Here is a 142,813-nt window from a genome sequence, read left to right as displayed (position 1 = left end):
GTCAGAAAGAAGAGCCTGTTCTCCATTCGGTCCTATACTCAGTTGAAAAGGCAGCAGGAAATGATTTCGGATGCTTTCGTTACTTAATGAACATAAAGTCTGCAGGTCTCTAAAAGTCGGCTCCAAGCTGCCTAAGTCAACAGTGTTGGCGACAACACACACTGAAATAAGGAAAGAAGCTTTATCAATAGTTCCTGTCTTCTCTAGGGGGCCAATGTTTCTAAATTTTATCCATTTTAGGTTAAAAAATATTTGTTTTTACTAACCAAAGAATAGATTTCCACCTAAATTATACAGGAATTATATTACAGATTCAGAAAATGACCAATGTTATTAACATCAAAAGTGGAACTATTCTTGAGAAAAAGAAGCAAGCATAAACTATAAATGAAATTAACACGTCAGAGTTCAAGTCCAGAGTTTGAAATCTGGCAGTCTTTAAACTTCCTTAGGATATGAATAAGCAAGGTTTTCTTTTGCAAAACAAGTGTGTTTAGAGGTAACGTGAAGACTTTGGTCAAAGAAGCAGGAGAGCAAGGCATGGTGCTGTAGCTCACCCTGGGTCCCAGCTCTCAGGAAGCTGAGGCAGGCAGCAAGGTACAGGCTAGACCTTTGTCCCCAAACTGCCACCACTCCCACCATGTACACACACATCAGGAGGCAGAGGGCTGGGGTAGCTCCATAGTCTCCTGTAGAGTGCTTTCCCAGCATGCACCAAACTCTGGGTTCAGTCCTCAGAATCATACACACTAGCTACGTGTTTTAAAACAAAAGGAATCCTCTGACAGATGTAATGGAGTCATCACATGTAACAGCAACTCCATGTGGACTGTGGACTGATTTCCAGTGGAGATGCTGTTACTTTTGATGGCCTCCAACTGACTACAAACGTGGGGGAGGAAGAACAGAAATTCCTGGGTACCTGATCTCATTTGATTAAATTAACCTTCACTCTATTTTCTAACTAACAAATAACTAAGACTATAAATGTCTTAAAATCCCAGTGCTGTGTCACCAGAAGGACCCAACCATGGAAGACAATGGAAGTTCTCACCGTGAACTGGTGTACAGGAAAATGACCTATGAATTGACAGACAGTATGGCTAAGTATGTCTGTCATTCTGTAGGCCAATATTCTGTACATCTCTGCTACTCAAGAACCAGCAATCAACTGACACCTTCAAGCACTTCTGCGGCAGACCACAGGAGAGTCTGTATATCGTAGGAAAACATTGCTCACGAAATAAACTGGAGACGATGCCAGTGTGGACCTGCCTCTGTATGTCTGAAAAAGCTCACATCTACTTCATTTAACTGATCTACTATTTTAAAAGTAAAAATGTAGCTAAATTCACAGTCAGTTCCGCCAGTTTGCTGAAGTCTAGAGGTGCAGCTCAGTGGTAGAGTGTAAGTTGATGAAGTCTGGAGTACAGCTCAGTGGTAGACCATATGTTTAACATCTGAGAGAGCCTAGGTTCAATCAGTCTCCTTCACTCAAAACAAAAAAAACAAATCTGTTCTGCTTTTTAATTTTAATAAGATATATTGGGGTTGGGGATTTAGTTCAATGGTAGAGTGCCTGCCTAGCAAGTACAAGGCCCTGGGTTTGGTCCTCAGCTCCAAATAAACAAAACAAAACTAAAATATTCATCCCACCTCAATCACCTTAAGTTAATGCCTTAAAAGTCTTGCATTCTAATCACAGAATTGAAACAACAGTGACTTTGAAGTTCACTTGTGTGAACTTATCTCAACTATGGTCACTTTCAGTCCCCACAGATGCATTAAGATAGTAGTGGACTGTAAGTGACCAAACTCTACAACAACACTCTAGCAAAGTCAAGGTAACGCTAACCTAAAGGAGAATCAAACAGTCTGACAAAAGGACTTCTCCTGCCCACTCAGGAGTTTAAAATCCTTAATCTGTTATTCGAGATTCCTTACAGTCTGTCCCAGCCAGTCCTTAGTGAGCTCAGGCTGCCTTTCTAACCCTCTCACAGCCCCTGGAGCCATGTGGCTCCCACGTACAGTCCTGTGTCCTGCTCACCCTGACTGCTGCAGAGCACTTGTCCCCACGCGCTCGGCTGAAATGCTACCTCCTCTGTGAAAGAAGCGGGTGAGCACAGTCCTACATCTGTCCACGGCAGAAGCTCTTGTTCCCTTTGAACAAGTTCCACAGCAAAGTGAACAAGAACACGCACACAAACGATATCAAAAGCTACACTCAGGGCGTAGAGTGCAGCTCAGCTGTAGGGCACATGCAGGGCCTTGACACATTTCCCAGCACAAATTATTAAAAACAGCAACAAGCCTATCCCTTATATGATCACAGGTGACTTTTTAAAAGCAACTTAAATCAACATTTTTAAAAACTCCTAAAACATGTGTACCAGGCTGTTTTTCATTTGGGTCACCAACCAGCTCTCAAATCATGGAGACATTATTAGTTTTGAATGCTCGGCCTTAGCTTGGCTCTTTTCTGGCCAGCTCTTCTGAATTAACCTGTTTCTCTTGATCTCTTTTATCAGGCTTTTTCCTTTCTTTCTGTGTACCTTACTCTCACTGCTTCTCCTGTCTGCTGCCTGGCTTCTGCCCCCCCCCCACCCCTCCACCCCCACCGCCTCTCCCTCCTCCTTCTCTTGTTCCTCCTTCCTCTGGAGCCTAGCTCTCCTCCTATTTATTCTCTCTCCTTGCCAGCCCCACCCATCCTTTTCCTGCCTAGCTATTGGCTGTTCAGCTCTTTATTAGACCAATCAGGTGCCTTAGGCAGGGAAGATGAACAGATGCAAGACATCTTTACATAATTAAACATGAATCCTTACATCATTAAACAAATGCAACATAAACAAAAATAACACACTTTTACAGTTAAAGTAATATTCTGCAGCATAAACAAATGTAACACATCTTTGCTTACTTAAATATTCCACAACAAATACATGCATTCAGTAAGGTACTATTAGGACATACAATCACAGTAACCACAAAAAGCAGACCATCCACAACAACACAAGGAATCCCAAGAAGGGCTGCCCAGCGTGTGCCTACAGTCTCCCAAACACCCCATCACTGTTGCCTCTGTCCCTCAAACTCCTCAGTAGATCCTCAACTAACAAACACTTAGCCAATGTCATTGATGCTATAGCATAATTTAGTAAAATCTCATTAACGAAACTAAAATTAAGTCAAAGCATTCTAAGAAAATGAAAACCTAGAATAAATTCCTAACAGAAATGATTAGCATTTCCATCTCTACCTCTGTTAAAACAGCAATAAGCAGATGGGCGTGGACACACCCACACCCCAGGGGTGGGAGAGAACAACAAACCAGCAACAGTCTATAATCGCTGAGCGCTAGAACAGCACAGAAATGACACCATCACTGTGGCTGCCTCGGTCTTCCTATTCTCACTCTATAGACTTTCTACTCTCGGCTTTAATTTATAATCCTGTCCCCATCCCCTGTCTTCCTGACTACTGGGTCACTCAGCCCAGCAATGATATGACCTTCCAGGAGAGCTGGAACATGCCTACAACCCCAGCTCTGGGGAGGGTGAGGCAGGACGACTGCACCAGACGGACCAGAGCTCCATGGCGAGACAGAGAGAGGGGGCGAGAGGATGGTGGCACACACCTGTAACCCCAGCTGCTCAGCAGGCTGAGGAAGCACAATTACTTGGGCCTGGGCATCTGAGAGCAGCCTGGACTTCCTAGTCAAAGGCCATCTCAGAACCAGTGATTAAATGACTCAGTAACAAGCAATTCTTAACGGTACACACTATTTGTCCAAAAAAACATAACTCTCTTTAAACAGTCAACAACAGAAAAGAATTACCTGTTGATCAAATATTCGTCTTTTGTCTTATGATGAAAAACGGGGATTGGAACACCCCACGCTCTTTGCCTTGATATACACCAGTACGGCCGCCTGTCCAGCATGTCAACCATGCTATTCAGCACTGCTCCAGGAATAAACTTCACTGTTTTTAACAACTCCTGCAATTCATTCATCGTCAGGTTAAGTGGGAGAAATAGAACCAATTTTAAAAACTGCCCTGACTTCTCCTAGTACTGCTCCTCCCTCTGAGTGTGTGCAGCCATTCAGATCCCCCCACTCCCACCACAGGCTAATAACAAAACAGCAAAGACTTCAAGTGAGGCAACAGAAACAGTTTCACCTCGGAAGAGCAGACACACGGACATGTGGACTAACATATGGCTAGAATCCCAGCACTCAGGAGGCCAAGACAGGAGGCCTGCCACAATTTTGAGGCTAGCCTGGCCTACACAGTGAGTTCCCGACAGCAAGAGGTACATAATGAGGTCTCAAATAAATCATGTAAATAAGCAAACAACAACAACAAAATAGACATCCTTTATGGAAATGAAAAATAAAACCAAAAGTACTACATGTCACTTGCCCACTTTACACAAGTATAAAAACTGCAAACTTCTGCACATATTTCTAACAAGGACCCTAATTATCAAGCCAATAAATGAACTGGCTGCAAGCTGCCAAGAAAAACATCTGTGTATCAGCCTGGTTAATATATATATATATACATTTGAGCCTGTCACTCGGTAGAATCAAGCTGTTTTGGAATATGCATTGGTGCATGTAAAAGCATGTACACGGCCAAGTGTATTAAATGAAAGGGCTTGAAAATCTGCTAAATATTTGCAACACCGACTATAAAATTAGTTCATTTATAACAACATTTTAAAACAGTTATGAGTATGTGTGCATTTGTGCATGTGCATACAATGCCTGCAGAGGCCAGAAGAGGGCATCAGAACCCCGGGAGCTAAGGTTACAGGCAGCTGTAGGAAGCATGAAGTGGGGGCTGGGAACCACATGCAAGCTCTCTGTAAGAGCAGGAGGTGCTCTAAATTGCTGGGCCAGCTCTCCAGCCCCTCGACAAATTTTTAAATGGACCAAAATTTTGTTTTGCTTCCTTCTTTTTAGCAGTCTTAATTTCAAGGCAACAGAAGACACAAAAACTTCACTAAATCTGCATTAGGCGGGCGTGTGGCAGACGGGGCTGTGGAAGCAATGTGCCGCTTTGGCAGGCACCGCTGCCTTGAACTAGATGAAGAGTTACAGAACTCGGGAGCTGGGAGGTCACACAGCTGCTACCTGAGTTCTGCCCTCAGCCTGTGCCACTTCTAAGACACAGGACACCAAAGCGACCAGATGAGTCACTCAACCCTTTAAACCTTATTTTTACACATGTATAATGAAAGAATCAAGTGTGGGATCTTTTCATGCCTAAAAGTATACAATTTTAGGAAAATAAACCATAAATCATAATAAATAAACCATAAATCTTCTCTCATGAAACCCCCATCCCAACCCCTCAACACACACACACACACACACACACACACACACACACACCTTCTTACTGTGGGAATGACCAGCCCAACCCTCAGAGCGGGCCTTTCCTACCTTAGCTGTAGCCTTGATGTCTGTGATGTTTACAAACCACTGCTTGCTGGCCCGAATCACCACAGGTTTCTTAGTTCTCCAGTCACAGGGGTAGCTGTGTACCACTTCCTCTTCTTTCAACAAATTCTTTGCAGTCTGAAGCATCTTTATAACTTAAAACAATTTCCCATTAGACATAACTTAAAAGTACTCTGAAAAAGTTCACAGCCTGAGGAGGAACTGGGCCTGGGCAGAGGTGCCAATCAAAGTGGCCTGTCCCAGGTGTGAAAGGGACAGAGACACCAGCACCAAAAAGCTGAATCAGATTCCAAACTGCTCCACTCCTAAATCTATGAAGACAGAAGGACAATTCGAGACTGAAGGCCCTCCACCCGATCAGCGATTTGAAAGCTTACTGAAAGAGCAGGGGCTGTCTGATTCACAGGCACTATCAACCCCACACTTGATTTCTATCCCTTCCCAAAAGCAACATGCTAATGATCTCTGTAGCACCTCCCCACCAAACGACCATTACTTCCACTGACTGTCTATATTTGCACAAACAATTGGATCAGATCTGAAACAAAAGACACTGGGTCCTAAGCTTCATTTTGAACCATATGGCTAGCCAAATGAGGTTCATTCTGACTGGAAGTGTGGGGTCTGACTGAAGAGGTGAGTGGTCCTGCTACTGGTCCCTTCCAGAAACATATTGGGCTATCAACAGATGACACCTACCCACATCTGTTCCCTCTTCAAGTACAGCCTTGTTCTCAAGCTCAGGGCCTGCAGCATCAGTGAACACTCCATCTTCATTCACTAAACAGTCCTACAATAGACCATTTTGAACAGTTAAAGCACTGAGACACTTTACCTTATGGCAATCTATGGTAAAACAACATATTCAAAGCATCTCATTACAAAGTCTACCTTATCTCTACTTTAAAAATCTGGATATCTCTTCCTCAGTCAATAGAGATTCCTGAATTTTATATATTTAAACTACCAAAGGCAAAATGTGTCACTAAAGTACATTCCTAAAGTTTAATATTGAAAAGCACAAGTATTCTAAAACATTTTAAACTGGTCTCTCTTAGATCATTGGCCAAGTACACCATTCTTCACCTGCGCCCTTCTTGACCAAATGGTAAAAGTTGCTAAGTAAAGTGTGTAAAATAAGCTTAGGAATTTGGAAAGGCAAAGCTTAACCATTTCCTCCAACTGCTTACTGAAATCTACTTGCCATTGTTCGGAGTGAAAGCAATGTGTCTATGTGATTCAACACTCAGCACAGGTCTCCTGGTTTGCTTTGAGACCACCGTGGAAAAAACGTGAACGGCAGCAAAGCAACAGGCAAGCAGAGCCGATTGCATCGACTACTCAGCTTCCTAGTGCAAATAAAAATTAGGTCTAGGCTACACTGTAGGCTACTAAGTGTGCACAAGCAGTGTGTTTTAAAAAACTGTACCTACCTCAATTACAAAATACTTTTTTGCTAAAAACTGGTAAGGATGATCTGAGCTGTTGGAAAAATGGTGCTGGCCCATCTGGTGGCTCACAACTAAAACTCCAGTTCCAGGGAATCCGATGCCCTCTTCCGGCATCCAACGGTACTAGGTACACACATAGCACACAGACACACATGCAGGCAAAAAAAAATCCACACATGTGAAATAAATAAGAATAATTAAAAAAATTTGTACTGGACTTGCTCAACATAGGGTTGCCCCAAACTCTCAATTAGTAAAAAACGCACATCTCAGCTGGGCGGTGGTGGCGCACGCCTTTAATCCCAGCACTCGGGAGGCAGAGGCAGGCGGATCTCTGAGTTCGGGGCCAGCCTGGTCTCCAAAGCGAGTTCCAGGAAAGGTGCAAAGCTACACAGAGAAACCCTGTCTCGAAAAAAACAAAAACAAAAACAAAAAACCAAACAAACAAACAAACAAACAAAAAAAACGCACATCTCCAAAGTGCATTCAAGTGACCCACAATTCCACGTGGTCCATGTGTTATTTTAAAAGTGCCCTTGTGTAATAATGTATATTCTTCAGGTCTAGTTCTGTTCTGATTTTGTGCTAATTCTAGGACTTTCTTAATTAGTATGGATTAGTAATGTTTTAGGATGTTGTATAAATGTAATCATTTCACAATTTAACTATGATGACAAAAATTGTTATTACCAAGAAACAAAGATGTTAGTTAGGAGTAATCATTTTCAATCTGCAAGGTGAATGATTAAAAGGAAAAAAGAGGAGTAGTACCATAGGGAGCTTGTGCTGAGATGCTACGCTGTAATCTTCCATACCGTGAGCTGGGGCTGTGTGAACCAATCCTGTTCCTTTAGCCAGAGTCACGTGAGTGGCAGGTAAAAGAGGAGACGCTCTATCAGGAATGAAAGGGTGACTGCAAGCACCGCCTTCCAGATCCACACCTGCAGGTTGAGAAAACCATTAAGAGGCCAGGCGGTGGTGGTGCACGACTTTAATCCCAGCACTCAGGATCAAGGCCAGTTCAAGGCCAGCCTGGTCTACAGAGCGAGATTCAGGACAGGCACCAAAAACTACACAGAGAAACCCTGTCTCGAAAAACCAAAAAAAAAAAAAAAAAAAAAGAAAGAAAGAAAGAAAGAGAGAGAGAGAGAAAACCATTAAGAAGTGTTTTACATGAAGAGCTGGGCTATGGCTGAGTGGTAAGAGTATTCTTTCTGTGTATGATATCCTGGGATCAACCCCATAAAGCTTTTTTATTTTTCTGTGAGACAGGATCTCATAGAGCTCAGGCTCATCTCAGATTCACCATGCAGTTGGGGATGACCTTAAATACCTGATCCTCTTGCTTTCACCTCTCAATTGCTAGGATAATAGGTGTGCACTGCTACACTCAGCGAGCATCTTTATTTCCTTGTTCTGGGAATGAAACCTGAGGCCTGGCAAGCGCTCTGCCCCTGAGCTACTCAGATCTCTATCAGGATGAACAGAGTACAAGACTGACTGCGCTCGAAACTGGCCTCCCTCTGATTTATGATGTTCAGGAATCTATAGAATGCAGACAATTACAGACCCACTGAGAGCACCACTGTTAGGATAAGCAGTTAGACATAATACGGCCTCACAATAAACAGTTAAAATACTACCAGTTTATCTGTTGTCATCTATTACAGCAAATACATAATCCAACTGAGTCCAAGGAAACTTAATGTCTTAAACTCATGTCTTAATGAACATGAAAAGGAGCTAGGGATAACCCAGTGGTAATATGCTTACTGAGCATGCTCCAGGCCTGGGCTCAAGCCCTCAAAAAAGGGAACACACTGGGTCCTCTAACTTACCTATTGCACCATCTAGGACCAGTGATCTCAGAAACTCCATCCAGTTCCCTTTCTGCCCTTACGCCGCCCCCCCCCCTTATTTTCTGATAAGGTTGTGTGTTTACCCTTCTAATCCTCTTACACCTAAACTGATGAACATAAGGTTTTCTTCTGCAGCTAAGTGATCATTCAATTTTTTAAATTGCACTTACTGTAAGATTGCTGCGTTTCAGCAAGAAACTCAAAAGACGTAATCATCTCTAAGGATCGAAATTATTTTTAAATATTCCCAGACTTCCACAGTTATATAAAACCAGTCACTGCATTGAAGTCCTAATTATTACTCATAAAAGATTACTCTGATAGAAGTATTGCCTTTGACAACAAGCATAATGGCCCATACCTTTAATCCCAGCACTTGAGAGGCAGAGGCGGGCAGATCTCTGTGAGTTAGTTTGAGGCCAACCTGGTTTACATAGTAAGACTCTGAAATAAACAAGCAAACTACATATATTTCTTTATTTTTTTTTCCTCTAGAAACATAGATGCCATATCTGCTATAATTCACAGTGGGCAATATCCAAGAAACTAGTAAATGCCAATCAACCCGATATTTTAATGACTGACAGTTGGACAATGTCTCTAAATCCTCACCTGAAAATGTAGAAATAACTTCAAATGTTGTTTCCAAGGTAGAGGCAACAGGTGATGCTTTATCCTCAGCCAGTATGTAGACTTCCCCAGAAGAGGGACATTTCACAACAGCATACCTGAAGATGAAGCGCACAGTAAAGCATCACCCATGACGAAGACACTTCCAGTTAAATGATACCACTTCGGAAAAATCGACTTCAAGGTCAGAGGGTAGTTCACAAAGCACTCCAGACTTCACATCCGTTTCACTTTCCCAAAACAGCTGACAGGTCTTCAAATAGATCATCATCTATTCTAGAGTGCAGTAACAGCCACATGAACTTAACTAAGGGATAATTCACTACATTTTAAAAGGGTCATGAGAGTGAAATAAATTTAACACAAATCCTACCTGTGGGAAAAATAAAAAGATATAATCAACCACCTACTTTGCTTCTGGCATATAGCAAACAGCCTGATTGGCAGGAATTGTCCAAGGCTGGGTGGTCCAGATTAAGAAGCTAACAGGGGATGAGCCATCTGAGGGAGGAAAGTTGTGACTATGTTAGCAACCATAGCAATTCCAGACCATTAACAAACTCAAGCTTTGGCTAAACCCACCTGTAAGAGACGCCAGCTTCGGAGGAGGTTTCAAGAGAGGGAATTTCACATAGACCGACCGGCTAACATGCTCAGGGTTGTACTCCAGTTCTGCTTCAGCAAGCGCGGTCCTGAGATTTTAAAGTGTCAATACATAAACATGTGGGAGCTTCACAAATGTTCCCCACCTTTTAATTACCAAAGATTACATACCTTGATGAGGGAGACCAATACACTGGTTTGTAAGATCGATAAACCAAGCCCTGTAAGAGACATATAGGACACCTATGCTGGTCATACTTTGTCTATAAGGCATTTTCTTGATTAACGATTGATTTAGAAGGGCCCAGTCCACTGTGGGTGGCACCATTCAAGGGCAGGTAGTCCTGGGTGTGTAAGAAAAAGGCTGAGCAAGCCTCAGGGATCCAGCCAGTAAGCAGCACCCTTCCATGGCCTCTGCTTCAGGTCCTGCCACCAGGTTCCTGCCTTGCTTGAATCCCTGCCTTGGCTTCCCTCGCTGGACCGTGATGGGGACATACAAGTCAAATCCACCCTTTCCTCCCCAAACTGCCTTTGGCCACGGTTGTCTCATCACAGCAATAGAGAACTAACCAGGACAATATCGAGGCTGAACTTCTGTGACACCTACTTTAATACACTGGGAAGAAAACAATCACTTCATTACCTTCTCATACATTTGGTAAAACACTCTCAGCTGTCTGGCTTCATACTTCCCATCAAATGTATAGTAGCAGTTATCCCAATCTGCCATCACTCCCCAACGAGCAAATGCCGATTTCTGCTTTTCAATGGCTGCTTTAGCAAATGATCTAGCTAGAAAAGACAAGGGAGGAAAAAGAAAAAGGCTCTGAGAAACCCAGCCTGGCCTAAACTTACTATACAGCCCAGAGGGACCTCAAACTCACAGGAATCCTTCTGCCGCTGACTACCAAGTGATAGGATCCTAAGCCACTAGGCTGACTTTATATTCTTTCTTTTTCAGAACTGAGGACCGAACCCAGGGCCTTGCTCTTGCTAGGCAAGCGCTCTACCACTGAGCTAAATCCCCAACCCTGACTTTATATTCTTAAACATGACTTGTTTCATGCTTGTCTAAGTGAAGGTGCTATGCACGGTTAGACAGAAGAACTCTTGTTTACCCAGGCTGGCCTCTGACTCACTTGGTAGCTGTTTCTGATCCCCTGAAGCCAGGAGCACAGGAATATACCGTCCCTCCCAGTACCTGCAGTGCTGGGCACTGCACACAGGGCCTCGTCATGCCTGGTAAGCACTCTTTCTACTGAGCTATATGCCAGTCGTATAAAAAGTTCTTGGCAGAGAGACTATTTGAAGGTATCCAAAATATAGAACAATTTTTTTTTTTTAAACTAACTGGAATTTTGCCGAGCGGTGGTGGTGCACGCCTTAAATCCCAGCATTCTGGAGGCAGAGGCGGGTGGATCTCCATGAGTTCGAGGACAGCCAGGTCTACAAATCAAGTTCTAGGACAGCCAGGGCTGTCACACAGAGAAACCCTGTCTCAATAAATAAATAGATAGATAGATAGATAGATAGATAAAACTGGAAAATATTCCACATCATTCCTTATAATATATTAATAGTAGTATTATAGTAGTCTCTGTGTGTGTGTGTACAAAAGTCAATTTAAAAGGGAAAATCTGGGGATCCATGGAGGCTTATACCAATGATGCTGGGATTCAGAAGGCCAAGGCAGGAGGATGCAATTAAGAATATGAGGTCAACCTGAGGTAAACATAGAGGTCCTTGTCTCAAAAAAAGAAAAAAAAAATCAGAATTGTCTATGATATAAAGTAGTAAATATCCAATAGGTCTCACTGTAACCAAAACAAAGCCAAGTCCCTTTGGCAGATGCTGTGGGATAATCTTTTTATACACTGTGAAGATGTGTCTTTGCCAAGAAGCCTTCTGATTGGTTAAAAAAGAGCTGAATGGCCAATAGCTAGGCAGGAAGAGAACAGATGGGACTTCTGGGAAGAGAGAGAGGAACTCAGGGTTAGAAGCTAGGTGCACACAGAGGATGTTGGACATACAGAATGGAGGAGAGGTAAAGAGCCATGCAGAAGAACATAGATTAATAGAAACAGGTTAATTTAAGTTGTAAGAGCTAGTTGGGAACAAGCCTAAGCTAAAGCCAAGCTTTCATAATTAATAAGAAGTCTCCCTGTCATTTGGAGACTGACAGCCCAAAGGAAGTCCGACAAGAAAGACTTCCTACAGGCAGAGCCTTGGTTTTAGGAGGTTGAGCAGTCACAGATCCACTTTAAATGAAAATGGAGCTCACCTTTCTCTCTGATCTCCATGGCTGAAAGAGTCTGAGCATTTACACCAAGCTCTGATAACACTTTGGTCTCAATGGGCAACCCATGACAATCCCAGCCAGGCACAAAATGCACTTTGGAGCCTCTCATCATATGGTATCGATTGGCAATGTCTTTCAAAATCTGCAAGGATGAAAGCACAATCACTATCCAGAAAACACATGCCTCATAATCTCTTTTTAAAGTATCATGTCCAATTTTATAGTATTTCTATAAAATAACCAATTAAATCCACTAATTAATGTGCTATATTTACACAGAAGTAACAAATAGTTGAATTTCCCAATATAAATGTTATCAAGGGGGGAAAAAAATCAGACAAGAAACATGAAAACCATTATGCCCAAATTTCACTATTCGTCAAGTTGGGGGAAGAGTGTCAGCCCATTCTACCTTTTTCTTTTTCTTTTCTTTTCTTTTTTTTTTTTTTTTTGTTGTTGTTGTTGTTTGGAGCTGAGGACCGAACCCAGGGCCTTGTGTTTGCTAGGCAAGTGCTCTACCACTGAGCTAAATCCCCAAACCCCCATTGTACCTTTTAAAGAAATACTTTTGACCTTCTAAACCCCAGAATGAAAATAAGTCAGTTAGAAACTTTGATTATGCTTATGGAAACATTAACACAGACAATGCAATACATGTTGCTCACTCACACTTGCCGAGAAGCACAGGCTCCTGCAGAACTGATGCTGCACCCAGTAGATGGAATCTCATGCTGCACTGTTCTGTATTAACAGGCCCTCACTCAACAGCAGGCCTCATTAGCAGGCGCATCGGCAGCTGAGTTCCCCTTCTCAGATCAGGCCAGGGGCACAGGTCTGTAATCACCACTTCTATGGAGGCCACCGGCTGAGGTAGGAGGATCCCAAGTTCAAGGCCTGTCTGAGCTACAGTGACAACAAGGCTGGCCTACACTACTGCGTGAGACCTTGTTTCAAAACAGAAAAATAAAGAAGACTAGGCATGTAGCTTATCAGTAGAGCACTTTTCCAGCATGCACACAGCCGCAGGGTTCAACCCCAGTGTGGGTGAGAATATATATATCTATATATATTCTTCGTGTGTATGCATATTACCTACACTCCCCATGACTCATGGTCATGGACTCACTCTCTGAAACTGTAAGCCTCAAATAAACTCTTTCTTTTGTAATTGCTCTGGTCATGGTGTTTGTCACAGCAACAGAACAGTAACTGAGACAGTGCCTTTCATTTCCTATTTCAGTATTCTTACTGTGAGCCATAAAGTGTTCCAGGTCCCGAGGAGACGGCAGTCAATGGGAAAACAAGCCTCATTTTCCAGTGGAAAACTAAATTATAACATTATGTACACTTACTAGGAAGCAAAAATCATGTTAAAGGGCTAGAAAGTAATTTTGGGGGCTGAGGCGGTATTACTTTAGAGGGAAGTCAGGAAACCTGGTTGGGATTTCACAGTGGACAACGTGAGTCATTTTTGTCACCTGGGAAATGCACACCAGGCAGGAGAAAGGAGGCGAGACCACACTGGCTGAGGAGGAACAAGACCAAATCCCCACTGACTCCCTAGGCCTTTGACAGGGTTCCAGGCAGGCATGGAGGGGGGAGTTTTCCATTTTTAGAGTCAGTCCTGTACTCTTGATCCACTTGGCACTGACTCCTGTCTTTCTAGCCTCATGGTGGAAGGGGAAAACTAACTCCCTCAAGCTGTTTGTTCTCTGACTTCTATGTACACACTGTGGTACATGTGCCCTCCCACATGCAAATAAGTCAATGTATTGTAAAATGCAAGTAGGTATAATTTTAAATACAATGAGCTTATCAAATCTGTGGATATACTGGGCACAGTGGTACACATGTATAATGGCAGTATTCTGAGGTGGAGAAGGATCATGAGTCTGAAGCCAGATCAAGCTACCCAAGAGAGTCTGTCTCAAAAAAAAAAAAAAAAGTGGAACATAGTTAAAACAGTGCCATGTAGAAAAAATATAGCATTAATATAGTACATCTGTCAGAAAGGAGAAACCTCTAATGCTTCATAGAAGCACCACCCGGCCAGACCTCCAGTACCAAAAACAAACATAAAATAAAGTTACATGGAAATCTCTTTGGTTTTTAATCGTGTGTTAGAAATTAAGACACACACATACAAATAAACGTAATTTTCTAAAAACTAAAGAAAGATGAATTGATAATCAGGCTGTAGCGAGACAGTGTTCCCTGGGAAGCAGTCACATCATGTACTCATGGTAAGAGCTACAGTTTCTCCCTCGCAGCGGGAAGCAGGGGTGGCTCAGAGCCTACTCAACAGCCATCTACCTGCCTCAGAAACAGACCAGACACCAACTCCAGACCCTGTGCTGGTGGCTTTGCTCTGATTCACCAGCATCTTCCTCCCCTGCCCAAGTCCAAACACCAACCCTCCCACCATCTCCCCAACAAATTAGAGAAACACTGGCCTAAGTGCTCCAGGCCAAAGCTCTCTGAAGCATCCTTGAGTCTTAACACAGTACGTCCCATCAGCTCCACATCAGACTGCACTCCAAAGCTGGTCTCTTTTTGCTTTTGTGGCTTCAACTGTCAAGGACACTGCCGCTGTCCTCTGACTCCTGACTGGTCTCTCTGCTTGCAGATGCCTTAACCTCAACTCTCTATCACCAACAAAACAGACTAAAATGATCCTATTAGTCAGACCAAATAAATGTTTGAAATCATAGTAAATTATCTAATAAATCAGATCTTGAATGCATCTACTCAAGAACCTGACCCTGAAGGCCAAAGGCTTGCTAGTATTCACAGAATGAAGCCCAAAGTCCTTTAAATGGACTGTTCGATCTGGACTCTGCGACTCTGAATCCATATCTAACATTCTCCCCTCATGTACAGCCTATGTTGCCTTCCTTCCTATTCCTCAGATGAGCCCAAAACACCCATCTCAAGCCTTGCACTGGCTAGTCCTACCGATTCAGGGATTTTTGTTTTGTTTTGTTTGTCTGTTTTTGAGACAGGTTTTAACTCTAGTCCATACTGGTCAAACCCACTAGGGGCCCTAGACAGGCCTCACACACTCAATGATCCTACTTCCTCAATTACCAAATGCAGGAATGCACACTGGGCTCTCACCTGCTCTCTTAAGTTTTTCCCATAATTTCACCTTTCTGGTTGAAGAGCCATTCCAAATCCATTGATTAAAATTACAGCTCCAGGGCTGGAGAGATGGCTCAGCAGTTACAAGCACTGGCTGCTCTTCCAGAGAAGCCAGGCACCCACATGGTAGCTCATAACCATCTTTAACTCCAGTCCAGGGCATCTGTGAGCTTTCTTCTGTCCTCTGCAGGCATTAGGCATGCAGGTGGTACACAGACATACACACCGGCCAAGCACCCATACACATAAAATAAAGTAGAATTAAAAAGAATTAGCTTCAGCAATGACTCTATTATCTCTCCTTCCCACTTTTGTTTCCTCCACAGCTATTATCACAGTCCAGCATGTTACATATCTTAATAATTTATCTTCCCAAATAGAGTATAAGGAAGGGATATGACTTAATTTTTTCACTACCTGGAGTACAGAATAATGCCCAACACATAAACAAGAAGTAATGAATGAGGTTAAATTTAAGTGTAAAGTAACAAAAAGCTGAAAGGAAACACTTGCAATGTTAATGTTTTAAAATGTATTAAAATTGTGTATTGCTACTCATGTATCCAGTGTGGGCTGCAGATGTAGAGATGAGAGGCCATAACATGTTACATGCTGGGTTCCATCCACAGATCCCACAACATACACAAGATACTTTGGGATACAGCTCCCTGGTAGACTACTTACCTAGCATGAACAAGGCCCTGAGTTTCATGTCCAGCACCACAATAAATAAACTCATTAACAATTCATTGATTTGCATATGCCAATGTAACTTTACATAATTATCACAGCGTAGAATATGCTCTTTTGCAGAGTATTTACTTCCAAGTTTTATAACCTAAACTATAATTACCTTGTTTAAGGCATGCCCAACATGAGGGTCACCATTTGCATAAGGAGGTCCATCATGAAGACAAAATTCCGTCTTTACTTTTCTTTCTCTTTGCCAGGAATAAAGCTCTGAAAACCCACATTTCTGTTTAAAAAAAAAAAAAAGCCAATGTTTACATATCACATAAATACATGCTGTGGAATCTTATCAATCCTCAGTTATTACTTATCCCATTCCAACTCTTTCAACTCAGAAATATAACTGGAAACATCCCTGAAAGGAACCAGTATTAAACAGTCAGCAGTCTTCCCTGCCCCTGACAATACTTCAGATTAAAGTCTAAACTTTCACGTGGCAGAGGGGCTCTAAATTCTTGGCAAGTCTATCAATATCCACTGCCTCAATCTTGCCCTGTTGAAAAGACCTGTCAGTCCCCAGCCCCACCCAAAACACACTGGTAACTTATTCTTGCTATTCTTTGGCCTCAATACTTCCCTAAATCCAAAGAATATTCCGGCTAACTTTATTCACTTAAGCAGTATTCCTAGTGATCAGGAATATTTTAAAGACTAACATGTGAGTCTCGGCCAAACTGAGTATGCTATAGAAGACAGATACACAGTCTACAAGGGGAACTCAAGAAGGACTGCTGCTTTGTCCTGCAAAGGAGTCATAATTCCAGCGAAAGGCCTAGACATGTAACTAAGGTGGGCTTCAACTTCCCTTCTTTGAGAACACTTGAATTATTTTTTAAAGACTTAGTTTTCATTTTTAATTATTTGTGCGCGATGCATCTGAGTGCAGGTGCCAGCGGAGGTCAGGGGCATTGGCTCTCTTGGAGCTGGAGTTACAGGTGGTGTGAACCTGCCAGACTAGTGTGCTTGGAAACGAACTCAGATCCTCAGCAAGATCCAAGCGCCGCCATCTCTCCGGCCCACGCTTGAACTTTTATTTACATGCTGGTTACTTTCTGACAAGTAAGACAGGAAGAGTGTGCAAAGCCGACTCGCTTGGTGCTGAAATCGGAAGGTGCATTGCTTGGCATTGGGCTTCGCTTTGGAACCCGCCACCCTAGGGGCCCGTCTGGGAACCCCAGCGGCCCGGAGCGTTGGCAGAGCTGGCCCACCCCGCCCTGCCCGGGTGGCCGCGCCCGGTACCTGCTGGATCTCCAGCTCCATGTCGGGCTGCTGGCGGCCCAGCAGCTTCATCGGGAAGCTGGTCTGCGGCAGCAGCACCGTGTCCCGGTATCTGCCGCTGTTCGGGCTGCTCTGGGGGCTATCCGCCCCTGCCACTGACCGCACCACCAGCCTCCTCGGCATTCCCAGACACCCGAGGCGGCCGGGAAAGCGGGCTGGCCTCCATAAGCTCCCGGCAGCGGCCAGCGCCGCCGCCCCGGGCCCGTGAGAGCGCAGCCCCCAAAGCATGGTGGGCGCCACAGGCGGACGCCTCGGCACGCAGCCCGCGTCAGCGGCCCGGGATCTAAAGGCTGGGACCCCGAGAAAAAACTCAATTGCGTGGAAGTGCGCACGCGCTCGGGGGAGCGGAAGGGGCGGGGCGAGGGCGGGTCTTCCGGGTTGGAGGTCTGCACCACACCAGATCTTACCCGAGGTCACGCAAGGGTAAAGAGACAGGGGACCGGGATCATTCGGTTCTCCCTCATCAGACACTTTAGTTAAGCAACTTGTCCAGGGTCGTAAACATACGAAGCAGTGGGACTAAAGCCGTGCGGTGGTGGCGCAGGCATTTAATCCCAGCATTTGAGAAGCAGAGGTCAGCAGATCTACCAGTTCCAGGACAGCATGGTCTATAGCGTGAGTTCCAGACAGCCAGGGCTACACATGTTCACAGCTGTTATTTTGCCATTCCTGTTCTACACTTTAAAAAAAAAATGTATAAAAAGTTGCTGCAAATCAAGATAAAGTAGAAAAAAGGTAAACAAATAAAAAGCCAATGACTATAAAAAGATGCTCAAGTTTGGGAGCCAAGAGGACAGAGTCGTCTCAAAGTAGAAACATGAAGAAGTCTGGTAACAAGTATTGGGAGAATTTGAAAGTAGACTGCTGGATGTACTGTTCCGGTGTGTAATGCCTTTTCCTCTATTTCCATGTGTATGTGTGGTATGCATGTGTGCATGTGGAGGTCCTAGACTGATGTTGGGACTCATCTTCCATAGTTCTTGCACCTTACTCATGGAGTCAGGGTCTTTCAGTCAAACCCAGAGCTCACCAATGTGGTGAGTTTCACTAACCAGCTGCCTCTGGAGATGCCAGACTTCTCCAACTGGAATTACACCAGCATTTAAGTGTTTTGTGAGTCCTCATGTTTGCACCATCATCGAATGAATGAATGCACGTCATCTCGGAAGTGCATTTTCCCATCTGGGAACCTGACTAACAGCAGTGTGAAGATTCATACACTCAGCCTCCACCCCGACACACACACACACACACACACCCCTCTACAGAACAACTTGCCGCATTAATTCAACTCGGCTGTTCCCTGGGAAACCCTCTGGGAAGATACAAGGCAGAGCGCCTGTGGACTCTGCATTCCACTATATGCATGAGATAGGTTTTATTTGTGCTTATTCATGGCAGTTGTTATACAATTACAATGTATTTACAAAAGCCAATGCATGAGTTTGTAATTTTTTTAGATTTACTTATTTTTATGTGTATGACTATTTGCGTGTATTTATGTGCACCATGTGTGCCTGGTGCTCACAGATACCCTGGAACTAGAGTTTTAGATGGTTGTGAGCCTCGCTGTGGGTGCTAGGAACCAAACCCTGGTCCTCAGGGAGAACAAGTTCTCTTAACTGCCAATATATGAAAACTTGGGGTAGAAGGATTGCCATAAGTTGGAGGCCAGCCTAAGTAAGACCTTGATTACACACACACACACACACACACACACACACACACACACACACACACACACTATGGTTTGCTTATAAGTAAAGTTTGAGAGTTGCAGAAAACACATAGAAACAAAACGTGTTCGTTATATCCTCACAAAAGAACAACATGAGATTTTTAAGGGGGGGGGGGGGGGGGAGGTCGGAGTGTTGCTCATATGAAAACAACCCCATAAAGGCAACTCATCAAAAAATAAAGCCAAGCCGGGCATAGTGGCACCTGAGCAGTCGCAGCTAAGTTAGGAAGATGTGTGGCTCTAGGCCAGCCTGGGCTATCTAAACCCTGCGTCAAGAATCAAAACGAGTAGAAACTGTTGTTGAGGTGAGGCCAAGACGCCAGGAACCAGCACCCGGGAACGTCCCGGGGACTCGGACTTTGACAACAGGTGGCATGAACCTGCGCCGAACGCGCAGAACAGGCTTTTCCCCAACAGCCCGGGAGCCTGTTGTGCGCCTGCGCCGAGTTCCCGCTGGCGCAGCTGCGGAAGCCGCTTCTCTGAACATTGGACCGGTTCTTGCAGGAAGTGGGGACCGGGGCGGAGAGCGACCCAGCAGGTCTGCAGTTTGAGGACGCGGGGGCGGCTGAGTGTAAGTGTCTCCCGCGGCGGGGCAGGACCTAGGAAAGCCCTAGTTTATTGGTCCGGTAACTGCCCACCTCTGGCACCCAGTAGAGGAGAGCCAGGGGTGGTGGTGCCCAGCCCCCCGGGGGTACATACACTGCCTATATAGTTCAGCCGCATCTAGAAGCTCCAGTGGCTACATGGGGTTGTTTATCTGGGCTTGGCTTTCTGGAGGACACTGGTTAATAATGAGTAAACAGCAAGGTTAAACTTGACTTTCGCTTCTTATTGCATCCAAATTTGCAAACTTCATAATAGCCAACATTCTTTCGGTTGTCGTTTCTGCACGCTGGTAGGTCGTTGTGATTTGTTTGCCCAGGAATATAATAGCTGCGTCCAACAATGTATACAATTTGTTTTTGTTAAAGGGCTCCAGTAGGAATATGTTCTCTCAGTCCTTGAAGACTGGGCAAACGCTTGCCATGTGTGAATCTTAATCACCTCTCATTCTCTAACTTTGCATTTCCTTTATATTCGGTAGTATTACATTCGTATATTTAGTGACCAGCGCTTTTTTCTTTCTGGGAACTTTTTGCCAACTGTTCTTGCCTCGTCTTGCACTGGAGTATTGTCTTTTACATACCAAGGCATAAGAGCCCCAAATAAAACTTCAGTTATTACTAGATGGTACAAGACTTAACCTCTCCTTTTATCAGTTATGACTTTGCTTATGGCATTTTGGCCATGTAGAAGTTTTAATTTCTGTGTAAATTTGCTAACACACTGTTTATGAACTCCTAATTTTGTGTTTCAAAGGCCTTTACAAATTATAAAACCATTCCTAGACTTTTTATGGTTTCACTCTTTTGATTAAAACCTATTAGAGAAACAAACTGAAAAAAACCGAACTGACCTCAAACCCAAGGTTCTCTTACCTCAGCCTCCTGAGTTTTGGGATTATAGGAGTATGTTTCCACCCAGGACTACCTGGAACCTTTTTTTAAAATGCAGTGTGAGTGTGAGTGTGAGTGTGAGTGTGTGTGTGTGTGTGTAATATATGCACTTATATGTATATATACACATACACATACTTTCTCCAAACATTCATTTTGTTTTGTTTAGAGTTTGTATGTGCATGTTTAGAGAAAGTACTCCACTAGTTAGCCAGTGCTAGCCTGGAAACTACTATGTAACTAATGTTGGTTTTGTTCCCAGTCCTCCTGACTCAGCTTCCTAAGTGCAAAGACCAGGAGCAGGGTCACCACACCCAGCTGATTATTATAGTTTGAAAACTGGTAACAAGGGAATCTCTATTAATTGTTCAGAATTTGCTCCATCACGCTCATTTTTATCTTTCCAGATACCTTGAACTTCAGCACTATTTAATCAGGTTCCAAAGATAAATGATTTTAATGCTTTTACTGGGAACATATCAGACATTTTAAAATCCTCATCTGCATGTTCACCATCCTTATAAGAATTAAAGATAAAAGGGCTGGAGAGATGGCTCAGTGGTTAAGAGCACTGACTGCTCTTCTGGAGGACCCAGGTTCAATTCCCAGCACCCACATGACAGCTAACAACTGTCTGTAACTCCAAGATCTGACACCCTCACACAGACATACATGCAGGCAAAACAAATAAAAATAAGTAAATTATTTTTTAAAAAGAATTAAAGATAAAGGACAAAAAGGATACAGGTTTTTGTTGTTGTTGTTGTTGTTGTTATTGTTTTGCCCTTAAACCTTAAGGCTATGAGAAGAAACTGGTCACTTGAGCCTTGCTATTTTTCTTTCTGTTGCTGTTTTAAGTTTCGTTTGTTTTGTTTTTGAGATGATCTTACTGTGTAGACCTGGCTGGTCTGGCACTTGGTCTCTAGTCCAGGCTGTTCTGAACTTTGAGCAGTTCTCTTAGTGACAGGAACCCCAGCCTTCTGAGTGGTGAAATTATAGCACCCACCATGCCTGGCTTATGTGTTCCATCCTTCTAGAGTAGCTGGCAGGCGTTGTAAAGATTTCTTACGTGCATGGGAATTAGATTGATTGCCTTTTGACTCACTGTTTTTCATATTTACTCTAAGGCCCAAGCCTAAAGCATGGTGCAGAAGCACCTCTGTCCCATCAGGTACCACGCCACTCCCTAGGTCAGTTGTCTCATCAGTGAGTCAGAAGCAGCTAAGGGAGAAGCCGTTTATTTTGCCTGATGGTTTCAGGGGCACACAGTCCATCACGGTGGGAAAGACAGGTGGCTGGCCCCCATTCTCAGCAGTGGAAGTTCACATGGGGCTTCTTACATGTTGGTGGATCTGGGAGCAGAGAGCTTGAACAGAGAGCAAACAAGTGGAGCAGGTGTCAGTACTGGCCCACCATCCAGGGAGCCACTTCCTCTCACTAGGCCAGGCCTCCTAAAAGTTCTCCCCACAGTGTCTGAGAACACTGGCACTTGGTGAGAAAGTATCCATTTGGATGTGTGAGCCCATGGAGATGTTTCCATTTTACTTTAGATTATAAGTTTGTGCCTGTGTCCTAATGTGAGTATGTACTCATGAGTGCAGGTGCCAATGGAGGCCAGAGGAGGACATCTGGTCCCCTGGGGCTGGAGTTACAAGTGTCTGTAAGCTGCTCCACCTGGGATCTGGGGTCCGACCTCTGTGTGCCCTTAACCATTAGCCATCTCTCCAGCCCCTCGCCTTTTGTTTTTAGCACTCCCCTGTATCCCTGTTGTAGCCAGAACAAAGGAAATCAGGTAAACGTATCTAGCCAGTGTTGTTTGATGCTTGTCTAGAGGCTCAGTGCCTTCCATGTAGTACTTATTTAATAATCACAGCAACCCTATACTACTCGGTGCGGTTTTCCCATTTAGAAGTTCAAGGATGAAGAGTCGGGTGGCTTTCCAAAAGCTAACATATCCAGGATGTGGACATAGGCAGCTGACTCCAAAGTCTGTGTCTTTAGCCATCACACTGTTTTTTTAGCTAAGCTTTTGAAAGGTCATGTTCCCAGAAGTGCTCAGGGAAGACTCAGAGAAAGGTGGAGTCAGAGAAAGGAGTTTTCTGAGCCACTCTAAGGAAGTTAACTGAGTGGTTAGCCTTAGCCTTGTTCTTCAGTCCCGTCACTCCAAAAGGTACTTCCCACTGGGTTGCTGGGGAGACGTGAGAAGGCTAGTAAAAATCTCCTTTACACATTTTGTGTTTTGATAATTTTTTTCTTTTTCTTTATACCAAGAATCAAAACTATATATTTCTTTAAAAAAAAAAAAAAAAAAACTATGGTAAGAAAAGTATTAGGGCCTGGAGGGGTAGTCATATTGCTATTCTTAGGTCTTACAAACCTGATGCTCTCTTCAAATTGTAGTTCATAAAACATAGGGTGCATTTATTGAGTGAGGTAGCAAGCAGACAGCTGGGAAATTTTCTGTTGGAAGAAGAAACGTCTGCATATATGTGGCAAGCTGGAGAGGACGTGGGTTAAGCTTGCTCGAAGCCTAACAAGGCTCACATGATTACTGAACTGGATTAAGGGTAAATGATATCTATGAAAAGTTCCAGTGGGAGAAAATTACTTCTCTGTCGCCACTCCCACAGGTTAAACTCCTGTCAGCACTTAGGCCTGTGGCGAGTTGAGGGTAGCTGGGTGAGAAAGACCTTGCCTGGTGAGGCCTCAGGTGTGATTTCCCAGCATCCCCTTCCCCAGAAAAGGTGCTGGGTAAGGCTAGTAACCTGGATCTACCCTTCCAGTTCAAAGTACATTAGATAGATGGCTGTTCAGTGAAATGCTCTCCTAAACTATTGCTCCTGGGTCTTATTTGTGGTGTTCCTGAATTGGTAATGATCGTAATTTACTTTATTCCACCTGCAAAACCTAGAGTGTCAAGAAATCAACATAGCTTGATTACAATATGAGATGTACCACATAGATAGCCATTTTCTTTTCTTTTGTTTTTTTTTTTTTTTTGCCATTTTATTTTCATTTTAACTCCAAACATCTATTGGCCACAAAAATGGTTTTCGGTGCTGCATATCAGTTTCCATTATATCTTGTCTCTCCCCACACCCCACACCTTTTTTTTCCATCTTTCGAGACAGGGTTTCTGTGTGTAGCCTTGGCTGCTCTGGAACTCACTCTGTAGACCAGGTTGGCCTCAAACTTTTAGAGATCCACCTGCCTCTGCCTCAAATTAAAAGGGTGCACTACAACCATCTGGCTTCTCTCTCTTTTCTTTTCAAGATTTATTTTATTATCTTATGTGTGTGGATGTTTTACCTGCATGTAAGCCTGTGAATCACATGCATGCCTGGTGCCTTCAGATGCCAAAAGGGGAACTGGCCTGGAACTGGAGTTACATACGGTTGTGAGCTGCCTTGTGGGAGCTGGGAGCTGAACCCGGGTGCTCTGCTAGAGAAGCCGGTGCTCTGCATCACTTAGCCATCTCTCCAGCCTTAACTGCATCATTTAAGAGCTTCCCCATATTTGTCTATTGTCCATTTAAGTTCTTAACTCTTGTGGTTAGATCAGAGGCAACGGAAGAGGATGCAGGTGGATTTAAAGGTATGTGGAGTCAACTATTCCATCAGAAATTGGCGATGGAAATGGGTTTGCTCCTGTGGATAAGGAATAATCATGCACTGCTTGACCTAAGTAAAGGAATGTCAAACTGATTCCTTATTTGATTTTGAGTTGGAAAAGCTTTTGTTTTAAGTTGTAAAGGTTTTTGTTGTTGTATTTATTGTTGTTGTTGTTGTTGAAACAATGTATCTTTATTTAGCCAGGTGGACCTAGAACTTACTATGTAGCCTAGGCTAGTCTGCATCTGAGGGTCCTCCTGCCTCAGCTTTCTGAGTGCTAGGATTTCTAGGCCACCAAGTCTGCCTTGTTTTTGTGTTTTGTTGTAGTGGGGATTGAACCCAAGGCTTTGCATTTTGCCTGTGTTCAAACACTGGGTAGCCTGAGAGTTTTTGCCTTAAGCCCTTGGAGACAGAAATATAGTACAACTGGCTTTCTAGAGAGTGTTGTTGAAATCACTTATAGAAGGGAAGGGAAGGAAATGGGAGGGAAGATGCCAGGCTGGAATATAGCATAGCTGGCACCTCAGTTGGCCCCACAAGGATGGCCCTTCAGAGTGTCCTTTTTACGTCTTTCAGTTGAAGCGAGGCGTGATGACATATACTTGTCATCCCAGTGCTCAGAAGGCTGAGGCAGGAGGATTAGTACTTTGCGGCCAGCCTGGGCCACATAGTGAGACGTCAGATAAACAGAATGAGTATGGAGGCCCAGCACTCAGGAGACAGAGGCAGGTGGCTCTCTTGTGAGTTTAAAGCCACCTGGTCTCCATGGGGAGTTCTAGACCTGTCAGGGCTGCCTAGTTGCAGTTTTTGTTTGTTTGTTGTAAGCAGTGCTAGAGTTTGTATGCAGGGTCCTGATAGGCTGAACTGAACTGCAAAGCACGTGTTCTACCTCCGAGCTACAGCCCAGTTCCTTTTTTTTACAGTTTACCCTATGTGGACACCCAAGTCCTTTACGCTGCTCACCCCTCCCTTGCACTTATCAGCTGATTAAGGGCAGGTGTCACATATTATATTTTTAGCTCCTAAGACTTCTACTTTGCATGTTACACACTTCACACTCAAAACTTTTTACCTGCTGAGTTCGTTTCTCCAGGCTTTAAAATGCTTTGTTTGCTAAGAGAGAGTGTGACAGGGTGTATTGAAAGAGTTAATACCAAAACTGTGTCTCTTCCAAGTCTCTTTTAGTGTGTATTTATTAAAGAACCTATGTAGTAGCAGGGCAGTGGTGGTGCAGGCCCTTAATCCCAGCACCTGGGAGGCAGAGGCAGGCAATCTCCGTGAGTTTGAGGCCAGCCTGGGCTACAGAGTGAGTTCCAGGACAGAAATGCTACTCGGAGAAACAATGTTTTGTTTTGTTAAAAAAAAAAACAACAACTATGTAGTTAATTGAGGCAGCCCCAGGCATTCAGTAGATAGGTGTTGTTTTGAATTCAATTAATTGAAACTAGTAGCTGGTCTCTAAAGTAACAAAACATCATTCTCCTTTCCTTAGGGCTCATCATGGCTTCCCCCCCCACTGTGTTGATGCGGCTGGTGGCCTCAGCGTATGCCATCGCTCAGAAGGCGGGAGCCATAGTCAGATGTGTCATTGCTGAAGGGGACCTGGGCATCGTGCAGAAGGTACTGCCACCTTGTCTGTTTCTTCACAGTAGTAAAGAATGTCATACAGGCGGTGGTGGCGCACGCCTGTAATCCCAGCACTCGGGAGGCAGAGCCAGGCAGATCTCTGTGAGTTCAAGGCCAGCCTGGGCTACCAAGTGAGATCCAGGAAAGGTGAAAAGCTACACAGAGAAACCCTGTCTTGAAAAAAAAAAAACAAAACAAAAACAAAAAAAAACCTTCAAATTTTTAAGGGATTGGGGATTTAGCTCAGTGGTAGAGCGCTTGGTAAGCGCAAGGCCCTGGGTTTGGTCCTCATCTCTGAAAAAAAAAAAGAATGTCATAGTCTAGACCAAGTAATGGTAAAATGATGGACTTCACCAGAGCCTTCCTTTCAACATCTGCTTTGAAAAGAACTCGAACCTGAGTGTGGTGGCACACTCTGGAGGCAGAGGCAGGCGGATCTCTCTGAGTTTGAGGGCAGCCTGGGCTACAGAGCCAGTTCCAAGACAGCCAGGAATGTTACACGGAGAAACCCTGTCTTGAAAAACCAGAAAGAAAAAAGAAAATAACTCCATACTTCATTCAAGGTCTTTGTATATATGATGAAGTCCACCTCCAGAACAGATCCTAATCTATTCCCTACAAAACCATGCAACCTTAGAACATACGACATGTTTGAGAAAATCTGATTTTTAAATAAGTGTTTGTTATTCAAAGCTATAAAAGCCACATGTGGTGTCAGACAGCTGTAGTCCCAGCACCTAGGAGATGAAGACAAGAGGTGCAGAAGTTCTAGGCCAGCCTCGGCTATATAGTGAGTTCAAGTGACTCTGTCTCAACCCCATCTCCATCTTCACCACTACCACTACCACCCTCCAAAAAAACCCAGAAATTCTTTCTGATGCATTAATGAATCAGTCATCTTTAGGAACTCTTGCATTACAAGGGCAGGGTGGGGGTGGTTATTGAGGATGGTCTTGGTACACTGATGATAGAGTATGCAGCTTCACTTTGGAGCAGTGTAAATGTATTTCTTTGGTTTGTTTGTTTATTGTGGCTTTGAGATAATAAGGTCTTATTATGCTGCCCTGGCTGGCCTGGAACTCACTGTGTAGAGTAGGCTGGCACAGGACTTGTGGGAGCTGGCTTGAAACTCACTATGTAGACCAGGCTAGACTAGGACCTCTGGTGAACCTGCTGCTTCTGCTTTTCAAGTATGAGATTCTAAAAAATGTGTAGTGCCACACTGGTAGTTTCCTGTCTCGTAGCCTATGAAGAAAGTTGGTAACTAGAATCTTATAAAAGAATTCTCAACTAGAGAAGAAAACATTCCAATTTATTTATTTATTTTGGTTTTTTGAGGCAGGGTTTCTCTGTGTAGCTTTGGAGCCTTTCCTAGAACTCACTCTGTAGACTCACGGAGATCCGCCTGGCTCTGCCTCCGAGTGCTGGGATTAAAGAAATGAACCACCGTCACTCAGCACATTCCAAATAATTTAATAGCACCTTTGCAAACTTGAAGCATTATGGAGCTGGTAATATAACTCAGTGGTAGAGTGCTTTCTCAGCATGCACAAGGTATGGGTTTGATCTCCATCAACACATATACAAACACTCTGTGTTTCTAAATTATGTTTATTTATTGGTATACTTGTAGTGCAAGTTGATCTCAAATTCATGGCAATCCTCCTGCCTCAGCCTTCCAAGTGCTGAGATTACAGTCATACAATACCACCCAGCTTCACTTCCCTGTCTTAATTGCTGTTAATTCTCTGAGAAGCGGCAGAGCATATGACTAGTTGATTCATTTGGGGCTAAGCTCTGTGAATCTGAAATCTGAGAATGTAGTGTAAATTATATGGGTACTGTGCACTTGGGAGTGGGAAGACCACTTATCCCTGATGGTATTTCTATTGAGATTTGCATTCTTTGTTACAGACCTCAGCCACAGACCTGCAGACCAAAGCAGACCGCTTGGTACAGATGAGCATATGCTCTTCCCTGGCACGGAAGTTCCCTAGGCTGACAATTATAGGGGAGGAGGTAAGCGTCACCATAGCCCATCGATTCATAACCGACATGCCATTGAATCATGTGTCATGGTTACAGTCTTAGTATCAGAGCTAGGGTTTGAACACAGAAGTGATCATTTTCCTTAGAGGAAGTAATCTGACTTTATATTTCAGTCCACTTCTGGGCTAAGTCTCTGTTCTTAGTGATGGGATACACGGTTGCCATGGTAGTGACTATGCAGCATTAGAACCGTAAGTTAGGCTCAGTGATAGAACACTCCTTGCTGGAGGTGAGGCTCGGAGGTGAGAGAACATCTCAGGAATAAGACCGTGTGGCTCACACATGTGAGGCCCTGGGTTTGAGCCCCAGCATCAAAAGTTAAATTTTAAGAATTGTCAAAGTTCTGAAACTTGGAAATAGAATGGGTTTTGTTTTTGTTGGTTTACTGGTCTTTCACTTCAGAAATCACACTTGCATACTTAGAACTGAGAGAACAGAATATGCTTTGGTTTTGTTTTTTATTAAGTTCTTTGACAAGTTAGTACAGGTAAATAATACATTCTGATTACGCCACACTCTTGAATTTCCTTCCCACCCCTTTCAACCCCCTCACTCCCGACTTGTCCCTTTCCCAATTCATGACGTTGGTTTGGTTCAGTCTCCCACTTAGTTTAACCAGCGCATCTGTGTGACTCTTTAATTGGGACTGTCCATCAGAGCCTGGTCACGAGTGGTCCACCACGGAAAGCAGTGGCTTCCCCTTCCCCTGAATCTGTCTGTAGGACGTAGTTCTGCTCAGCTCTTGATGGGCCCATCTGCTTTCACAGCCAGGGCAGTCATCTGTGGGTGCTGAGAGTTTCGTGGTTGCGCTGGCTGTGTATTACCCCAGTGATGATGGTGTTCTGCAGCCCTTTTCCACATTCCCGGCCCTCACAGTCTTTCTGTCCGTCTTCTGCAAGGCTTCGTGAACCTGAGTGGGGATGGTATGGATGTCTTCCTTAGAGCTGAGCAGTCAGCTCTCACTTAGTCTTATTATGCAGCCATACATCTCAGAGCCCTTCATCAGCGTTCACTAGAAAGAGGAGCTTGTGATTAAGGCTAAGAATAGAAATTAGCTCTGGGAATAAACGTGCATGTTTATAAGGTGGTTTGACACTGTGAATTTAGTAAAGCCATAGAGTTTAATTCCCCAATAGGGCTTGTGACCTCCCTCTTTATATGAGTGGGTTTCCAGACACTGAGTAGGTCTAGAGAACTAAGCATGGACTCCCCTGAGTGGAGTAGTGCTCAGATTCAGTCAGGAGCAGGAGTTGACGTGCCCCTGTTGCACATGGAGACACAGCTTGCCTGACAGGTTAGCACTGTCGTTTGTGGCTCACAGCTGGGGAATCTTTTCTTCCCCACCAGCTCATAGCCCCTTCTAGCACTGTGAAAGCTAGTCCACAGGGAAAATGTTTCCAGATCATTTCTAGCTTGATTTCTCTGTATCATGCAACCAAAGTGTGTGGTGTCCTCGGCAGGAAGGTCTTGTCTTCTAACTCTAGTGGACAGCCAAGACAAATGACAAGTGCCTATATTGTCTTAGGGATCACTAGGACCTCCCTGACCAACTTACAAGGAATTACCCCACACATAGCACTGGGGTTTTCAATAAACTATAGTTTTGTGGGGGAGAAGTTCCTAGCCAGGTCGTTCACCTTCCCTTCCAACTTTAAAAAATGCATCCTAGCTATTGTGAATAGAGCAGCAGTAAACAGACGAGTCAGTTCTCAGTAGTGGATGCCCAGCCTTTGGGCACGTCCTAGATGGGATAGCTGGGTTGTATGGTAGGTCTAGTCCTAGTTTTTTGAGGAGTCTCCACACCAATTTCCTTACTGGCTGCACTAGGTTACACACCCACCAACAGTGAAGAAGTACCTCTTTCTCCTGTACTGGGTTACACACCCACCAACAGTGAAGAAGTGCCTCTCTCCTGCACTAGGTTACACTCCCACCAATAGTGAAGAAGTATCTCTTTTTCCACTTCCTCACCAACATCTATTCTCTTATAATTTCTTGATGACAGCCCTTCTGCCTAGGATGAGATGGAATCTCAAAGTAACTCTAATTTGTAGTTCTTTTTATGCTGTTGTTTGAACACTTTTAAAAATGTTTATTATTCATTTGTAATACTTTTGAGAATTCTCTGTTCAGTTCTACAGCCCATTTTTGTTGTTTGTTTGTTTGTTGACACAGGGTTTCTTTGTGTAGCCCTGGCTGTCCTGGAACTCGCTGTGTAGGCAAGGTTGGCCTCAAATTCAGAGATCTGCCTATTTTTGCTTCTGAGTGCTGGGATTAAAGGCAGGCACCACCACTGCCCGGCTGGCATCCAGATTTTTTTTTAAGTGTTTTTGTTTGTTTGGAGTGTGTGTGTGTGTGTGTGTGTGTGTGTGTGTGTGTGTGTACACACGTATGCACATATGTATCTGTGTGTGTGTTTTGCTTGTCTGGATGTTGCTACTCCACATGTGAGCCTTTTACCTGTGGAGGCCAGCAGAAGGCGTCAGATCCCCTGGAACTGGAATTATAGGTGGTTGCGAGCTGCCATGTGGGTGCTGGAGATCAAGCCTGGATCCTCTGGAAGAGCAGATAGCTAGCTCTCCAGCCCCTGGAGTTGATTTTTGTTCAAGGCAGGAGGGAAGGGTCGAGTTTCATTCTTCTATGTGTAATTATCCAGTTTTCTCAGCACAGTTTTTCAAAGATGCTCTTTCTTCTGGTATGTGTTTTTAGTGTCTTTGTCAAAAGTTAGGTGGCTGTGACTATATGGGCTTATTCTGGGGTTTCTGTTCCATTCCACTGATCTACATGTCTGTTTCTGTGCCAGTGCCATGCCCTTCTTGTAACTGTGGTTCTGTGGTATCATTTGAGATCAGGTATGGTGATGCCTCTGGCATTGTTCCTGTTCTGGATTGCTTTGGCCCTCTGGGCTCCTATGTGTTTCCATTTGAGTTTTAAGATGTTGTTTTCTATTTCTGTGAAGAAAACCATGGTGATTTGGATTATGATTGCATTGAATCTGTATATTGATTTTGCTAGGATGATCATTTTTATGTCTCTAGTTCTACCAATCCATGAGCATGAGAGGCCTTTCATCTGCTAGTCTCTGCCTTGATTTCTTTCTACAGAGATTTAGTCTTTTGAGACGGAATCTCACTATATAGCCTTGGTTGGCCAGGAACTCAATATGTAGACTAGCCTGACCTTGAACTCATAGAGATCCACCTGCTTCTGGAGTTAAAGGCTCATTCCAACCAGGCCTGGGGTTTTCTTTGGTTTTAAAGTTTTCATTGTAGAGTTCCTTCACCTCCTTCCTCAGGATTCCTCTGGGGTATTTGGCTTATTTAGTGAGACTCCTATAACTGAGATTGTTTCCCTGATTTCTACCTTTGTTTGTTTGCTATTGGTATAAAAAAGCAAATTGTATCCTGCCACTTTGCAGAAAGCATTGGCCGATTCTAGGAGTTTTCTGTGGAATGGTTAGGGTCTGCGTGTAAAGCATCATAGTCTCTGCAAACAGGAAGCGCCGACTTCTCACTTCCTGGTTGTTCCTCCCTTGTTCTTGTCCTGTTGCTCTGAGACTCAAACGCCGCCATATTGACAGCACTGATTTGTTCCTAGTTTAGTGTTGGCGTTTGTTTGACATGGTCTCGTTATGGAGCCCAGGCTGGCCTTGAGTTCTTCCTGCTTTGGCCAGTCAAGTGCTGGGGTTACAGGTGTACCAGGCTCCATAAGAAGATTGTTTTGTTCTTTTTCGTCCTCACTCACACTGCCCCTTTAGGGTGCTTGGGTTTATACCCAGTCTGGTTCATGCTGGGCAACTGCTGAACCACTGAGCTGCATCCCAACGCCTAGTGTGACTAGACACCCAGGTTCATAACCCACTGCCTTAGTATCCCAGCATTCCAAAAGAAACTGGGAAACACATGTGTAAAGGAAAATGGATTCATTTATAAGAGAAAAGTGTTTGGGGTTCTTTCTAGATGTTCCTGAATCATGGTTTAAATGAAGCTAGAATGCAGCTGTGAGGTTAAGTCATCAAAACTGTGAGACTTTCTATGGGGGAGGCCCCTTGCTGGTGCCCACATTTCAAGCTCAGGGTAGAAGCTCCTGGGGTGTCATACTAGGTTTGCCGTAAACACTCTGGACATGAGGGGAAATGGCAGTGGCTAGGACCCAGCTGCTGCATTTGTGTCCGGGACACGATGCATCGTGGGAACAAGCCACTTCAGCAGTGTCATCCCATTTCTGCTGCAGGACCTGCCTCCCGGGGAAGTGGATCAGGAGCTGATTGAAGACGGGCAGTGGGAGGAAATCCTGCAGCAGCCGTGCCCATCACAGTACAGCGCTATTAAGGAGGAAGACGTAAGGCCCGTCTTTTGGGGGGGTTTTTTTGTTTTGTTTTTTTTTATTTATTTTTATTATTTTAATTATGTGTATGTGTTGGGGATATATGCACATGACACATGTATGCAAACACCCACAGATGTCTGAGGTGTTAGATACCCCTGGAGCCAGGGTTACAGGCAGCTGTGAGCTACCTGATTTGGATACTGGGACTCGAACTTGGAGCCTCAGAAAGAGCAGTACACACTCTTAACCACTGAGACACCTCTCCAGCCCCTGTAAGGCCCATCTTTATGGCTTGTCCTCCCTGTTAGTCCATGTCTGTGGCCATGGTGAAGGAAATACAGTTGGTCTGTAAGAGGGAAAATGTGTGGTTTCAGAGGTGGCAGTCAGGCGGGGAGTCCTTCCAAGCCAGCAGAAAGAGCAGGACCACATGGACACATGGCCGGCCCCAGTCACGGTCCTCTCCTGTGGTCTCCTCTGCTTTCTGAAACCATTATTAAAAGCCTTTTTAGTAAGAAAGTCTCCTTTGCTGTTCAGTGGATTTGGTAACAAAGCATTGTGTGGGCAGTGGGGCTGGTCATTCTAGAAACCATAAAAGTCTTCTCACTTGGGCTGGAGAGATGAGTTGGCGGTTAATAGCCCTGGCTGCTCTTGGTGAGGATCCAGGCTCAGTTCCCAGCAACCACATTGTAAACTTCAGCTCCAGGGGATCCTAGTTTTGAATTATTTAACATTGCACTTACAGAATAATTATTATGAGGAAGAAATTCTATTCTGTGAGAAAAGGGATAAAAAAAATAATGAGACATGATATCAGGAGTTCTAGAAATTCATACCCAGTTTACTGGGTATGGGAGGATATTCTGAATCCCGTTGAAAGCCCTAAGCAAGAGGGATTTCTCTTTTGTCTAAGGCCCATTATATAAGCCATTCCATTTTCTTAGGTTATTGTGACATGTCCTTAAGATAACCAAACCTTTTTCTTTTTTTTTTGGTTTTTTGAGACAGGGTTATTATGTTTTAAATGAGCATGTACAGGCCTGGCATGGTGACATGTGCCTTGAATCCCAGCATTTGAGAGGCAAAGGCAGGCGGATTTGTGAGTTCGAGGCCTACGTAATGAATTCCAGGATAGCTAGGGCTTTGTGGAGAGGCCCTGTCTCAAAACACTAAAAAAAAAAAAAAGTCTGCACGTACACATAAAATGAGTAACAAGCTTAGATTGTGCAAAGTAGTCTTGGGGCTTTGTGGAAGTTCTTTCCCTGTAGCGCCACCTAGAGCTATGTGAGTCCATGACATTGTGCTTGTGTTCAAGTGACAGCCGGCATTTATGAACTGTGCTGTACAACGTGTGAAACCAGCCTTTTGTTTACTTTAAATGTGCTTACTCCATGATTATGCAGCTTTGGGTTATTGTTTTTATAATCACAAAGGTGATGATGTTGACTTAAGTCATCCATAATAATGTGCTCAAACATGTTAATCTATTCATTCTCTGACTTTTACATACTTGATATGGATATGTCCTCTCTCTTCCATTTTTATTTGGCAGCTTGTGGTTTGGGTTGACCCCTTAGATGGCACCAAGGAATATACTGAAGGTCAGTATCTCTCCCGACATGTACAGCGCTGAGGCCAGGCAGAGACACATGAATGCTGTGTTCTGTCTGCTGTCAGACCTGAGTGCTAACCGGAAGAGTTCATCTTCAGATTCCACCCTACATACTCTACCAGCTCCAGTTCTGGGGTCCCCACGTGGGAGACTCCATCATCGTAACCCTTCTTACCCCAGGGACTGTGCTGAAACCATGTTTTCTTGGGCTAGAAAAATGCTGAGCACAGCTGAGCTGCCCCAGCTCCACCACCCCTGCTCCCCCTCATCCCCCTCACCCCCTCATCTCCAGTCCCCCCATTCCCCTCACCCCCTTACCTCATCCCCCTCATCCCCTCACCCCCTCATCTCACCCCCCTCACCCCCTCATCTCATCCCCCTCATCTCATCCCCCTCAACCCCCTCATCTCATCCCCCTCATCCCCCTCACCCCTCATCTCATCCCCCTCACCCCCTCATCTCATCCCCCTCATCTCATCCCCCTCACCCCTCATCTCATCCCCCTCACCCCCTCACTCCCTTATCTCACCCCCCCTCACCCCCTCACCCCCTCATCTCATCCCCCTCACCCCTCATCTCATCCCCCTCACCCCCTCACTCCCTCATCTCACCCCCCTCACCCCCTCATCTCACCCCCCTCACCCCCTCATCTCATCCCCCTCACCCCCCTCATCCCCTCATCCCAGTCCCCCTCACCCCCTCATCTCAGTCCCCCCATCCCCCTCACCCCCTCATCTCAGTCCCCCCATCCCCCTCATCCCCTCATCTCAGTCCCCCTCATCCCCTCATCTCATCCCCCACCCCCCTCACCCCCTCATCTCAGTCCCACTGCATCCCCCTCACCCCCTCATCTGAGGTTTCCAGAGGTGAGAAAAACCAGAAAGCATTGAATTAAAACCAGAGGCATAAAAGTCAGGAGGAGCTGTGTGATAGCTCACACCTGTAATCTCAGCACACCGAGGCAGGAGGACTGCTATGAGTCTGAGGCCAGCTTGAGTGAGGTACACAGTGAGTTCCGGTCAGGCTGAGCAGTGTGAGACTGTCTGTTGACAACAGTAACTCCCCGGAGAAATCACCATAGCTTTTCTTCTGTTGCTCCCCAGCTTCCTGGAGACGGCTTTTTTTTTAAGACTTATTTATTTATTATGTATACAGAAGGGGGCGCCAGGTCTCATTACAGATGGTTGTGAGCCACCATGTGGGTGCTGGGAATTGAACTCAGGACCTCTGGAAGAGCCATCTCTCCAGGCCCCTGGAGATTTCTTATAACTGCCGATAAAGTGTTCTTGGCTCTTGGATGAGATAGAATGATAGTGACTGAATGTATTCAGTGTGTCAGTGTGCATGTGTGGAGTGTGCATATATACCGTGTGAGGGTATGTGTGAGTGTCACTGTGTGTGACTATATGTGACTGCTACGTGAGTGTGTGTAGCATGCATATATACTATGTGAGTGTGTGTGGAACACACATAGGTATTGTGTGAGGGTGTATGTGACTGTGTGTCAGTATGTGAATGTGTATGTAATACATATGTGCTGTGATTATGTCTATTGAGTGTATATATGAGCATGTGTATGTGTGTGCACATGAATGTGTATATGGCACACATGTATTTTGTGTGTGAATGTGTCTGTGAGTATGGTGCATGCATATGTACTCTAGGGAGGGTGCGTGCGTGTGTGTGTGTGTGTGTGTGTGTGTGTGTGTGTGTGTGTGTGAGAGAGAGAGAGAGAGAGAGAGAGAGAGATGCACATAAATACGGTGCGTGTGTGTATTTGTGTACTGAAAACCTCTCTGAATCCCATTGAGAATCAGGGAAGTCATCCTGACGCGCTGATTGACCGCTGGCTCAGGGAAAGGGAGTCCTGCAAGTTGTAATCCACTAAGTGACCCAGTGCCATGTGATAACCCTAGATTTCGCTGCCTGCCAGAGGCTTGAAAGTGAGTCTGGGCCAGAATTCAGGAATAGCAGTCTGACCCAGCAGGTGAGGGCACAGTGGACGGGGCTCCTTGGAGTGAAGAATGTGTACATGGCTTTGCCACCGTGGCATTAGCAGGCTTACAGACTGTACTAAGGAGAGTGTGGTCATGGCTGTCCGTTCAGTTCAGCAGTGGTAATTCCCATTTCTGTCTCTGTCCAGCTCTTAGAGCTTTGCATTTGCCTCAAGTAGGATTGTCCATGGCAGAATCATTGCAGATCCCTATCTTTACTACAAAAATAACTAGCAGTCAGGGGTGGGTAGCACACTCCTTTGATCCTAACACTCAGGAGGCAGGAGGTGGAGGCCAGCACAGTCTAGAGAATGAGTCCCAGGATAGCCAGGCCTACACAGAGAAACCCTGTCTGGAAAAAACAAAAAATAAAATAATAATAATAATAATAATGAGACTAGCAGCTGTTTGTTGGGTGTACCAGTGGTAAACCATAACGTGAGAGAGTGACATGCCTAATTCCTTCCTTCATAGGTCTGCTTGACAACGTCACGGTCCTAATTGGGATTGCTTATGAAGGAAAGGCCATCGCAGGCATCATCAACCAGCCATATTACAACTACCAGGTACTGCTGCCAATGTCACAAATATTAGGTCCATAAGTATAGTGTCTAGTAAGTCCAGACGCCATCCAGTCCACCTGCTACCTCACTCATTCATTCATTTACACAAGCAGCCACTTGGGGGTGGGGTTTTCAAGGTACAGCTTCCCAGGCCACTGTTCACCTATTGAACTGGAACTTTCTGAGGGGCTGTTGGGGCAGGAATGTAGATGTGGGCAAATAGACTGTGTGCATTATACTTTTTATACATTTGTGATTCGGTTGCAGTAGTTTGGAAATTACCCGTTTGGTTCTTGATTTAGCATGGTCATCAAGACACCTGGTTTACAGGTAGTTCTTGAAGCACACTGAAGAAATGAACCTTGTCAACAAAGAACAGATGCTAGCCATGTTGCTTCCCAAGTAATGCTGCGCAGTACCTGAATCACTGTCGGTCCAGGTAGCCAGCCAACGATGCTTGCAGCCCCCTCCTCTGACTTTGTTTCTTCCAACCTGCTCTGACTTCCTGCTGCACTTTAGAGAAACTGTCTCCTTTAGAAATGAGAGACCAGTGCAATTTCAGGGCAAGGACCTATCATTAAGTTTTACTGAAGTACAATATTTAAAGTTTCATATTAATGTGGACTTGATGAACTTTGGAAAACAGACTAACCAGAGTGGGGGCTATCTCTTCTGCATGTCTGATGTGAGAACAGACTTCATATTTAGTTGTAATGTAAGTTTGTTTATTTCTGCTGCTTACGGGATTAGAAATTTGATTATTTCTTGGGGTTTCCCAGAGTGGCTCCACATTGTTAGTTGAGTCAAAATGAAATGCCTGGGGGTTAATCCTGACAGTGTGGCTTTGCTATCTGTACTGGAGTATACTTGGGCATGGGTTTGTGATTTAACACTATTCCTTAAAAGAAGGGTATTTAATTGATAGAAAAAAAGGTATGCATGGCCCCTTTTATCAAAAATAGAGATGTAAGTACTTAGGAATTGTTAATGATTTCATCCCTTATTTCTGAGACTGGAATACTTATATTCATCTTCCACAGAGCAATGAAAAGGAGAAGTTGAGGGAACAGAGGAATAAAGTGAAGGTGAGAAACAGATAGGGTTCTGGTTCCTGTGCTAGGAAGGAAAGAGGCAGGCACCGTGGCCCCCAGTCCCTCCCGTGAACCGGTTCACTTCCTCCTGTTCTGCGCCTCTTCTTCGTCTCCCTGTGCTGTGTCCTCTTCGCCCTCCTTACCCTCTGAGCACACCTTGAAATGTGTTGCAACAGGTAGAGGCCGAAAGGTTGGCTGCTGTGCTGCTGGTGTTCGGGGCTGAAGATGCATAGTCACCATCAAAGCTGAGGTTCATCAGGCACTCATGTGCCGCCATGCTCAAGGGGTTCACATGCACTGTCTCTAGCAATACTCACCACACAGCTTAAGGAAAGGGTTATGTCCATATTAAAGAAACGGATACTAGCTGGCCTGGTGGTGCAGGCCTGTAATCCCAGACACTCAAGAAGCTGGGGCCGGAGTGTTACAAGTTCTGGGGATACCAGCAATAAAGTGAGACTGTCACAAAATACAAAGTAAAAGGGGGCTGGGGGTGTGGGTCAGTGGTAGAGTTCTCACCTGGCAAGAGCAAGGCCCTGGGTTCAGTCCCTAGGAACACACGCACACACACGCACACACACACAGAAAAGGAGGAAACTGAAGCCTTGAACTTGCCACTGTCACCCATTGCGTAAGCAGCAGAGCTGGGATTCAAAGTGAGTTCTAAGCCCTGTTTTTAATCTCTATTGCTCTCTTGGGCAGGGTTAAAAACCTGAACAACTGAAAACTTATTTTTGATTCTAGTAAATACTGACATGTGAAAACACCATGAAACTCCATCTGTCTTTATGTTGGAGCCAGCTTCTTACCCAGAGTTAACAGTAACCCTCATATGGAAGGACAAGCGCTGGCCTCCTCGTGGGTCCTTTGCAGGAAAGAATAGGACACCTCAGATCAGGAGCCAGGGAGAGCAGGAGCCGGGGGAGAGGCGGGGGGTGGGGGGTGGGTGTGGCAGGAGCTGGGGAGAGGCGGGGGGGGGGGGGGGCAGGAGCTGGGGGCAGGGGGAGCAGGAGCCCCGGGAGAGCAGGAGCCGGGGGAGAGGTGGGGCAGGGGGAGCAGGAGCCCAGGTCCTCAGGCCACTCCTCTTGTCTTCTTGATTCACAAAGGGAGTATGAACTCCTTTCAGTTTGTTTGTTTGTTTGTTTGTTGAGACAGGCTCTCTCCATGTAGCTCTGGCTGTCCTGGAACTCACTCTGTAGACCAGGCTGACCTTGAACTCACAGAGATCCGCCTGCTTCGAGTGCTGGGACTTAAGGCGTGCACCACCCAGCTGACTCTTTCTCTTTGAAATAGACTCTCATTGTGTTTCCCATGCTGGCGTGGAACTCACTGTGTAGCTCAGGTTTGACTTGAACAAACAATTTTTCTGCTTCTACTTCCTAAGTGTTGAATTACAGGCAAAAGCGTCTAGAGCTGCCATCAAGAGTTATCGGTATACTTAGGAGGAAGGAGAGGATGCACACTGGCATTCCAAGCAGTCTGGGTTCCTCTGATGCTCCATGGCAGGAGACACAGCCAGCAGTCAGCCTCCTCAGGGAATGCCTCCTCTGTGAAGAGCCTCCCCCCCACCCCCAAGTCACAACCATCCCCAAAGCAGTCTATTTCCCGTGACCAGAAAGTGCAGGTGTGGATTTGGGGATGCTCTGAAGAGCTGCCTAAGCTCTAGTGTTCCCCCATAGTCCCAGGCGGAGCTGCCACCTGGCCACATTGCAGCCCATTTCCCCTCTGTCCAAAGTGTTTCCTTCTACAGCTGCTGATCCCACACACACTCCTTGATACCCACCCCCTGCCCTCGACTCTACTTCCCAGGGCACACAGCCTGCAGCATAAGCCTGTTTCACCCCAAAAGCGCAGTGTACTTCTCTAGGACAAAGAAGTGATGACTTTGAAAACATCTGAACACGTCAGCTCAGGTTGCCCAGTGCCTGCTTTGATGGACACAGTGGCACTGACCTGTAGTTCCACCTACTTGGAAGGCTGAGCCAGCAATGTCCTTTCAAGGCCATCTAGGGCAATGCAGTGAGACCCCACCTCGAAAACAACAATGCAAAGCAAAATCAGAAGCTTCTCAGACTTGGCAGTTGGGAGCACTTACTGCTCTTGCAGAGAACCCAGGTTGGGTTATCAGCACCCACATGGCTGCTCATGGTCATCTGGAACTCTAGTTTGAGGCACACATAGTGGACATACATACATGTAAGCAAACACTCAAACACATAAATTAAAAACAAGTCTTTTTGCCAGACAGTGGTGGCATTCGCCTTTAATCCCAACACTCAGGAGGCAGAGGCAGGTGGATTTCTGAGAGTCTGAGGTCAGCCTGTTTTATAGAGTGAGTTCCAGGACAGCCAGGACTATACAGAGAAACCCTGTCTCAAAAAAAAACAAATAAAAATAAATAAGTCTGCCAGGCGGTGGTGGTGCACGCCTTAAATCCCAGCACTTGGGAGGCAGAGACAGGCGGATCTCTGAGTTTGAGGCCAGCCTGGCCTATCACAGTCCCAGGCTAGCCGTGGCTGCATAGCAAGACCACATCTTCAAAAGTAAAGTGAAACAACAAGAGCTCTGAACCTAGATGAGCTGGATTTTGAGAGGAACTTCCTAGACTCCTGGGTCAGTTTAATAAGAATAACATCTACTTTCTGGGGTTGCTTTGAGTATCGGATGGGCTAATGCATGCATAAGGAACTTAATGTGATACTGACACATCCTTGTTGGGTGAATCATATGCCTTTTCTCACAGTACACCTCCCAGGCTGATATGAAACTGTTGAGTTTGGACTTCGTGTGTTAGCATCAATTTCATTTTTTCTGAAATATGCTTTATCTACATGAAAAGTGTATTTAGCAGTGTGGTTGGAAAAGGTCTCTGAGCTCCACAAAGGAAAACAGATTCTAAGATTGTGCTGTCATTTAGTTCTATTGGGGCGTTTATCATTAAAATCTTAGTCCCGTCTCCACTGGCCACAGCTCTCTTAGCATCAGCCTGTTAGGTTGCTCCGTGTCTGTGGCAGCATAATGCATCCTCACTTAGGTAACGCAGTTCCCATCGTTCCTTGAATAATGAAAGTATACATGATCATTACATTAGTACTCTAATATTGATCAGTACAGAGTTGCACTTCCTGGAACTTCAATATCTTTGAAAAAATTGCTGGTTTCATTTAACAGGGAGATTAGTGGATGATTCCAAAAGAAACAGCAATCAGAGTAAGAAGGTCACTCTCCTGAGGACAAAAGTATCTCCTTTCTTTGAAACTGTGACCAAAACAGCCATGAGGATAATCAGATTATCCTCAGGATAAATTCTTTGTCTATTCACTGCCCTTGTATTTTAAACATTGTGTGTTTTTACTTTTGTAACTCAAAACTATATCCTGTATCACAAACCTGGTAACTTCAGCTGAGTGAGGCTAACTGTTTCCTCTGTGGCTGACATCTTCCTCTGGTGACGGTGAGCTTTGTTGTCATTCACACAGGCAGGCCCCGACGCTGTGCTGGGCAGGACCATCTGGGGAGTTCTGGGTTTGGGTGCTTTTGGGTTTCAGCTGAAAGAAGCGCCCGCTGGGAAGCACATCATCACGACCACCAGGTCCCACAGCAACAAGCTGGTCACAGACTGCGTTGAGGCCATGAACCCTGACAATGTGCTCCGAGTGGGGGGAGCAGGAAACAAGGTACCAAGGACATGTCCTGTTGGCTCTGTCTTCTGTCGCTGAACGAAATGCCTCCTCCAAAAACCGCTTTCTCTAGTATTCGCAGACTGAGGCCGTTGAATGCAAACCATAGCCACGTGTGGTGCTGCATACCTACAGGCCCAGCACCAGGGAGATGGAGACAGGAGGATCAGGAGTTCTAGGTTATCTGTGGCTATAAATCAAGTCTGAGGCCAGCCTGGGCTGCAGGAGCCTCTGTCTCTGAGAAACCAAGTAATACCAGTCAATACTAATGGTTCATAATGGAGTCGTGGGAGGAGCAATGGATGAGGGTTCTGCAGTCTCTGAAAGTACTTGTTAGGCGAGCCAGAGCAGCATACCTGCTGGACTTGTCCGCTGTGCTGCTGGGAATAGTTCTCTGTTACTTAGCAATGGCCAGGTTTGTTGTTGTTGTTTTGGTTTTTCGAGACAGGGTCTTTCTGTAGCTTTGGAGCCTGTCCTGGATCTCACTCTGTAGACCAGGTTGGCTTCGAACTCACAGAGATCCACCTGCCTCTGCCTCCCGAGTGCTGGGATTAAAGGCGTGTACCACCACCGCCCAGCCAATGGCCAGTTTTTTAGAAATTTAAAAACATTACTTGTCCAATAGTGAATATGTATTTCCATTATAGTAAGAAAGAAAACCATGGGAATAAGAAAACTTAATCTAACTTGGACTGTAGATGGTGGCTTGTTTGGTCATATTTTTTCCCTTTAGATTACCATGTATTATTATTCACCTGTTTTATTTCTTTATAATGCTGGTATCTTTTAATCTGTTTAGGGCTTTAATCTAAGTCTGACAAGAAGTGATGAAATGTCCTTAATGGCCATTGGCAGTTTTTCCTATTGGCAACTTGGTCCTTACATGGTGGAGGTAATTATTACTTTCCACCTTACAGATCATCCAGCTGATTGAAGGCAAAGCCTCTGCTTATGTATTTGCAAGTCCTGGCTGTAAGAAGTGGGATACTTGTGCCCCAGAAGTTATCTTGCATGCTGTGGGAGGTAAGTCCAGCTATCTTGGAGAATTCTGGTTTTTATATTGTACTCAGGTATTATATTTCAGTAATTTTCTTTTTTTGTAATTTTATGTGTATGGGTGTTTTGTTCTGCATGTGTGTCTGTGTACCACATGCATGCCTGGTGCTCTTGGAGGCTAGAAGAGGGTGATGGATCACCTAGAAGTAGAGTTATAGATGGCCATAAGCTTTCCATGTGGTTGCTAGGAATCAAACCCACATCCTCTGGTAGAGCAGTCATGAACCCTTTTAGCTGCTGAGCCATCTCTCCAGCCCTCAGTTAACATTCTTCACCGAGATTCCTAGGATGTAGATGCTGGACGGAAGCCTAGAGATGATCCACCCAAACCCATCATCTTTATGTCAGCAAGGATATTTTCAACAAACTTCATTTTCTCTAGTTTATAGTCTTTAGTAAGAATGGAATTTCATCTTCATACAGTTAGTCAAACTCTTGTTTTGTTGTTGTTGCTGTTTGTTGGTTTCATTAAGACAAGTCTCACTGTGTCCCTGGCTGGCCTGGGACTGGCTCATTGTGTCACCCTGGCTTAGAAACTCAGAGCACTTCTTGCTTGGCCAGGGGACATGAATTCAGTTCCCAGCACCCACATCTGGTGGTTCACAACCACCTATAACTCCAGCTTCGACATGCCCCCTCTGACTTTTGCTGCCACACAGAGAGAGAGAGAGAGAGAGAGAGAGAGAGAGAGAGAGAGAGAGAGAGAGAAGATGAATGAATATATTTTTAAATACTAGACCCTCCCTCTAAAAATTAGAAAACAGATGATGGGGCAGAGTGTAACAACACCAGGCTGGCATGTTGGAGGCTCTAGTTTTTTTGTCATCTAGACACAAGCTAAAGTCATCTGAAGGAGGGAGCCTTGAGAAAATGTCTCCATAAGATCAGGCTGTAGGCAAGCCTGTAAGGCATCTCCTTAATTGGTGATTGATGGGGAGGGCCCATGGTGGATGGTATCATCCTAGAGCTGGTGGTCCTGGGTGCTATAAGAAAGCAGGCTGAGCAAACCATGGGAAGAAGCCGTAAGCAGCATCCTTCCATGGCCTCTGCATCAGCTCCTGCCTCCAGAGGTTCTTACCCGGTTTGAGTTCCTGCCTCAGCTCCCCTCAGTGAACTGTGATTCAGGTGAGTAAGCCAAATCAACCCTTTCCTCCCCATGTTGCTTTTGGTCATGGAGTTTCATCACAGCAGTAGTAACCTGACTAAGACAGACAGACAGACAGACAGGAAACACTTTGGGAAGTATGCTGTATAGTAAGAGAGATTGATACCAAGAAATTCATTTGCATGGCTAAAGAGATGGTTCAGTGGTCAAGAGCACTGGTTGCTCTTGCAGAGGACTCAGGTTCAGATCCCAGCGTCCACACAGTGGCTCACGAACATCTGTAATTCCAATTGCAGTGGATATGGTGCCCTCATCTGACCTTCAAGGGCACTGGGCTCATATGGTGTACTGTGGTGTATTTTGTTTGTGCTCTAACAAATAAAGCTTGTCTGGAGATCAGAGTGCAGAGCTAGCCACTAGGAGCCAGGCAGTGGTGGCACTCACCTTTAATCCCAGCACTCGGGAGGAGGAAACAGGGAGTGATAAGGCAGGGGGAGACGGGAGCTGGCCCTTTCAGTCTGAGGATTCAGCAGAGGTAGGAAGTCTCTCTAGTGACTGGCTGCTCTGCTTCTCTGATCTTTCAGCATTTACCCCAATATCTGACTCCAGGTTTTTATTGTTAAGGCCAATTAGGATTCACGGTACAGTGCACAATACACACACGCAGGCAAAATACTATGCATATAAAATATTTATTATTTTTCCTAACCCTAACTCTAATAAATAAATATTTAAAAATAAATAAATAAGAAGAAAGAACTACAACCTAAGAGTATATGGCTGTAGTTCAGTGGTAGAGCTCACATTTGGCATACAGGAGGCACTTGGTTCAATCTCTAGTTCTGAAGACAGGAGGGAGGCAAGAGGGTATTGGGGTGGAACAGACCTGTAATCTTAGAACTCCTGAGGTACAGCCAAGATCACTGTAAGTTCAGGGCTAGCCTGGGCTACCTATTACATTCCAAGCCAGCCAGGGCTTTATGGTGAGATCTTGTTTAAAAAAGGGAGGGCGGAGCAGGTGGAGAGAAGGGAGAGAACACTGTGATCTGGAAGTAATATGTGAGAGAAGAGTAAACTAAAAAAAAAAAAAAAAAAGGTCAAGCCTGGACAACTCGGACTTGTCCTCAAAAGTAAAAACAAAAAGGGCTGGGGATGTAGCTCAGTAGTACAGTGCTTGAGTGCTTGTCTAGTGTGCATGAAACCATAGGTTCAATCCCCAGGACAAACATTCTACAAAGTCATGAAAGAATAACTAGAGATAGAGAGAGAATAACTAGCCCTGGGGTTCAACGCTGCCCCATCCTGTCCTCCAAGAGAACCCTTGAAGCATCCTCACCCAACTACCCGCTAACTTTGTGTGCTGCTCTTCTGCAGGGAAGTTGACAGACATCCACGGGAACGCCCTCCAGTACAACAAGGAGGTGAAGCACATGAACTCGGCAGGAGTCCTGGCCGCACTGAGGAATTATGAGTACTATGCAAGCCGAGTTCCAGAGTCTGTCAAAAGCGCGCTCACTCCCTGAAAGGTGCTTCGCTCTCTTACCCCGGAGGACTTGGTTCTCACAGTAACACATCTTAGAGCTGATGAACAATCAGAGCTCAGCTGCATTCATCGTTGATCGGTGATTTAGATCAGTAGTTGGGGTGGAACATGGGATTGAAGAATATCACTTTCCGTAGTCTAATAGTCTCATAACTTAGGCATATAATACTTTTTAATTCTCATTGCTCCTCCCTAAAAATAATTGACCAGGTCCCCAGGAGCGGTGGCACATGTGGCAGTCATAGCTGTTCCAGTGGTTTGAGCTAGGAAGATTGCTTGGGCCCATGGCCTCAAGACCAGCCTCTATTACATAGCAAGACACTTCCTAAAAACAGAGAAGAAAAACAAAAAAGGAGTTTAGTTTTATTAATTAGCTAACCAGACCAACCACTTGTTTTGAAGTCTGGATAATTTTTAGTTTCAAGGTCTTAAGTGGTCTTAGTTTTTTTTTGGTTTTTGTTATTGTTGCTTATTTTGGTTTTTTGTTGTTTTTGTTTGTTTTTTAGTTATCGTTTGCTTGATTTTGTTTTTGTTTTTGAGACAGGGTTTCTCTATGTAGTCCTTGCTGTCCTGGAACTTGTTCTGTAGACTAAGCAGGCCTTGAAATCAGAGATCACTCCACCCGAGTGCTTCCTGAGTGCTGGGATTAAAGGCATGTGCCCACCACTCCTGGCTCAAGTGTTACTGTTTTTAAGTGGAGAAATGAAAAAGTTCCAAATGACTGTCCAGGTCATTTGTACAATCAGCATTCCTGCTTATAAACTGGATTTCTTCAGGGCATAGAATCTTGTTTTTTCTTTTGTCTGGTTTTTGAGGCAGGGTTTTTCTGTGTAGCCTTGGCTGTCCTGGAACTCCCTCTGTAGACCAGGCTGGCCTCAAACTCACAGAGATTGCCTGCCTCTGCCTCTGAGTGCTGGGATTAAGGGTGTGCCTATCACCGCCCACCCAGGGTCCAGAATCTTAAATTGCGCCAGAATTTCAGTTTTGTTTTTCACAATTTTTTAAATTTCTGACTCCACCTGAGAATGCATATAATGATATTATTTATGTTGATATGGGGAAAGTTTCTTTAAAATAAATTATTTACTTCTAGATCTTTATATTATGTATCATTTTTCTTTTCAAAAGTATTTGAAACTTATAAATACTGTGGTGTGGGAGGCCAGCTCCTACCTTTTAAAATGGTTCCTATGAGAAGGAGGGAGGGATAAGAAACTTAGATAGAAAGATAGTGAAGAGAAGAAAGACAGACACACAGGATAGCTTCAGGAGGACCTGGATCAAAACCCATGGGCCCCTCCTGTCTCTTCAAAAGGACTTTTTATAACAATGCCACGGGGCGTGGCAAAAGACCTCCTCCTTGCTAGATCAATGCACACCGCACGGCCAAGTACAGCCCCTTCCACACACCTGGTAAACATGCCTATGGTCAAATCATCCCCTACGCAGCCCTGCTGGGTAAAGCAAGCTCAGATCCTCGGACCCTGAGTAAATTCTCACTAAGAAACCTCTGTACACTATGGGGATTAATTTCTTCTCTTGTTATCATTAAAAGGCATAATTGCAAGGTTGGGTAATGGCCATTATTCCTGCCACTGAGAGTGTAACATGCGAAGACGCCCTACCTAGATCAGGAAATAGAGTTTCTGGAAAGAATGAACTAGGCTGGAAGAGTAGCTGTAAGTGTGGGCGGGGCCTGCATGGGATGTGCCGGGAAGGAGAAAGCCAATGGCACAGGTTCTGTTTCTGCCACCTGGCCACCCTGAGGTGAGCTGCTCTGTCTGTCCCCTCCTGGCCGCCTCCACCCCCACGCCCTTGAAATCTTTCTCTCAGGCACTTGTTACAGCAACTCAGAAGTCATCTTTAAATGTAATGTTTGTACTAACATTTGGAAGTTTCATTCAGGCACAGGTTGTGTTTTGACCATAAACACACTCTTTCCGTAACTCCTCCCAGATCCACCCCCACCTCTCAACACTTCCCAACCTCTTGTCCTTTTTTAAATCTACCAAGTCCAGCTTGTGCAGCCCGTGTAGTCTCTGGTCTGTGGCCCTCCACTGGAGTGTGGTCAGCCTGCCAGAGGCTACACTCTTAAAGACGAAAGATTTATATGATCTGAAGAGAAACCAGAGTATGTTACACCCTTAAAGAAAACTAACTCTTACCCCTCAGAAGCCATCCGCATCAATAGCTCCTCAGAGATGGGTGCTCATGAGCCCCTAGCCCCGCCATGCTGGAATGTTGACTGGCTCTATCTTGTGCGGGTCTTAGGGAGGCAACCACAGTTGCTGTGCATTGGAGAGTGCGCTGGTCCTGTTTGGTCCTGATTCTCCTTGACCTCTGGCTCTTACAGTCTTTAACAGAAAAGTCTGAACACACTGTCCTACTCTGACATTACACATAGATTTTCACTTTTTTCCCCCAGTTCTGGAGATTGAACCCAGGGCCTTGTTCCTAGAAGGCCAATGCTCTACAAACGAAGCTGTATCCCCACTCCTAGCTTTTTACTGTTTGGGTCTCTGCCCATCCCTTTAATTAAATTCCTGGTTTTGAATGAAGCAAGTAGAACGCACACTCGGTTTGGAAATCACTGTTGCAGTCTACTTCCTTGCTTTAATCCATTTTCTTCCTTGCTGACTGCAATTCTCTGAACAGTGGAATAAACTTAACTTTAAATCTGGGGGCTGCAGAGATAGCTCAGTGATGAAGGATACTCACTGCTCTTGCAGACAACTGGAGTTTAGTTTCCAGCATACATCAAGTGATTGATTCTCAACCACCTACAACTCCAGCGCCAGGAGATCAGATGCCCTCTTATGCCATCCACTGTTACCAATATGTGATGTGTGTACATACACAGGCACAGAAATAAAAATAAATTTAGAAGTGTGTGTGTGTGTGTTTGCACATGTGAGTGCAATGCCCTTGGAGACCTGAAGAGTGTGTTGGGGCCCCTGGTACTGGAGTTTCGGGCAGTTGTGAAGTAACCTCTAAGAGCAAGTGCTTTTTTTTTTTTTTTTTAATGTGCGTTGGTGTTTTGCCTGCATGTATGTCTGTGCACCTAGTGAGGAGCTCTGGCTGCTCTTCCAAAGGACCAGGATGTGATTCCCAGCTGTACATGGCAGGGCATATGCACCTAGTGCCTGTGGAGACCAGAAGAGGGAGTGGGATCCCTCATATGCTGGCTAGTTTTCTGTCAACTTTACAGAAGCTAAAGTCGTTTTGGAAGAGGGACCCTCAATTGAGAAAATGCCCCCACCAGATGGGACTGTGGGCAAGCATGTGGTACACTTTCTTGATTGACGTGGGAGGGCCCAGCTAACTGGGCAGGGCCACCCCTGAGCTGTGGTCCTGGGTGCCATAAGAAAGCAGGCTGAGCAAGCCCTGAACAGTAAGCCGGTAAGCAGCGCTCCTCACGGCCCCTGCCTCCAGGTTCCAGCTTGTGCTTCCTCCCTGGCTTTCCCTCACTGATGGACTCCTACCTGGAGGTGTGATAGAAAATAAACCTCCCCATGACAACCACCCAAGTTGCTTTTGGCCATGGTGTTTCATCACAGTGATAAACCCTCACTAATACACCGTGGAACCGGAGTTCCAGGTGGTTGTGAGTCAGTCACCATGTAGTTTCTGGGAGTCAAACTGGAACCCTCTGTGAGAGCAGCCACCGTTGTTACCTGCTGAACCATTTCTCCAGCCCCACCCCTAAGTCTGAAAGGCCTGGGGCTGTAGCTCAGTGGTAGTTTCTCTAGTATGTCAGGGCCTGGGATCCAGCGTAAGGGGGGCACCTCACTGCTGTGTCACAACCTGTTTTGTGCAGGCTCTGATATGAAAACCAGACTCATCCAAAAGTGACACTTAGGGGTGTCCGTTTTTCCTGCCTCTCCATTTCCATATAGACTTTTACCCTGTTATTGTTTCTTTTTATTTGTTTGGGGGTTTTTTTTGTTTTTTGTTTTTTGTTTTTCGAGACAGGATTTCTCTGTAGCTTTGGAGCCTGACCTGGACTAGCTCTGTAGACCAGGCTGGCCTCAAACTCACAGAGATCTACCTGCCTCTGCCTCCCGAGTGCTGGGATTACAGGCGTGCTCTGCCACCACCCTGGGTGCATGTTACTGTTTCTTTCAGTCACTGCAGGAGCTTCTGTATTGAGAACCTCAATGATACATATTATTAAGGGCTTCGATGGGGAAAACAGACTCATTGATACAGGATAAGGTAAATCCAGTTGTAGAGTCCTTGGAAACCAGGGACCAATCAGGCGCTGCTTCGTGCTGGTCCTATCTTCACCACCCAAGAGCAGGTCACCCTTTCTCCTCCCCTTTAAAAGGTCACGTAGGCAGATAAGAAGCACTGCCTCTATCAGGCCAGATAGCCCAAGGTCATGGGCGGATCAAATTCCCACTACACTTCCCCCTTTGTCTAAATAAGGTTTTAAACCTAATATAAAACTATATACAATAAGAACGATTATCAAGTATTGTCCAGGAGAAAGAAAAAGTAATAACATAAACAGAAATGGAACTACAACCAACAAGAACATCAAGCAAGAAACATAATAAATGTCCAGACTAAAGGTAAATGGCAAATTACTGAGATGACTCCAATAGATGTCCTCTTCTGAAGAACCTAGATCTAGTACCTGATATCCTCTAAGCTAAGCTTCTCTTAGCTAAGATATGAGAGGATTCTATTGTGGGAGACCAGCCCCATCCTTTTCAGGATTCCTATGAGGAGAAGAGAGGAATAAGGGACTTATAGACAGAATGATAGGCCTAGCAGAGAGGAAGAAGAAAGTCAGTAACACAGGATAGCTTCAGGAGGACCTGGGTCAATGCCCAACAGCCGGGAACTTTATTCAAAAGGGCTTTTTATAACAATGCCAAGGGGTGGGGCCAAAGACCTCCCCATGCTAGATACAGCCAAGAGTAGACCCTTCCAAACACCTGGTACCCAGGCCTGTGGTCCAATCATCCTTATGCAGTCCTGCTGGGGAAAGCAAGCTCAGATCTCACTAGGAAACCTCTGCAGACTCCCACAAACTATCTAGTCTTCAACCCCATCACAGACCTGAGAAGAAAAATAATATTACCTGAGTAAACAGGAGGTGCAAGCAAGCAACTTTTGAAAAAAATGTAAGAAAAGACAGAGACAGCTGGCTGCCTGGACACTCAATATTTCTCTTCAACGTTGGGACATCCATTTTTGACTATAGGCTTAGAATATCTGGCAGACCATTTTCAGAAGCAGGATATTTTGAAAGATTGTCTTACCCTGTCTTAACAAGGTTCAGCAGTCGCTTTTCCTTGTGTCCTGCTCATCCAGAATGGACAGTGTGCTTACCGTCAGCAGCTGAGGCAAGGGCAGTTCTGTGCCCAACAGGCCATTTTTTGCCAAGAAGAAGACAAACTCCATATGGAGTGTCTTTGAGATGCCCAACATCCTCTCAGGAGTAGATTGGTGCTGCCAGGAGCAATCATGTCTCATGTCAACAGAATTCTAAGTTATTCATTTAAATGCCATATTCTCTAGGGCTATGAAGTGTTTGAAGATTACCTATCTATCCAACTGATAAGTTTTTTTGCACTCTGATAGGCCTCTGCGCTGACACAGCAATCCAAATCAGACTGAATCAGGAAAAGCCCAGGTTTAATGGGTAAAGTGTTCCTGGGTGATCCCCTGGCCCCTCAGAGAGGAGATTGGGATGAGAGACAGAAAGAACCATGTGTCTGTTTCCTGGGATGCAGCTTATATACCCTGTGGGAGTGGTCTTGAACCTCTCTGGGGGAGGAGCTGTGTTTGTCAGGCTTTGAAGGGGTGGGTTTAGGGAAAGAGATAGGAGAAGGGAGTTGAGGTGGATCTTCCACCAGAACATTCCAGACTCTTTTGGGTACAGGGATGCCAGGGTGCCAGGGCTTGAGGTGGAGCTCCCACCCAAACACTGACATGTATTTCTACATATCTAGAAAATCTAACTAACATGACTATAAATATGACAAGCATGAGTGGCTATTAATCTGTAATTCTTGTCAACCTAAATAACTTAAAGACTAAGTCTTCACATTATAAAAATAAACCATCTGTAAACATGTATAGTATAGGGACAGTGACCTTAAAATTGTGGCAATATACAAATATATCTTAGTCAGAGGTAGAAATGTATAGTGCAATATGACAACAATATCCTTAATATGTACCAATATACAAAATATCGTAACGGAGGTAGAATATAATACAGTATGACAAACATAATTTTAAAATTATACCATACAAAATATCTCAGACTGGAGTAGGAACATATGTACCATATGACAAATATAGTTATACATTTGTATCAATATACAAGAATCCATACCAATGCAAATTATCTTAAGTTGATAGTTACTGATTAAGTTTATAAGTAGATATAATAATTTACCTTATTATCCTATCCTATCTATTCCCTTTTTTTCTTTTCCAAAAGAGAATCCTGAGTCTAAACTTTATTGTTCCACCCCCAACTCTATTACAACTTATAACCAACCCCTGACAGATTACAATTATCCATAACCCTGAAAACAAAACCTTTTTTGGATGGGGGCAGCATTCTCTTAAAATTGCTTCCTGCTGTCTAGGGGGTGACAGTATCTCTGTGGGGTCCTGTAAGAAAACTAGAACAATGGTGAAGTCTCATAAGGACTAGCTGTAACATTTGTAGCCAGTATCAGAGTAATGGGTGAAGCTTATCTGAAGTTCTGGCTAGAGATGTCCGCTGATGGATTATCTTAGTTAGCCACCTTGGAACTATCCTGAACAGTTTGACTATAAACAGTGGTGTTTTATGGGCTCAATGGCATCATTATGAACCAGGTAGAATCGTTGTTGTGGGGCCCCATCTTCCTTCTGGACACTTCAGAGATCAGTGTTAGGAATATTGATTGTTCACTGTGGAAAATGTAAACATTATTAATAACAAAACAGAAAGTTTCAATTTTAGGAAAGCACTATATCTAAAGAAAGGTCCCAAAGAGTCAGAATAAGAATGGAACAGAATTTTGACAACAGTCCCTCGATTTTTTGTTTCCTTCTGTCTCACACCAGTTGGCTCTCTGATATGAGACAGAAACTCTTTAATATTTTCTTTTAACAACATGCTTGGATTCAGAGAAGGAGAGAGCTATGCTCCAACTCTAAAGCCAGCTTCAATTTTTAATTGACTACAACTTTTCTGAGAAGTAAAGAGATATAAATGTTTAGGTAGCAAGGTTTTACCCTGCAGAGAATATTGGTACCAATAGATCCAAATTTTCTTTGCTTATAAATTTTTCTGGATAGCCTTCCCTTCTGCTTTAGACATCTAGATGACCAAGGTCTTTTGACTTCTTGAAGATGGGTATTTCTATTTTCCTGTAAAAACATAAAACAGAACCCTGTCCTGACCCTTGTTTGGTGAGTTTGAATTGTCACATAAGTGGATGAGCTATCATTTCTCCTTATCAAGAGGTTTCTTCTCCTGTTCAAATCAAATTTTTATTAATTTTTATGGTATCCATAACTTTTCTTCTGTGGAAACAAAAGCGAAACCCCTTCCCCAATGTAACACATATCCTGTGATCCAGTCTGAGGTCAACACATCTTTAAAGTACACAGGCTGATTTAACTCAGTAGTTTTTTTCTGTTAGTCAATGTCTCTCCAAGGCTGCTGTTTCTTTCTCATCAGCATTAAGAAAATTCAAGGTTAATAAGTCATTATGTAGTCTCTCTTTGGTGGTTTTGGTTCCCCCTTTCTGTTTATTAAGGATTTCCTTTAAAGTGTGATTTGATCTTTCTACAACTGCTTGTCCTGTAGGATTGTATGGTATACTTGTAATAGCTTTGTATCATAATATGCAACAACAGTTTCATTTTACTGCAGACATATGCTGGAGCCTTGTCAGTCTTAATTTGTACAGGTATAACCATTATGACCATAAATTCTGATAGGTGTGTAATTACAGAATCAGCCTTTTCAGAACTCAAAGCAGTAACTCATTGAAATCCTAAAAATGTGGCTGGGTGGTGGTGGTGCATGCCTTTAATCCCAGCACTTGGGAGGCAGAGCCAGTCAGATCTCTGTGAGTTTGAGGCCAGCCTGGTCTACAGAGTGAGATGCAGGACAGGCACCAAAACTACAAAGAGAAACCCTGTCTTGAAAAAAAAAATCCTGAAAACATATCTATTGTATGGTGTACATATTTTTCCAGATTCTGAAAAAATGAAATATTCACTTGCCAAATTTCATTTCTGTGTATACCTTAGGATTACTTCCTGCCAGTAATGGAGTTTGGTTATACAAGGAACAAGTAGGACTTTTTTTTTTTTTTTCAATTTCCTTGGTTTGTTGCCAAGTAATGGAGAAATCCTTTTTTTAAACCTTTTAAAACCTTTTTTTAAATACACACACACACACACACACACACACACACAGAGAGAGAGAGAGAGAGAGAGAGAGAGAGAGAGAGAGAGAGGAAGAGAGAGAGAGAGAGAGAGAGAGAGGATATTGCATAAATACCAAAGCTAATTTTGTTTCAGGAATAAATTCAGCAGTTTCAGTATGTAAAACAACTCTTTCTGCATATTGAGTCAGTAACTATATTGAGAGATTCTGTAAAGTCCATTAGTATCATAAGAAGGCATTATCAATTCTGGATTTTATACAGAATCGTAAGGGCTTTGAACCACTTTACTTAAGTTTCTGATTTATATCCTGCCTTTCCTAATTTATTTGCATCAGTATAGAATATAGGCACTCCAGAGACTGGTATTCTACGTACAATGTGAGGAAGGACCCAACTAGATTTTTTTTATGAATATGATTCTCTCGCTTTAGGGATAACTGTTGTTAATCTCTCCCAAGAAATTACCGCAAGCTCTTTGCCAATATTCATTTTCTGCCCCAAAAAGAGGAAATTTCCTCTTTAGTTAAAGGTACTACAATTTCTGTTGGGTCCTTTCCTATCAATTGACAAAGTCTTAATTTTCCTTTGAAAATCAAATCAGAGATCTTTTCTGCGTATGTTTTTAATTTCTTACTCTGTTTATTATGTGTTAGAAATCTATTCCAATATATCTTCCCTCTGCATTAAAATCCCTGTAGGGGAATGTGTAAAGGATAATATGTAGTTAAGCTCTGGATCCACACGATCCACATGTACCTCTTGTAATTTCTTTTCCACCAAAGCCAATTCTCTCTCAGCTTTAGCTGATAATTCTCTGGACTATTTAAGTCCTTGTCACAATCCAAGGTACTGAACAAATTACTCAGTTCATGATTCTTCATCCCAGTAGTGGGCTGTAAATTGGAAATGTCTCCTAGCACTTTTTAAAAGTCATTAAGAGTCTGCAATCAATCTCTCCTGATTTGTACCTTTTGGGGTCTAATTTTTTTAAAGACTTATTTATTTATTTGTTTATTTATTCATTACATACAGTGTTCTGCCTGTATGTATGCCTGAACACCAGATGAGGGCACCAGATCTCATTATGGATAGTTGTGAGCCACCATGTGGTTACTGGGAATTGAACTCAGGACCTCTGGAAAAGCAACCAGTGCTCTTAACCTCTTGAGCCATCTCTCCAGCCCTGGGGTCTAATTTTTTGTAGATCTATTTTATATCCCAAATAATTAATAGGATCTCCTCTTTGTATTTTTTCTGGAGCAATTTGTAATCCCCAGTGAGGCAAAATTTTCTTTATTTCTTCAAACATTTTCTCCAAAATATCTACATTTGAATCAGTCAATAAGTTATGGTCCATATAATGTTAAATTATAGATTGTGGAAACTGTACATGAATTATTTCCAGGGGTTTTTGCACAAAATATTGGCACAGGGTGGAGCTAGTTAACATTCCCTGTGGGAGAACCTTCCATTGATATCTCCTAACTGGCTGAGAATTATTATAACTAAGTACTGTGAAAGCAAATTTTTCCCTATCCTTTTCTTGTAGATGTAACTGGCTTGTTAAATAAGAAACACAGAACCAATTGCAGAGTTAAAAACCACGAGGTCAGAGCAAGAGTGGAAAACCTTACCCTTCACTGCTTCTGCTGTTCTTCCTCTCCGCAAGAGAGCTACCTCTCTGTGTCCTATCTTTTTTTATAGACTTTCTGTTCTGTTTTCTCATTGGTTGTAAACCCAGCCACATGACCTCCTCCTCACTGCCTGTTTGTACAGACCTCCAGGTCTTCTATGGTTGGTATCGAGATTAAAGGCGTGTGTCTGCCATGCTGGCTGTGCCCTTGAACACACAGAGCTCTACCTAGCTCTGCCTCCCAAGTGCTGGGATTAAAGGCATGCACCACTACCGCCCAGCTTCTGCTCTGGCTTGCTCTGACCTCAAGGCAACTTTATTAAAAATACAAATAAAATCACATTTCAATACAAATAAAATATCACTATATTTTCTTATAGAGAAATAGTGAAGAAATGGTCTTTTAAGTCAATTACTACAATAGGCCATTCTTTAGGTAACAGAGAAGGTGAAGGCATTCCAGGCTGTAAAGAGTCAATCAACGGAATGACTTTATTTATGCCTCTCAGATCTGTCAGTATTCTCCATTTTCCAGATTTTTTTAAAAAATAACAAATAGAGGAGAATTTGAAGGGCTGGTTGATTCTTCAATGTGTTGAGCAGATAGCTGCTCCTGAACCAGCTGTTCTAAGGCCTGTAGTTTCTCTGATGTCATAGGCCACTGCCCAACTCAGACAGGTTTGTCAGTTAACCATTTTAAGGGTAGGACGTTGGTACCTCTGAGAGTTCAACAGCAGCTGTGCTCTGTTTTTGTACAGTCTGAATGGTCAGTGACTATTTTTTATAGTGTCTTAGATATTCTTCCCAGAAACATGAATTGGTTTATGGTCTGTTTCTGAGATTGGAGGAAAGTTAATCTGTGTATCCGTTGCTGTAACAGATCACAATCCCATAGATTCACTGCTGCATTAGCCACATATGCCCTCAATTTTCCTCTTGTCCTTCTGGCCCTGTGCATTCAACTCATCTTGTGCCTTGTTTTTCCTGAGATAGGGTTCCAATCCCTAAGAACTGAACATCAGCCTCTTGAAGAGGCCAATTTGGACACCATGATTCTGGTGTAATTATAGTCACATTCACTCCCGTGTCTAGCAAGCGTTCAATTATAATATTATTTACCCTTAGCTTTGGTCTTTGTTCATTTATGGAAGTCTGCCAAAATATTTGTTGTACGATTTCCCTTGGAATTTTTTATTCATCTTTCAAAGCTGTTCTATCATCCAGAGCAGTATGGTTTTTTACATTGGGCACTGGATCCTCTAATTGTTCCGGGGAGGAGTTTCCTCCACAGTGACTGGGAATGACTGCACCATGTTTGACTCAGGGTCCTGCAAGGCGTTTTCCAGTGGTAAAGGATTGCCTTGTTTGTCTCTTGTTGATCTGCATTCATTGGTTTAATGTCAGCCTTTGCTGCATCTTCAGAACAATCCATAAGGTTGAGGTGGTCTGTTTGGGTCATTCCTAGAAGAAACATTGTTTCTAGGAGTGCCTTGTGTACAACTTAGTCTTATATGGCCTGGTTTACCACGATTAAAACATTTGACACTTTGATATCTCTTTAAGCCTTTGTAAATTGCCTCTCTTTGTTTCTCTTTCTCTCTCTCTCTCTCTCTCTCTCTCTCTTTCTCTCTCTCTCTTTCTCTCTCTCTCTTTCTCTCTTTCTCTCTCTCTTTCTCTCTCTCTCTCTCTCTCTCTCTCTCTCTCTCTCTCTCTTTCTTTCTTTCTTTTTTTTTTTTTTTTGGAGCTGAGGATCGAACCCAGGGCCTTGCGCTTGCTAGGCAAGCACTCTACCACTGAGCTAAATCCCCAGCCCCGTAAATTGCCTCTCTTATCCAAGCCTCATCACTATAGTTAAGAAACTCAATATTGGGATGGGGAGATGACTCAGAGGTTAAGAGCACTGACTGATCTTCCAGAGGTCCTGAGTTCAATTCCCAGCAACCACATGGTGGCTCACAACCATCTGTCATGAGATCTGGTGCCCTCATCTGACCTGCAGGGACACATGCAGACAGAATACTGTATACATAATAAATAAATAAATAAATAAATAAATAAATAAATAAATAAATAAATCTTTTAAAAAAAGAGAGAGACTCGATATTGATTGTGTGTTGGATCAGTTCTTACATGGGTGGTGCTCTGACCTTTAAAGGTGCAATTATCTTTTTGCATTCTAAATTAGCATCTTCAAAAGCCAGAGATTGAATTAGTACTCATCTAACTTCTTGATCTGATGTCACTCTGTTTACAGCTCTATTCAGTCTTTGCAAAAAGTCGGTAAAGAGTCCTTTTGAGCCTTCTATGACCTTGGTATATGGCTAAGTTGTTTTTCCTGGTTCTAGAATCTTATCCCAAGCATTTAGGGCTGCCATATGACATATGGACAAGGTGTGCTCATCAGAGCTAGCTTGTTTATTTATGTCAGCAAAACAGCCCTCACTAAGAATGTGGTCTTATGAAATCTCAAAACCTCTAATCTTACCTTGCTGTTCAAGGGCCTTAGCTTCTTCTCTCCACCAGTTTTTCCATTGTAACTGATGACTATATTCTATTACTGCTGAGATTAGTTGATTCCAGTCATTTGGAATTATTGTATTCCTTGAGGAACACGTATTTAACATCTGTCTCACATATGGTGAATGCATACCACAGGTAGCTATTACTTCCTTAATGTCTTTTAAATCTCTCATATGATGCATAGGCTCCCTTTGGGAAAGACTTTTTTTTTTTTTTTCTGGAGCTGAGGATTGAATGCAGGGCCTTGTGCTTGCTAGGCAATCACTCTACCACTGAGCTAAATCTCCAACCCCTAGGCTCCCATTTATAATTGGCTTATCTTTTGGGATAATTAAAATTTGCTGGCTTTTCACAAACAGTAATGAGAGATCCAGGCCTCAGCAGAATTGCAGCCACAGCAAAAAGGCCTGAGCAGGATGCCCACCTGCCCACACTCTAGGCTGCCCCTGACCTTTTGCCCTAGCTACAGAGAGAGCCATGAATGTCTCACCCCACAGGGAAGAGCCAATCAGAAGTGGACAAACAACTCCAAGTGTACCTCTGCAAGTTGCAAGTCCCTAGACCCAAGGAGAGCCAATCAGCTCATTCCAGGTACTCCCAACAAGGCCTTGAGCCAATCCCAGGTCTGTAACTAGGCAGTTGTGCAATCCCCTAACCCTTCCCCCCCTTGTCCAGCCACTATAAAAATCCTCACCAGGTTTCTCTACTGCTCTGTTGCCGACTCAGTTTGACTGAGAGGCTGGAGTTAACTTGTATTAAAGTCTCATTATTTTTGCATCAATTCAGTCTCTTGGTGATTTTTTTCAGGATCTGGACTTTGGGACTACAGTAGTAACAGGATAAATCATAAGTCACAACCTTAGGCAAGTCTTCTCTCACTCTGTGAGTTATTGGAGAGGCTAATTCCCCTCTAACCACTTTTGTCTGTGCCTTAAGGCTCTTTTTTTTATCAGTTTTAACAACTTCTTCTAAGGCCTGAAATAGATTTGACACTGCCTTTTGAAGGGTCTGAACCTCTTGAACAGTGAATGATTCCAGTGACTTTATTAGATCAGTTTCTTGTTTCCTTCATTCACATATGATTCTAAGGATTTCATTTTATCCATTAATGATATCTTTTCATCCTTAGAGATTATCTGTATAGCATGCAGATTGCTTTCCAAAAGTAATGTTCTATCTGCCAATTTTTCATAACCATTTTCCAGAATGTAGTTTTCCTGAGAACTTATCATTATCACATTCCAAGGAATGGATTTTTCCAGCCAGTTTCTCATTACCACTTTGCAAAGTCTGTATAATTTCAATAAGTTTCTCATTCTTGACACCATTATCAAACTATTTTTTAAAAGAATATGATATGAATTGCCAGGCTAATAGCTAGGAATGTATATGTCCCAGGTAGGTCATCTATCTCCCCTAAGATTCCATCCATAGCAGAAACAAAAAAGGTTTTTAAATTTCTGAACGGTGATATTATCTGCCATTGGCGTGGAAGAGGTTTACAAATTAAAAAAATTAATTAATCAGTTTAAAGTATGAAGTTATCAAGTAATTTACCTCAGATAAAATCCTCAGGAGATCATCCTAGCTGTCCTAGGCTCTTAATTAACCAGGCAGGTATGGCTGGCTGGCTGATGTGCGTGGTGATTTTAGGAGGTATTGACGATGTTTGGCCAGCAGGTGTCGCAGTGTAGCACCAAAACAGGCTCTGACTTGGTGAGGTTGGCTGACCTATGAGTTCTGAGCAAAACTTAAACAGATTTGGTTAGGGAGAGAGAGACTGAGAGCCGGGAGAGAGAGCTAAAAGCTGAACGCGCGGGTCGCTGGGAAGAGCGTTGTCACACGCAGGAGCTGGGGGCTCCAGCCAGGCGGATCCGAGGCTGGAGGCTCAGGGGTGCCTTTCTCAGAACCCAGTGCTCAACCCGCCGACTGCGCACGTTTCTGGAAGAGGCTGCAGGCATCCGGGAATATGCCAAAACCGTTGTCGCGACTGAACTGCTCATCCGGCGGCCAGACGTGGCTTTTAAAACTCTGGGTTTGGGGCACACTAAAAGCGACCCGCAGGACCGCGTGGGCTGGCTGCGGAGCACGGGCACACAAGGGGTTGGGCGCTCGGAGCAGAGTGGAATTGTGCTTCACCACAGGGGAAGTGTTGGCATAAGCAGGGTTGGCTGTGCACAAAATGGCAGTGGTGGTGGCCGGGGCCGGGCGGAGTAGAGCCGCTTGGACCCGGGCGGGATCACCTGGGAGCTCAGCTGAACCCGTAGCTCAAAGCACTGAGTGCTCCAGCCTCAAGCGCGAGTCTGAGCGAGCCTGTGGCGGCTGATTGCTTCCTGTAACCTACCTATCACATCACCTCCAGGCGCTTTTTAAAAAATCAAATCTAGAGGCTGGAGTGATGATGGCTCACTGGTGAAGAGCACTGGCTGCTCTTCCAGAGGACCAAGGTTTGCTTCCCAGTTCTGCATGGCAGTTCACAACTGTCTAACTCCAGCTCCCCTTTCTGGCCTCAGCATGCACCAGGCACGTGTGTGATGCACAGACTGGTGCACACACTCATACACATAAATTTAAAAAAAATCACACTCCCCCCCCCCCCCATTCAAAATCTGCTTGACGTTGCTTTTGCCTTCAGGTCAACTTGAGGTTCTGTATGATGGTATGGGAAGCTCTTAATGTCCTGGCATCTTCCTTGTCCAGCATCAACTCTGACTATATACCACATCCATGCTCAACCATTGGATGCTGCCCCAGAAGACTATGTGTACTCAAACAAATATTAGTGCAGCATTCACTGTAGGTTAATCACTTAATATGGATCCTGTCCATTCACCAGTGGGCATGGCACTGACCAGAAGTCTGCCTCTTTGTAAGTTACTTCATATTATGTTAAGTTCTGTAGAAATTGATTTGGAAGGTGCTAGAAAGCAAGTGAGGTGGGAAGGCTAGAAGGGAGTTTCCTTTAGAATCTAGAATCTAGATGGAGGAAGCATATCTTCCCCGGTTAAGAGCAAGAGGGAATTCAGCCATGGTACAAGCTAAGGTTTCATGTGGGAATAGCAGGCACTTCTCTAAAAGGAAGAAAACAGAAAGCAAGCCACTATGCCTATAGTAAAATGAAGATGAGAAAATGTTATAAAATGTGGTTGGGGAGCTGGAGAGATGGCTCAGTGGTTAAGAGCACCGGCTGCTCTCCCAGAGGACCTACATTCAAATCCCAGCACCCACGTGGCAGCTCACAGCTGTCTCTGACTCCGAGATCTGACACCCTCACACAGACATACAGGCAAAATAATGCCAATGCACATAAAAGGAAAATAAATAAATTATTTTTTTAAAATGTGGTTGGGGTGAGCCAAGTACTTCTTCATGGTTCTAAAAAATGATAAATGATACAGAGCATGGTCTGTAGTCAGCAGCATCACAGGTTCCAGGTAAGTCTGGACCACATGAAGAAAGTCTCCAAATGAGAGCTGTGCATGTTACACATGCCTGTGATCTCAGCACTTTAGACGGTGAGAACATGAACAGCAGAAAAATAAGTTATGATTTAACATCAGGCTATTTCAAGTGTCTTTTTGTAAGTATTAAATCAAGAGAACTTCAGGACCAGACTAATCCAAACTGGCCTGTTAGGGAAGTTTGGCAGATAGCTAATTTTGATCTCTTAGGTCAGATAAACTGCTTCCTTCAGCATTTGACAGGGAACTTCAGCAGAAGTGATCCCTTTTGACTTTGAACCAGATCTATTGGGGTCTAGTGCTAGAACTTTGTCTAAAATAATAGAATCCTGTAATTTTATTTAGTAAATCCCTGTCTTTGGTCAAAATTTCTCAAGTCTTTAAGGGGCTAAGAGGAATATTGAGAGTTTATAGATCAGATAAACGAAAGGAGGGGATGGGGTGTGCATAGCTGATGGAGCGGGCAATCTTAATCAAACCAGTGCTCAGAGTAATCATGATCTCAAGCCTAGTTCTGCAAGAATTCCTAAAATCATTGCTGTCATTAGAGGAGCACAATCTTGTTAGTATGTGATGATTGCTTTTGCTCCAGGCTGAACTCTCAACAGGAATGGGTGGGGTGAATTGAGGCTCCTCTGTGTTTGGGAGTAGTTTTGGTCCCATGGTCTTAACATCCCTGGAATTCAAGGTAATTATAGAAAAGTATGACTGGGAGGAGGGAAGGGAGAGTCAAAGGCAGAAATAAAGCCAGAAGGGAACCAAATGGTATTCAGTGCACTGGCCGATGCCTGCCTTCCACTGTAGTAATAGGTACCGTGCCAACTCTGCAGAATGGCCGTATATATGTAGCCATCTTTGGTACTGGTTCAGAGGCAGGGACCCAAAGAAATAACTACCCTATAGTTGCATGAAAAGCTTAAGTCTCCCCAGTGAAAACATGGACATGTTGCTGAGGTTATTGGACAGTATGGGTAGATAGGTACTGGTTTGTGAAATCAGTCCTGCTCCTTGGACTTGAACTTCAATCCTTGGAAAATGCCCAGGGCAAACACGCACCATCACAGAGGATTTGGATTAGAAAATTCTCTGAAAGATGCTTACTTAATACACTCCAAAACAAGACAAATTAGGGCAGCAGTGGGGTTTTGGTTTTGCATCTGAGCAGTCTAGTCAGGGCTCTGTCCTTGAGATACTGGACAGATCTCTCAGCCCAGAAGTATCTCTTGGAGCCCTTTGTAAGTCTTTATCCATTACTGTAGTTATTTCTGTTGGCTTGTTCATCGGAGGCAGGATCTTTATCTATTATAGGGGTTGATCTGACATGTCCTACATAGGACAGACTGGGCTTGGAACCTGAGATCGACCTCTTCTCTTAGTCAACACATCTGGCTTAACCATTATTTTTAAATATGTAAAGAACACTTGTTTAAAAAGAAAACCCACAACATGGTTTTTTTTTTTTTTTTTTGGTTTTTTGTTTTTTGTTACTGTTTATGGAGTTGCTCAAATGACCTTAAACTGAACTCAAACCCCTGGCCATCATCTTGCCTCAGACACCTAGGATTACAGGTTACTATTCCTGGTTTATAGATAACTCTTCAGGGTTTGTTTGTCCATTTGCTAGTTTTCCTGTATGCTAAGTGCTCTACCATTGGAATACGTTCCTAGCACCTTTTTTTATGTGTCTGGAACTGAAGTTACAGCCAGCTGTGAATTACCATGTGGGTGCTGGGAATTGAACCAGGTCCTCTGGAAGAGCAGTCAGTGCTCTTAACCATTTTTCGGAGCCATTTCTCTAGCCTCCAAATCACTTTTTTAAATCTTCAACTTTTTTTTTTTTTTTTTGAGATAGGGCCTTGAACTCTACTTATGGACCTTGCCTCAATCCTGTCATCACCAAGTGAAATAGCCTTTAACTGCTGTTGGTAGTCTGAAGACCTCCACAGAGGGAGCCTTCACGTGCTCCTAAAAAGAATTTATAGAAAAGCCAACGAGTTTTATGGAGTTTATGAGATTTTTAAAAAATATACATTTAAGCATAAGGGTTAAGAGAGGGGTGCTCTAAGAGAAGAGCCCACAGCAGTCACACTTCACGGTCTTTATTATAACAATGACGTTATTGTCTTTCAAGGGTTATTAAGGAATTTGGTCACCGGGTGTTCCTGAATTGTACTTTTTTTCACTGTAAAAACAAGTTAACAATATTTTGAGATTCGCAGAAGACCATACCTAAGACCATACACTCAGTCTTCGAGCCTGATTTGTTATTTTAACATTCTTATTTGAAAATATTTCTATATAAAAGAAATACTGTCCAGCCTTCACTACAATCTTGATTCTCAGGGGAGAGAAGCCCAGTGGGAGGATCCTTCTTCTCCCCTTGTCCCCATAATTTTCTGTCTTTCTATCCCGCCTCCTAGGTACTGGGATTAGGCATGCACCACACGCCCTGTTTCCAAATTATTCCAGAAAATACTTTCTTTTGGAGAAAAGTGAAGAAACGGAAGCTCCCCTATCCTGTAATCGGTGGACTTCGTGCGTGTTTTTCTTCTGTTTGCGTACACAAGTGTCCACCAGTAACAGTCTGGACATGTGACACTGTCCCAGGACAAACTAGTCTCATGCCCTCGCTTCCCTCGCTTGACGACGAGTCGTAAAGTCCGTCGATTTTCAACAGCGGCGTGGCACCCCACGTGGGTTCTGACCTGCTGCCAAAGGGCGGTGGGAAGACCCCTGGCGCCGGAGGTTGAAGGTGGAGCCGGCGCACTGTGATGACGAACAGTACCGCTCGCCCAGACGGCGGTGTTCGCGGGCCGGGGGCTAAACGAAAGGCTTCCACGGAGTGGGCGCGCTGTGATGACGCACACAGTAGCGTGCCTTTGCCCCCTGCCGTCGTGGCGGAGGGGTGGGGGCGGAGCGAAAACCGGCTTTGCGGACGCATATTTATGACGTACTGCGGCGTGCGCACTGACACTAGCGGTGGCGGCCTGGGGGCGGAGCGAAGGCTGCGGCGGCTTCGGGCGCGGGCCCACGTTGCATCTCCTTGCTTCCAGTCGAGCCCCGAGTTTCGTGCGCCGGGAAGGCAGCCTGACCGGTAGCCCCGCAGCCTCTGGGAGATGGCGGCCCTGTGCCTCACGGTGAACGCTGGAGACCCTCCGCTGGGTAAGGGCCGCGCCGCCGCCGCAGCCGCCGTGCGCGGGTTGCATCAGCCGTCGGGTGCGGGGCAGGTGCAGCGGCGGTCACGCTGGGGGCGGTTCTCGCCCCGGGACGGGCCTGGACCCGGGTGGCCCCGGCCTCTGTCCACGCAGGGCGTCGTCTCCCGAGTCCCGCCGTCCCGGGGGGACGTGGAGGGACAGGACGAGAGCCCTGGCGGGGAGGCGGGAGGCTTCTCTCAGACACAACTCTGCCAGGGTCCCAAGCGGCTTTGGAAGTGGAACCTTCCACCCCTTCCCCACCTCCCAGAGAAGATCTGAATTTACTTGCCCCACTTTCCCATACGTAGTCGAGTTGAAGGGGACAAGGTAGACTTTCCTGTCAGCACTTGGGATTTTAACCGAGGCAGCGTTTGCTTCTCGTTGAAGGCAGTAATTATGGAAAGCCGTAGGAACGCTGCGGAGTGATGCTGTCGGGTGGCTTACTACTCACCCGTGGACTTAGTAAAGGCTCCAGTCATCTTAGGTTCCATTCGGTATTGATTTTTCAAAGTGGCCAACGCTATTGCTTAATAGCTTAGGATTTCTGCCTTTTCATTACTTTGGGAAATTATACAAACTCATTTAACCATCATGTGTGCAGTGTAGATGCGGAAGTACTTTTTAATGTTGAAGAAGCCCAGCCCTTTAAATACAATAGGCCATATGGGGGCTGATGAAATTTCTTAACATGCTCAACGTTGACAGCGGTCTGAGCGTGTTGGAATGAAAGGACATTTATTTATGGATTAATGTACTGGGATAGAGCTCAGGGCGCTTTGTATTTTAGGCAAGCACTCTGCCGCTGAGCTACGTTCCCCAGCCCTAAAAATAGCATGTAGTAACCATTTGAAATGTTTTAAAATGATGATATTTTAGCATATTAGTTCCGCTCCCTTTACACTAACCTAACAGAAATCCATGCACTCTAAAAGAAGAATATTTGATTTTTGGTTTGTGGCACTAGACAGTGTTGGCCTCATCGTTAATCCTGGATCCCTGAGTTCAATCTTCGCTGCTGGTTATGGTGAAACGTCACAGGTTCCTTGTTCTGTTTTATCCTGTAAGGAAGGAGGAAAGCTATCTAGTGCTGGTTGCCAGAATTAAGTGAGACTACAGGAAAGTTCTTTCACGTTTTAGATGTTCAGTACATAGCTAAGCCACAGTGTTTTGTTTTATTTGTAAAGTAACACTGCCTGGAAAATCACTGCGGACGAACACTAGGTCTGTGTCCTTACAACTCAGAACCACATTCTCCTGGTATTCTGGAAGAGAGTCTTAAGTTTTGTTTTCCTTTTGGATTCCAGGCCCATTAGATAGTGTACATTGTTTTCTGTTTGCACCTCCTCTTTATTTTAAATTCTTATGACTCATTCAAATTCGATAAGTCTTATCTTTAAGCAATAAAATTAGATTAAATATCTAGGAAAAAACATTGCATTGTAAGGATTTTTAAAAAGAGTTTATTTTTATGTGCACTGGTGTTTTGCCTGAATGTATGTCTGTGTGAGGGTAGTGGGTCCCTTGGAACTGGAGTTACAGACAGTTGTGAGCTGCCATGTGGGTGCTGGGACTTGAACCTGTTCTGGAAGAGGAGCCAGTGTTCTTAACCACGAAGCCATCTCTCCAGCCCCAAATTGTGAGGATTTTATGTCTTTGACATGACATTTTTGTGTGTATTAAAGTACTTTCAAGCTTAAAGATGCACTCATAGAACAGAATGTTCCCTGCAGTCTACTTAAGAGCATGCAACATATTCGATGCTTCTACACCCAGAGTACTTCATAATAATGTGTCTTCTACAAGTACTTGATCTCTCTACCTAACTTAGTACAGGAACCGACATTGATAGAATTCTTCTCCCTAGTGCACAGACTCCATTACTGTTCTGAAGCTAATTGCTCCAATAGGACCCAACAACTAGGAGTGACCATACTTTGCCTCTTAATGTCCTGTTTGCCCAGTTTCTTTCAATGTGGAATGATTTATTAGCCTTCCCTTAGTTTTTAAAGCTTTGACTTCTGAAGATGACAAACCTCTTGTGTTTCCTTTAATTGGGTTGTCAGATGTTTCCTTGTGGGTGGATTCAGGCTATCCGTCCTGGGCAGGGCTGGTGTAACATTCCTGCTCTCCATGGCAGCCCATCAGTTGGTATGTGAATTTAATTTTCCTGTTCTAGTCTCGATCACCTAACATGCTGTTTGCCAGTTTCCCTGGATGTAGAGCTTTCCCTTTCAACCAGAGGCATTCTAATGGAGAACTCAGTGCCATGCAAACGTTTCTCTTTTCCTGAGCACCTCATTGGTTTCAACTTCTGCTGGTGCATCCTGCCTAACTTGGTTATTAAGATGTGCCTTCCAACTAGACACTTTCTTTTGTATGTATTAGCATTTTTCTCCTGTTAAATTCATAACAGAATATATGTGAAATACTTAATTTTCTATTTAAAATTAAATTTGAAAATTGGCTTGGAATGCGCATCTATTAAAGTTCACTAGTATTAATTGTATGTTTTAATATATAATGGCATATATGTATAGACATATGTGGAATTTAAATCCCCATAACAATAATGCTAAATATTTCCATTATAGGAAATTCTCTCTCTTTCTCTGGCATCTAGTGCCAGTGACCTGATTTTTGTTATTTTGTTTTTGCTTTTAGGATTTTGTATATATTGACTCATACCATATATAGATTTTTTTACACACAGGATAGTGCTTTTGTGATTCGTGATGTCGCCTGTAACAGTAGTTCATTCTTTTTATATGCTAGACAGGATTCCATTATAGATATGTTAAAAATGTATCTCATTTACTTGTATTACGCTGAAAGTATATCTTACCTTTTGAGAAATCTCTTGCTGTTTTAGTCTGCTTTGTGCAACTACAAGATAGTACCACTGACAGGGTAATTTGTAATGGACAGGAATATACAGGCTCACAACTCTGGATGATGAAAAGTCCAAGACCAGTGGGCCAGTTGTAGTGGTGATCTTGCTGTCATAGATCCTTGAAGAAAGGGGGAAGTGCTTGAGGCGACACAAACCTTCACTGTATTTAGTCCTTTCCTAGAAGGCTCAGCTCCCCTTCCAACCCTTTCTGGATTATTGGACCTAGGGCTTCAAGCATGCTCAACAAGCCTTGTACTACTGAGCTATATCTCCAATTTTGTTCTTTAAGTTTCAGAAATGATCTTATATATCCCAGGCTGGTCTTGAACTCCTGATGTTCCTGCCTCAGCTTCCAGAGTGTTTGGAATACAGGCATCATGCTTGACTCTATAGGACCCATTTCTTAATACTGTGACCAGGACAACTAAATTTTAACAGAGGTCAGACATGCAAACTGTAGTCAACATGACTTACAGGGTGAGACAGACAAACCAGTGCACTTGCTTTCTCTTATAATAAGCCTTGCAAGATTATTGTGCTTTCCTTGATAGGGCCCTGCTTCCAGTGGCACATAGTATTTACATAGAAATGAGTGTCTGTGCTAGCTGTCCATCTTAATAACCAATTACAGGACAGAGGACTGGTGAGTTTACTTATTGCGTTAGGTGCTGAAGGACAGCATTACCAGGGTTTTAGAATTTGAGTGCTGAGCCATTTGACTGGCATCCAAATGCTGACTGCTGTGTTTAGCCAAGGGCATTGGGCTGGCTGTTTAACCTCTGCCAGCCTCAGCTTCCTCCCTGCAAATGGGTATCTGCCTCTTGAGGTTGCTAAAGAGATTAAAAGTGTGACAGTCAAGCGTTCAGCATAATGCATAACATACAGTCCTCAAACACAGAGCCGCTACTCTGCTCTCTTCCTTCCTCTAGGGGAGGAAAGGAGTGACTTTGGTGTTGCTGGCTGGAAGCTGAGCAGTTACAAGTGATTGGACTGAACTAACAGCAGATTCTGACCAAATAGCTACTTTTCTAAGTACCAAACTTAGACTTTACTGCAGGGGTGGGGGGGTATGGGGATGAGAGGTGGGGTGGGTGTCACACCTTATAGGACTTAATATTGGATTGTTGATTTATCCTTATTGCTCTGTAACTCAGGTTATAAATACTACCTTGTTTTTGAAGAGAAATAAATCTTTCATGCTGTCATTTTTAGAAGCTCTGCTGGCAGTGGAACATGTGAAAGGTGATGTCAGCATTTCTGTGGAAGAAGGGAAAGAGAATCTTCTTCGTGTTTCTGAGTAAGTGCTTATTTATATATCTGTTCAGTTCTGAACAACATTTAAAATGTGCAGCTATGAATTTTCTGGGCTTACTTTGCTTGCTAATTAGGTGGATCATTCCTAGAAAGGTGTTACATGGTGTGTGTGTGTGTGTGTGTGTATGCATGTGCATGCTCCTATAAGTGCATGCTTGTGGAGGCTAAAGGTCCTCCTACCCCAGCATCCTGAGTGCTGGAATTACAGGGCGGCACTACCATGCCAGGCTGTCCTGAAAGTAAAAGGGGGAATTGGAATATAGCTAAGTGGTCAGAGTGTGTCATATTTTGCTTGAGGCCCTCCCCAGCACCAAAAATCAATCAATCAATCAATCAAACAAACAAATGAATAAATAAAGACTTTTTTTTCAAGTATCAGGTTAGACCTCGAGGCCCTCAGAAGTCCTTGCAATTCTGAGCAGGAGACTAAAGATCTCAGGGTTGGTCCTGTCAGCTGAGCTCATCAGTGGTGCTCTTCACTTAGTGAACATGATGTCAGAGTCCACACTTCGTTCTTCCTTGGGTTGATGAGATTATCCAAAGACTTTATGTTTTATTGTTCAGAGAAGAGATTTCCATTTATTTGGGGATGAGGTCAGGTGGGCAGGGGTGAGACAGGATCTCTCTAAGTAACCCAGGCTGACCTTGAACTCTCAGCAGAGAGTTCCCACAGCCTGCCAAGTGCTGGGTGAGCATGAGTCTCCTAGCACATAGTGCAGCGGGGCTGGCCTAGGAAAGACTGCATGGGTAGCTGTGTTTCTGAAGCCTGCTTTGAGCCAGTCCTTCTCCAGCCAAGCTTTCTCTCATGTTCAAAATTTTAAATCTGCTTACTGTTCAGTTTTTATCCACTGAAGATTCTGTTTCTCCGGGTCTTAGGAATTTTTTGGATTTGTACTTTCTGAAATTTTCTTGCTATTACTTTCTTTTTTCTTTTTCTTTATATTTTGTCTTATAAAGAATTATTTTTTTTTCCTTTTTTCTTTTTGGTTTTTCGAGATAGTTTCTTTGTGTAACAAGCCCTGGGTGTCTATAGGCTGGCCTCGAACTCACAGAGCCTCCCTGCCTTGGCCTCCCTAGTGCTGAGATTAAAGGTGTGTGCCTGTAAAGAATTTATTTTTGTCAAACAGTTGTGATAGGGCTTGCTCACTCACTCACTTATTCACTCACTCACTTTGTTGTTTTCTGCTAGTGATTTCTTTTTCTTTTTTTTTTTATTAAACATGTTGGGTTTGGCTGTGTTACCCAGGCTGGCCTTGAACTAAATCCAAACAGTATTCCTGCCTCAGTTTTCTGAGTAGCTAGTCTGTAGGGGCACACCACCATACCACTGTCTGGCTTTGATGGCATTTTGGTGGGGTTAGATGTGCTTTCTTCTTTTGAAAGTTGATAAAATCAGGTTTCTTATAGTGGAATATATCCTTGGCTTCTTTGCATTCATTTATTTTAAATTACTTTATTCTTCTAAATCCCAGTTATTTCTTCATCACCACTGATAAGACGTAGACACTGCTAAATTCTGATAAGAAATTGACAAGATGTAAGTGAGGAGGGCAGGTATAGTGGTGCAGGTTTATAGGCTCAGTGCTCTCTAGACTGAGGGAGAAGGATCTTGAGTTCACGGCTAGCCCCGGATATGTGAGACCTAACTCAAAAAACAAAGCAGCCTGTGAGTTGGCTCAGTGGCTAAAAAGTCTGTTGCCAAGCCTGATGTGCTAAGTTCAAGTCTCAGGACCTGTGTGTTAGGAGGAGAGAAACAACTCCTGCAGGTTGTCCTCTGACCTCCATATGCAAGCCATGGCATGCTTGTACTAAAAATGAATGTGTATACTTAAAAATAAACTTGTACTCAAATGTATAAAATGTCAAATAAATAAATAAAGTAATTAAAAATAATAAAATAATAAACAAAAACTTAAAGGGTGAAGTGTCATAGAAGATCCACTCTAAAGTAAATTAAATTCAGGTGGATATTTTAGAACAGATTAAAATTTGAAAGAAACAATAAGAATTAGTACTTTATATTTTTTACTATGGTAGATGTCTTAGTTAAACTTTCTGTTGCTGTGAAGAGACACCATGACCATAGCAACTCTTATAAAGGACAACCTTTGATTGTGGTGGCTTACAGTTCAGAGGTTCAGTCCAGTATCATCCTGGTGGGACATGGTGGCATGTAGGCAGATGTGGTGCTGGAGAAGTAGTTGAGTGGACGTCCTACATCTTGCAGGCAACAGGAAGTAGTCTCTGTGTCACACGGAGGGGAGCTTGAGCAAAGAGACCTCAAAGCCCGCCCACATGGTGACACACTTCCTACATCAAGCCACACTCCCAACAGGACCAGTTACATTCAAACCAGCACAGTAGAAAGAAGAACATGGTAAATATGGTAGGGTTTCCATTTTCACATTTCTTTGTGACTCTTAAGACTTTTGCCAAAGCAACTATAATAATGATTTAATGCTTTAATTTTAGGAACGTGGTGTTCACTGACATAAACTCAATACTGCGCTACTTGGCTAGAGTTGCAACTACATCCGGGCTGTATGGGACTAATCTGATGGAACACACTGAGGTAAGCAAGGGGTATGTATTTTCTCGGGCATGTTTGGTCTTGTGCGTTCTGATGTTGGGGAGCAGTGTTGTCCCTGCCGTGCATTGACAGGTGACATTAGTCCTTATAAGAGTTTGAACAGGTCCAAGGTTTAATCATAGGTCCAAAGTAAGGAATGTTTCTGGTTGGTTTGCTTTTTAAAACAGAGACCCAGTCTTTCTATGGAGTCCAGGCTAGCCTGTCAATTTGCTGTGTCCTGTGCTGGCCTAGAACTTGTGACTCACCTGCCCCAGACTCCTGAATGTATTACAGCTGTGTCCCCTCACACTTAGTTTCCTTGCACGTTTATTTCCAGACAAATAAACTGGAAGTGTAGTTTGGGTAGACTTCTTAGTTGGCATGCATGGGGAACAAACTTTGAGCTCTTCATGTTCACCCGTCTCCCTCCAAACTGAGTGTATTGTTGGGTCACATCATGCTCTCTTCACCTTCCTAGTCTCCTAGGATTTCATAGTTGGATTTTACTGTCTAGCTCATACCACTCACCTTTCACATTACACATAAGACAGCAGGCCAGGAAGATTGCCATTGCCCAGGGTCATACACGTTTGTGAGCAATAACAGACCAGCTTTCAGTGTCTCTCTGTAGATGTGGTTTTTCTCTTGTGTGTGTTCACACAGTTCAGAAATAAATAATGCTTCTTCTTTTTAGACTCTTCCGATAAGGTCTCACTGTATAGCCCAGGCTGGTGTCCAGACTTGATCCTCTTGACCTGCTGGGTTATAGTCATGTGCCAACACACCAGGCAGAAACTGGATTTAATGATTGACTTTTAAATTTCCTCAGTTGTATTAATTTGTCTGTGTAGGTAGCTTCAGATTAGTTAGTCTCTCTGTCAGTTATCAAGTATTTTTCTTGTTCTTTCCTGGTGTGACCCTCTATGTACCTGGAAAAAAAGGAAGAAGAACAACAAAAATCTTAGGAAAGTAACTGCAGAGATGGCATTTATCTAAGTGGTTTTGTTAGAGCCCAGATAACAAAAATTGTTGGACCCCAGATAACGAGAATTGATAAATTGTACAATTTCAGGTAAGAAAAGTTTTGTTCTAGCTGAAGAAGCCAAGACTAGTTTGTTGCTCCGTTAACTTACATCCTTTGTGTGGTCATTTTGTTTTGAAGCCTGAACTCTGGGCTACATTCCTTTGTGTTCACAGATTGATCATTGGTTGGAGTTTAGTGCTACAAAGCTGTCTTCGTGTGATGCGCTGACTTCTGCAGTTAACGAGCTTAATCATTGCCTCTCTTTGAGAACATACCTAGTTGGAAACTCATTGACCTTAGCAGACTTATGTGTGTGGGCCACCCTCAAAGGTATCTATAACTCTTCTTAAGATACTGGGGCTTTTAGGGGTTTTGTTTTGTTTTGTTTTAAAGACAGGGTTCCACTGTGTAACCCTAGCTGTCTTAGAACTAACTCTGTAGTCCCGGTTGATCTAGAACTCACAGAGATCTACCTTTTCCTGCCTCTACTGTGCTGGGAATTAAAGGCATGTGCCACTACCACATGTAACACAAATTCTAATAGGTGTTTTAATAAAAAACAAAAACAAAAAACAAAAAACAAAAAAAACCCCCCAAAACCCAGAGCCAGATATTGGGGTAAATGCTGAAAGATCAGAGAGACAGAAGAATAAGCTGCTGCCACGTCTCACCTCATCAGTGCCACGAATCCTCAAGTTCCTGTCTCCTCATGCCTTATATACCTTTTTCCTCCCAGCCATGTCACTTCCTTCTTAGTTAAAGGTGTGTGCCACCACTGCCTGACTCTGTTTTTCTCCTAGACTGAGTCAATCTCATGTAGTCCAGGGTGGCTTTGAACTCACAGAGATCCAGACAGGTCTCTGCCTCCCTATTGCTGGGATTAAAGGTGTGTGCTACCACTGCCTAACCTCTATGTTTAATCTAGTAGCTTGTTCTGTTCTCTGATCTTCAGGCAAATTTTATTAGGGTACATAATATATCACCACAACCACCTAGCTTTTTTTTTTTTTTTTTTTTTTTAAATAGAGTTTTTGATGTTCAGGGTTGGGGTTTGATATTTGAGATGGCATTGGTCTTAAACTCTTAGGCTCAAGCAACTTCCTGCCTCAGTCTGCCAAATGACTGAGACTACAGGGATGCATCACTGTGCCTAAGTAACATTCTTTTTTTGGTCATTTAATACTTTGCTAGATGAAAAGTGAACACATTTCTGCGCGCATGCGCGCACGTGTGTGCGTGTGTGTGTGTGTGTGTGTGTGTGTGTGTGTGTGTGTGCGCGTGCACGCAGTAACTGAGGACTTCCTTTCAGAGGGGTGGTTAATCTGGCTTTCTTGCTTCTGGTCACAGAGATTCAGTGTCCTCTGTTGGCCCTGGAAGTCATCTCTCTCCCTGACTTCTCTTACCTTTAGAGTTGTTTTTCCTATTAAAGAGACCCTCATCCTACTTAGCACTGCTACCTCAGGGGCTGCCTCGTACTTGTCGTGCTTGGTAGGAATGTGAGGGGCAGGTTAGTGAGGTATTTGGAGTGTTATTCTTTTGGTGGGTCCCTTTTTTCCTCTCATATAATTAACTTGCAGCAGATGTGATGATGTCCTTACCAACCTGGGAAATAGTTAACTTGAAAATCAAAACAAGAAAAACTTCATGAGGTGTAATTGATGTATGAAATCTATACTTTATAGTTTGCAGTGTTTTGACAGTTTATAGCTGCAGTATTTTTACCACAGTCAAGAGTGAATATACAAACACACTCAGAGTGTGCAGAAATCACAAACTCCAGTGTCTTACAGTGATGCTGAGGCAGAGTGGGGGAAAGGCGCACTTCGAGTAGCAAGGTTGAAACCTCACTCAGTCATGCACTTCAGAGTTTATGGAGGCAGATACAGAAGTAATTTTGGAGTAAAGTTGTATAGGTTTTCATGACATGAGATCACTGAAGTCACAGGGCCAAAAGAGAGTCAGCTTTTAAAAATGTAATTTTGGACGGGCGGTGGTGGTGGTGGCGGCGGCGGCGGCGGCGGCGGCGGCGGCGGCGCACACCTGTAATCCCTGCACTCGGGAGGCAGAGGCAGGTGGATCTCTTGTGAGTTCGAGACCAGCCTGGTCTACAGAGTTAGTCCAGGACAGGCTCCAAAGCTACAGAGAAACCCTGTCTTGAAAAACCAAAAAAAAAAAAGGTAATTTTGACTGGGCTGTGGTGGTGCACGCCTTTAATCTCAGCACCCAGGAGGCAGAGGCAGACGGATCTCTGTAAGTTTGAGGCCAGCCTGGTCTACATCGTGAGTTCCAGGACAGCTAGGGCTATACAGAGCAACCCTGTCTTAAACTGCCCTTCCCCTGGGGCTAGAGAGATGGCTCAGAGGTTAAGAGCACTGGCTGTTCTTCCAGAGGTCCTGAGTTCAATTCCCAGCACCCACATGGTGGCTCACAACCATCTATAATGAGATCTGAAGCCACCTTCTGGCCTGTAGACATACATGCAGGCAGATCACTGTATACATAATGAATAAATAAATCTTTAAAAAAAAAAAAAAAAAAAACTGCCCTCCCCCAAATAAAGCAGTTTTGATTGTATAGCTTATGTCTGACTGGTGATTGTATAGAAAGCTATAATTTTTACCAGTTTACAATACGAAAAAACATGGATCACTGAAGATTACTTAGGATGCTTTTTTTCCCCCCGAGACAGGGTTTCTCTGTGTAGCTTTGGAGCCTTTCCTGGAACTCACTCTGTAGCCCAGGCTGGCCTCTAACTCACATAGATCCGCCTGCCTCTGCCTCCTGAGTGCTGGGATTAAAGGCGTACATCACCACCAACCGGCTAGATCGCCTGTTTTATGGAAGCTTTGGACCTATTTAAAGCTTAAGGTGTATGACTTGGCTGACAGAATTAGGAATTTATGGCTTACTCTGAACAGCATCGTTGGTGTGTAGTGGAAATGGGGCTGAACGGGGCTCTGTGTCCTATCAGATATTACAGAGTGGGGAGGAGGTGGCCCTGATGACCCGTTTGTGCACTGACGCTGCAGTAGTTAACTGCTCCTCGCTTAGCTTGCTCGTATTGTTTCCCGTTGACCTGCTGTGGATTGAAGCACTGGCCTTACAGTGGGTGTGCGGTGGGAGGAGGACAGGAGCCAGTATGGAGAAGTGGAGTGAGTTGAGCTGTGAAGGGTTTTAGCCGTTGGTTCTGTTCTGAGGTAGAACTAGGTAACCCAAGCTCTTGGCTTGTGACCCACCCTTCCGTCTCAGCCTCCTGAGTGCCGGGATGGTAGGAGTGCACCACCACATCTCCTATCCTTGTTCTAAAAAGTATGCATTTCGTGACTCTACAAGATATACTAAACTTAGGGTTCCATTGTAGAAGCACAGCTGTAAGCTAATGTCATTCACGTAAGTTAACTGTGTTGGGAACTTTGCTTTAGAATTTGCCAATTTAGTAAATATTTAAAAAATTGTGTTCACCAATAGGAAATGCTGCATGGCAGAAAGAGTTGGAGCAGAACAAGACTCTGGTCCACCTTAAACGCTGGTTTGGCTTTCTTGAATCCCAGCAGGCCTTCCGCTCAGTCGGTACCAAGTGGGATGTTTCAGAAAACAAAGCTAGAGTGGTAAGCAAGTCTTTACATTTTGTTTGTATTCATTTTATTTATTTGTGTGTGCACATGAGCTATGGTGTGCTTGTCGAGGTCAGGTCCCCTCCCACCTGTGGGTCCCAGGGACTCACCTCCTAACTTCAAGCTGGTGGCAGGTGCTTTTACCTGCTGAGACATCTCATGGTCTCTAAAAAATTTTTTTATGCTGATGTTTCAGTCTAACTGAGACTATATCTGAAAAGATTATTATTCTCACAGAAAGCTTATTTTCTGGGGATTGGAGTATAGCTCAGTGGCAGGGTATTTGCCTGGCATAGCCAGGGCCTGGTGTTAGATCCATGGCACTGCTTAAAAAAAATAAATCAAAAGTTATTTCTATTAAAAAAAGATCTTAGATTCTGATTTTGTTAAGTCTTTGTATACCTTTAACTGTTCAACTCCATAAAGCCCTGAACTTTTTGTCTATGAGATTGTGTCCCGATGCATGTTCTTTCATATAATGAAAATCATGTTTTATCGTTTTGTGGTGCTGGGATTTGGCCAGCTATTAAGAGAGGCCACAATCGCCTGTTTTACAGCTGTACTTCCTCCTTTGTCTTCAATCTTCACTGACTTTGAGACACTGAGTTGAATCCAGGTTTTAAAGAGCCTCTCTGTGAGTCTGCAGAGGATGTCTTCCCCCCTTAACAATGTCTCTGCCAACCAGTGTTTGGACTTTGATGTTCTGCACTGGAGTTCGAGTCTTTACAGTAGACGGATGGTCCAGTCATCATTCTGCTCATGACCAGGGTTTGTAAATGAATGTACTCCTAAACATTAGTCGTGTAAGAGTCTGCTGTTTTGTTTCTAGGCACCAGACAGAAAACAAGATGTTGGCAAATTCGTTGAGCTTCCAGGTGCAGAGATGGGGAAGGTGACGGTCAGATTCCCTCCAGAGGCTAGCGGGTAAGGGACTGCCACCTGCTGGCAGTACATGCTTAGTGCAGAAGCTCTGCACGCCAAGGACATGCTGCTGTGTTCCTCCAGAGGATAAGGTTTAGGGGGCAGTAAATCCAAACAGCCTCAGTGTAATTATTTACAACTTGTGTTAATTTGTAGTTTAATTATTTACAGCTTTGTTCATTTGTAGTTTTAGTTCATTATGGCAGTAGGAGAGACAACATCTACATTTTATTTTAGAACTTTAAAAACAAATAAGAAGATACCCATAAATAGAAAATTTTAACTATAAGAAAGTGTCCATATGCTTAGGTTTTGCTTGTATTTTGAGACCTTTGCAGCCTTTTTTCAGTAAGGATTTGTATTTATACTTACTCAGTTCTTTCTATTTATAGTATATGTTACAGTAACATTTTTCTAAAATAAAGGTAGGGAGATTTTGGAAAACCTGCTGAGTTCTTTCTATAAATTTACAGGTTTCCCAAACCTATTAATTCTTGACATACACAGAACATAGTATTTGACTCACTCGTAAGCGCCCACAGGTCCCACCCTGCATTTTGTCAGGCTGAGTAGTCTTCTCTGTCATTCTGTTCTCTCTGAAGCTCCCTTAGTCAGGCTGGTGATGACAGAGTCCTCCCAGAGGTACTGATACAAAGGTGATCTCCCCATAGCATCCTCCTCAGGGATTTAGTCTCAGGACAGCATCGCATGTCATTTTGTAAGGAAGATATTTGTGCTTCCTGAATTTAAGTTCAGACCTTGTATTTTGTGGTTGAATCTTGCCTTATTGGCAGATCATATCTCTTCTTTCTGTTTTCTGTTTAATAGTTCTTTACTTGTCATTAATAGCAGTTTGAAATTCTACATTTTGGGATGGTGGGGTGATAGTGAGATCAAGTCTGATGTAGCCAAAGTTCACCTTGAACTCATTATGTAGCAAAGCTGTCTTTGAACTCCTAATCTTGCTTCTGAGTGCTAGGATTACAGGTATATGCTTCCACCCCAGGCAGAATTCCACATTTTATTTTGACTTCTAAGTTTGTCAATTCAGATTTTGAACTGAGTGCTAGGTAGAAGAAAAACAAAGGGCCTACAGAGATGGCTCTGTGGTTAAGAGCATTGATGGCTTTGCTAGAGGACTCCGGTTCACTTCCCAGCACCTGCGTGGCAGCTCACAACTTACTGGAACTCCAGTTCTAGGAGAGCTCTAATGTCCTCATCTGGCTCTGCAGGCACGAGGCACATAGACATACACATACTTGTGCACATACACATCTGTATGTTCACCTTGTGCATGCAGGTATCCAAGGCATTGAGGGTACCAGAAATTGAACCTGGGTCCTCTGCAAGAGCAGCAAGTATCTTTACCACTGAGCCATCTCCAACTCCTAAAAAGATGAAAGAAATGAAAGAGAAATATTAATTAAAAAATGTACAGGGGCCTGGAGAGATGGCTCAGAGGTTAAGAACACTGACTGCTCTTCCAGAGGTCCTGAGTTCAATTCCCAGCAACTACATGGTGGCTCACAACCATCTGTCATGAGATCTGGTGCCCTCTTTTGGCCTGCAGTCAAACATGCTGTATACATAATAAATAAATCTTAAAAAAAAAAAAAAGTACAGACTTGATCAATGAATGATTGATTGATACTTAACAAAGTGAAATTTGTCACAAATAACACCTTACATGGTTTTTCCTTGTACATTTTGATCCCTGATATTTTGTTACTGTGCACTCTGAAAAGTCACAGTTGTCCTTTTGAATACCGACCTTAATGGCTTGGTAAAAGGCACTTTTAAAATAATGTTTGTAGCTATGCCATTTATCATTTTTTTTCCCACCATCATTTATTAAAATGGTGAGTTTCTCTTATTTGAATGTTTATGATAATATAACTTCAGAGGCTATGATCTAATACAGTGCAGGAATTTGAGTATAACCCAGCAGCCAGTCTTGCTTTTGATTGCGTCCCCACATGCTATGCAAAAATTGTTTGCTTTCTTTTTGTGTGTGCATGAGAACCAGAAGGCTTGACTTCGCCTCCTTGACTTTTGTTTGTTTTCTGATGTTTTATTTTATTTTTGAGACAAAATCTCATGTACCCCAGGCCACCCTCAGACTGCTTTTGAACTTAACTGTGTTGCTGAGGGTGACCTCAAGTTCCTGATTCTCTAGAGTGATGGTTTATATGCATGTGCCACTATACTCATTTTGAGCAATGCTGGAATTTAACTCAGGGCTTTATGCACGCTAGGCAAGCACTCTACCAACTGAGCTACACTCCTAGCCCTTTTCTAGTGTCTTGAGAGAGGGTTTTACTATGTGTGCTCTGGCTGAGTTGGCATTTACTATATAGACAAGGCTAGTGTTGAACTCAGCATTTCTCCTGCTTCAGCCTCCAAGTGTTGGCATTTCAGGTGTGTGTCATCACACTTATGTGTACCTATTACATGCAGACACTACCCGATGTTTCATATACAGTAACCCATAAATCTGCAACCTTGTGAGCAAAAGCAGTTACTATCTTTTATATGTGGTTTCAGAAACTGACTCATACCGTGTGTTAGTAATGTGCCAGACTTAAATCTCTGCCATCTGTTTCTAGAGTTCTAGTAACTAAAATTTATACCCGCTCTTTGTGTGTGTGTGTGTGTGTGTGTGTGTGTGTGTGTGAGAGAGAGAGAGAGAGAGAGAGAGAGAGAGAGAGAGAGAGAGAGAGAGAGAGAGAGAGAGAGACACGGACAGATGTATGGCAGAATGTAATGTGGATCACTGCCAAGTATGTATTGTAAATCTATTTTTAGAGCTGACTTGATGTCAGTTTTCTCTTGAGAAGGTTAACCTTAGTACTATTTTAAGAGTTCTGGTTGTTTCTTGAGATTTGTATTCTTAGGACTGCATACATGTTTTCCAAGTCAGACATGTCTTTAAAGCATAAGAGTTTTTTCCTGTCTATCCTCAAGTGTTGTGAATAAAGCTAAGCACATTAACTGATAATAGGTAATCATTGATTATTGGTTAAAAAAATTAAAACATTACATTTATTTGCTTATTTGTCATATGTGTATGTATATATAGGCACACATATGCCACATTTGGAGGTCAGTTGACAGCTTAAGAGAGTCCATTGTCTTCCACCATTGGAGGCCCAGAAACTGTACTGAGGTTGTCAGGCTTGGTAGCCGGTGCCTTTACCAATGAGCCATCTTTACAGCCTAATATTTCTCTTTTTGACAATGGTTATAGCAGTGTTCCTGAATGCAGCACACTCATGACATTTTCACAGTGTCTCAGTTTCTCTGTGTATCCTTAACTACTTTGGAACTCAATTGTAGACCATGCTGGCCTCAAACTCAGATCTACCTGTCTCTGCCTCCCAAGCACTGGGATTAAAGGTGTGCACCATTGTGCCCAGCTTATTTTATTTTTTAGATTATTTTTTATTTTATGTGTATGGGTGCTTTTCTTGCATGTATATCTGTGCATCACATGTATTCCCCTGGTGCCTGTGGATACTAGAAGAGTGTATCAGATCCCTTGGAACTGGAGTTACAGACAGTTGTAAGCCATCTTGTGGATGCTGGGAACAAACTTGGATCCTCTGGAAAATTAGCCAAGTGCTCTTAACCACTGAGCCATCTCTCCAGCCCAGACAAAAATAGCCCTCTATTTTAAACAAGTTTGTTTTTATTTTTTTTTGAGACAGGGTTTCTCTGTGTAGTTTTGGTGCCTGTCCTGAATCTAGCTCTGTAGACCAGGCTGGCCTCGAACTCACAAAGATCCACCTGGCTCTGCCTCCTGAGTGCTGGGTTAAAGGTATGCGCCACCACAGCCAGGCACAAGTTTATTTTTATAGTAATTTTAGATTTATAGAAAGTTGCAAAAATAGGATAGAAAGGTATATATGTTGCATTCAGTTTTTCTTAATGTTACTCACTTAACTATATATTTGGAGGTTCCCATTGTTTTTTGCTGATACATGAATTTTTTATTTTCTGTGAAATCACCCAAGATACCCAAACAGTTCTTTGGTTTATATAGAAAGTTGAATCACCAATCTAAGTGCTGTGTGAGTGAATGTCTAAAGAAATCTGCTTGATTTAGATCTGGGGTACAGTTGAGTGAGAATATGCCTCTTGACATTGGCAAAGCACTGGGTTCAATATCTAGCACCACAGAAGGGTTGTTTGTTTTCAATTTGAAAAATAGTGCAATGTCATAAATAAGGGTTTGTGTTTTCTCCTCCCGTGTTGGTGTATTAGTTGAGATCAAAGATGGGCTTTCAAACTAGGTTACTATCATAAAACATTACTGTAGCTACCACAGAAACTAATAAACATCTGTGAGAGCTATTTAAACTTGCTTTGTAAGTGTTTAGTCTTGCCTTATGCCTTGTTTTCTTCCCAGTTGACAATATCTTTAGCAATAAGATCTCAGATCTTTAGGTCAGGGTTATGTAGTCCAGGCTGTCCTGGAACATGTGATCCTCCTGTCCACCACCAGTGCCTCACCACTGCATTGATAGAGGAGGTCATTGCTAGGTAGTACTGTCAACAGTGATTTTTTTCTCACTGTCAGCTGCCCATGGGAACAAACGGTATTTTCCTAGATTCTGGTTTGTAGAGTTTGGTGCTGGATTAGACCTCTGAGATCATTTAGTTAATATTTTCATTGGCATCTGAGAAAACCAAAACCAAGGAAAGTAATCAAAACTCACCACTTTTTCTCTGTTGCAGTAATTTTCATGTTCTCCAACTTAGCCATCACCATGACTGACTGACTGTCTTGGGTGCTTCTCTCTGAGTGTGAGGGTTTGTTCCCAGCAGCCACAAAGCTGAGAGATGGTTTCAGAACTTTTCCTGTAAATGACCATGCCTCTTGGAGGAAAGAAAAGATTGTTCTTAGGGTTGTTATAGTTGTATACCTTCCCTCTGAGAGTTTACGTAAGGAGTTGTACCTTTTGGTTACACTGTCCATGTTCAAGTCTGTTGTTTGGCAGACACATTTTCTGTTACAGCACCTGTTGGTGGAAAGTAAAATGACTGGGGACTATTGTATTGGACGTTTTGTTTAGTTCTTACCTCCTCAAAGAGGTTAAGGGTAAGAATCTAGTTGAAGCATGTTAATGAGTTTCTCTGTGAAATGTTTTTGTTTTAGTTACTTACACATTGGGCATGCAAAAGCTGCTCTTCTGAACCAGCACTACCAGGTTAACTTTAAAGGGAAACTGATCATGAGATTTGATGACACAAATCCTGAAAAGGAAAAGGAAGATTTTGAGAAGGTAATTTAAAGTGTAGTGATGACCTTTTTCTCAGAAAAGTTGATGCAAATTAGAGTGTGATCTGATACCTTCATGGTATGTGAATAAACTTGGTCTCATAGCTGCCTTTTCCCTCCTCATCTGTCTGTTCCATGCCTGAGACCTAAGCCAAAAACAACTGAGCTCCCATAACCAAGAACCAGAGTTAATTTTCTCTTTCTCCGGTTATCGTAGAGTTTACTTGAATACTGCATCTTCCTTTGAATACCAGTTTAACTGGAAGCAGGTTTCCTCTTTTGTCCTAGTCTTATGAATGAAATTAAAACTGCACAGGTATTGTAAGGTGTGGTTTTCTAGCCTCGTGGCATCTTTACTCTGAAGGACTTGTGGTGTGTGCACTGAGGGACAGTGGCGCAAAGTCACAGTTCCAGCTCTCAGTAACAGAGCTCCACCTTGAGAGCCGCTTTCGCAGCTGGAAATCTGGAAGCCAGTGCACTGACTAGCCTTCTTTTTTGACCTGACATCGTGCATCATCCACAGTCATTTTCAGGCTGTTTAAGACTGATAGTGTTTTATTATATTTGCCCAAAATAAAAATCATGGGTTGAAAATGTGTGAGAAAATGACATATACTGATGATTACTTTGATTCCTACTGCAGGTTATCTTGGAAGATGTTGCGATGCTGCATATTCAACCAGATCAGTTTACTTATACTTCAGATCATTTTGAAACTATAATGAAATATGCAGAGAAATTAATTCAAGAAGGGAAGGCTTATGTGGATGACACTCCTGCAGAACAGATGAAAGTGGAACGGGAGCAGAGGGCAGAGTCCAAACACAGGCAAAACTGTAAGGCACAGTTGGTGTCAGATTTTAATTGATACATTTTATTTCTCTTTTAAATGAAAGCTGTTCCTTAAGACACATTTAAGGCTATTTTTCTCTAATTCTTCTGCCCTTCTATGTTTGCCTGATGCAGTCTTTGTGTGTGTGTGTGTGTGTGTGTGTGTGTGTGTGTGTGTGTGTGTGTCTGTGTCCTATTTGTACTCCTCCTTTTTTTTGCCTGGGGAGTCTAATCTAGGGCCTGTACTTGCTAGGCCACTGAGCTTCCTCCCAGTTCCTGGCCTAGCTTCTTACAGCCTTGTCTGCATTAGAACTGTGTGCAGAGTCCTCACTCTAACACCTCATTTCTGTATGCAGTCTTTTGCGTTTATTTCAGTTGGAGGATTTTTTTTCTGTAACATTTATAGTTACTTTAATTTAAATGCCTATTAGTCCTAAAATGTTTGGTAATGCTTCAAGCACCACAGCATGTAGGTATGTATGTGGTCAATATGATGTAAGTTCAGTATCATCTGTATTGCTGCAGAATCACCTGACTGAAGTCTGTGCTTCTTTTAATTATTTTTACACTGCTGTGATCATATCTGACAGAAGCAGCTTAGGGCCATGAGGCTAGGCAGCCAGAAGCTTAAGAGGGTACAGTCAGCTGTTAGAGAGCAACACTCTGTCCTTGTTGCTGGGAGCTTACAGTATGGCTTATTTATGTGCTGGTGACTTTGGAAGCACTGAGTGGGATCAGAATTGATGCTGAACTATTACACTCAAAGATAGAACCCTAATCTTGTACCACAAGTTCCATAATCTCCTTAAACTGTACCAGCAGCTGGGGATCAGGTGTTCACTCAAGGAGCCCATGGGAGACATTTCACATTCCAACAGTCACAACCAAATAGAAAGGCTACCATATAGCCCAGTCTGATGTTGAACTTGCTGTCCTGCCTCAGCTTTCCTGTGCTGGCATGATGGGTTATATAGAGTATGGAGATCACTCTCTTTGGTCTAAGAGACTCCCTTACCTTTCTTATTTGTGACTTGTTCCTGAGTTTACAAATCAGACTTTTGTTTTGGTTTTTGTGTTTTGTTTTTTTGTGTGTGTTTGTTTTTTCAAGACAGGGTTTCTCTATGTAGCTCTGACTGTCCTGGAACTTGCTCTGTGACCAGGCTGGCCGCAAACTCAGAAATTGCCTGCCTCTGCCTCCTGATTGGTGGGATTAAAGTGGTGTGCACCACCACCGCCTGGTACAAATCAAGGTAATTTTATTCACTGTAATATGTTGCTGGAACTTCCACACTTTACTTAAATCTAAACCATCTCATTTGGGAAGCATAGTAAATTTAAGTTGTTATAGTAGACTTTTTTAACTGCAATTTCAAAGGGAGTTAATTGAATTTTGAGAATTATATGTATTTATTTTGATTGTAAGTGAAACGTGTTATAGCTTCAGAAGTTTCCACAGGAAGGTACTCTTTAGCAATTCTTTTTTATCCTGATGGAACAAGCTTTTGATATTCTGAAGCAGGTAGAGCTGGAGCCACTTAGTGTGTAGAGTCCTTTTTGCAGCTAAATCCCTTTATGTCTTGTACCACTGTCTGTTTTCTGTGAGGGTTCGTTTTCATGGAGCCAAGCATTTCCTGTGCCACACTGGGATGCCTAAAGGGACTTTGAAGGAGCCCGGAGGCCAGGCCATCTGTCTCCTTGCTATGATGCAGCAAAGGGAAAGAGTGATTCTGTTGTAAAGACACAGTGTCAAACTTGGAGGTTGGAGAAGGGCTGGCCAGTTAGTTGTGCCTTGATGGGAAACGGGGCACAGCAGGTGAGAAGGAAGGCTTCCTCTTAGGCTGTGCCAGTGAAATTTACTGCCTTTACCTTTTCTGCAGCATTCATTGAGTCTACTTCCTGAAGGTATTGAAGTTTGTTGTTGGTCTGTTTGTTTCTGAAATAGTTTCACTGAGTAGCCCTACCTGGTCTTCATGTTCCTTTCTCCTACCTCAGCCTCCTGAGTGCTGAGGACTACCACCACCACCACGTTCTGCCACACCCAGCTATTAATGTTACAGTGTTTTCAAACTAATGGAATGTGTGTGCAATAAAACAAAAACCTTGTATCAGTCAGATCAGTAAGAATATACCTGTTATATTACAGCTGTTGAGAAGAATCTACAAATGTGGGAAGAAATGAAAAAAGGAAGCCCGTTTGGTCAGTCCTGTTGCCTACGAGCAAAAATTGACATGAGTAGTAACAATGGGTGTATGAGGGACCCAACCCTTTACCGATGCAAAATCCAGCCCCACCCAAGAACCGGGAGTAAATACAAGTAAGTTCAGCGCTTGGCCCGTCGGTGGCCTGGCTTGGCTCTGCTCCTGGGTGAACATGGACAGGAGGGATGCAGAACAGTCAGGGAGCCAGCACCTTTGTCTTCATAGGTGAGTCGGCTGAGTGACCTTTTCTGGAGGCATGCAGTGCAGCCTTGCAGGGATGGCTTTCTCAACTCTCTAAGAACATTTCAGTCTAGGAAAGTCCTTGACACTTTGTGATTTTTTGTAATTTTTCCTGTCTGTCTTGATTAAGTGTGTAAGTATATCTTCAGATAATGGTGTTTCTCTTCTTTACTTTTTTTTCTGAGCATAAATTGACACAGTAATGATAGTACAAAAATTTACAGGAATATAAACAAACCAAGGAAAGAGCATGTATGTTTTAAAGTTTTAATTATATTTTCTTGGGGGTGTTTACAGTATCACATTTTGTTTTCTTTTGTTTTCAAGTTCCTGGTTCTAAGGCCTAAGCTCAGGCCTCATGCTGGTCAAGCAAGTGCCCTGTCACTAACTAACATCCCCAATTTTAGGTCTTTTTCTTTACATAGGATACCCTTTAAAAGTCTGTCTTTGTTCTGTAAAATACATGTTCTCTTTCTTTACTTCTTAATAAAACTTATTATAAAAAAACTTGCACCACACCCAAATTCTGTACAACTTTATGCACCTCTATAGTTAGAATAGTCATTCTGAAGTTGTGAAGCTTCACACTAGACTTTATACTTTCACTATTAAATATATTTTTGCATACCTGTCCACCACCAAAAATGAAAGATCCATGATAGGATTAGGATTAGAACTAGGAAAACAATGGTCATTTTGTTTGGGATGTGGTGGTATCCCAAAGTAGGCTTCATTTGCATTTCCCCTGTGGTAGGAATATTGAACACTTCAAAAGTAAGTTATTGACTTGTTTTATAAAACTATTTAGTTCATTTACTTATTCTTGATTGGCGAGTTTATTTCCTTTGTATTTAATTTCTGCAATTTTTTGTAAACTCGGTGGTTAGCCTTTTATCTGCAGTGCACTCAAGTGTAGCCAATGAAGATTTTCTCTTTGTGCATTGGCTTTTTTTTTTTTTTTGAGAAAGGGTTTTATTTTTTTAATGTAAGCTGGCCTTGAACTCACAGTGATTCTCCTGCCTCAGCCCTGAGTGTTGGGATTATAATCATGAGCCATCTTGCTTTTTTTTTTTTTTTTTTTTTATGTTTTGAAGAAAGCCACTGCATATGAAACCATTGTACCTTCTGCAGATTGGCAGATGTGACTGACAGCTGGTTAGGTTTTTTTTGTTGTTGTTTGTTTTTTTGTTTTTTGTTCTTTTTGCAGAGGGAGTTGAGACAAGGACTCATTATATAGCTTATTCTGACCTTGAACTCATGATCCTCCTGCCTCATCTCAGCTATTGGGAGTATTGATTTGCATTACCCTGCCTGGATAATTTACATCTTGAGCTGAATCTTAAAAAATTAGAAGGCATAGTGTAATAATATATTTTAATAATTCAGGTGTTCCCTCCCTCTTCTCTTGGATGGTGCTGCAATAAACCTAGGACCTTACATACACTAGGCAAGGGTCCTACCAGCTGATGCAGGAAATGCTCCCTGCTGGAATAGAGCTGGGCAGAAGTTCGGTGGTGCAATGCTTACGTCCCATTCAGAAGATCCTGGGTTCAGTCCCCAGCACTGGTTAAAACATAAGTTCCATCTTAAATAAAATGTTCTGTTGTGTGCCTGTCTGCCCTCATCTCTTCCTTCCACCGGAGTTCATTCCTTCTTTCTTTGAAGCAGTGTCTGTCACACTTTGTAGTCCAGACTGGCCCTGAACAGTATATATTTGCTATTACAGAAGTACTATAGAAATTGCCAAACTACTACTGAACTATGTATTAAATTGCAGATTTGCTGACTTATTCCAGTGCTTGGGAGGTAGGGGACTGCCATTAGCCCAAGGCTAGCCTGGACTGTAAAGTGATTTCTAGGCCAACCAGGGCTATATAGTAAGACTGTCTCAAAAAATAAAACAAGTGGGGCAGGAGAGTTGGCTCAGTAGTTAAGAGCACTGAAGGTTCTTCTAGAGGACTGGGATTCCCAGCAGCCCATGACAGCTCACTCCAGTTCCAGGGGATCTGCTGCTCCCTTCTGGCCTTAGCAGGCACTGCACTTACACGCTCACAGACGTATACGTGCAGGTAAAATCCTGAAAACACATAACATAAAACTAATAGTTAAAAATATTTATTTTCTACCTCTTAATACTCAGAGTATATCAAAACATTGTTAGCATTTTTGTTTTTGTTGTTTTTCTTGGTTGGTGTGTGTGAGTGTGTGTTTAAATAGTACATTTTATGCAGCCCAGGTTGGCCTGGAGTCTTGTAATGACCTTTCTGCTTCCATTCTCCCAAAGGTTGGTATTACAAGTGTGAACCAGCATGTCCAGGCAAAACAAAACAAAACAAAACAAAACAAAACAAACCACTCTTAGTATATAAGGAATTATATTTTAAAAGGGTATGACTGCTAATGTTTATGATGAGGAAGATACAATTCTCTATGTTTATTTAAAAAAATTATCTTTTTTTCCCTTTAGTGTTTATCCAACATATGACTTTGCCTGCCCTATAGTGGACAGCATTGAAGGGGTTACTCATGCCTTGAGGACAACAGAATACCACGACAGAGATGAGCAGTTTTATTGGATTATTGAAGCTTTAGGCATAAGGAAACCATACATCTGGGAATACAGTCGCTTAAACCTCAACAACACAGTGCTGTCTAAAAGAAAACTCACGTGGTTTGTCAATGAAGGACTAGTAGATGGATGGTATGTCTGATGTCACCTAAAGTTGACAGAGCAGTAAGGCTTTGGTGTAGCAGAGATTTTTTTATTTTAATTACTTGTAGGTGTCAGGTTTGACTAGGAAGTAGTGTAGTGGATAGGCCTGTAGGCCCGTAAGATTCCTATTCATCTCTGTTTCACACAGTGCCTTAGGGTCTCCTCCCTTGGCTTAGATGTTGTAAACGTGTTGCCTGCAGTAGACCCTGTAAGGAAATGAGAAGTGCGCTGGAGCACATAGAGTGGCGGAGACTGTCATCACTCCACAGCCTCCACTCAGGAGTGACTTGAAGCAAGGGTCAAGTGGTCTCAGCCTGTGAGAATCAGAAGATTTCTGTATTGAGAGGAGTAACTTCCATGGGATTTTTGTAAGAAAGGCTAGTGGAAAAATGGAAATCATCTTGTAGTCATGTACTTACATATAAATGATTTTCATGGTTATAAATCTAAAAACACTATTTTGCCTGAATTAAGAATTTGTGTGTTAGTTTATACTATCGGCATAATGGTGGCCAGGTACAAACATCTATAATTCTGTCACTCAAGAAATTGAGGCAGGAGAATCCTGAGTTCAATCAAAGCTAGCCTTTTTAAAAAGTAAAAAACAAAAATGATGACTATGACTAAGATTATGTATTATGTACTATATATTATGTATTATATATATTCTGGAAAAATTCAATGTTATACAGCTGAATTTGATAAAAGGCAGGCTCGTCTTGGACATTATCTTCATATAAAAGGTATAATTATACTGAAATTTTCAAATCCCTGCCAAATATCAGAACTTCCATATATATTCTTATGTATACATTCATAAACAGTTGACATGATTCTATATCTTGCCTGGTTTTATTTGAGACAGAGTATTACTATGTAGCACTGGTTGGCCTAAATCTTGCTGTGTAGATGAGGCTAGCTGTGAACTCACGGAAATCGCCGGCCTCTGCTTCCCAAGTGCTGCAGTTAAAGGCGTGCACCCTCACACTCTGTTAGGCGTTAACAAGGGACTATCAGTTATTTGATTTGAAATAGCCTTTCTATAGCTAAGGCTGCCCTTGAACTCGCTATGTACCTCAGGCTAATCTTAAATGTGTGATTCCTCCTGCTTCAACCTTGCAGGTGCTGCTGCTACAGGCCTGTGCTACCACACTTCGTTCTGAATATAATTTGTTAAGCATTAAGAATCTTCTCTCTGTAGTCAAGTGATATAAACGTATATTAACAATGTGCATATTTCCCAGGGATGACCCTCGGTTTCCTACAGTACGAGGAGTTCTGAGAAGAGGGATGACAGTTGAGGGATTGAAACAGTTCATCGCTGCTCAGGCAAGTTAAGGTTTTTTCCAGCTCCTCTGTGTTTCCAAACATTCCTAGTAATATCCCTTTTGTTGTTATCCCTGTTCCGTGTGTTGTGTGTTGTGTGTTGTGTGTGTGTGTGTGTGTGTGTGTGTGTGTGTGTGTGTGTGTTGTGGTTCACTGTAAGATTTGTTCTTTTTGAGGCTTCACTCTGTAGCTCATGGTGACCTTGAACTACTGGTGACCTTCCTAACTTAGTTTCCTGAGTGTTGGGACTACAGATACATAATCCCATGCCATCAAGGATGGTCCCCCTCTCTACCCCAGGTCTACCCCTGGTGGCTTGGTAATTGCTCTGTAGACTGGGTTGGCTTTAAGTCTGTAGAGGTCTTCTTGCCTCTGTCTCCCAAATGCTAGGCTTAGGGGCTCATGCCACTGTGTCTACGTAAGAGTAAACCTTTTCTGAAAGGAGTAAGTTAACGTTTTATAATAAATGAAGATTGGGACAGAAGTGTTTCCATGCAGTGGAAGGGCAAGTATCAGCTGTGGCCAGCCTACACAATGGCTTCCAACAAGAAACTCCTGTTAAGGCTACACACCAAGACTGAAATTTCAGTGGAAGTAAATGTGCAAGTATTTATTGTTCTGTTTGTTTTTCTAAGCATGCTTGACTTGAAGCAAAGTCTTCTCCTTAGTATTTGTTTATTTTTTTAGTTTATATTTAGCATATGTAAGTGTGCATGCACATGAAGGTCAGAGGACACCTTTTAGTACATTGTTTTCTTCTTCTACCATGTCAGCCCCAGGGGCTAAACTTAGGTCATTAGGCTTGGTGGCACACACCTTTACCTACTGAGCCATCCTGCCAGCCTACTACTTGGTATTTCTTATTCTTAAACTATCCTTATTGCTTTTCTAGGGCTCGTCAAGGTCTGTGGTGAACATGGAATGGGACAAAATCTGGGCATTTAACAAAAAGGTATGTGACCCTCACCTCTGCCTCACTCTAAGTAGTAGACAATAGAACTCACTGGTGTGCCTGTAACAGAGATCAGGCCTCTGAACAGTGTTATCATTTAACGAAAAGGTACATGATCTTCTGCCTCACTCTTGAGTAGTAGGCAGTAGAACTCACTTGTGTGCCTGTAACAGAGATCAGGCCTCTGAACAATGTTATCACTGCAGTCTTCAGGGAAATGGAATGTTTTTCTTCTTTAAATGGATAAGGGCACTAAGCCTATTAATCACCCCAGCAAGGAACAATTATTGAAGCAACAAACTCAGATTTATGGGAAATGGTAATAGTTTCTCCTTAAATTTCTTATGAATACTTTGCATTTCATTTTTCTGCTTTCAAGCTGCGAGCTCTCTGTAAGAAGGTATCACTTCATACTTGTATTGCCTCAAACATAGCTTTTAGCATAGTACATGTTACAATCTGAGGAGTTATATAGCTTTGAAGCACAATCACATTTCTGTAACAACTTATTCAGTCAACCTGTTGACAGTGCATCATCCCTAGTTTGCCAAATATGTCCTCTGTTCTTTGTGGCAAAGCAAAGGGAGACTTCTCTAACTCTATTCTGCTGTTCCCTTGTGTGCTGAGAGGACATAAGAGTTTAAAAATTACATATTGTATTGAGTTGTAATGAAGGTTGGCTAACTACAATTGCTATGCTTTCAGCTTGAAAAAAAAAAAAACCCAAAGCTTTCTTAATTGGAAAACCAAACCAGGAATCATGCATATTGATATCGTTAATCCCTAATTGGAAGCAGATGCTTGGACACTATAATAAGGCGAATCATTAGAATGCACGTTCTGCACTGCGGTTTCTGTGATTGTGTTCTGTAAATTCTTGACTTTGCTGCTTGGTTGTGCTGATGTCTTGCCTCAAGTAGTTGCTTGTCTCGCATGTGTCTTGAATTTATTTAGTTTTTTACTTTTAGTGAGTTTTTTTATATTAAGGAATCATTAATTGGTTCTTTCTGTTGCTGCAGTTACTAATAACAAACATGAGTAGAATTTATAAAGTTAATATTTGTGTACCTTTTTAAACTCAGCCTTTATAGTTCTAAGTTTTAATCAAGCTATATGTATTTATTTATTTATTTCAAATATATGAAATGTATTTTTCTGGGTCACACGATCCCCTTGCACTTTCCTCCTTGTAGAGAAGCTGCTGAGTTTTCAGATGACACTCTTGTGGTGTTTGTTGTCCATGCTCTAGGCATGCGAGAGACTAGTTGGGTTTCCTTCAGTGGTCTTCCTATGACTAGAAATGAGCTTTTGGTCTTTTGCTCATAACAATTTGGTTTCCCTCTGTCACTTGTTTTATTTTGCCTGCTCCCCCTCCCGAATTGTGTGTCTCCTGGTTCTAGGAGTCTGTGAGGTCACCAAGTTCCTTCTAGGTGTTCAGGCACTTTGTTATGTTCTTTAGCTTACTCTTGGAGACATCTTTACCAGAACCTTTTGCACTGCTCTGGTGGTGTGTGTTGGTGCTCTGGTGCTTTGGGGGCAGAGCTGTACATCCAGATCTCTTCACATCACCCTGGGATTCCCTTTTCTTTCTTTCTGTATGGATCACCTATTTCCTGGATGGTTTTGATTTGTTTGTACTGGGTCTCTGTGATGCCCAGCTGGTCTCAAGTGTCTGGACTTAAGTGGTCCTCTCCCAACTCAGTCCTTAGGAGCTGGGACCACAGACGTGCATGCACTACTATGCTAGCTGTTCCTTCCTTCTAACCATCCTTTCTTTTGTTCTGCACTCTGTGTGGGATAAGGAGACCTACTGAAACCATTTCTATGACATGTGACATATTGTATGATAGATGCTGCTTGGACCAATCTTGAACTTGCAGACGTAAAGTAACCATCCCACTTCAGCCTCCCGAGGAACAAACCGGGTCTATGGTGCTTACCTCTGTGCCAGGCTTATAACCTGGTATATGTGATGGCTTTATTTCTGGACAGGGGCTTACTCTGTAGCCTCAGTCTGTGGGCTACCATGCCTGGCTATGACCTGTTCTTTACCTGCAAATTGTAGTATACCTTGGTGTATGGGTCTGTTTTCATCATATCCAGTGAGTTCTAGCCTAAAATCTCACTCATTCCTTCAGTTCTGAGGTTTCCTAACACACACTCCCCTTTGTTTTTTGAGACAGTCCTAATGTGTAGTCCTGCCTGGCCTCAGACTTAGAGTGATTCTCCTGCTTCTGTCTGCCTCTCAAGTGTTGCAGTTGCAGGCAAATGTAAATCCCTTTCCTTCTTTGCTACCCCTCTCTCTCCTGTACTCCCTCTCCTCTCCCATGTCTATGTGTAGTGCACATGTTCTACCATTGAGCTCTAACCCAGCCTTTCTTCTCTCCAGATATGTGTAGACATTGGGCCTCCAGATTTATTTTCTCTCTTGATTTATGGCTCTACTTTTTGATAGATCTATTTAATTTCCTTTCCTGTTGAATTTCTCATCTTTACTGTCATATTTCAGAGACCTTCAAAATAGCTTTCAATGCATGTTTCATGGTATGGGCATTAGTAGTGTCATGTCATCTGGGTTATCTGTTCATGTTTAATATGGGAGTACACAGGAATGATGAGAAGTTTTAATCCTGTAGGATGAGCTGGCCGTGCTGTCGAGAACTCCTCCATGTAGTCCCTTTAAAAAATTATTGGAAGGTTTTCATTTTTAAATTTTTATTTTATTTTATGGGTATGGATATTTGGTTCAAATGTATATCTGTGCACCGGATCCTCTGGGACTGAATTTGCAGCCAATTGTGAGCTGTCATGAGGGTGCTGGAGATAGAACTCAGGTTTTCTAGAAGAGGAGCTTGTGCTCTTAAGCCTTGAGCCATCTCTCCCCCATGTAGCCAGTAGTTTTCCCAGAGGAGTTCCTTTTGTCACACCGTGAATGTGCAGGTCCTGGCTGTCAGGGCTCTAGAGCTAATGGGAAGTCTAGGAAGGACTACACCGCCATCATCCACTCCTTTCCTTCCTCTGCTCCTGCTGTGTTTTGTTTGTGCGACATCCTCTACAGGCTTGTGTGTTTGGACACCCAGTTCCTCGGTGGTGATCCTCTGGGAGGTTGTGACTATAACCTCTAAGGGCCTGTGTCATGGAGCCAGGCACCTCTCAAGTGTTCTACAGCCACTCTAGCAGTGCCACTGGGCAAGTGCTTAAGCATAAACCTGGAGACATTTCCGATTCACCTTGTTTCTGGGGCTCTTTCAGGCCTCTTTTGGAAATCCTTAGATTTTTTGGAGTCTTTTGAAAACCACTGGTCCAGAGTCTTAAGAATTATATAATTTTAGAGCCAAAAGGGACTTAAATTTTCTTTCCTTCCTTCCTTCCTTCCTTCCTTCCTTCCTTCCTTCCTCCCTCCCTCCCTCCCTCCCTCCCTCCCTCCCTCCCTCCCTTCCCTCCCTTCCCTCCGCTTCCCTTCCCCTTCCTTCCTTCCTTCCTTCCTTCCTTCCTTCCTTCCTTCCTTCCTTCCTTCCTTCCTTCCTTCCTTCCTTCCTTTTTAAGATGAAGGCTCTTTAGGTTGCCCAGGCTGGTCTCAGCTCCTCGGTCGAAGTGATAGTCCTGCCTCAGTTTCTAAAAATTAACAGTTATGTTCTACCATTTCTGGCTATGAACTCCAATTTTTTAAAATAATTTGTGGTTCTCCACACTTGCTTGATAAATTTGTAGAGTGATTTTAAAAAACAAATTTCCAGACTTCGCCTAGACCATTTGAATCATACTTCTCTAGGGCAGCCTAAGAGTCTGTGCAGACAGTGCCCTAGGTTATTAGCCAGCCAGCTATGGAACCTACCCCTTTCTTTTCTTTTCCTCTTTTTTTTTTTTTTTTTTTTTTTTTTTTTGGTTTTTTGAGACAGTCTCTACATTGCCCTGGCTGTCCTGGAACTCACTGTGTTGACCAGGCTGGCCTTGAACTCATAGAGATCTTCTTGCTTCCTGAATGCTGGAATTAAAAGTATATGCCACCTTGCCCACTTTCGACTGTTTTGCAGGTGAGGAAGTTAGCTGCAGTGAATGGAATTAAGCTTCTCAGAGTTGTATTACTTGTTTAAAGATATTTTGGAGGCTTGAATTTATCTGACTGCATTTGTCATCCATCCATTTATCCATCCATCCATGCATTTCTTTATCAGAGGAAGGGTCTTGCCGTTAACTGAGCTAGCCTCCCTGTACAAGGACCTCCAGTATGAGATACAAGCCCAGGTCTGCATCTGCCTTGGGCTCATTTTCTCCAGGTATTTTGTATCTAACCACTCCTATTGTGCTGACTTGTGGATACTTTTCACCGGCTCCAGAAGAGGAGGCTACTACTGTTTTGGAGCTAGACTAGGTTGTTCATTCAGCTAATCTGCAGATACCTACTGGGTGCCTGTCCATGCCAAGTATGTCTTAGATTTGGGATTGTAGTGGTTTCTCTGTGTATATACACACTGAGTGTCCCTTTTCCAAAACACTTGAGACCTGATGTGTTTCAGTTTTCTTACTCCAATGTAGAGACCCACCTTGTTTGTTCTTGTAAACTACAGGGTTGCCTTATTATAGTGACCTAATGCTATTCTGCTATGGATGGTGCTATGGTGCTTAGCTGATTGTAGAAATGATACTTGAAACTCTTAATGTCTCTATCCCTCAAATGGCTGTCTCTCCAGCAATGCAAGACCGAATATCAAATTACCTTTAGATCTTAATTTATAAACCCTCACAGGATTCTCCTCATTTCTAATACTGCTAGATTTAAAGATTATTTTCAAAATATTTCTGACTTGTATTTTTTTTAGTTTCTTTTTATCTGCCAGTAGTTATTTTGGGGAAGAAAATCTGTGTCTATTAGTTTGTAATTAGTTTTTTTATTTTCTTTTTAAACTTTTCTTGAGTGACAGTTAAGTAGTAAAGAAGTAACAAATAAATATGAAAGAATTAACAGGTAAAAAATTAGTAAATGCAGTAACAAATAAAACCAGTTGGTATTCCTATGCTGTTACTCTTTTTATTTATGATGTGTTGCGATGTATTTCAGTATATGCATGAGGATGCTTGTTGCAGGTTATTGACCCGGTGGCTCCCCGGTATGTTGCATTGCTGAAGAAGGAAGTGATCCCAGTGAATGTCCCAGACGCGCAGGAGGAGATGAAGGAAGTAGCCAGACACCCCAAGGTCGCCCTGCATTGTGGCCACAGTGTTTTCTTCTGGTTTGGGGATAGTTTCTGTTTCATATCATTTGTCAAGATTTGATACCAGTTGGAACAGATCTTTGTGTGGGTTTCTTGCTGCTGAAGTAGTTTATTTTACTAGTGATGCCCAACATGTGACAGAACTGTTACGTTCAGTTAGCACTTACTTCTGTTATGTAGAGACAGCTTATTAATTTGTGAGGAGGCCTTTCCGCTTCCTTCTTAAGATGAGGTGTTCCAGTTCACATTCTTACCTGTGTGTGGAAGCTGTGGTACCTCTTCTTTCAACATTACACCTTTGTCTTTCACTCATTGGACCCCTAACGTGCGCACACACATGCATGGCTGTCAGTCAGTAAGTAATGAAGTAAATACATACTATTTTTTAGAGTCCTGAAACTTAATGAAGAAGACATTTTTTTCTTCATCATCATGAACTAAAGTAAACTTCATTTTTATAAATTGTTACTTTTCAAACTCTGAATGAAAATGAGATTAGGACAGGACTAAATTAAAACAAACATGCATCATGCTCCTTTTTTTTTTTTTTTCCTCTTCAAGAGGGATTAGGGACTACGTATGTTTGCAATTTTTTTATTTTATTTTTTGAGATTACTTCATTTTCCCTTCCCTTTACTCCCTTCAAACCTTCCCATAAACCCCTCCTTGCTCTTTCAAATTCATGGCCTCTTTTTCATTAATAGTTGCTCTCTCTCTCTCTCTCTCTGTCTTTCTCTCTCTGTGTGTGTGTGTGTGTGTGTGTGTGTGTGTGTATACATGAGTGCATGCCTACAAAGACCAGAAGTGTCAGATCCCTCTGGAGTGGGAGTTAAAGGCAGTCATGAGCCATCTAACATGGGTGTTGGGAATCCATTCCACGCATTCTGGAAAGGCATCTCTCCAGTCCTTGAATGCTTCTATTTTAATTAAATTGAAGTTAAATGGCCGTGTGTGTGTGTCTGTGTGTTTGTGTGTCTGCTCTTTCCTGGGGAAGCTATTTCTCCCACCCTCAGCATTCCTTAGTTACCTGTAGTTCTTCATCTGTGGTTGAAGCCTCCTGGCCTTTCCTTCTTCTACATTAGCATGTCTGTTGGTGACATTCTTGTTCAGCTCATATTTAGACAGTAGTATTGGTGAGACTGCAAGGCTGTGGCTTTTCTTGGTGTTTTCTTGAATGAGTGAGAACTAACTTACCTGTGAGCACAATGATAAACATTTAGAATATACTTAGGGATTATCTGGGTTAGTAAAGTATCAGTTGTAGGTTCTTCTCCAAGACGTATGACTTTACTATCTCCATGTAGTTGGCTAGGTTTCCAGGACCAGAATGATTTGGTAGGTGAACCTTATACCCTATTAGAGAGCTATTGGTTACTGCCAAGGTACATGTGCCACTAATACACCCTTGGGGCTATGGTGCCATACAGGTTGTTATTGTGTTTCATAGGCATCATAGCTGGGTAGGCCTGTTGATTGCTTCCCTCCTTTGGAAGCTTGCATTCTAACTGGGCCCTATGTCTGAAGTGTATGGTATATACAGCAATAGGAATTTACCTCTGGGGGCTCAGCAGTCAAAGGCAATAGTCAGTAACCAATAATACCAGAGTCTCCTGGACAACTCTGACCAACAACTCAAAAGAAGGCTTCTAGTGCCTGCTGTTAGGTTTTTTTGTTAGGTAGATAGTTATATAGTATGATTCCTTAGGATCTTTTCAGACATCCTCACTCCCTCTTTCTGTCCCTTCTCACAATTAGAGCCCTCCCCCCAGTTTTCCCATTTCCACTTTCAGGTAACTTGTACCCTGCTCTTACCCTCCCTTATTCCCGTCCCCATGAAATGCCCCGTTTTGCTTTTCCTGGTTTCTGCAGTTGCTGTAGGTTATGCACTCATGTCTGAAGACTTGGAGCTAGGAGCCTCAAATGAGAGAGGTATTTCTTTTAAAGTCTTCATCTCTCTCTTCATGTGATCCACAGTGTAAAGCAGGACATTTTGCCTGCCTACACATATGTGGTACTTTCTCAAAATTTGTCTTCTAAAACACAAAAGCTTTACACTTTTTTGCTAAGTTGGCATCTGCTGTCTGATAGTGTTCTGTGAGAATGACTATTTTCTCCTTTGATCCAAAAGCAGTGAGACTGAGGATTGCAAGACACATTCTAGTTGTGGGGTAAATACTGTGTGTTTAGCCCCCCAATCAGGGTTACTTTAGACTAGAAGCATTTCGGATGGGCTATCTGGTGTGAATCTCTTACAGTGACTGGTCCTGTGGTCAGAGATGGGCTTCAGAGTGTGGATTTCTGCTTTGAGGCACTGTGTGTGCCTGTGTAATGAGTGTGCACTGTTTAAATTCCAAGAACAGAACTGGGAACTCGGGTAAAACTTGCCCTTCCTATTTAACAAAACAAGCTTTTAACTGTATCATGAAGAAACTCTGTTTGGTAAAGAATACAGTGGAGAATGGAAGGATTTGCATTCTGTACCCAGTAGTTTGTGGCTGAACTCATATTCTGCTTTTCTTATGATCATTCAGAATCCTGATGTTGGTTTGAAGCCTGTGTGGTATAGTCCCAAGGTTTTCATAGAAGGAGCTGATGCAGAGACTTTCTCAGAGGGTGAGATGGTCACATTTATAAACTGGGGCAACATCAACATTACTAAAATACACAAGTAAGAGTTTTTTGTTTATTTTTCAATTATGTGGGGGAAAAATCTTTCATTTTTCTTTATGTATTAAACATTATCTAATTCAGACCCTGACTAGTGTCCTTGACATTGATGCTGCTGACTAGTAAATTTGCCCAGATGGAGGCATTAATTTTTAGATTGATGCGTTTTTATTTTTTGTGTATGAGTATTTTTTTGCATGAACGTATGTGTACTGTGTGGTGCTTCGTGCCCCCAGAAGTTAGGAGAGGGCATCAGATGATCCCTAACTAGAGTTATAGCTGATTCCTAGCTGCTGTGTGTTCTGGGAACCAGTTTAGATATTTTTTTAAAAAAAAAAAAAAAAAAAAAAGTTTTTTGTTTGTTTTTGGTTTTTGGGCTTTTTTTGTTTGTTTTTTGGTTTTCAAGACAGGGTTTCTCTGTGTAGTCCTGGCTGTCCTGGAACTCGCTCTGTAGACCAGGCTAGCCTCAAACTCACAGAGATCCATCTGCCTCCCAAGTGCTGGGATTAAAGGTGTATGCCACCACCGCCCAGCTGTTTCAGAGCCTTTTGATGGCATCTCATTCAGTAATTGATGAAGGATCCTTTGGATAGGATTTATATATGTAATCTTTATATAGTTTATCTTTAGCTAAACATTTAAAGTAGATTGGCCAATGTTAATGGTGAATTTTACTTTCTAGTAAATATTATGTGCTACAGGTTTTCGGAATATTTCAATGTACTATGTTTAAGAGTTATGTAAGTTCTGAAATCTTAGTTATGTGGTCATTGTCCTATACATGCCTGTAATTGTTAACTTAGCATTGCAGGTTAATGCTTAGTAGTTCAGATGAGTTTAAATTCCTAAGTGTGTTTGTATTTTTCAGAAGAGGTATACAGGCCTGTGCTCCAGCAAATTAGTAGTAACTGACAGCAGTTTGCTCCATTCGTATAACTAATGTCTGTCAGACATATTAAAAAATTACGATAGATGTTTGATTTGAATTTTTCTAAGAGAATTCTTCCACCTTACTACGGAATAATGCATTTCTACCAGTTTACTTTCATTCTTTTGAATGCTTTTTGATTTTTTTATCTAGAAATGCAGATGGAAAAATTATATCTCTGGATGCAAAATTGAATTTAGAAAACAAAGACTACAAGAAAACCACCAAGATCACTTGGCTTGCTGAGACCTCCCACGCTCCCCCTATTCCAGCGGTCTGTGTCACTTACGAGCACTTGATTACAAAGCCCGTGCTGGGGAAAGACGAGGACTTCAAGCAGTACGTCAACAAGGACAGTAAGGTACCTGCAGAAACCAAATCTCATCCTTTCTTACACAAACTCAGCATTTGGAAAGCGAATTTTAAATGTTTTAGTTGCTTATCTAAAATAGAAAGGGCTTATAGAAATTTTATTTAAATATAAATATGTACCTAGGCCTGATGGCTCATGCCAATAATCCCAGCATTTGGGGATTGAGGCAGGAAGGTCATGAGTTTGTGTCAAGCCTGGGCTACAGAATCATATTGTCCCAAAAAGCAAATATATAGCTCAGTGACAGAGCTTTAGCCTAGCATGTACAAGGCCCTGGTTTCAGCTTCCGCACTGAAACAAAATCAGTGGAAACAAACAAACAAACAGCAAAGATATAAAGAGTAATGTTTCTATTTTATAAATGATGGTGAAATACAGTGAAGTTAAGTAACTTGCTCGAAGATGCAGTAAAGAGGAGAGGTGGATTAAAACCTGTGATCCTGCTTATAGAGCCTGTGAGTGTTGCTGTACCTTCCAATGCATTTCCTAGGTATGGTGGGAGCTTATTTCCACAGGACTGCCAGTCAAATTATGAACAAGGTTTCCTATTCATCAATGTTAAGTTTTAAAAATGTGAAGAATGTTCTTGCCTGTAACCCTAGCATTCCTGGGGCTGAGGAAGGAAGATTGCTAGCTCTAGGTTACATTTGTCTTCATGGTGAGATGTCGCAAAACAAAACCAACCAGTCAAAATACTCAGCACTGAAATTAAGTGTGCATTCTCACACAAGCATTTTCATGCGTGTAATGGGTTCCTACTCAAAGCAAAGGCTTTCCCAAATGAACCAGTTCTGTTGTAAGTGAGCATGGTCCAGCTATTGGACTACTCCTTGTATTTTACAGTTATCTTAGTGCTCTGCTTTGAAAACATACATTTGGTTCTGTATCATTTTTGTAGCATGAAGAACTAATGCTAGGGGACCCCTGCCTTAAGGATTTGAAAAAAGGAGATATCATACAACTGCAGAGAAGAGGATTCTTCATATGTGACCAGCCGTATGAACCAATTAGGTAAATATTGTGCCCTTTTTTGTGTTTGGTTTGGTGGTGATGAGGATTGAGCCCACAGTCTCAACAAGCAAGCATTCTACCCCAGCTGTCTTTTAGGTAAATAAATATAACATCTAAACAGAATCTTTGAAGTTCTCACAGTGAATAATTTAAAAGTTGAACTTGATTAAAACACTGTCTGGGGCTAGAGAGATGGCTCAGAGGTTAAGAGTTAAGAGCACTGCTTGCTCTTCCAAAGGTCCTGAGTTTAATTCCCAGCAACCACCTGGTGGCTCACAACCATCTGTAATGAGATCTGGTGCCCTCTTCTGGCTTGTGGGGATATGTGCAGACAGAACACTGTATACATAATAAATAAATAAATCTTAAAAAAAACAAAAACAAAAAAAAACACTGTGTCTGATCAATTCCTGCTCAATTTAATTTGATCTTCTATACTTAATATTTCAGACTTGAGTAATTAGTAAGCAACACACATTGGACATTAATAAGTTATTCATTTCTTGCTGTTCCCCATGAGATGTGAGCAGGTAAAGATCCTGTGCTGGAAGCAGTGAGATGTTGAAAACAGTGCCCCTCTCTCCCCACAAAAATACTGGAAGCAGTGTGTATATAGGATGATGATATCTGATGTGGCTTTGGTTGTTCACTATAGAAGAGAAGTTGGTTCAGGACTACTTAGGTTAGATTCTCAGCTCAGACTACTCTCTTTAGACTAGACCTCTTTTACATTAGTACAGGAGAGACCAAAAAAAATCTCTTAAGTAAGTGGCATTGCCACAGGAATGCACTATAATTTGAAAAGCAGTAACTATGTATCATTGAATTTATCTAGTAATTCAATTCTAATTTAGATAATTTTGTTCAAATAAACTTTTGTCTATTTTCTTTTTAGCCCATATAGTTGCAAAGAAGCCCCATGTATCTTGATATATATACCTGATGGCCACACAAAGGAAATGCCAACATCAGGATCAAAGGAAAAGACCAAAGTAGAAACCTCAAGAAAGGAGGTAAATGCTGACTCTTACAGAGAGCTCTGAAACCTGTAAATTTTATATGCCAAGGCTTAGAAATGTCTTTTTAAGGGTGGTGGGTTTTCTTGCCTTTGAGAATCTGGGATTGAAGAGGACACCAAGTGCTGCTTTGTGCTTTGCTGTTTGTTTCTGTTATCTTTTCTGGGAAGATTTTTTATTTTGTTTTGTTTTTGTTTTTTGAGACAGGGTTTCTTTGTGTAACCCTGGCTGTCCTGGAACTCTCCGTCCTCTGTAGATCAGTGTGGCCTCAAACTCACAGAGATCTGTAGCATGAATCTTAAAGAGTCTTATTAATAAAATGAAACCTGAGGCCTGGTATTGGGGTGAATGCTGGAAGATCAGAGAAGCAGAATAAGCCACAGCTACCTCATCTTGCCAGTTCCTCAGCTGATCCTGTTTCCTCAGACTGGAAGCCTCTGAGTCCTTATCCCGAATGAATCTCAGCTGAACTGCTGCTCCAAAGCCAAAAGCTTAACCAGCCAAATGCTGCTAGTTTCTGATCTTCACGCCTTATATATCTTTCTGCTTTCTGCCATCACTCCCTGGGATTAAAGGCTCACTTCTTGGGATTAAAGGCGTGTGTCACCATGCCTGGCTGTTTCCAATGTGGCCTTGAACTCACAGAGATCCGGACGGATTTCTGCCTCTTGAATGCTAGTATTAAAGGTGTGTGCTACCACTGCCTAACCTCTATGTTTAATATTGTGGCTGTTCTGTCTCTGACCCCAGATATGTTTATTAGAGTGCACAATATTTCGAGGAACACAATATCACCACAGAGATCTATCTGCCTCTGCCTCCCAAGTAGTGGGAGTAAAGGTGTGCACCACCACCACCTGGTGAGAACACAATTTTTTAAAAATGTAATTTTACTATACTAAAAAACTAAGACAGCCTAGACTGACAGAACATTTCTGGGGGACTCCCTCACCCCCTGCAATAGGTCTTTTCCCCCACCCTATCTTTTTCTTCTATTTTGTTTTATTTTCTAGCAGGATTCTTGTTCTTTGTACTTTTCCATCACACACTACCCTGTAGAGAGAGCTCCCTCTTGCCATTAAGGTTCTGGAAAGAGAAAAGGAAAAGGAAGTTTCTGTGGTATGGGTGGTAGGAAAAGCTCCTTTGCCTTTTAGATGGTGAATGTGAACATTTTCTGCTTAGTAATCTCTGTGGGAGTGAGGTAGGAAACCTGCCTAGCTGTCTAGTTTAAGAAGGGCTTTGTAGATTGAGATGCATGTCTTGTTCTCTTCATGCAGAGTGGATTTGGAGATGGTGACAGATGGAGAGAATAGGGTGAGGGTCTTTTATAGCCAGAGCTTGTCAGATGTCCTTTTTCATGGTTCTTTAATCTCTCAGGATTTTCAGTGTCACCCTCAGCCATATGAGTTCACAAAAGTCTCTACATAGTTAAGCTCAAAAAGCCAATAAAATATTTATGTCTTAATTATTTAGTGCCACTTGAAAAATTATACAAATAAATTGAAGATTTTGAATATTAATTATTTATTCTTAAAATAGTATACTAATTGAAAAAACACAATAGTACTTTTATTTTTTCTTGAACTCTAATTACACACATTGTGCTTCCTGTCCATGTCGATTTTTGCGATATTTGCTTTTTAAACACAGCAGCTGTGCAAAGCAGAGCATTTTTCTGAGATGTTTCATCAAAGGAATGTAACACACTTGTGTTAAAACTGAACTGCTGTGAGCTAGTAGCACAGTGTTTTGTCAGGCATATTGTTCAGCAGTTTCTCTTAGATACTTAAAATATCCCATGGTGCTGCTGGGAACTTGTTGACACCTTTGGATAATCCTATACAGGTGGTATCCATGAATCTTAGCAAATGGGTGGGGATCCATTGAAGACAGTAGTGCGATGATGTAAGGTTATATTGGTGCTGTGTTTTATCCAGCAATGCTAGGTTTTATCCAGCAAGAGCTAGGGAAGGATGAAGGGGGGGGTAGGAAATAGGAGGTGGATTCAGGGTGTGGAATTAGGAAAAACCAGTAACTTCTAGATTTATTTTGGTTGACTGAGTAAATAAATAACCTGAGGCAGGAAAGACAGAAGACATAGTTCATTAGGAGAGGAAAGCCTGGCACTATTTACAGTGAGCATGTATGTCTTACACTTGATGCTAATTTGAACAGACTAAAACCTCTAGTTCACCCAGAAGAAAAAAGAGAAACAACAGTTTAAGTGGCGGCAGCATCCTTATAACTGTTTTTGTGCAGTGATTATATACCAGCAATGTCAAACTTTGGGCTTCCTCCTTCCGCGCCCCTTCCTCTTTTTCCGTAGCCTCGTCATGCTAGGTAAGTGATCAGCCACTGATCTGTGGATCCCAAGCCCAGGACCCCTTAGATACTTAAAATGATTTGTTTATGTAGCTTTTTTTTTTTTTTTTTTTTTTTAAGTTTTCTTGTATGGTTGTTTTGCCTGTATCTATGTCCAAATCACCTGTCTGTCTGATACTGACAGATGCCAGATGCCAGAAAAGGGTATCATTCCCTGGAACTTACAGATGGTTTTGACCACTGAGTCATCTCTCCAGCCCCCATAGTTTTTTATTTGTCAGTAGTTACCAAACTAAAATTTAAAAGTATTTGTTTATTTAAGTTTCTTTGAGACAGGATCTGCCCATGTTGCCCAGGTTGGTTTAAACTAACCATCCTCTACCTCTTCTTCCTAATGGCTGTGTTTATAAGAGTAAGTGACCATGCCAGATTGGTGAACTGGGAAGGTTTTAAAAATTGCTAATTCACTTAAAATAACAAAATCCAGTTGCATATTAACATAAATAACTTTTTTGGGGGGATGAGTGGGGGCCAGGATCTCACAGCATATTCCAGGCTGGCCTTGAACTAGCTGGCTAAGTAGCTCATGCTTGTCTTGAATTTATAATCCTACCTCAGCTTCCTAAGTGCTGGGGTTACCGGGATATATGTCATTATGCCGGGACAAAGCTTGCTGTTCAAAGGAAGGTGTCATTTTGAAGTTTGAAATCCTTTTTGTTGCTGTTGTTTGGAGGAATGCAGTTGTTTGTTTTGTTTTGAGATAGGTTCTCACCATGCAGTCTGGTTGGCCTAGAACTTGCTATGTAAATCAGGCTGGCCTTGATCTCAGTGTGATTCACCTGCTGGAATTCAAGGCCTGTGCCAACATACCCAGCTTGCAAATCTCTTTAATGTCTTACTTAAGCACCTCTGAAAACTTGAACTGAATACTCATCAAGAGAATGAGATCACAAAAGGCCAGTTACACCTTAGTGTACTATTTTAATGAAATAGCTATGTACTTCTAGGCCCTTTTTGAAGGGGCTGCGGAAACTCTGCAATCTCACTGGTCCCATGTGGCACCCATCCTCTTACTTATTCTCTCTGAAAGATACCAATGTTATAGTAATTGCATTTGAGTGTCTGTCATAGTGGAAGTAATGACTGATATTAGAGAGTATAGGCTTAATACAAACCACTTGCTTGATGTAGTTTAGATCATAGCTGTGACCATGAAAGGCTTAACTAAGTTGAACATCCAGAGTAATTCTTTCATCTGGATACCACACGATGGTGGCTCTGTGGTGGATATGGCCTCCAGCATGGTAGTGTCATAGTAGGGAGGCTACTTAGGGTAATAGCTCAGACCTCCAGAAGTTAGGGTCTGGAAGAAAAGAAGCAATACAACAAATATCAGAAGTGTGTGTTCAGTAGGGAAAGGAGAAGCGGCATTGCCTTTGTGGTTGTAGCCTGGAAGGTCTCAGAGAGTCAAGTCTGCTGTGTACTATTGGGAAGATAGTTCTAAGCCTACCCAGATTCAGGGCAGCAGACACGCACTTCTTGGTGGGAGGCATTTCAAAGAATGTATGGATATGCTTTGAAACCACAAACCCTAAAAGACATTCAAATGCAGTTGACCATTATACTCAGTATTGTAGTGAGAGATTTCTGTACTCTTTTTGGTTTCCTTTTGATGATCCTTGAAGGTATTTGCCTCCAGTAAGAGACTGTTACTGTCAAAAATTGAAGTCTGATCTAGGACTTATTGATGCATGGTGTGTGTGTGTGTGTGTGTGTGTGTGTGTGTGTGTGTGTGTGTGTGTTTCTTCAGCTCCCAAGTTCTAGAATATTAAGTGTATGCTATCACATCTGATTCTCTCAGAGTATCTCAATGAATTCTTTGCTAATAAATAAATGACACATCTCAACTTTTAAAAAATGTTAATGATAATGCTGAATGACTTTTTACAGATTAATTTCTATTTTCTCTCAGTCTAAATGGGTTAAAAGTACTTAACTTTTATAACAACATACATAGTTATTTTATGTTACATTTCTGGTATGTACGGTAATGGTGATTTATTTTTATTTCTTTTGTTTATTTGAGACAGGGTTTATTTGTTTGGCTCTGGCTGTTTTAGAACTAGCTCTGTAAACCAGGCTGGCCTTGAACTTACAGAAATCCACCTTACTCTGCCTCCTGAGTGCTGGCATTAAAGGTGTGCACCACCACTGCCTGACCTGAATAAATATTTAACACTAGACAGTAAATCTCTTTACTCTACCAGGTACGAGAAAGTACCAAATAATATCTACCCAGAGCCTCTTAACATTTAGTTCTTAGACCAACATGACCAATAAATAAATAGCAATTAGTTTCCAGTTTAAGTGAGAATAGATCTTCTAGCTCAGTGGTGATTTATTCTTGACCTGAAATAAATGCATTATACTTTTGGTCTTCTAAAGAGAAAGAGGCAGGTTTCTACGGAGTCCTCTTACCTCCCTCAGGTTTTCCTATGATGAGAATGCTGCAGTGACTGATTGTTTACCTCTCCTTTGTATGCTGCTGCTATTTCTGTGGGGATAAGGTTTTTAGATGTGAGCTGATTGACCTGAGCTTTTGAAAGAATTGAAATAAAAGTTTTTACAAAATATGATGAAATAGTAAGTTTCATATAAGCTTGTGAGACTGTTTGACATGGATTCATACTTTACTCTTGGTTTTCTGCATCCATAGACAAGCTCTGCTTCTAAAGAAAGACCAGTGCCTGCTGTGAGCAATACTTGTGCTGCATCTGAGGATTCCTCCATCCTTTACAACAGAGTGGCGGTTCAGGGAGAGGTTGTTCGTGAGTTGAAAGCCAAGAAAGCAGCAAAGGAAGATATAGATGCAGCTGTGAAACAGCTTTTGGCTTTAAAAGCTGAATATAAACAGAAAACTGGGCAGGAGTATAAACCTGGGAACCCCTCCACTGGAGCAGCACAGAGTGTTTCTACTAAGTCGCCATCTAGCACTATGGAAAATACATCTCTCTATGATAAAGTTGCTGCCCAAGGAGAAGTGGTGCGCAAGCTGAAAGCTGAAAAGGCTCCTAAGGTCAGTCTGTTGGAGTCAAGAGTACATTGTAAGCAAGCCTGTGAGTTCTGTTTGAACACAGTCCCCTATCCCCATGAAACAATGTGTAAGCTCCCTGTAATCGAACAGTTATTGCCTGCTGTGTGCCAAGACACACTCAAGTGATAGGAAGTATTTGTATTCATGTTTGGTATGCATATGTGTGAAGATGTGTGCTTGCCAGATGTTGACTTGAGGAGGCCTCCTCTGTCTGTTGACCTCATTATTTGAGACAGGGACCCACTGAAGCTGGAGCTCACTGTTTTGATTGGACTGTCTGGCTAGCGAGCTCCTCGCGCACACTCAGGTCAATGTTCCATGCGCTTGTGATGCTATGGGGACTGTAGCCAAGATCCCAGGATATGGTTTCTGTCTACCTCTTCCCATGTCACTGCGGGTCAAGCACTTAGTTTCTGAGATGTGCTGCAAGACAATCCTTATGAAACACTTAGTATGGCATCTGGTGTAGAGTAAATATGCATTGAAATGATACATTGCTTTGTTAATAATTCTAATTTCCCTCAAGAACCTTAGGTAATCAGGGAAATTTGCATAGTGATTGGTAGAGTTTGGTCTTATTTTGGAAGTATATATTATACATGTAATCTTGGTAGGATAGAGTATTCAATAATGTAATAGATTGTTTACCTTAATTTTCTCTTCTATAATATTTCAAATTCATGTTGTCAAACAAGGAATTTTTCCTTTTGTAACTGTATCATTTGACTTCAAACTCAAGTGAATGTTTAAACGTGTGTGTGTGTGTGTGTGTGTGTGTGCGCGCGCGCACGTGAATATAGGGCATATGCCGAAGTCAGAGACAGCTGTGGGAGTCAGTTCTCTCCTGGGTCTAAGTCAGGTCATTGGAACTTATTTCAAAAAGTATTTTTTTGTAGACATATTTCTAAGGGTATCCCTTGTTTTCTCCACATTTTCGTTCTTTTAGCTGATGGTACCCTCACCTTTCTTTCTTCTGCCCTCCCTTCCGTTTCCTTCTGTCCCTCTCCCTGAATTCTTTCCCTTTCTCTTTGACTCTTCATTTAACTGTGACCTTTTTCTTAAGAAGTTCTATTGGGAAAGAGCTCTTAATTCTAAAGTAATAGCAACAAGAGTCAGGTTGGGAATACAGACAGCCTTCTCTAATTACTTCGTTCACTCTCCAATCCTTTTTTCCTGAATATAGGTTACACTGTGTAACCCAGGCTGGCTTTGAACTCAGGATCTTGTGCCTCAACTTCCCTAGTCTGGAATTATGAACTTCTACCAACACATCTAGATTTTCCTTTTGCATTTACTCCTTCCTTGTTATTCTTGGGATGACAGACTGCAAAGTCTACAGGCAGAAAAACAAAGTAACTCAAGAAGATGTGAATTATTATTTCCAGGTTGCAGGTTCCTTGGATTGCTTTAGTGCTGCTCCTGCACGGCTGTGAGCTAGTTTGTGCTGCTCCTGCACAGCTGTGAGCTAGTCTAGTGCTGCTCCTGCATGGCTATGAGCTAGTCTAGTGTTGCTCCTGCATGGCTGTGAGCTTGTCTTGGGTGTACTCCCTCACTCCTGTTGCATTGACTCTGTTACCCAATGCAGTGATGTGATGTATCCATGAAGCACTCTCTCTTCACTAAGTTTCTCAATAAGATGTTGATTTGTGGTGCATTTTGAGGTCAGGCATCCAGCTTGAGTCCTTTCCCTGTGCTGCTATCTTCTGTGGTGGAGTATCATGTGTCTCTTTGCTGAGGGTGTCATCCTTTCTGTTTATGTTGAATTATCAAATATTGAAATATACAGGTATGCATGTAACTTAAGACTTCAACATACTTTGCCATCTCTTTGTGGTCTTTGAAGTGGTCAGTGGTTTCAGAACTTGATTGGATAATAAAACAAAAGCATGCACAATCTCTTATATAAAGTAGTGTGGTATTCACATATTGTCTCTTCATTTCCTTCTGTGTATTTGTGTGCTTAGAATTCTCTCGGGATTACTTACAGTACCTAATATAACATAAATAGTTGTCCTGTTTAGGAAATAATGAAACCTCTGTATATTTTCAGAATAGAGCAGTGTTTTGCCACATGCATCTTTTAATATAGAAAGTATATTTTATTCAACCGAGTCTTTGAAAGGCTTTTAGAAAGAAATTATTAGTCCAGGTTTTTTCTTTCCTTGCCCACTTTTTCATGATACAGTTTTTTTTTTTTTTTTCAAATATTTTTCATCTTTGAATACTTGGATCTCTGGATGTAAATGGCTAAGTATACTTTGGTAATGATTAAAGACTTTGAAATGACCTTGAAATATTTATAGATGTAAAATACTTCTCTTCTACTTTATTTTCAGGCTAAAGTAAATGAAGCTGTAGAATGCTTACTGTCCCTGAAAGCTGAGTATAAAGAAAAAACTGGGAAGGAGTATGTCCCTGGTCAGCCCCCAGCATCTCAGAAGTCACAGTCAGGTTCTGTCAGCAGTTCTGAGCCTGCTGGTCCAGAGACACCAGAAGCTAAAGTACTCTTTGACAGAGTGGCTTGTCAAGGAGACGTAGTTCGAAAACTTAAAGCGGAAAAGGCCTCTAAGGTCAGTGTGGGTTTACTTTGTGTGGTCCCACTTTCTATTAATTTACATAGCCAAGAGTAGCTGGTTACTGCTGGTGAGACAGTGCTCTGTGTGGATCACCTATTTCTACTACTGTAGGCTCGTTTTGTCCCTTTTATATTCTTTATTTTCCTAGTATATTTTAGCATTTTGTGTCTACATCTGTTGCCCTTAATTAATTGTTGTAAGCCTTGGAAATCTGGGTGTGGTATTTGTTAACGGATGCCAGGACAGTAATTTTCACTGCATGTTGTCTTCTCTGTCCTGCTTTGTTTCACTGAAGGATCAAGTAGATTCAGCTGTACAAGAACTCCTTCAGCTGAAGGCACAGTACAAGTCGCTGACAGGAGTTGAATATAAGCCTGTGTCTGCTACTGGGTCTGAAGACAAAGATAAGAAGAAGAAAGAAAAAGAAAATAAATCTGAAAAGCAGAATAAGCCTCAGAAACAAAATGACGGCCAAGGGAAAGAGCCTTCAAAAAGCCAGGGCAGTGGGCTGTCATCAGGTGGAGCGGGAGAAGGGCAGGGGCCAAAGAAACAGACCAGGTACTAACCGTTTCCATGTGAATTCAGTCCCCAAGAGTTTGTCTTTAAAATAAGCAGGTCTTGGTTTACTGCCATCAAGGCAGAATGCTCATACTCTGATGTCAATAGATAACATCTATTGACTTAAAAATAGTAGCACATCATTTGCTCGCTTTCAGAAGTTCCTGAACTTTCCCGCATGTTGTGTTTCCTCCACCATGGAGATGAGTTGGTCACCATCGTCACAGGTTGAGTGTCTCACTGTTCTGTTGCTGTGACGAGACACCATGACCAAGGCAGTTTACAGAAGGGAGGAGAGTCTGTGACCACCGTGGCAGGGAGCATGCTAGCAGGCAGGCATGCATGGCATTGAGCAGGAGCTTACATCTGATCATTAGGCAGAATGAGAATGAGAGTGGGCCTGCATGGCCCCAAAGCCCACCCCAGTGACACACCCCTCCAACAAGGCCACACCTCCTGATCCTTCCCAAACAGTTCACCAACTGAGAATCAAACCTTTAACACTTTGAGCCTATGGAGTGCTCAGCCTTTGGAGTCTAGACAAACAGTACTGAGTACAGAAAGCTCTGAAGTAGGAAGCAATTGTCATCCGAGATATACTAGGTAAGGGGAACTAAACTAGTGAAGCTTAAATACACATTGCTTTGTGGGTTGTCTTTTTTTCAAATGAAAGTTTTTCATAAGGAGTAAATAAGAATTTTGTTCCCAATATTATTTGGAAGTTGGTAGTTTAAATATAAAACAGCTGGTTTAAGGACCAGACAGTAAGATTGTATGTCCTTTTCAGTGTTTTCCTATCTGTGTGAACAGTGCAACTCTCCTTCCAGAAGTACAGGACAAAATACTGTGATGGGCTTCCTGTCATGGCTTCCTAGAAGGAAATGCTAGTACTGAGGTAGTTTGATTTTTAGATTTCTTCAGCTGAATATCAAGTTTAACTGCCCCTCATGTTCATGTACTATCTCCTTAGAGAATACAGCAACAGCTCCTCCTGGTTTTATGTATTGACTTAGCATTCAGTAAATGTGTAGAACAGTGGACAAGAGGTTAGAGCCTCTCTCTTCCCTTCACCTTCTGACTGCCCGTGTGTAGGCTTCAGTTTCACATAGAGAAAAGAGAGAAATTGTAAATACATTATAAATCTAAGATCATAAAGCCTTGCTTGCAAACGGGAAAACATGTGCTTCTTACAGAACACAGTTAATAGGCAGAGAGATCTTTCGGGGGGGGGGGGGGTCTTCCTATGTAGCTCAGGTCTGTCTTGAATTCTTGGTCTTTCTGCCTCAGCCTTCCTGTTGAGGTTATAGGTGTGCACACCCCATGGCCAACTAATGGTGAGCCTTTGAGGAAAGAAGTATTGCAGGAATGGGGTGGGGTGAGGAGATGGAGGACTGAACAAAAGGGGCTTCACTTCTAGGCAAGTGTCCTACTAAATACCAAGTTCCGGCATTGGATTAGTTGGGGTTTTGTTGCATTTTTTTGCTTAATTTAAATGTTGTTTATTTTTACAAACTTCCACTTCTGCATCTTCTATTTAGTATGAAATATAGTTGTGTATATACTTATATGTGAATATTCATTCATCTGTATAGTCAGTAGCTACTATTTTTATTACTTTTTGTATTTTACCTTTGGTGAGACACTGATCTTTTTTTTTTTTTTTTTTTCCTCGAGACAGGGTTTCTCTGTGTAACAGTCCTGGCTGTCCTGGAACTCACTCTGTAGACCAGGCTGGCCTCGAACTCACAGAGTTCTGTCTGCCTCTGCCTCCCAAGTTCTAGGATTAAAGGCGTGCGCCACCACTGCTTGGCAACACTGATCTTTTTAGTTGTTAATATCACCTGTGTTGAGATTGACAAAAGCTTTTTTAGTGGAGAATATATGTGAATAGACTGCTTTCTCCAAATATATTTTAATTGAAAAGAATTTTATAATAAATAAATGTCTTCTTTAAAAATCATAGTTCTGGGCTGGAGAGATGGCTCAGCTGTTAAGAGCACTGACTGCTCTTCCAGGGGTCCTGAGTTCAGTTCCAGCAACCACATGGTAGCTCCCAACCACCTGTAATGAGATCTAGTGACCTCTTCTGGCCTGCTGGGACACATGCAGGCAGAATACTATATACATAATAAATAAATAAATACATCTTTTAAAAAAATCATAGTCCTAAACAGATTTGTCCTTGGCAGTTTTCATGGACAACATCTGACCAACTTTTTCGAAGCTGTTTTGATGTTGGGGATGTGTGATGATGCCCATGATCTCAGTACTTCAGAGGCAGAGGCAAGAAAACTGTCTAAGCGTGGGCCAGTTTGATCTATATATCAAGTTTTAGCCAAGCATGGGCTAAATAGAGAAAACCTCCCTGTGTTAAAAAACAAAGACTGAATTGCTTTCTGGATTAAAAGCATTGTTGTGGAAATGAATAGAAAAAGAAGTAAATATAAAAATGACTGGAAATTAAGAACTCCCCTATTGAGCTTATATTCTTACTTTCAGCTCAGCCTGCTGTGGGTTGAATGTATTCCATAGTATATATGTTGGGAATTTAGTCCCCCAGTTGGTAGAGAGAATAGGACGGAAAGGTGGAGCCTTTGTAGCAGTAAGTAAGATAAGCCAGCTGGGCGGTGAGTTCGATGTCAGCCTGGTCTACAGAACGAGCTCCAGGAAAGGCACAAAGCTACACAGAGAAACCCTGTCTTGGGGAAAAAACAAAACAAAACAAAGGAAGAGTTCCCAAGCCTAGTACCTTGCTGTGTCACACCCAGCACAAGTTATGCCCCTAGAGGGCCCTCTCCATTCACGAGACCGATGCCTGCACTTCTGTTTTCTAGACGGCTTGTTCTCCAGTGTAGAAAGCAGACTAAGACACAAACTGAAAAGGAGTTGCCAAATGAAGGATTCTTTTTTTTTTTTTTTTGCATGTCTGCAGATTGGGACTTGAGGCAAAAAAAGAAGAAAATCTTGCCGAATGGTACTCGCAAGTGAGTATGCTTTCAGTGGGCTTTTATGTTAACATTCTCAAGGTTGGCTTTATATTCAGATTGTAAAGTCAAGGGAGAAAGGTAGGCCTAACAATGTGATTTCTCCCCCTTCCTCATGTGCATACACGTGTGTGTGTGTGTGTGTGTGTGTGTGTGTGTGTGTGTGTGTGTGTATTTGTGCTTGTGTATGTGTTCAAGCATGTGCATTTGTATGTGTATGTGCACATGTGCATAAATGCATATGGGTGTTGCCCTTAGAAAAGTCATTTACCTCCTTTGAGACAAGATCTCTCTTTGACCTGGCCTCACCAATTAGGCTAGGCTGGCCAGCCAGTGCACCCCAAAAGCCCTCTTGTCTCCGCTCTCCCTCTTTCCCTAGTATTGAAATTACAGGTGCACATCTCACACCATTACACTTGACATTTTAGGGGTCTGGGGATCAGTGCAAGGCAGACACTGTACCTATGCCCATGCCATCTCCCATGATGCCCATTATAATAATTATCTTGTCAGGTGTGGTGGCACATGCATGTAACCCCAACACTTGGAAGAGGAAGGCGAGAGAGCTTGAGTTCCAGGCTAGTTGGCCTACACAGTGAAACTGTCTCAAAATAAAAACTAAAAGAAAAGAAGGCTAAGGGTGTAGCTCAGTGGGAGCCTGCAGACTTGAGAGTCCTGTTCTGTGTTGCTGCTGCATGTAGGAAAGTATGTTTTTCCTGCACATTAAGGAGGGTGTTTCCAAGCCAGGCAAGATGGCACATACCTGTAATTCCAGCATTTGGGAGGCAGAGACAGGTGGGTCTCTGAGTTCAAGGTCAGCCTGGTCTACAGAGTTCCAGAACAACCAGGGCTACACAAAAACCTCATTTTACAAAACCAAGATAAACAAATAAATAAATGACAGTATTTGCCGTTTCTACAGATAGGAACTTTAATTACCATATGCTCTTGCCTTTGCACTAGAATACTGGTTCACTTTACAGGTTTTTCTCTTTCACAGGTCATCACCAAGTCAGAGATGATTGAATACTATGATGTGAGTGGCTGCTATATTCTCCGTCCCTGGTCGTACTCCATTTGGGAATCCATTAAGGACTTCTTTGATGCTGAGATCAAGAAACTCGGAGTTGAGAACTGCTACTTCCCCATCTTTGTGTCTCAGGCTGCCTTAGAGAAGGAGAAGAGTCACATCGATGACTTTGCCCCTGAGGTACACTGGAAAAGATGGGGTTTTTCTTTGTGTGGTTTCTCCTATAAACTCAGAATGATATCTCCCGTAGAGTTAATAACCAGCAGGAGACATTTGAGGCTGTTCCTCCTCTTACAGTGTCCTCTTTCCTCTCATTTAGTTGTTGTTGGTCACGTCCTCTGACTGACTTGTCCATCCCTCCTGATGACAGCAGTGGGAGTTTGGACTCCTGAGTTGACACTGAGAAAACCTGGAAGTTGACGTGTATTTATGCTCTTCAACAACGCCACTAACACATGTCCACCATCCTTTATCTTACCAGGTTGCTTGGGTGACAAGATCTGGCAAGACAGAGTTGGCAGAGCCAATTGCCATTCGGCCCACCAGTGAAACAGGTGAGAGCAGTCGGGAGCAGTGGAGCAGCTCGCTGGGCTGGTAGGGCTGGAGTTGAGCCTCGCTGTTTCTCATGCTTACCCTCCTTCCTGAAAACAATTTACTGAAAGATGAAGGCAGAGTGAAAGTTAAGTTATGTAGATTTTATGTTAAGCCATTTAGTTACAGAGTTTGTTAGCAGTAGGATATAAGTCTCTGTGTCCATCTTTCTTCTTTTTAAAGAAAAACACTTTATGTTTTAGGTTCTTTATTTTTTATACATTAAGCCATGAATTCATAGGGAATGGTCTCTGGCTTCACATGTATGTGGATAAAGGGACAGTGCCACATTTCCTAAAAAGCCTGGGGAATCACTTTGGCAAGTTACTGGAAGATAGCTGCTGTGGCTGAAAGGTGTTTTCTTTTTAAACGGCATCTATTTTTGTTCAGAGTTACAACTTTATAGATGGAATTGTATTGGATTGTTCTTGGGATTGATTATAAATTTGCAAACGATATTCATTTAGATGTATATTCCTGTAGAGTTTTTTGTTTGTTTTTGAGACAGGGTCTCACTCATATCCAGCTCTAGCTGACCTGGAACCTGGCATTTAGGTCAGGCTAACCTGAACTCACAGAGATCTGATTCCCAGGTGCTGGGATTAAAGGTGTGCACCACCATGCTCACCTTCTCCTAGGGTTTTTAGAGTGCTTTCATGTGGCTATGTTGTGTAATTTTCTTGCCATGGGAAGGCAGAGACAGCCATCAGTTGATGAAATAATTTTCCTGGAATTATACTTAGTGATTGGGTCTGCCACCAGGGACTTTGGGCTTGGTGGCATCCTACAGTGATTGCTATCTTCACAGTTAGCATGCTCATTCTCTAATACTTGTAGTGTGTTTTTGTATTTGTACTTTTGAAATTGAACTCTAGTTTTTTTTTCTCACACAAATTAGTTTTGTTTTAATGATTGTACATTGTAGACAAGTCGTAGTTCCTGGCAAGTGTGTTCTTCATTGGATGGGTAGTCTGTGAATCTAACAATTCTAATTCTGATACATAGCTGAATTCAGGAATAACATTGACATCTTTAAATTTGATAATGATACATGTAAAGCAAAGGAGAAAATTAAATGTTTAAGATGAAGAATGTAAATGATTTTATATAGAACACAGACTATACTAGTCTTCGCCCAAATAGAACATGGAAACAATCAACAGTTACATGAAAATAGGTGAAGCACACAAAATATGATCCTGGTAGGTAGATTTGTCTATCTTCAGGGTTGTGATTGATAGACTAGATAATGATGTCATTCAGTGAACCATCACAGATAATGGCGCAAACACACTTTAATTCATATTAATTACATTGCAAATTTAACTCTTGTCAGCCTTAAGGAGGAAATCAAATCATAAGTGTCTATATTTTCTTGACTTTCAGTAATGTATCCTGCATATGCAAAATGGGTGCAGTCGCACAGAGACCTGCCCATCAGGCTCAACCAGTGGTGCAATGTGGTGGTAGGTGTACATGTGCTATTAGTCGGTCGCCGGTTTTATATGTCCATTGCTCTTTAGAGCATGCTTGCCTTGTTTGAGTGTGAAAGTATTTTCAAAGTGTTTTGGATCACAATATTTATTTTTGATTATTGGTCATGTAAAGGTGCTAATAAAAAACTGGGATTTTCTTATACTGACTGGCTTTGTCCTTGCACGACAGCGCTGGGAGTTCAAGCACCCACAGCCTTTCCTCCGCACTCGGGAGTTCCTGTGGCAGGAGGGGCACAGCGCCTTTGCCACCTTCGAGGAGGCAGCTGACGAGGTAGGAGCATCCTCTATATGCCCGTGTCTCTCTAGGCCTGGTTTTTTATTGTTGGGCTTATGCTGTGTAATACCTGTTTGAAAACAGAAAGTTAACCCAAGAGTAAACAGATTTTAAAAACTGCTTATTAAAATTTTACTGGTAAATTTACTATTAAAAATTTTTGTATGATAAACAGTTAGCCTTTAATTTATAGAAAATTAGTCCTATGATTGAAATTAATCATTTTTTAAGGTTTTCACTCTAATTACTGTATATCTCTCAAGCACTTTTCTCCTGCATTCTAAATTTATTTGCACCTAAGTGTTACTGAGCCTCACAGTGCTGTTTTGTTGAACATCTTCCTTAAGTCTCGCATTGACTTCTTTAACCTTTCCATAATTTTATTGTTGTTGAAGAACCTTTTCACCAACAGTTTGAAATAGTGTAGATTGAGAAGCCTATACTGAAGAAGCATGCCATAAATGTTGTTGCAGGTCTTGCAGATCCTTGAGTTATATGCTAGAGTATATGAAGAGCTCTTGGCAATCCCTGTTGTGAGAGGAAGAAAGACGGAAAAGGAGAAGTTTGCAGGAGGAGACTACACGACCACAATCGAAGCCTTCATATCTGCCAGCGGACGGGCCATCCAGGTATGGAAGTGCTGTGCTACGTGGCAGCTGTAAGCACAGCCCACGGCGTGGCTGCAGTGTTTGCTGCTTTATTAGCACTTGACAGCCAGTGTAGAAAGCAGTGTGAAGATTTTAAACAATAAAATCACTAGTTTGCACTTTAGTAGTGCCTTTCCGAGATGTGGATCCAGATGCAGACAGTGAGTGACTGAAGGGACATCTGCTCTGTTCATTGCAGCATTATAGTCCAGTGGTGGCGACCTCACCTGGTAAAAACAGTGCACATACCACAGTGGGGTATTAGCTGTGCAAGGAGCGAAGTCTGCTATTTGTAGTACCATAGATACGATTGAAGGTGTTTGTGTTCAGTGAAATAAACAAGGCATTGCATGATCTTAACTGTATGTGAACTCCAAGGAAGTGATTGTATTTAACTTGAGAAAGAATGGTAGTCCCTTAGAAGTTAGAGAGAAATGAGTTGGTCAGTAGGCACTAAATTTTAGTTCTATAGGAGCAGAATGTTATACTGCCAACGATGGTGGGAAGAAACCTATGATCTCAGTGCGCCAAGGATCTTGAGTATGTGGCTGGTGTGAGCTACAGAATAAGACATGGTCTTTGGGGGAAAGAAAAATCTGGCCTGTTATTGTGCAGGAGGGTAACTATTAGTAGTAATGCATTGTGCATTTTTAAAATACTCAAAGGATTTTGAAATTTTTATCAGAAAGAAATGATGGATTCTTGAGATAAGTTTAACATGATTTAAACAGTACAAAATGTGTGCATGCTGCCTCATTATGTTGATGTAATTATTGGTGAACAAGTACAGTGCTTGACTCTCATGCATAGAGCCATTTAGCCCCAATTATTGATATATTGATGATCAATACTCCATTAAACTGAGCTGAGTCATGGTGCACGCCTATAATCCCCTTGAAGTAGAGGCAAGAGGATCAGGTATTCCAGGCTACTGTGAGTTCTAGGGCCACGTGGGCTGTATGAGACCCTTCCCAAAAGAAAGGGGAAGAGAGGGGTAAAACGAGAACAGTGGTGGAGAGCACCATGTGCTTCCTAGGCCTCTTCTGCATCTCCACAGCAGTGAAGTTGGGTTTTGTCCTGAATCCCCAGGCACGAGCTCAGGTAAAGTCTTACATATGGAGTTATTCCTGTTGGAAGGGGCTGCCCAGAGCAAAACTGGCACTTTTTTTAACCAGTCCTTCTCTCTTGGCGTGTCAATCATACTTGTATCTTAAGCATTAATGCCAGAAAAAGAGATAAAACAGTAGATGTGGTGGTTTTCTAAAGTATGTGATCTTGTCATTATTTTAAAGGAATAATAGTTTAAAATTAAAGCTTGTGTTTCTCTCCTTACTTTAGGGAGCGACATCACACCATTTAGGCCAGAATTTTTCAAAGATGTGTGAAATAGTTTTTGAGGATCCAAAGACACCAGGAGAGAAGCAGTTTGCATTCCAGTGCTCCTGGGGCCTGACAACTCGGACTATTGGTGTGATGATCATGGTTCATGGGGACAACATGGGCTTAGTGTTACCACCCCGTGTAGCCTCTGTTCAGGTAAAGAAAATGTTCCTCTTTATCATTTCTTTTGTGAGAGTATAGACCATGTTTGCAAAGGACCATTGAAACAATAGAAAATACAGCCTAGACCATTCATTATATTGTGTAAAGATATGTATGTTTGTTATGTATTATCTCAAGAATTTTAAAAATTACTTTGTTGAAATCTTATTTTAATTTTTTTCTTATGTTTGCTAATTTTATTTTGAGTGAATGTTTTGTCTGCCTGTATGTCTGTGGACCATGTGCATGCTTGGTTCCAAACAATGTCAGAAGAGGGCATTGAATTCCACAGAATTGGAATTAGAGATGGTTGTAAACCACCACGTGGATGGTCTTAACTGTAGAGCAGTCATTCTAGCCCTAAAACTTTCTTTAGAAATAAGTTTTTGAAATTATTTAGAATTGTTTAAATAAAATATAGTATGTTAAATGAAATGCATTTAGTGTTGGTGATAATTAACTAATTAGTACATGTTGGAGACAGATTAGAAATTACACAGATTGATTTGTGGTAAGATTTAGTTATTGGAAAACAGACTGATGTAGCAGGAATCTTAAAGAGTCTTATTAATAAGAACAAACCTGAGGCCAGTTATTGGGGTGATTGCTGGAAGATCAGAGACACAGAACAAGCCACAGCTATCTCACCTTGCTAGTTCCTCAGGTGATCCTGTTTCCTCAGGCTGGAAGTTTCTGAGTCCTCCTCGACATGAATCTCAGTTGAACTGTGTTGCTCCAAAGCCTGAATGCTTAACCAACCAAATGCTTAACTAACTTACATGCTTTACTCACTACATGCTTTTCTCCTTAGTTCCTGGTCCTCACACCTTATATACCTTTCTCTTTCTGCCCCTGCTCCCTGGAATTAAAGGTTGGGTTTCTGGGATTAAAGGCGTGGGTCACCATGCTTAGCTGTTTCTAAAGTGGCCTTGAACTCAGAGATCCGGCTAGCTCTGCCTCCCAAGTGCTGGGATTAAAGGCATGCACCACCACCACCCAACTTCTGCTATGGCTTACTCTTCCCATTTTCTAGACACCATTTCTTGCTTTGTTCTAGTGGCTGGTTGTTCTCTGATCCCAGATATGTTTATTTCGGGGAACACACAATATTTTGGGGAACACAATACCACCACAGACTGAGGATTGTGTTAGTGATAAACCAGTTCATGCTGTAGCCCTGAAAAGGAAATGTCTTTAAATCAAACCTCCAAGCCAGACTGGGAAGCAGCTCACTCTAGCTGTCTGTGGTCATGGCTAAAAGACCTGGGGCTGGAGAGATGGCTTGGTTGGTAAAATAGCATACCACTGCTCTTATAGAGGCCTGAGGTGCAGTTCTCAGTGACCACGTGTGGCAGTTTACAACCTCCTCTAATGCCAGTTTCAGGGGGAGCGTCTGTGGTGGTCTGAAAGAAAATGGCCCACAAAGGGAGGTATTAGGAGGTATGGCCTTAGTGGAGGAAGTGTGTCACCATAGAGGTGGGCTTTGAGGTCTCATATATGCTCAAGTCACACCCAGTGTCTTAGTTCACTTCTTGTTGCCTTTGGATCAAGATGTAAGGCCTCTCAGCTCCAGCACCTTGTTGGCCTGCATGCTGTCTTGCTTCCCACTGTGATGATAATGTACTAAGCCTCTGAACTGTAAGTGAGTCACCCAGATTAAATGCTTTCCTTTATAAGAGTTGCTGTGGTCATGGTGTCTCTTCATAGCAATAAAAACCTTGAGTAAGACAGAGTCCAGTGCCTTCAGCCACACTAGGTACACACACACACACACACACACACACACACACACACACACACACACAATTAAACCAATTGCTGGATGTCGAGGCACACATCTTCAATTCTAGTACATTGGTGGTAGGGGCAGACCAATCTCTGTGAGTTCCAGGCCAACATTGTCTGTATACAGAGTTTAGAGAAAGAGTAGGCCTGTCAGGGCTACATAGTGAGATTCTGTCTCAGAGACAGCCAGAGAGACCACAGCATTATAGGACAACACATCCTTGCTTGTTCTCTTCATGCAGACTTAAACACCTAAGCTTTTTGAGGGGGAGGGGGAGGGGGGGTTCAAGACAGGGTTTCTCTGTGTAGCCCTGGCTATCTTGGAACTTGCTCTGTAAATCTGGCTAGCCTTGAACTTAGAGATCTGCCTGCGTCTGCTTCCCGAGTGCTGAGGTTAAAGGCGTGTACCACCACCACCTGGCTCCTAAACTCTTAGGTCAGTTTTGCTGACTTTTCCCAAGAGATATTTGGAGAGATGGGAGACCATGTCTTCAGAGGAAAGTGGAAGTTTGGAGATGTAGTGGACAATGACAGAGAGATGAAGAACTGTGGTCTTCCCAAAGGTGATAAAAAGGAAAGGGAGGAGATTCTAGTGCTCCTCAGATGCCACTGGAGATGTAGAAACAGCCAGGTGATGTGACCTCAGCAGTCAGTCACAGACAAACATAAAGAACAGAAAGTGGCTACCCTGAAGGAGAGACACACTGGGAAACAAAGAGGGGGCCTGGTAGGCCCCAGGCTCAGAATAAGGATGATAAGGAAGAGGGTGGGATGAGGGATAAATGGCTGTCTTGTACTGTGTGTGCTCCTGCAGTTGAGTTGCAATGTGAAATTCACGTGCAGCTCAAGGTCACAACTCTACAACACTGCAGGTTTTCATGTAGCCCATGAGATTCTTTATAGAAAAAGGGCTGTTAAAGCAATGCAAAATGTAGTATTTCAAGACATAATTATGTACAGTTGGATTTTTAAGGCCCTTTGATGTTGAATCATCCTAAATATTTAATTGTTTTTGTTAGTAGTAATTTGTTTTTAATAGAGTGGCCCAACAACAAATTTTAGGAATTTTTGTCAGTAGTAAGATTTGAAATTTTTAGGGTGCTTTATGTTGTAGATTATTTTATTTTGTTTTATTTAAAGATTCAGTGTGTGTGTGTGTGTGTGTGTGTGTGTGTGTGTGTGTGTGCATGTGTATACATGCATGTTCAAGTGTATGTCTGTGCTTTGCATGTGTGTTGGAGCACTCCATGGTAGGACTCCCTGGAGTTACTTACAGATGATTGTGAGTCCCTAGGTGGGTCCTGGGAACCGAACCTGGGTCCTGCAAGAGCAGTAAGTGTTCTCAACCACTGAGCCATCTCTCCAGCACCATGTTTTTAATTGTAGTAAAATTATATATATTTAAAAGCTTGTGTTGGTGGCATGTTTTAACTTCTGTAAGGTTCATTTCGGTAGGATCTAAATGATTCATTATTGTAGATGTCATTATGTGTATGTGGTATGTCTTTGGCTGGACTCTAGGTGGTGGTCATTCCGTGTGGAATCACAAATGCCCTTTCCGAAGAAGACAGAGAGGCACTGATGGCAAAATGCAATGAGTATCGAAGGCGGCTGCATGGCGCTAACATTCGAGTCCGAGTTGATCTACGAGACAACTACTCTCCAGGCTGGAAGTTCAATCACTGGGAACTGAAGGTACGCTGGGGTCCTGCACTGGGGAGATCTAGATTTCTGCAAACTTAAGGATTTCTTATTACCTTCCCATATTTATAGTTGTGAGTTCTGAACACCAGTATAGGTCATACTTTGTAACGGGATTCTAGAGTGTGTGCTAATTTCTGTGGTGGTTCAGGAGTGGGTAGCTTGGGAGAACACTTGGCGTGTGCTTGGTCCTGCCTTTGATTTCCAGTACTGTGCCTGTCTCCCTAAAAGTCTTATGGAAGCCAGTTTTCATTACGTTAGAATAAAAATGATTGTGAAGTGTTTGTTTATATAACATGTAATCCTCATTTGGTGGGTACGGTGCTTGTATCGAGTTCAGTCATTGGCATAGGGAGGTTTTGGTGATGATGGAATCTTCCCAGGTCGCCTCCACTTTTGCAGTCTGGTCCACATGGCTGCATATCCCTTTGCTGTTGTTTCTAACTCTGTGCATACAAAGCCTATCTAAGCTCTGGCTTCATATTTTTGGGGTATTTCATTTACTGCACAGCTTCATTATTAGGTAGTGGATGCCCTTTATTCTACTTTTCAAACTTACCATTTTCTTTAAGCTATGATAAAGAATATTAACTTAGTCTAGGAATTAGGAGGAGTAGAGTGGGACACGTTCTGAGATAGTAACTGAGAACTTAAGAATTGATGTTTGATGTGTTGGGGTTATTCAGAATTAACCATCTCTAATTACAAAGCCACTGACATTTATCATCTCATTTTAAAAATGGCTCCTATGGTAAATCTGTGCTGAGGATCAGCTCTGCTGCTGACCCTCCTTTTTTTGTGCTCCCTACCTTCAGGGACGACCTTAAAGACAGTCAGACTGTCCTCTGATTTGTCTCTAGCCGCAGCTTTTCATCCACCTAGGAATAGCTGAGATACCAGCAGCTGCTTCTCTAAGCCAGTTCATATGTGAAACTGTTGCTGTTAGCTGAACCAAAATGATTTAAATGCCACCTGCTTCTGAATCCTCCACTTCCCTTCCCTCTTTACTTCCTTCCCCCAAAGATAGGGCTTTATGTCTATCACTCTATCCCCAGGAACCTGTTCATGAGGGTCCAGTGGGCCTGCTGGCCTTAAGTTTCCCTTTGTCTTTGATGTGAGTACGACTCAGCAGCCATGCTGTATTAAGAAGTACCTGCCTCACAGTGTCAGAGCCCTAAATTGGTTTTAAAGCAGTTCTCAACCTGTGAGCGGTGACCCCTTTGGGGGTAGAGCAGACCTCCTCTCACAGGGGTTGCATATCATTTATCCTGCATATCAGATATTAGTAGCAAAAATACAGTTATGAAGAGGCAATGAAATAGTTTTATGGATGAGGGTGACCACAACGTAAGGAACTGTATTAGAGGATCGTAGCGTTAGGAAGGTTGAGAATCACTGTTTTAAAGGATTTTTCACTAAAATTTAAGACCTACTATTTTTCAGATAGGGTTCCAGACCCTACAAATGCAAGGTCTCCCTGGACCTTAAGGGCTTTGGTTCCCTCAAAGATGGAAACACACAAGACTTGAATATGCGAGAGTCTTATGCTTGCATATAGCCAATTTTTAAGTTACCTCGTGGAAACCTGAGAGCATGGTGGTTCTCAGACTTTATCCTAAAGCCAACAGCCTGTGCAGCAAGTAGTAGCTCCTTCCCATACGGATCTCAGCCGATCCTTTAACTTCCAATAACAAGGAACTGATGAAGCCTGGCAGGAGCACTTCAACAGCCCTGCAGGTGATTCCCGTGCACGCTGGGGCCCACTGAGAGCCCAGACATCCCAGCCAGAGCACATGTTTACCAGGAACGAGTCTGGGGTGTACTAGTGTACTAACCCCCTCAATGCCTTGGGGGTATCTTTGGTTTCATGCTGCCTCTGTGTTCCTCCATGTACCACGTGCTGTTTGTGAGGAAATGGGAATGCCCATATTCACATGGACTTCCCTCTATCAGGAGATTGCTTAGTTCTGACAACGGAGGCAGTAGACACTTCCTTCTGTACTGAAATAAGTTCTGTAGTGTGTCAGGAATATCGCCTGCCCTTTCTTATTTGGTTATGATTGATTTTTGACTGTTAGATGATTTACAGTAGATAAAGCCATGAAATAGTCTATATTCAACTTGAGATACACATGCACAATTTTAACTGCCTGTTTTGTTTTATAGGGAGTTCCAGTTAGACTTGAGGTGGGGCCTCGTGATATGAAGAACTGTCAGTTCGTAGCTGTCAGACGAGATACTGGAGAGAAGTTGACAATTGCTGAAAAAGAAGCTGAGGCCAAACTTGAAGAGATTTTGGAAGACATCCAGCTTAACCTTTTCACAAGGTAGCTCTGTGATTTACCAGTGTCTCCTTGCCTGACGTTTCGCCTTGCCTGTTTTCACCTGACGTTTGAGATGAGAACAAGGGATTGATTGGGGATTATCACAACTGGAAGTAGCCTTTCTCCCTGAGCTCCAGGGCCACTTAGTTTCTTATTCCATTTGTAGTTTGGACTTGTGGGTTCCTAAGTGCGTGTTTCCTATGAAACTGTGATCTGTCTGTTGAACTAATCGGGGGTAACTTCAGATCCAGGTTCTTGTATTAAGTCATTGGTTCTTAAGTGCGCGCTCTCGCTCTCTCTCTCTCTCTCTCTCTCTCACACACACACACACACACACACACACACACACACACACACATTAAAAGATAAAATAAATGGGATTGGAGAGATGCCTCAGCCATTAAGAGCACTTACTTCAGACCTGGGTTCAGTTCCACAGTTCCACAACTGGGTTCAGAGCCTCTGTAGAAACCAGGCACAGAGATAGTACACACACATACATTCAGGTATTCACAAATGCACATAAGGAAAAAATAAATAAATCCTAAGAAATGAAAAGCTCCCCCGAGGATTATGGGTAGCCAAGGCTGAGAACCCCTTGATTGCTTTGGGAATATGAGATAGTCAAGGCGTTGGGGCTGGCGTAACCTGTAAGAGGATTTTTCCCTCTGCCTCTCTGAAGCAGTAAGGAAGGCAACTATCCCTAGGGATAGAAACTTGGTTTGGGGTCAGGGAAGGTGGCCCATGATATATTTATTCCTTTGCCTTGCAATACTCTATGCCTAATATACATTGGGTTTATTTAATTTTTTTTTTTTTTTTTTTTTTTTTTTGAGACAGGGTCTCATTATGTAGACCAGGCTGGCCTCAAATAGAGACCCACCTGTCTCTGTTGCCTGAGTGCTGGGATGAAAAGCATGCAGCACCGTACCAGGCCACATTGGGTCTCAATAAATCTGATAGGGAGAGAATAAACTGGTTTTAGTCTCGCCTTTGTTGCTTGATTGGGTGTTTCTAGGCAGCTAATTTGCAGCTCTCTCTGGACTCATTTAATAAAAGTGTCTTGAAGGGTTATTTTAGGATTTGCTTGATGTATAGATAACATGATGTATTTGAAGTCTGTCTGCATTGGGAACAAGGAGTGTTGTGGGGTGAGGCATTGGAAAGCTCCTTACTTATTGTTCTCTGAGGTACCAAGGTCCTGTTCTTGCTGTTCTCAGTCTTCTGGAATTTGAGGAGCAGAGATTGCTGGACCTCATACCTAGAGACCCTGACTGCTTACTGTTAAATTTCTGGTTGACTGAGGTTTCTTTCCTGTGATTCATTAACATGTCTAAGGTTGGAAAACAAGCATCATTAGTGACAGAAAAGCAGTTTTCTTTTTTTTTTCCTTCCTTTCCTCTGGTCATCTTGCAAAGATTGCTTAAACTAATAAGCTTGTTGAGAACAGTGTTTTCTTGTTTCTGTAGTAATAGACCCTTAGACCATTATTGGCATGAAGTATTTAGTAAATACCTGACAGAAAACTTTGTTAGTAAAAGGTGACATGTGCGTGTTCACATCAGGCCAGAGTTGCCTTTATTCACGTACATCCACCTTGTACCTTTTAAGCCAAGGTCCACTGGATCAGAGCTTACCATGTAGGCTAGACGGGATGGCCAGCAGGTCCCAGGAGTCCTGGGATACAGCATGCACCACATATGCACTGGTTTTGTTGTAGGTTCTGGGGGCTGAACCCAGGCCCTCGAACTTAGAAAGGGGCTACCATGCTGCTGAGCTATCGCCCCAGGCTCCAGATATGTATTTTTATAAAGCAAGTTGTCGTTTGTTTTTGGAGACAGGCCTCCTGCAGCCTGGATTGGCTTCAGACTGGAGGCTGGCCTTGGGTTCCGTTCCCCGTGCCTCAGCCCCCAGTGCCACCACTCCTGGCCAGCAGAGTCTGCAGCTCTTCTTTCACTTGACTCACACTCCGTTATTTTCACAAAGAAGGCCCGTCCAAATCGTTTATGTGCCGTGCATTCTTGCAGTGGTTTTCGTTTTGTTTCTGTAATTTCTTACTGATGTGCAGGCTTATTATAAAACAGCAAAACTTCTCATGGAAGCCACGTCCAGGGAGAGTTAACTGGAATATTCTGTGTTTATTTTTCTGTATGGATGTGGGGATAGGGGTCATTCTGATTGTGTGAATTCAGGTTATAATTTCTCAGTCAGCATGTATTTACTTCACTAAATTTTGGTTTCATCTTTATTTATCTTCTACAATTTTCAATATCAATCTTGCTTATAGGTCCTTTGAATAAGAGTCAGTTCTATATAGACTATTATTTCTAAGGAAAAGCTGAATTAAGATAACAACTCATCTTAAAAAGAAGATAGCAGTGCATACTTGTTGGATCTTTATTTTACCAAGTACAAAGAAAGTAATGTATTGATTAACTTTACTGAATTGAGGACATTGCAGTGTAGACCCGTCACCAACGTGAATTCCTGAGGTCTCCCTCCTTTCACAGGACAGGCTCCTTCTGTGCAGCCTAGACTGTCGGGGTGAGTCCTCCTGCTCAGGTACTGGATTTAATATTAGGGTGGCTGGTTGTTTTTGTTTTTTTCTTTCAGTGCTGAGGGAAGTATCTGTGTCCTCCTTCATACTAGGCAGGCTCCTTTCCTTGCACTGAGCTACATCCCAGCCTCCTTAATGTCAGCTTAGGTTAAAGAGGTCCTGTGTGAAGTAGACTAAACTGTTACAAACAAAAGAATGCCAAAGTCAGCAGCCGTGGCACAGCTTCCCTTTTCTTATGTGACACAGTGTGAAGTTGCTCTGCAGGTCCAGTGGATGTACTTTTCAGGAACCTGGGTCCACTCATTTTATTGGTTCTGCCATCACCTAGAACTTAGTGACTGAACAAACCAGATGACAGTCATGTCAAGGGAGTCCTGGTGGGTGAGGGTGCAAGAGCCGTGTCTACTGCCTTCAGATGCAGGGCGCGAAGTGCCCCTGACTTTTCCTAGTCAGTCTATCCTATCTCACTACAAAAATGTGACAGGGGAAAAGAGGGAACAGATTTGACTGACAGCTAGCAATCGCTAAGAATTCACAAGGTCTTAGCCTGGAGATTCAGAAAAAACAACTGTCCTTTTTTCCTTCATCACCACATGTGTGATTTTGAATGTAGATGAAAATATTACCAGTAGCATTATTAGAGGCTGAGGCCCTGACAGAGGAGACTGTGGGTCCAGGCATGGTGGTGCACACCTAGACATACTAGCTGAAGTGACAGAAAACATGATCCATGCCAACCTGGGCTATGAAGTGAGGTGGGGACAAGTAGCTGGGGTTATCTCCTGGTCCTGCCTGGCCCATGGTCAGGGCAAATCTCTCTCACCCACCAGTCCCACAGCCGCTCAGACCCAAGTAAACACACAGAATTATATTACTTATAAACTGTATGGCCGTGGCAGGCTTCTTGCTTATCTAGTTCTTAAATCTTAAATTAACCTATTTCTATTAATCTATAAGTTGCCTCATGGCTTACCGGTATCTTACATCTTGTTTCTCATGGTGGCAGCTGGCAGCATCTCCTGACTCAGCCTTTCACTTTCCAGAATTCTCCCCTTTGCTTGTCCCGCCTATACTTCCTGCCTAGCTACTAGCCAGTCAGCACTCTGTTTATCAGTCAATCATCCACAGCAGGGACAGAAATGTTGGGTGGGAGGAGTTGATGCTGTGAAAATATCTTTATATATGCATATGTATTCTTTGTTATGATATATTCATACCTTCATGTTTTATTATTGGGCAATTTTATATATTTTCTGCTACAATATTATTCCAATTTTGTAGAAGGGATTTGAAAAATAACAGACTCCCACAGGTAGTATTAAGTGGGAGTCAGGACCATTCAGCAGCAGTAACAGAAGTAGCAGCTGCCTTTTGTGTGCATGGCAAGTTTCTCACGTGTAGGCTTGAGGTGCTGCTGGAATAAGGTGGCTGGCTTATTCATGGCCACTGCTAGTCAGGGGATTAGTACTCACATTGGGTTCCTCTGACCTTCATTTACTAGTTCATTAAGTCTTGTTTATCTTGGGATTAAAAAACAAACAAACCCTGTTGGGGTTGGGGATTTAGCTCAGTGGTAGAGTGCTTGCCTAGCAAGCGCAAGGCCCTGGGTTCAATCCTCAGCTCAAAAAAAAAAGGAAAAGAAAAAAGAAAAAAAACCTGTCATATTTGTAAGAAAAGTTATGTATTTTCTGGTTTATTTTGGTAGGGCTTCTGAAGACCTTAAAGCTCATATGGTTGTATCTAATACATTGGAAGACTTTCAGAAGGTACTAGATTCTGGAAAGGTAAGAGACTTTCAAACAAGTTGTCTTGGTTTTGATTGTTTTCTGGGGGCTAGGCATTGACCCCAGGGCTTTGACTGTGTTTGTCAGTGCTGTACCCCTGAACTGCACTTCCACCACTGTTCAGTAAATCATAGTTTAAAACTCCCTCAGCTTACACTTTGTATTAATCTTTCTAACCCAGTCAAATAAAAGGATTGTATATTATTCAGCTCAGTATGATTGGAGTGAATCACTTATGGACTTTAGTATTCTGATATACGTGTTAAGTATGCAACCAGTCCTGTGTCTCCAGATTACAAATGAGAAAACCATGGGCCAGAGTCTAAACAAATTAGCCCATAGGATTAGACAGATGCCAGAAGTTAGATCTCTCTACCACAGTTTAATGTTCTTCCTCCTCAGATTTTTAAAACTCCTTCTTGAGAATAAAAGACCAAGTTTTTTGCAATGATAGCCTAATAATGCATGTCTTGTTACTGGTGCAGAGGAATTCATCTCTCTTACTTTTTTTACTGAGCTGTAAAATAGATGATTTCAGAATTCCTAGAGGATCCCTACTTCTTCGGCACTTGGCTTTGGTTTACTATTATTCTGGCCTTTTACCTTTCTGTGTTCTGTGGTGTTCCCTTGACTCATGTTGCATGCTTTTAGTAAAAGGATAGAGGTTATGTGGCCATCTTCTAGCATGGGGTTTCCTTCCTGTGCGATTTATGCATGTATTATTTTATTTTATTTTTGCTTCACTTGGCTTTTTCATAAGTATTGAGGATTGAATTCAAGGCTTTGGCATGCTGATGCTAGACAAGCCCTTTACCACTGAGCTATAGCACCAACCCACTTCTTTATATTTTGAGTAAAGGTCTCCTTAAATTGCCTAGGTTGACCCTTGAACTCCCCCCCCCTTTTTTTTTTTGGTTTTTTGAGACAGGGTTTCTCTGTGTAGCTTTGCACCTTTCCTGGAACTTGCTTTGGAGAGGCTGGCCTCGAACTCACAGAGATCCACCTGCCTCTGCCTCCTGAGTGCTGGGATTAAAGGCGTGCACCACTGCCGCCTGGCTCTGAACTCTCTCTATAGCCCAGACAGTTCCTTGAATTTGTAATCTCCCTGCTCCAGTCTTCTGAGGAGCTAGGATGAGAGGCTTGTGCCACAAGATTCACAAGGTGTTAATGGGTTCTATGTTTTATTCTAATATTAGATAAATTAATCTAAGAGTTTGGAATTTTTTTTCTGGAGCTGAGGATCGAACCCAGGGCCTTGCGCTGGGCTAAATCCCCAACCCCGAGTTTGAAATTTTAAAGTGGAGCAGGGTTATTTTAGTTTCATATCTATAGGAAAATAAATAGATTGTGTCTATTATATCAGCAGTCAGTGGCCCTCCCCTCTTGCTTCGTGTGGATTATCCTAGATGTGCTGACTGACCATCAAAGACCTTTGAGGCTATTGTTAAGTAAAAGTATATTTACTAGGAAGGGATCTTTGGAACTTAAATTGAGGTAAATCATTACTTTTTCCCTCTCCACTTTTATTTATTGGTTTATCTATTTATCTATTAAAGAGTGAGGAGACTAATTTGTCCACTGATTTTCAAGTACACCCTTTCTTTTCATTTAGTTTATTTGCTGTATTCAGTGATGGTGCTTGGGGTTGATCTCTCAGGCTTCAGGCATGCTAGGCAAGAGCTCTGCCACTGGAGCTGCTTGTTATTTCACAGTAAAGACACACACTCTCACTAAGTCACCCAGGCTGGCTTGAACTCACTGCCAAGCTAGTCTTTGAACTTTGGATCCTCTTGCCTCAGCCCCTAAGTAGCTGAAATTATCTCCCTGTGCCACCAGGCTCTGGCAGAGTCACTTACGAGTCCAAATAGAAATTTCTTCATGTGCTACAGCCATTGTTATTTTATATATTACATACTATTTTATAAATGCTCTTTTTTATGCATTTTGTTTGCAAATATTAAGGGTTTGCAGCTCTCATACAGGGAAGCAACTGTTACTTTGGCTTAAATCTTGGGTCTTTTGTCTCCATTTTTATGGCACAAAGAGTTTCTGTATTAAGACTTCTCTGAGCTGGCGCAGCCTTTAATCCCAGCACTTGGATGGCAGAGCCAGGTGGATCCCTGTGAGTTCGAGGCCAGCCTGGTCTATAGAGCAAGATCCAGGACAGCCTCCAAAGCTACAGAGAAACCCTGTCTTGAAAAATAAACAAAACAAAACAAAAAGACTTCTCTGAATGTGTCCTGTCACTGGTCTCTTCCCCCTTTCTCTCCATCCAGTCCCTGGCTTGCAGGACACACCTAGAAATGTATTACTTCTGTTTGTAGGCTAGCAGTCGGTAAATTTCAGGGATTAGACTGGCACATTCACCGAGTGAGCATAAGAGTGTTTGCCCTTCCTTGGAGTTAAGGGCCATTTGAAGAAGTTGCTGTTTCTGTAATTTCCTCCTCCCCATTTGCTTTCACTTCTTAGAGGAGAAGCCTTCTGAAACATGTTCACTAGATCCCAAGAGCACAGGAAGGCTGTGCAGAGGAGCTTCCTTGCTTGTTTCTGAGACACTGCTGTGTAGATCAGGAGTTGAACTCATGATCCTTGTAGGTGAACTCTAACACTGCCAATTCACGAGAAACTGGTGAGCAGCACTGCCGCCCCTCTGCTCTCAGCCACCCCTCATCTTTCCCACATCTCTGGTGTGAGTGAGTGCATGCTGCAGTACACAGAGGCCGGAGAGTAGCTCAGTGGGCTTCCTTCCTTCCTTCTACCATGCTGTTTCCTAGGATTGGAGTTGCCTTGTCTGGCTTCACCTGCCAGCCAGGTTGCCAGCCCTCAGTTCGCTCTCAAGTTTCCGTTATCTAGATTCTAGATAGCCTTCAGCTGCTCTTCCCGACATTAGCATTAGCATTGATCTCTAGGAATTACGTAGTTGCTATTGCAAACAGTTCCCATTTAGGTATGGAAAGTAACTGTCAAGCCTTAATGCTGACCTGTCAGACATTTCATTTTATTGAAAGAAAAACCAGGCTAGAGATTTTCTCCTTCCTTCTCACCCCCTTCTTGGGGCCCACAGTGTCTGTGCGCATACTGGTTAAGCATTCCACCACTGGACTCACGCCCTGCCCTGTTGTGGCCAACTTTTATTTGGAGATAGGCACATTTGGACTTGCTTTGTGAGACCTTGTCAGGCTTTGAACCTGTGATCCTTCTGTCTCAGCCTTCTAAGTAGCTGGGACTACAGGCTAGCATACGAGATGAATTTCAAATTTCCAATAAAATATCAAGTCTTGACTCTGCCCATTATTCAAAGAAAAATTGAAAAGTTACCTGTTTTTGTTTGTTTTGTTTTTTGTTTCTGTTTTTCTAGACAGGGTTTCTCTGTGTAGCCTTGACTATCCTGAAACAGGCTGGCCTCGAATTCAGAGACCTATCTGCGTCTGTCCCCTGAGTGCTGGGATTAAAGATGTGCACTACCACGCTTGGCAAAGGTTGATTTTCCTGATAAAAAGTGATTTTTGTCTTTTAAAGTCAGTCTAACACGTGAGGGATTGAGTGAGGCCTGCCTGCCTGTCACTGCTGCTGTTGTGTTATCTCGAAATCATGTTATTCGTCACCTCCTCCCATCCTCCTGACAGCCAGGTCTGTAAAACAGGCAGTGCTCCCAACCTGAAGAGGGTCTGCAACAGAGTTCATGGGGTCACAGTCGGTTGATGCAGGCACGCAGTGTGATCCGGGTCTGGTTTTCCAAGTGTGGGTTTGGGGTGGTGTCAAAACCATCCTTTGTTCTCTTGTCTACTTCTGAGCAAAGTTCCAGTGTTTGCAGAGGTACCATGGCTCCCCCTTTGCTTGAAAGGTGACAGAGACCTGAGGTGCTCCTCTCGGGAGTTCTAGTGACAGTGCTTTTTCTGTTCTTATCAGATTGCACAGATTCCATTCTGTGGGGAAATTGACTGTGAGGACTGGATCAAAAAGACAACTGCCAGGTAAATGTCACTCACCTCTAGACCTGCACTGAGGAGGGAGGCCACAGTGTGCAGCAGCAGTGAACGGACTTGTTGTCTCTTTAATTCCAGGGATCAGGATGTGGAACCTGGGGCTCCGTCCATGGGAGCCAAAAGCCTCTGTATTCCTTTCCACCCTCTGTGTGAGCTGCAGCCAGGAGCCATGTGTGTCTGTGGCAAGAACCCTGCCAAGTTCTACACCTTGTTTGGTCGGAGTTACTGATGGACGAAACAGAAGCCACTCGCTCATCCTCATTTTTTTAAAACCAGTGATACTAATATCTTCTCAGATGAAGTTTTTCTTTTTCATTTTTTAAAAGTTCTAAAAAGAAATCACATGAGATAAACAGCTATTCTTATGCCTAAATTAACAGTGGGAAATACTTTTCTGTAAACAGCCTGGGTAATAAACACCATGAACTAATTATAATATTTTATGTATTCAGTTCATCTTGCAGTAGCAGAATCATACACACAAGGATGGTCTTTGAAAGCCAGGCAGGCAGGGGTGCCCTCTCCCCAGCTGTCTTAAGAAGCCAGCATCTTGGCAGTTTCCTGTCTTCCCCACCATGGTGGGTCGCAATGAGCTCTGAAGGGCAAGCCTGCAAGCCTGGGGTGCATGTCTGATTCTTGTCTCAGCGCACACACCGGTACTTTGATTGTGTTGTTACCTGACTTCTGTTGCCTGCTGTGTACCCACCCCACCAGACTTCTTAGTTATTGGCTTTCCTTCCTGGCCCCCTCTTAGGTCCCCGCGTGCCAGCTTTTCCATACGTGGCCTCCTTACAGATCAGCAACGTCACTCTTTCCACGGTGTCAGGCGGCACTCATAGACTAATAACTCATTTTTACCAGCCGCTTGGAGCTCTAGCCCACATTGAGCTCTCCTGGGATGTGTGTTTCGTCCACTTCTCAGGTCAGCATGTCCCCCAGTCTCATTTCACCCCCATCTCTGGCCCTTTCCTCCTGCTTGGAAGACTAGCACTGACAGAATTCACTCTGTCACTAACCAGAAGCCCGAGTCATCCCTGGCGGGCTCCTGCAGTCCGCGCTTGCATTGTGAGGCTGGCAAGCAGGCTGTGGTTGCTTTGTCTTTAGGGCTTAGACCTTCGTAGGTGTGAGACCACCACGCCAGTCTCCATGTTTTCAAGAATGTTTTTGTTTTTCCCAATGTAGTTTATTAAGGTAGTTTTTCTTCCCCCTGAAATCATTTTATAGTTCTCATCATTTATAGCCCAAAGTGTGAACACTTTATAGTCTAATATGGCTCATTAACCCATTCAATGTCCTTCAGTTCAACACAGCCCTCTACACTTCTCAGGCAAACTATTTCCTATCTACCTGTTTGCCTGGAAGGCCTTTTATACCTCATTTGGAGCCTTAGTACATTCTTAAAAAAAAAAAAAGAAAGAAACATTTATGTATTTATTTGGGGGAGGGGAGTGTGTGCTTGCCAAGGCACGTGTATGGAAGTCAGAGGACAGTTTGATGGAATCAGCTATCACTGCCATGTGGATAGTGTGGATTGAGCCCAGGTCACCAGGCTTTGTGGCATGTGCCTCTGCTGAGACTACCTCACTGGGTAGCCCAGGCTAGCCTGAAGTTGTGACCCTCCTGTCCCATCCTCTTCTGACAACTGAGTAAATACCTTATTTCAGCACTTCATTTCCAGGTCAGTTTCCCAGGTTGAGAACCAAGCAAAGCCTTTCAAAGGTTAGAGTGGTGAGGCATGCTTTGAAGATTGAGTAAGGTTTCAGTCTTAATAGAGGGAAGGGGATGAGATGAAAAGGCAGGCTGTGCTACCTGTGAGCAACAGGAAATGCCCCAGGAAGCTGCAGGTTAAATACAGCACACAGCCTGAGAAGGCTCCGTGAGTAGCGTGCTTGTAGGACAAGCTTGTAGACCTGAGTTCTAGTCCCGGCTGGGAAGGCAGAGACAGGAGGATCCTGGAACTTACTGGCTCACCAATCTAGCCAGTTAGTGAGCTCTAGTGTCCATAAGACCTTGTCTCAGGACGTAAATTGGTGAGCACCTGATGTTGGACTCTGGCCTCCACACACTGGAAGTGAATATAGCATGCCTGTCTGAGTCACAGACTTGGGCTCTGAACCAATTTCTTGCTAGCTATGGCAGTTCTGAATGTTTGTACTGCTCTTCCATCCTTAGACCAATGTAAACTGCTTCTTTGGAAATGGAGAGAAGTCAGGTTCCTCTACCTTATAGAAGAAGGTCATTAGAACAGCACCTGGGACATGTTGGTACAGATTTCATACCACAGGGGCAGCTGGAAGTTGCTGCTAATATGTGGCTTTCTTTAGTCATAATAAAGTTTGTCATCTAAAAAGTGTATGTGTATATATGTGTGTGTGTGTGTGTGTGTGTGTGTGTGTGTGTGTGTGTTGCTTTGGAGAAAAATAGTAGAAACTAAAAGAGTAAGGTTTTTTGTTTTTCTGATTCATGACATCAAAAACAAAATGTAGATCTCACATTTTATATTGTATACTGTGACACAAGGTCATCTGGGGAGAGATCTCTGGAGCTACTTTTTTTTTTTTTTTTTTAAGCTTCTAACACTGAACAGCCTGGGATTACCCCTCCCCCCAAGTCATTATTTAAAGGAACTCTAGTTACATTAAGGTAGGAATTGTTCACTGAAATTATGTCTGATAAATTGGCTTGTTTCTAAAACTGTTTAGCTGGAGGTCAGCTAAAATATCAAAACCTTTTAAACTCCATGCTTATCTTCCAGGCTTGACACCCTCCACGATCCTAGCACTTGAGAGACTAAGGCAGGAAGTTCATGAGTTTGAGGTCAGCTTGAGTGTGTGAATGTGTTGTGAGTATGAAACTACCAACATGAAAAGTGCTGGTGCAGGAACCCCAAAAGCCAGACATAGTCATCCCTTGGAATCTATAGAGGACTTGGTCCTACAATTCCACCACTGCCAAAGTACACCAGTGCTCAGGTCCCACGTATAGATGGCAAAGTATTTGCATGCAATCTGAACTCCTGGCATACATTTAAAATTATCTCCAAGTCTCTATAGCATCCAGTGCTGTGTAAGTAGTTGCTACATTGTTTAAGTCTCCATGTTCACTACAAATGAAGTTTTCAATTGTTTTTAACCTGAAGTTGGTTGACTCTTCAGGTGTGGAACCCATGAATTTAGAGACAGACTATAAATTAGAGTCACAAAAGTGATTACTTGCCCAGTGCTCACGGCAGCAAAAGACAACAAGGCATATAGACTACTGGCTCTGCTCCAAGGGTCCACTAGGGCACCTGTGTTAGCAATTTCTAGTCATTCATGAAAGAACTTTAAAGTAGTTTCAGTGTGTCAGTAGATCACACACATGAAGGCCTTATGGGAACTGGACAGCAGGAGCAATTGATTCATGGGCCAGATCTGAATCTTGAGTGCAGAAAAATATTTCATTCAACTGAGAAGGCATTTTGACCAGCTGTGGAAAGATCACCCCTATAGTAGTTACTAGTCATCTGTCACGTAACCATGGTACCCACTGTAGCATCAAGAACGATGTGGGAGACAGACTTGCTACTCAGTCATTTTCAGACAGTCTGCTCTTAGCTTGTCACTTGCACTGTCTAGAAGATGTTTGCCAGAATCACATGACAGCAGGAGAGAAAGGATCCCTACAAGTACTCCTGACGCAGACACGCTAACCCCACCCAATAAACGTAATTAAAACAGGTTTTTTGTTTTGTTTTGTTTTTGTTTTTGTTTTTTTTTTTTGAGCTAAGGATCGAACCCAGGGCCTCTACCGCTGAGCTAAATCCCCAACCTAAAACAGTTTTTTAATTCAAAAAAGCTATATAGTTGGTGGCTATTCCCAACAATACAGGCCACTGTTAGTGTAGATACTTGAACAACTAATAAGTGTTAAAGGCTGTAAGGGCCTAAGGGATACAGTTTTTTAAAGTGAGAACCCAAACTTGCATCAATTAACTCATTTGGCTTTCTTCCTGAAACATTGTCACTCACTAGCTCCTCCAGACTGAGGGTCTGAACCTCTCCTGACCATTGGGAGTGACTTTCTTGTCTTTCTTACAAAGACTGTTGGAGGGCGGGTAGCTTTGGTCAAGTGGGCAAAATAATGGGGATGGCCTTTTACTTGGTATAGCTCTGGAACGACAACCCTTGAATGTTCCATTTCACACAGATTACATTAAAAAACTACACACCTAGGAGACAAGATATGGCCATTGATGCCAAGTGGCTTGCTTTATTAAAGCTATTACTGCATGTGCCAGAAGCTGGAAAAGCTCTGGCTATGGGTGAGCTTTTACAGGAAGGAAAGCCATGAAGCCCTGTAATTAAACACATCCAAACAAACAATTCCCAAGTCTACACCTGAAGCCAGTTGTCTTCAGTTTCCACAAACCTGGACTCATGTGACATCTCTTGCTTAATTGCCCTTTAAACTGCTTTATGGCTTTATAGCAGCCTATAAAAGGTGGTTTCCAAATATGACAGGCGCTGAAAGGCTGAAGGGAGAGTTATCCAGGACTCGTAATCTCTAAATCGGTGCTAGCTCTTGCCTTCCTGAGAAAGAGGAGTTGCGGCAGCCATGGGGCGATACTCTGGCCGAAGCTTCCGTCTGGTCCTCATGTGCGTGGTCAGCGTCCTTCTATTTGTGCTCGAGCTAGTGGTCTCACACATAGGCAACTCCCTCTCCCTGGCCTCTGATGCCTTTGCAGTCCTCTCTCACTTGTTGTCCATGATCATCGGACTGTTTGGCGTGCGGGCCAGCAATATCAGGCAGCACAGGAAGAGCACGTTTGGCTTTCTCCGAGCAGATGTTGTAGGGGCTTTTGGCAATTCCATTTTTGCTGTGGCCCTGATGTTCAGCATCCTGGTAGAAGCCATCAAAAGGTACATCAGTCCCCAGAAGACGGAGGAGCCCCTGCTGGTTCTCAGTGCCGGAGTCATCGGGCTGTTCTTCAATGTTCTTAACTATGTCATCTTCTTAGATTGCTGTTACTGCTCAAGGACCAAGCCCCAGAGAAACACCGAAGCAGGTAAATATCTCCCTTGAGGCAGCAGAGGCAAATTGGTTGAGTCTGGCAGGCACTTGTCCTGTTTGAGGGGCCTCTGAAGGGGCTGTAAGCAGAGGGCCTGTTTTTTATGTGGGTCTCTTGTTTTATGACTCTACAGTGGGATTGCTTTCAGTCTGAAGTTCCTTGTGAGCAGAAGCAGCAAGCACTTAGAAGCAGCATGCTTTAGGAGTTGTTCTTTACTTTTTATCCACAGAGAGTAAAAGTGTGTTCAGACAGGTGGAGTGGAACTACAGAGCAACTGAAAAGTCTCCCTATGTGTCTCACTTTGGTTTATCCAGTTGGGACATGGCTGGGTTTGAATATAAAATTAATATATTAATGTTTCCATAAAATGTTTAAAAATGCTGAGTTAACAAACGGACTCAGAGAGACCAAGGTATCAGACAGCTCACTAGAGTACATCAAGAAGGATGTCACAGAAAGTGACGAGAGAATCAGTATGATGTAGGGAGTCTCATTTATGAATAGAAATATTAGTATGTGATTTTGAGCATTTGTTATTGAGAAGACCAGAAAATACTTTCAAATCTTGAGAAACATCTTTAAGAGTGGGTACCCAGTTAACTGGGTTATCTGTCACACGATCAAACTAAATTTTGGAAGAGAACGAAGAGCGCTCTTTATTAAGTGGACCCATGTTTCTTTATTCCCATGAAAGGGGGTTTTAAAAGTATACACGTGTGTGTGTGTGTGTGTGTGTGTGTGTGTGTGTGTGTGTGTGTGTATACGTACATGTGTGGAGAGAGAGGTTTTTTGAGAAGTTTCCAGTGTTTCTTTTAGGAGCTCTATACTGTGAGCAGAACAGATCTGCAGGGTCCAGCCATGGCCGTAGCAATGGTAGGAGTCTTCACTGTATCGTGTATCCACCCCTGTCTCCCCCACCCCCGATCATGTGACTGGACAGAAGCTTAATAAAGGCTATTCTTTTAAAGACTCACAATATGGAATCTAGAATCACTTAATTAGTGAAGGGACTTCTTTGATGCTGGCCATCTTTCTTCTCAAAGTCTGGGGCCCCTCCATGTAACTTTGCAGCCAGCTATAGAGGTGAACAGATTAGCGTCTAGATCTGCATTCAGCTTAATGTTTAAAATTAGTCAGGGCCCATCCCCTTTAAAAGACAATCATCAGTTAACTGGAAACCTTTTGCCTTGGCTGTATCAAATGTGGCATATAAACTGCTGATTGAGGGTCTAGGTCAGAAAATGCACAGTCTGGTATGGATATGTAATTGTCAGATAGAAAGGTAAGGCATGAAGACCATCAGATGGTTAGTGCTGGCAGGGGTGTGTCATGTCTTTTGCCATTCTTAGCAATTCTAATTTGCTTTTATTCTGGGATACAACATAGCAGAAGCAGTTAGGAGTCTCGGACACACAGTGTAATTGGTGCACACAAACGCAGTTCTACTTACAAAGTGAATTGTTTGTAGTTAACTCTTGGCTCTCAGTTGGGAAATGGTCTATTCCAATGTTTATGTCTGATCTAAGACACTTGTCAGGGGCTTAACACAGCACTTGACCCTCGGGTGACCATGGGCTTAGTTCCACACTGGCTTGTCTTCTTTCGACGATATTCTGTGCTAAAACTAAGCATGGTGCTGGGTATAAGGGCCACAGACATTGGAATTGTTCTGATTCTGTTACCTTTTGGTGTTACTTAATCTGTTAGAAATTTCAGGATTTCTGCCTTCCTGTTTGCTTAAAGTAGCTACTGGGTTTATTACCATTGATATATCAAAATTTGCATTTATCAGTGTTTTGAAGTCACATTTTAATGCCCATATTACCTAAGTGAATTTAATGAGTAAGCATTTATGTAAGTTAAATTTTATAAATTGATATTAGCCCAGTATCAGTTGGCTCATATTTTAAGGAGAGCTATGATTAAATCATCCATACTAACATAACAGGAGTTATAAACTACTGGGGAAAAGAAGTCTTTTATTTATGTGTTTTAGACAGGATCTTTCGATATAGCCCAGGTTGGCCTTGAACTTGTGACCCACCCCCCCCCCCCCCCCCGCTTCAGTTAGCCAAGTGCTGGATTTTCAGGTGTGTACTACCTTGTCAGGTAAGGGGAGAAAAAAATCTCTATGAGCGTACAACCCCAGCTTCGGTACTTTTGAGGTGCTTATGAACAGAAGAATTTGGGCAGAATCCAGGAACCCGTCTCTTTTGTGGATTCTGAAGCCAGGGAGGGACAAGCCTTTTGATTCTGTGGCTGTTTTAGCCAGTTGAGTGTAGATACCGATGCCAGCTATACCTGATGTTTAAGATAATAGAAAAGGTAAAAATAGGAGGACCACTGCCTTTAAGTCAAGTGTTAACAGATAACCTGTTAACTGCCAGTTAAACAACGCATCCCTGGATCCCAGGAGCAAGGTGTGCCGGAGAATCAGCCATGCACAGCCAGCAAATTTTTACCCTCAGGAAAAAAAAAATAACAGTATTTTGGATGTTAGCTGGGCAGAGGTGGTGTATGCCTTTAATCCCACCACTCGGGAGGCAGAGGTAAACAGATATCTGTGAGTTCGAGGCCAGCATGGTCTACAGAGTTCCAGGATAGCCAAGGCTACACAGAAACCCTGTCTCAACAAAACAAAACAAAAAACCAAAAAGGGAGAGAGAGAGAAGGGAAGGGGGAAGGAGGGAGAGAAAAGACAGGAAAGGAGGAAGCTAGGGAGACCATTAGCTGGTCTCCTTGGGTTTAGATCTACATCCATTTCTCCCCTGTACCCCTTTCCCTGCTCGGTTAACCATGATCATGCATAAAACCATCAACATTTGGACTTTAAGTTTATTTTGTCTGTCTTCCCCTTAAGTTTCTGTTTTCACTCTGCCTTTCATTTTCGCTAAAAATGCCAGCTCCACCATCTCCTAGCTTCTTCACATGCTGTTTTGTGTCTGTAGGTCCCACGTCCTCCCTTCCTGATCTAAGGCTTCCCTGTGCCCCAACCTCCTCCTTTCTCCCTCTCCCGCTCCATTCTGTCCCTCCGTCTCACCTCCTCTGTCCTTTTTGAGGGGTCTCACTCTGCAGTCTGATCTGGGCTGCACCCCTTGTCTGTTCTGTCTGTACCTCAAGGGCTGGGATTACAGGAGTATACTTCATATTCTGCTTTATAAATTACTTATGTATAAAGTAATTCATGTATACATTATATATATACAGACATATACATTATATAATGTATAACATGTTTTTCACAAATACCTTTCCTTAATAGTTAGTTGATTTTGTTTTGATTCCAAATTGCTCCCTCCCCTTCCTTTCCCTCTCTTCCCTCCTCTGCTCTTTCTTTTCCTTTCCCTGACTCTGTTCCTTGTAACAGCACTTCCTTTGGCCCATATGCTGCGTAAGCAGTAGCTTCACAGTACCTGTCAAAGGTGGTCTTGGCAGGTTCGACGATCTTCTGGCTCGACAGCTTCTAGATAAGCCCCACTGTCCCACGGCCAGTGCTGTGGCTAGCGGAGGCAAACAGGATTCCTTTCTTGAGAGGGAAGCCAGGCTCTGGGTTTAGGGGAGGCAAGGGAGAACTTACTGCTTTTCCTTCGGTGGCAAATACTACAGAGTAAGTTAGATGTAAGAACCTCCACAGGCTGCATGTGGTGGCTCATCCTGTATGCCCAGCACTTTGGAATCTAAGGCAGGAGGATCATGAGTTCAAGGCCACCCTGAGCCACGTTGTAAGAACATTATAAAAACAGAAAGACAAAAGGAAAAGAAAAAAGCATACTAGTAGAACCTGATACTTCAAACTGGAAGGGTGGGAGGCGTGGTGGGCGGGACTCCTGGGCAGCGGTGCTGGCCATTCAGCAGTCATTTTAAGGAACGTGAAGCTTACGTTCCTAGGAGGAGTGACTCTGTTTTGCCTATTTTTGTTCACAAGTTTGGAGCAGTCGGCTTTCATAGGAAGACTCAGTGGCAGAGGTGAGCACACGCCATCCCTCTCTCCTTGCCTCACAGCAGATGCTGGTGAAAGCATCTCTTTCTCTGTGGTCCTGACTCTTGGCTAAGCTCCCTTTTCTCCTTCTGCCCATGAAAGGGTTCTGGAGCAGTTCCAGGAAGTGGATAGGAAAGTCTTAAGGAAGGTTGGGGAATTGGTACCTTTTCAAATGTGAAATCAGGTTCAACAGAGGGGGAGGAAACAGGAGCTCAGCCCCACGTTCTTGGATATTTTATTCTAGTGTGTGGGGTGTTCCCTGACTGTTATTTGAATTAAATGGTAATGAAGAGTAAGTGTTTGACACTGTGAGAGTGTCCTTACAGCCCAGTCATATGAAGTTGGAGAAATGTGCGTTTTTGCAAAAATAATTATCTAGGGAGAACATTTCCTATCTCTATTTTTCATAGAAGCTCCAAAAGAAAGACCCAAACAAGGGAAAATAATTGCAGATGTGAAAAGCTGTTTGGCAGTGGTCACAGAAGAACACCGGGAAAGTACAAATTGGTATACAGTGAATCGAATCATGGTTCCAATCTGAGTGACCTCTTGAAAGTTTCTTAGACCTCAGTTACTTCATCTGTAAGATGGGAATCTCCACCTCGTGGATGCTGCAAAGACAAAATTGTATTACAACTGCAGTGTTCAGCATAACATCCCTAGAACACTCAGTAAAGGGCAGTGATCATGGTACCAGATTGCCATGGTTGTTCAAAAAACAAAACAAAACAAAACCAAAAAACAGGGCATACACCTTTAATCCCAGCACTCGGGAGGCAGAGCCAGGCAGATCTCTGTGAGTTCAAGGCCAGCCTGGTCGACAGATGGAGATCCAGGACAGGCACCAAAACTACACAGAGAAACCCTGTCTCGAAAAAAACCAAACCAAACCAAACCAAACTAAACCAAACAAACAAAAAAAACAGACTATAAAGGAGATATTGGTAAGATCAGAGCCAAACACAATAGTGTACCAAACAGGCAGAGGCCAGGAGGATTTTGAGTTTGAGACTACCCTAGGCTAAAAGCAAATAGAAAGAACCATCAGGAAAGAGGGAGAAAAGAAGGGAAGAACAGTAAAAGCTCACTGTGTGCACAAAGCCCTTGCTCACACAGCTGTGGGATGGCAGCCGACCTCACCGTTGGCCAGTGTTCTGATAATTGTTTACTAATTGTATTTTGATCAATGCAGACCCACCGCCTCCCTAGAAACCACATCCAATATGTATGTGAAGGCTGGCGGGGTGAGAGGCAGTCCTAC

General features: G+C 42.8%; 3 protein-coding genes across 7 annotated transcripts in view; 2 read left to right on the top strand and 1 right to left on the bottom strand.

The window, feature by feature from the left end:
* The window catches only part of Iars2 (isoleucyl-tRNA synthetase 2, mitochondrial), a 39,903-nt gene extending 22,091 nt beyond the window's left edge, over window positions 1-17,812 (bottom strand). The window contains exons 1-12 of the mRNA XM_036202328.1: window positions 17,440-17,812; window positions 16,304-16,426; window positions 12,292-12,451; window positions 10,654-10,802; window positions 10,182-10,231; window positions 9,990-10,099; window positions 9,818-9,908; window positions 9,390-9,505; window positions 7,690-7,859; window positions 6,167-6,257; window positions 5,450-5,601; window positions 3,836-3,996 (exon numbers count right to left, since the gene is read on the bottom strand). Coding sequence (XP_036058221.1) covers window positions 3,836-3,996; window positions 5,450-5,601; window positions 6,167-6,257; window positions 7,690-7,859; window positions 9,390-9,505; window positions 9,818-9,908; window positions 9,990-10,099; window positions 10,182-10,231; window positions 10,654-10,802; window positions 12,292-12,451; window positions 16,304-16,426; window positions 17,440-17,706 — 1,640 coding nt within the window. The 5' untranslated portion in view covers window positions 17,707-17,812. The remainder of the gene's footprint in view (window positions 1-3,835; window positions 3,997-5,449; window positions 5,602-6,166; window positions 6,258-7,689; window positions 7,860-9,389; window positions 9,506-9,817; window positions 9,909-9,989; window positions 10,100-10,181; window positions 10,232-10,653; window positions 10,803-12,291; window positions 12,452-16,303; window positions 16,427-17,439) is intronic.
* A 381-nt stretch (window positions 17,813-18,193) lies between these two features.
* On the top strand, window positions 18,194-45,457 carry Bpnt1 (3'(2'), 5'-bisphosphate nucleotidase 1). 3 transcript variants are annotated; one of them, XM_036202837.1, is made up of 10 exons: window positions 18,194-18,359; window positions 25,816-25,943; window positions 27,864-27,968; window positions 32,232-32,339; window positions 33,877-33,925; window positions 36,405-36,496; window positions 37,534-37,578; window positions 41,064-41,261; window positions 42,182-42,287; window positions 44,800-45,457. In XM_036202837.1, exons 1-10 carry the CDS (start codon window positions 18,233-18,235, stop codon window positions 44,946-44,948), a joined length of 1,107 nt encoding a protein of 368 aa, XP_036058730.1. In that variant the 5' UTR covers window positions 18,194-18,232; the 3' UTR covers window positions 44,949-45,457. The 3 variants fall into 3 exon arrangements, with proteins under 3 accessions (XP_036058730.1, XP_036058731.1, XP_036058732.1); XM_036202839.1 differs by lacking the exon at window positions 18,194-18,359 and adding an exon at window positions 19,665-19,787; XM_036202838.1 differs by lacking the exon at window positions 37,534-37,578 and having other exon boundaries at window positions 18,195-18,359.
* Window positions 45,458-63,959: 18,502 nt separating this feature from the next.
* Eprs1 (glutamyl-prolyl-tRNA synthetase 1) lies at window positions 63,960-132,966 on the top strand. 3 transcript variants are annotated; one of them, XM_036202016.1, is made up of 33 exons: window positions 63,960-64,158; window positions 68,293-68,377; window positions 70,867-70,966; window positions 72,161-72,317; window positions 75,456-75,595; window positions 76,431-76,525; window positions 81,681-81,807; window positions 82,447-82,639; window positions 84,778-84,949; window positions 87,541-87,774; window positions 89,031-89,115; window positions 90,005-90,064; window positions 90,444-90,464; window positions 95,150-95,260; window positions 97,809-97,945; window positions 99,026-99,233; window positions 100,144-100,256; window positions 101,152-101,269; window positions 106,311-106,670; window positions 109,025-109,258; window positions 109,560-109,822; window positions 112,755-112,806; window positions 113,807-114,016; window positions 114,318-114,390; window positions 115,814-115,893; window positions 116,093-116,194; window positions 116,671-116,826; window positions 118,183-118,380; window positions 121,693-121,866; window positions 124,039-124,199; window positions 128,459-128,537; window positions 132,447-132,511; window positions 132,602-132,959. In XM_036202016.1, the coding sequence occupies exons 1-33, from the start codon at window positions 64,113-64,115 to the stop codon at window positions 132,750-132,752; spliced, it is 4,560 nt and encodes a 1,519-aa protein (XP_036057909.1). In that variant the 5' UTR covers window positions 63,960-64,112; the 3' UTR covers window positions 132,753-132,959. The 3 variants fall into 3 exon arrangements, with proteins under 3 accessions (XP_036057909.1, XP_036057910.1, XP_036057911.1); XM_036202017.1 differs by lacking the exon at window positions 90,444-90,464 and having other exon boundaries at window positions 132,602-132,966; XM_036202018.1 differs by lacking the exons at window positions 63,960-64,158; window positions 68,293-68,377; window positions 70,867-70,966; ... (1 more) ...; window positions 75,456-75,595; window positions 81,681-81,807 and having other exon boundaries at window positions 76,467-76,525.
* The last annotated feature ends 9,847 nt before the right edge of the window (window positions 132,967-142,813 follow it).

Source organism: Onychomys torridus, chromosome 11 (assembly GCF_903995425.1).
Source record: "Onychomys torridus chromosome 11, mOncTor1.1, whole genome shotgun sequence".
Taxonomy (NCBI): domain Eukaryota; kingdom Metazoa; phylum Chordata; class Mammalia; order Rodentia; family Cricetidae; genus Onychomys; species Onychomys torridus.
The sequence above is the reverse complement of the archived record's forward strand: the minus strand, read 5'-3'. Positions and strand labels throughout refer to the sequence as shown.

Bases quoted from the DNA above. Each gene is read 5' to 3' on its own strand.
- Bpnt1 (XM_036202837.1), top strand. From the start codon at position 18,233: ATGACTATAAAAAGATGCTCAAGTTTGGGAGCCAAGAGGACAGAGTCG. The intron at 32,340-33,876 runs GTAAGGCCCGTC...TTTATTTGGCAG, and splicing joins GCGCTATTAAGGAGGAAGAC to CTTGTGGTTTGGGTTGACCC. The intron at 41,262-42,181 runs GTACCAAGGACA...TCCACCTTACAG, and splicing joins TGGGGGGAGCAGGAAACAAG to ATCATCCAGCTGATTGAAGG.
- Eprs1 (XM_036202016.1), top strand. From the start codon at position 64,113: ATGGCGGCCCTGTGCCTCACGGTGAACGCTGGAGACCCTCCGCTGG. The intron at 72,318-75,455 runs GTATCTATAACT...GTTCACCAATAG, and splicing joins TGTGTGGGCCACCCTCAAAG to GAAATGCTGCATGGCAGAAA. The intron at 116,195-116,670 runs GTAGGAGCATCC...ATGTTGTTGCAG, and splicing joins TCGAGGAGGCAGCTGACGAG to GTCTTGCAGATCCTTGAGTT.